Below are 144179 nucleotides of genomic sequence, written 5' to 3'. Positions count from 1 at the left end.
TCCCTCAGTTTGTGGACTGGATCTAGTGATCTGCTTCTAACCAACAGAAAACAAGCAAAAAAAGAAATCTCACTTCTGAGATTAAGTCATAAAACACTGTGATTTCTATTGTGTTTACACACTCCATATCACTTGCTCTCTTTTACTTACTCACTTTGAAGAAGGCAGTTTCCATATTGTGAGCTGGTCTATGGAGAAGCCCATGTGGCAAGGAGGAGAGAGCATCCTCTAGTCAACAGCTAGTGAGGAACTGAGGCCTTCAGTCCAATAGTCTTTAAATATGAATCCTGCCAACAACCTCTAGGTAAGCCTGGAAATACATCCTGTCCCAGTGGAACTTGGAGGTGACTTTGATCTTGGGGACAAGTCACCTTGTGTGCTGACTTGTAAGGAGTACGTCAAGGCTGTATATTGTCACCCTGCTTATTTAAGTTATATGCAGAGTACATCATGAGAAATGCTGGGCTGGAAGAAACACAAGCTGGAATCAAGATTGCCAGCAGAAATATCAATAACCTCAGATATGCAGATGACACCATCCTTATGGCAGAAAGTGAAGAACTAAAGAGTCCCTTGAAGAAAGTGAAAGAGGAGAGTGAAAAAGTTGGCTTACACAGTCATCAAGACAGTATGGTACTGGCACAAAGATAGAAATATAGATCAATGGAACAAAATAGAAAGCCCAGAGATAAACCCACGCACCTATGGACACCTTATCTTCGACAAAGGAGGCAAGAATATACAATGGAGAAAAGACAATCTCTTTAACAAGTGGTGCTGGGAAAACTGGTCAACCACTTGTAAAAGAATGAAACTAGAACACTTCCTAACACCATACACAAAAATAAACTCAAAATGGATTAAAGATCTAAACGTAAGACCAGAAACTATAAAACTCCTAGAGGAAAACATAGGCACAACACTCAGTGACATAAATCAAAGCAAGATCCTCTATGACCCACCTCCCAGAGTAATGGAAATAAAATCAAAAATAAACAAATGGGACCTAATCAAACTTAAAAGCTTTTGCACAACAAAGGAAACTGTAAGCAAGGTGAAAAGACAGCCTTCAGAATGGGAGAAAATAATAGCAAACGAAGCAACAGACAAACAATTAATCTGAAAAATATACAAGCAAATTCTGCAGCTGAATTCCAGAAAAATAAACGACCCAATCAAAAAATGGGGCAAAGAACTAAACAGACATTTCTCCAAAGAAGAAATACAGATGGCTAACAAACACATGAAAAGATGCTCAACACCACTCATTATTAGAGAAATGCAAATCAAAACCACAATGAGGTATCATTTCACACCAGTCAGAATGGCTGCTATCCAAAAGTCTACAAGCAATATATGCTGGAGAGGGTGTGGAGAAAAGGGAACCCTCTTACACTGTTGGTGGGGATGCAAACTAGTACAGCCACTATGGAGAACAGTGTGGAGATTCCTTAAAAAACTGGGAATAGAACTGCCATATGACCCAGCAATCCCACTGCTGGGCATACACACCGAGGAAACCAGAATTGAAAGAGACGCGTGTACCACAATGTTCATCACAGCACTGTTTACAATAGCCAGGACATGGAAGCAACCTAGATGTCCATCAGCAGACGAATGGATAAGGAAGCAGTGGTACATATACACAATGGAATATTACTCAGCCATTAAAAAAAATACATTTGAATCGGTTCTACTGAGATGGATGAAACTGGAGCCCATTATACAGCGTGAAGTAAGCCAGAAAGAAAAACACCAATACAGTATACTAATGCATATATATGGAATTTGAAAGATGGTAACGATAACCCTATATGCGAGATAGAATAAGAGACACAGATGCATAGAACAATTTTATGGACTCTGAGGGAGAAGGTGAGGGTGGGACGTTCTGGGAGAATAGCATTGAAACATGTATATTATCATATGTGAAACAGAACACCATTCCATGTTCGATGCATGAGACAAGGGCTCAGGGCCGGGGCAATGGGATGACCCAGAGGGATGGGATGGGGAGGGAGGTGGGTTCGGGGTCCAGGAAGGTGAACACATGTAAACCCATGGCTGATTCATGTCAATGTATGGCAAAAACTATTACAATATTGTAAAGTAATTAGCCCCCAACTAAAATAAATAAATTTATTAAAAAAAAAAAAGTTGGCTTAAAGCTCAACATTCAGAAAACTAAGATCATGGCATCCTGTCCCATCACTTCATGGAAAATATATGGGCAAACAGTGGAATCAGTGGTTGACTTTATTTTTCTGGGCTCCAAGATCACTGAAGATGATGATCGCAGCAATGAAATTAAAAGACACTTACTCCTTGGAAGGAAAGTTATGACCAACCTGGACAGCATATTCAAAAGCAGAGACATTACTTTGCCAACAAAGGTCCATCTAGTCAAGGCTATGGTTTTTCCAGTGGTCATGTATGGATGTGAGAGTTGGACTATAAAGAAAGCTGAGCACCGAAGAATTGATGCTTTTGAACTGTGGTGTTGGAGAATACTCTTGAGAGTCCCTTGGACTTCAAGGAGATCCAACCAGTTGATCTTAAAGGAGATCAGTCCTGGGTGTTCATTGGAAGGACTGATGTTGAAGCTGAAACTCCAATACTTTGGCCACCTGATGCGAAGAGCTGACTCATTTGAAAGGACCCTGATGCTGGGAAAGATTGAGGGCAGGAGGAGAAGGGGACAACAGAGGATGAGATGGTTGGATGGCATCATCGACTCAATGGACATGGGTTTTGGTAGACTCCGGGAGTTGGTGATGGACAGGGAGGCCTGGCGTGCTGCCGTTCATGGGGTCGCAAAGAGTCGGACACAACTGAGCGACTGAACTGAACTAAATGAAGATACTCTGAGCCAGAGAACCAAGCTAATTTATCCGTAGATTCCTGACCCACAGATAGCTTGGAGTAGTAAATGTGTGACATTGTAAGCTGCTAACATTTGGGGTCATTTGTTATGCAGCAATGAATAGCTAATACAACAGGAAAAGCAGCTTCTGAGCTCATGCATCAAAAGGCAAAAGATGAAGTGGGCTGTATAACATTCTGAGAAAATAAGTGACAGCAAACATTAGATAGATGGAGACAAAATGGAAACAGTGGCAGATTTTATTTCCTTGGGCTCCAGAATCAATGCAAATGGTGATTGCAGCCATGAAATTGAAAGACGTTTTGCTCCTTGGAAGAAAAGCTATGACCAACCTAGACAGCATATTAAAAAGCAGAGACATTATTACTTTGCTGACAAAGTTCCGTATAGTCAAAGCTATGTTTTTTCCGGTAGTCATGTATGGATGTGAGATTTGGACCATAAAGAAGGCTGAGCACCAAAGAATTGATGCTTTTGAACTGTGGTGCTGGAGAAGAGTCTTGAGAGCCCCTTGGACTTCAAGGAGATCAAACCAGTCAATCCTAAAGGAAATCAGTCCGGAATACTCATTGGAAGGACTGATACTGAACCTGAAACTCCAATACTTTGGCCACTTGATGAAAAAGCCAACTGATTGGAAAAGACCCTGATGCTGGGAAAGATTGAGGGCAGGAGGAGAAGGGGGCAACAGATGATAAGATGGATGGATGGCATCACTGACTCAACAGACATGAGTCTGAGCAAACTCTGGGAGATGGTGAAGGACAGGGAAGCCTGGCGTGCTGCAGTTCATGGAGTCACAGAGTTAGACACGACTGGGCGACTGATCAACAACAACAAACACTAGATCACTGTACTGATTATTACAAGGCAGCAGGAGAAGGAACTATTTGAGAAATAATACCCTAGAAAAGTCCCCTGTCCTACTGTTACCAGTGACACATAATGGAAGCAGAATCAAGGACTCAGAAAAGAAAGTTTCAAACTAAGAGCCAGAGTTCAGAAGCCCAAAAGAATTGACACCCTTGGTCACTCTCATGGTCTAGTCAGCCCAGGCATCTATCTTTATCAGAGTACCTAAATCAACTGCAAGGTGGAAGGGGGACTATTAACCTGAGCAGGATGGTGAGAGGAAGGAAGAGTCACCTACAAATAGCCACTGAAACTGCTTCATTGTTTTCTGGGACAGAGGTTGTGGAGTAGTTGTAGGGGATGGTGAGAAGGAAAAAACCTGGGGTTGAATGAATTCTAGGTTTCTAGCTTGGGTGATTGGATATTGTTATTAATATATAGAGAAATTATTATAAAGGAAAAACAGATCTAGGGCAAGAGATAGGAGAGAATGTTAACAGTTCAATTAGAGATTTTGATGTTTTCATAGGATAACTAGGTGTGCTGCCCACTAAGCATTTGTATATTTGTACTTTTAAACTAGCATTACTTTCAAGCAAAGGAAAGCAATGGGGCAATTGCTCTTAGGAATTATAATCTTTTCAAAATAGAGGAGAATAAGAGCAAGAGTAAAGTTGGCTGCATTGAAAAACACTAATATTATGTTTGTTTCCAATCTCAGATTAAGCAAGAGTCCTGGAAAATACACAGAAGCCCTTCAAAAGTCACCAAGACAGCATATGCATGTAATGGTCTCTTCAATATGACCAAATCCACTGTAAAATTCTAGGGTTTTAAGGCTATATTCCTTGGCCTAACACTGGTCTCTTATTTATGCTTATATCTTTCAAAACACACCAAATCCAGAGCTTTAGCTGTGTTCTAAAGCTTCCTGGGCTATTTGGCTGAATAATGGAGCATAATCTGTAGTTGTTTAGGGGCATCACACAGGGTTTAGAACTCATGCTGGGGTAGTTAGGTGCCAGCTTGATGGAGAGTGTAAGTGTTTGGCTCACTTTTCCAACTTCATTCCACTCCATTTCACCAGTAGTTAGGGAGAAGGTCTTTTCCTTGCTATTGGAAGGAAAACATACATTTCCCACACAGTTGCAATGGGCAATTCCTTCCACCAGTCCTTGCACACCACAGCCTTGACAAATTCTACATATGTTTGGTACAATCTTTTTTTTAGAACTACCTATGTGTAAATGACAACAAGGAGAAATATATATGCATCTAATTTCCAGGTTAAGGGGAAATCCAGTCTTTTCCACCAAACAAGGGTGAGAAAATACACCTAGCCAGAGACACAAAAGAGAGTTAAAGCTACAATGATATAGAAGACAATATAAGTCAGGACAACCTGAGAAACTATGAAATTCAATTTCCTAATTCCATATAGGCATCAATTAAGAGCCATGCTACCAGAGCTGAACTTCCCTGAGCAGAGAGCAACTGTAGCTTTTCTGAATGATTTCTGGAATTTTACCTGCACTGAATATTCTTTTTCTGAAGGACTCGCATGAAGGAATGTATGCCACCCTGGTTACTCAAGCTCATGGGAATTTTCTCAAGCCTGCTTTCTCAAACACCCCTATCCTCACTAGTTTATGTTCTGCCTTAAATGTTTCCCTTGGTATTTTTTAAACTACCACAGTATTTCTTATCTGATTGTATCACTGGCTACTTCTTAACACCAAAATGCCAATGATACTTTATCAAAGACTTTTATGATTAAAACCTTACCTTCATCCCAAGAGCAAAACACGATTCCCAAGAGACAGAGTATTGACTGGGGAGACTTTTGGAAGAGCCAAGACCATGGAGACCATGATAGAGAAGAAGACTGAAAAGTAGCTTCTTTCCAAGCAATAGCCAAGGTAAATAACTGAAAGTGTTCCTTGCTTGAGGATTTACAATAAGAAATAAACGCCCTTATTTCAAACCACACAGAGAAAAAAGTCCCAAATAACATTCACTCTGTTTTGCAATAAGCCTTTAAGAAACACATACATACAAAGCACTGAAAAGGGGGTTGTAAGTTACAGAAATAAATAAAACATCATCTTGTTCTCAAGATGTTGGCAGACAAGTGGACATCCCATGGCCCCTAAGGCTTTACATTACTTGGCTTGCCTCTCCCAACTAATTTTGGGCCAGTCTTGTCACTGTACACTGGCACTCCCATCTTCTTTCTATTCACTCAACACACCAAGCTTGTTCTTTCCTTAGTGCCTTTGCATTTTCCCTTCCCTTTGCCTGGAATGCTGTTAACTCCAGTCTTGAGCCTCCTACCTAATCTTCCCTTTATTCTTTTTCTCAGCATCCTGTTTTGTTTTCTTCAGAGAACTTATAACAACTGACAATTGTTTAATTTACTGTCTGCTTGTTTTCCCCACTGCAATGTAAATGCCGCAGGGTTAGGCAGTGAGTCTTTTTCACCATCAAATCCCTAACAATGCCATGCCTGGCATACAATGTTTGTGTGTGTTAGTTGCTCAGTCGTGTCTGACTCTTTGTGACCCTATGGACTGTAGCCCTGCCAGACTACCCTGTCCATGGGATTCTCCAGACAAGAATACTGGAGTGAGTTGCCATTTCATTTTCCAGGGGATCTTCCCAGCGCAGGGATCAAACCCAGCTCTCCTGCATTGCAGACAGATTCTTTACCAACTGAGACACCAGGGAGGCTCTGGCATACAATAGTTGCTCAAAAATATGTGCTGAATGAATGAGATGAGATGATAAGACACACACACAAGTAACCACTATAGAGTGCAGTGTGGAACAAATATAATGGGATAGAATTGTGGACATTTGCCTCTCCAGGATTCATTTGCCCTTCTTCTGGCAATGGTATTGATATTCCCCTGCTCAACTTCAGCTCACATGTAGCCTTAAAGGGTAGAACATGTGACCGGGGTTGAAGCCAAGAAGTTCCTCATACTCCCCTGACTGAAGTTATTGATTCAGTGGTTGATACAATCAGAGCAAATCTCAGGACTTACTGGGAATGCTGAGACAAAGATTACTCTTTTTTTCCTTTCACAGGGCAGGTGAGATAGAGGTAAACAGCCATCTCGTAATCATGAGGGCAAGGAAGCACTGTGGAAGTTCAGATCAGGGAGAGCCTATTATAAGTCATGAGCTTGAACTAGACCTTGAAAACAGGTATGATTATATTTGTTCCTCAATGATTTTTTTTAACTTTTCAAATTGGAAAGAAACCTGGAGACCTAGACAGGTGAGTCTCAGAGAAGTGAATTGGCTTACACATGGCAAGTTAATGGCAGAACTACAACCAATATCCAAACCTACTACCAGCTGGTCCAGTATTCTTTCCACTTTGCAGGGAGGCTTTTTGATGTGCACTTTGGGATTCTAGGTGGAGGCACAGATATACTATGCAAAATTTGGAAAAATAAAAAAAATGCTCATAAAATAATAATCTGTCTGTGTGTCTAGAGGAAAGGGTGTCAGTAGGGAGATAGTAAGAGAGCAGGCAGGAGGTATAGAGAATGGGCTTCTGGACACAGTGGGGGAAAGAGAGGGTGGGGTGAATTGAGAGAGTAGCACTGACACATGTACACTACCATGCATAAAACAGATAGCTAGTGGGAAGCTGCTGTATAACATAGGGAGCTCAGCTCAGTGCTCTGTGTTGACCTAGTGGGGTGGGAGAGGGTAGGAGGGAGGCTCAAGAGGGAGAGGAATATATGTATACTTATGGCTAATTCACGTTGTTGTACAGCAGAAACCAACACAACATTGAAAGCAATTATATTCAAATTAAATAAAAACAGAAATATATTCAAATTAAATAAAAACAGAAATTAGGCATGAAATATCAGATGGGGTCAGATTTTAGAAGACACAGGGAAGCCATTCACAGTCTTTGAGTAAAAGAGCATTATAATTTAAGTACCATGGAAGATAGGGACAATTAAGGCAAAGAGACCAGCTAAGTGGTTGTTTTACTAGTCTAGACTGCCATAATATGCCATAATATCTACCATAATATGCCACAATATCTTCCCTGGTGGCTCAGTCGGTAAAGAGTCTGCCAACAATGTGGGAGACCCAGGTTCAATCCCTGGGTTGGGAAGATCCCCTGGAGAAGGAAATGGCAACCCACTCCAGTATTCTTGCATGGAGAATTCCATGGACAGAAGAGCCTGGGAGGCTACAGTCCATGAAGTCACAAAGAATCAGACACGACTGAGTGACTAACACTTTCACTTTCACTTTCAAGTGGTTGTTATACTAATCTGCACCGCCATAATATGGGATCAAATTAAAAGAGTCTTGAGTTTAAAAAAAAAAAGCAGAATAACAGACAGATGTCTCTAGCTGACCTCAGAAATAGCTTAGAAACAGATATTACTGTCTAAAGCAATTCCAGTTATCTTCATTTCTGTGAATGAAGTCAGCAGCATAATAACCACTTGCCATTAAATAGGTATCAGATTAACTGTGCTGTAGATTCTAGTTCAATTTAACCAATGAATTGCCTTCTGGGTATGGTGCTCATTATGACGAAAAAGGGAGAGTGGAGAAACTTGGCCAGCCATTCGGCTTTTGACTTTATCATTTCTCACCATTTCTGTTTGAGCATAGCTTTTTCTAATCCCCAAAGGGGGGGTGAGCTTTTTTCTTTGTCCTGGATAGAAATTCTAAAGTAAACCCCATCAGGAAAGGACAAGGCCACCCCATAAGCCAAGAGCCTGAGCAAAGCTGTCCACCTGCTTATTCTGTATCAGGAACCAAAGTTCTTCTTAGCTTCTTCACTGAGTACCCAACCCAAGATGTGCTGCAGGCTACTGTTTCTGGTTGCTCAGCTGGGGAGGCTGTCCAGACCAGTCCAAGTGTTTCTGCTTTGTACTATACTTAGCAATGTGTCAGAGGCAAAGGAAAAAAAGTCTACAGTACTAGAGAGGAGGAAACAAAAAGAGCCCATGGAAAAACTGGAACCCATTTGAGTAATCAATCATCAGCTGAAGCTAAGCACTGAAGTTATTTATATGGGAATCTTTAGGTTGTAATAGCAACCTGTTTATTCATGGCTCAACTTTTTTCTAGGTCAGATATTTCAAAGAACGCACACACAATCATGCATATACAATTTCTTGCTCTCCTTGAACAGGATGTCTGTACTAGAAGATAAAACAGAGCATTTTAGAATGAAGGGATAGGAGAGGAGCCAAGTGAAGAGGTGGGAAGGATGGACAAAATGAAATAAAAATCAATGTAAGGGTGACCATATTCTGGAGACATGTCTAAGACAGTCCCATTTTATGCCTGTTGTAGACTAATAACAGTTAGTTATTTCACTTCCAAACTTATTTGATTTAGAGAGTAAATTACATGGTCATTCTATCAAGTTCATTACTTTAAAGAGAAATAACTTGCATTTTTATAGCTCACTATAATTTTCAGTAGACTTTGTCATTCATTATCTCTATTAATATTTAAGCAATTTTATAAGGTGGGTAAAATGGGTGTCTATGCCCTTTTAACAGAAGAGAAAACTGAGGCCAAAAGGGGTTATTTTTCCTGAGGCTAATAAATGGCTGAGCTTCTCTGCATTCCCCATTATACGTAAGACAAGTGTTCAATTCTAATGTGACAAATAATCAGCATAAAGTTAGCAGTTCAATGCTTAGCCCTTTGATTCCTGAGCTAGATTCATACAAACCCCAAACCTTGTATGAATAAGGTTCATACAAACCCCAAAGAGTGGGAAAATCTTCTGTAGGTTAAAATGATGAGAAAGTGTAGAGGTAGTAGAGTCATGCCTTATATCTTTGTAGCTTCAATCAGGGCAGTCAAAGCCTGGTGAGAAAATTGCCATGCTGGAGTACTGATTGAGTCCATGTAGACTCTTGGTAAAACGTGAAGTAAGAGAAGTTTGGATTCAGAACTGGTACCTTTTATACAAAGCCCTCCTTAGCACTGCCTCTGGACCCCCACTCTGCTCCTGTTGCCCATTGTCCCTTGTTTGCCCACCTACTTCTGCAGCAAGTGACAATTCAATCAAATCCTGGTCTCCAGTGAGAGCAAGGTAAAACCAGGTAGCAGGTGAAAGGTGCCTGATTATCTAAGTTACTCATTGTGAGTGGAGAAATGGTGATTTGAGACTTCACCTTTCCAGTGATATTTGTATCTGGAGACAAGGCATAGGGCCTTTTCAATGTCCCTTTCAGATGCCAGCTACAATTCCAGTTCATCTGACTGCTTGCTAAGTAGGAAACAGCAGCCTAGCAAATTCTTCTGCAGCCCTGACAATCAAACTTGCCAATGAGGCAAGACAGGCAAAGATAAAATCACAGTCTGAAGGTAGTTGCTGTAGCTCACCACTCTGGCCAGTCCCCAAATACTCAAAATGTCTTATTCTTCTTAGAGGGGGCCTTATGGTTTTGTACAGTATGTATGAGATCAAAAAACAGTAACTGTCAGTTCTGTTTCAAGATATACTATGTTTTGTTGTCATGGCCAAGATTTTACACCTGCTGTGTATTCATTCATTCAACAAACATTAAATGCCTACAATGCATCAGGTTATGTAGGAGGTGCCATTGATGCAGTGATGAATAAAACATGGTTTCTGCTGTTGATATGCTCACCATCAAATGGGGAAATCAAGCAGATAAATGGATAATTACAGTTCAGTATAATTAGTGTTATTCATTTAGTTGGTCACTCATTTGTCCAACAAACATTTAATGGGCCAAACTCTGTGCTAGGTACTGGGGATACAATGGTGAGCAAGAAAAATAAGAGGCATTGTCTGTATCTGTGGGCATAAATATCTCCAACTGTGTATCTCCAACACTGTGTATCTCCAACACAGTGCCTCACATAAAGAAAGTTCTTAGCAAATAAATGAAATAATTGACTTAGAAGTTTTTCTCAATTCTTTTCTAAATAGTGAAACTCTTTCTTCAGAAGAAATCTTTCATGAAAGCCTAATATATCAAATAAATGAAAGAGGGCTGGGGAAGAAAGTAAACACTAATGTATAAAAAGTAAAGTATGGGAAAGGAATTTTCTGATTGAACTTAAGAGTATGAATCTAGTAAGTCTGCTCTAGTATTCTATTGACCCTCCCACCACCCAAATCTCTCCTACTTCTAAGGAGTCCATGAGGCATCTCAGTAGTATGTGGACACCAAAGGATCAGTCTGTTTCTCACATCATCGTTCACAACCCAACAGTATCAATATTACCTGAATAGCTTATTAAATAGACTGATTCCTAGGACCCACCCCAGCATATTGTATCAGACTCTTTGGGGTGGAGCCCAAGAATATCACCTTCCAGGTAGATTCTGATGAATACTTGAGTTTAAGAAACACTAAAGAGGATTTGTCCATAAAAATGTGAATTCAGTTTCTATTGCTGCATAACAAATTACTACATACTTAGTAGTGGCTTAAAAAAATATCCATTAGCACACATTTCTGTAGGTCAGAAATCCAGGCACAATGTGATTGGGTTCTCTGCTCAAGGTCTACCAAGACTAAAATCAATGTGTTAGCCAGTCCGCTTTCTCATCTGGAGCTCAGATTCCTCTTCCAAGTTTGTGTGATTGTATCTGAATTTGGTTACTTATGGTTGCAGGACAGTGGTCTCCATTTCCTTGCTGTCACCTGGAGGCTGCTCTTAACTATTACAGGCCATCCGCATTCCTGACTACATAACCTGTTCCAGCAGCAGAAAATCTCTGTTGAGTTGAATTCCTCTTACACTTGAAATCACTTTTGTTAGGAAGAGCCTTTTACTGGGTCATCTGATTAGGTCAGGCTCACTGAAAATAACCTCTCTTAAATAAAATTGACTTGAGATTTTTTTTTAATTTTTAAAATTATTTTATTTATTTTAATTGGAGGCTAATTACTTTACAATATTGTAGTGATTTTTGCCATATATTGACATGAATCAGCCATGGGTGTACATGTGTTCTCCATCCTGAACCCCCCTCCCACCTCCCTCCCCATCACATCCCTCAGGGTCATTCCAGTGCACCAGCCCTGAGCACCCTGTCCCATGTATCTAACCTGGACTGGTGATCTACTTCACATATGATAATACACATGTTTCAATGCTATTCTTTCAAATCATCACACCCTCACCTTTTCCCACAGAGTCCAAAAGACTGTTATATACATCTGTGTCTCTTTTGCTGTCTTGCATATAGGGTCATTGTTACCATCTTTCTAAATGCTATATATATGCATTAAGATACTGTATTGGTCTTTTTCTTTCTTACTTACTTCACTCTGTATAATAGGATCCAGTATCATCCACCTCATTAGAACTGATTCAAATGCATTCTTTTTTAATACCTGAGTAATATTCCATTGTGTATATGTACCACAGCTTTCTTATCCATTCATCTGCCGATGGACATCTAGGTTGCTTCCATGTCCTGGCTATTGTAAACAGTGCTGCGATGAACATTGGGGTAAACGTGTCTCTTTCAGTTTCAAAAGTGGTTTCCTCACTGTGTATGCCCAGCAGTGGGATTGCTAGGTCATATGGCAGTTCTATTTCCAGTTTTTTAAGGAGTCTCCACACTGTTCTCCATAGTGGCTGTACTAGTTTGCATTTCCACCAACAGTGTAACAGGGTTCCCTTTTCTCCACACCCTCTCCAGCATTTATTGCTTGTAGACTTTTGGATAGCAGCCATTCTGACCAGCATGAGGTGGTACCTCATTGTGGTTTTGATTTGCATTTCTCTGATAATGAGTGATGTTGAGCATCTTTTCACATGCTTGTTAGCCATCTGTATTTCTTCTTTGGAGAAATGGCTGTTTAGTTCTTTCACCCATTTTTTGATTGGGTCGCTTATTTTTCTGGAAGTGAGCTGCAGGTGTTGCTTGTATATTTTTGAGATCCATTCTTTGTCAGTTGCTTCGTTTGCTATTATTTTCTCCCATTCTGAAGGCAGTCTTTTCACCTTGCTTATAGTTTCCTTCGTTGTGCAAAAGCTTTTAAGTTTAATTAGGTCCATTTGTTTATTTTTGCTTTTATTTCCATTACTCTGGGAGGTGGGTCAGAGAGGATCCTGCTATGATTTACATCGGAGAGTGTTTTGCCTATGTTTTCCTCTAGGACTTTTATGGTTTCTGGTCTTACATTTAGATCTTTAATCCATTTTGAGTTTATTTTTGTGTATGGTGTTAGGAAGTGTTCTAGTTTCATTCTTTTACAAGTGGTTGACCAGTTTTCCCAGCACCACTTGTTAAAGAGATTGTCTTTTCTCCATTGTATATTTTTGCCTCCTTTGTCAAAGATAATGTGTCCATAGGTGCGTGGATTTATCTCTGGGCTTTCTATTTTGTCCCATTGACCTACATTTCTGTCTTTGTGCCAGTACCATGCTCTCTTGATGACTGTGTCTTTGTAGTAGAGCCTGAAGACACGCAGGTTGATTCCTCCAGTTTTTCTTTCTCAAGATTGCTTTGGCTATTCAAGGTTTTTTGTATTTTCATACAAATTGTGAAATTATTTGTTCTATTTCTGTGAAAAATACCATTGGTAGCATGATAGGGATTGCACTGAATCTATAGATTGCTTTGGGTTGTATACTCATTTTCACTATATTCATTCTTCCAACCCATAAACCTGCTATATTTCTTCTTCTATTTGTGTCATCTTTGATTTATTTCATCAGTGTTTTAAAGTTTTCTATATATAGGTCTTTTGTTTCTTTAGGTAGATTTATTCCTAAGTATTTTATTCTTTTTGTTGCAATGGTGATGGAATTGTTTCCTTAGTTTCTCTTTCTGTTTTCTCACTGTTGGTGTATAGGAATGCAAGGGATATCTGTGTGTTAATTTTATATCCTGCAACTTTACTATATTCATTGATTAGCTCTAGTAATTTTCTGGTAGAATCTTTATGGTTTTCTATGTAGAGGATCATGTCATCTGCAAACAGTGAGAATTTTACTCCTTCTTTTCCAATCTGGATTCCTTTTATTTCTTTTTCTGCTCGATTGCTGTGGCCAAAACTATGTTGAATAGTCGTGGTGACAGTGGGCATCCTTGTCTTGTTCCTGACTTTAGGGGAAGTGCTTTCAATTTTTCACCATTGAGGATAATGTTTGCTGTGGGTTTGTCATATATAGCTTTTATTATGTTGAGGTATGTTCCTTCTATTCCTGCTTTCTGGAGGGTTTTTTTTTATCATAAATGGATGCTGAATTTTGTCAAAGGCTTTCTCTGCATCTATTGAGATAATCATATGGTTGTCATCTTTCAATTTGTTAATGTGGTGCATTACGTTGATTGATTTGCGGATATTGAAGAATCCTTGCATCCCTGGGATAAAGCCCACTTGGTTATGATGTATGATCTTTTTAATATGTCGTTGGATTCTGTTTGCTAGAATTTTGTTAAGGATTTTTGCATCTATGTTCATCAGTGATATTGGCCTGTAGTTTTCTTTTTTGTGGCATCTTTGTCTGGTTTTGGTATTAGGGTGATGGTGGCCTCATAGAATGAGTTTGGAAGTTCACCTTCCTCTGCAATTTTCTGGAAGAGTTTGAGTAGGATAGGTGTTAGCTCTTCTCTAAGTTTTTGGTAGAATTCAGCTGTGAAGCCGTCTGGTCCTGGGCTTTTGTTTGCTGGAAGATTTCTGATCACATTTTCAATTTCCGTGCTTGTGATGGGTCTGTTAATATTTTCTATTTCTTCCTGGTTCAGTTTTGGAAATTATACTTTTCTAAGAATATGTCCATTTCTTCCAAGTTGTCCATTTTACTGGCATATAGTTGCTGATTGTAGTCTCATATGATCCTTTGTATTTCTGTGTTGTCTGTTGTGATTTCTCCATTTTCGTTTCTAATTTTGTTGATTTGATTCTTCTCTCTTTGTTTCTTGATGAGTCTGGCTAATGGTTTGTCAATTTTATTTATCTTCTTAAATAACCAGCTTTTAGCTTTGTTGATTGTTGCTATGGTCTCTTTTGTTTCTTTTGCATTTATTTCTGCCCTAATTTTTAAGATTTCTTTCCTTCTACTAACCCTGGGATTCTTCATTTCTTAAATGGTAGTCTTTAAAACTTAAAATCTGTTATTGTTTCTCCATGGTATTTTATATCAGGTCACAAACTCAGCTACCTATATGGACAAGATGGGTAACATAAACAAGTAATATGGGTCTGACATCAGAAAACCTGCCACCAGCCTGTGTGTCAGAGCACAAAATGCGGCCAGGGGCACTGCGGTAAACTGGAGAACACCTTGACTGGGGAGTTGGCTGCTACACAGCTCTAGCTGATTTAGATAGATATGAATGATTTTTGTGTTAACTTCTTAAATTTTTAAATGTTGGTCTGAAGTAAAACCAGCACATTCTGAAAGCCAAACAAAATATATCAGCTCAGGGATCAACCAGTTTGGATTTCTTTTTCACCTGTACCATGCAGCTTTTACCAAAAAGGCTTAGTACATGCTCTCTTCCTGCTCTCCAAACCAGTGCAGGGATATCAGGTAAGTTATGTCATCTACATGTGAAAACCATCCCACTGTCAAAGGCCCAATAAGATTTGCATTTAGAAAACTGATACTGTCTTGTGTCCTATATGGATTCAAGAATTGTGACCCAATTTCAGCTCTTAATGACTGAGGCTTAGGTCAAAACAATTTTGTTATCTATTCTATTATCATTTATTATAGTGCTCATTGTAAGTACTTATTAAGTATTATTTATAATATTGTAATAATTCTCTGGGAGAGAGAGAGAAGGGAGAATTTGTTTACAGTCCTCTACTATCCTCCCAACAAAGTTACCAGTTTGGGGTTAAAAATAGAGCTGTATAGTTTTGTGTTTTATTTGGCATATCTCTGATTACTAGTGAATTTTTTCATAGGCATTTTGATGACATAAAACTCCTTTTGGGTGACTGGCCTATTTCTATCTTTTATCCACTTTTTCACTGGACACTTTTCTTTTCAGGAGCTCTTTAGGTGTTGCATGTAGCCCCTTTGTATCCTATATGCATCAAACATTTTTTTCTCAGTTGATATTTTTCACACACTATTATTTTCATTGAGGTATTAATTTATAAACCAAAAAAGTGAACAAATCCTGAGTTTTGTAAAAGGGTGTACCCTTGTGACCACCACCCTGATCAAGATAGAGGACATTTACAGCACACCAGAAGTTTCCCTTGTGCTCTTCCCCAAACAATACTGCCCCCAAGATGGTTCTCACTTATATCATCCTAAATGGAATTTAACATGTTCTTGAATTCCATAGAAATGAAAACATTCAGTGTATACTCTTTTGTGTTACTTTTCACTTAATATAATGTATTTGACATTCACCAATGTTTTGGGGTATATAGGCAGTTTGTTCTTTACAAAAAAGGACTGTCTTTTATTCCATCTTATGAAAAGACTACTATTTCATTATCTATTCCATTATTCTGGGATATTTGGGTTGTTTCCAGTTTGGGGCGCTTATGAACAAAATGGTTATGAACACTTGCTACAAGTCTGGGTAACTATATGTGCTCATTTCTCGTGAACAACTACTGAAGACTGGAACTTCTGGGCCACAGGATAGGCATACAGGAATAAAGGTTTCTTATTACAGTGTCACTTAATTGTTTGAAGGTTGTCTGTATTACATGTAAAAAGTTTCACAATGTTCAACTAGTGGTTACCAGAGGGGAATGGGGGTGGGGCAATACAGGGGTCTGGGAGTAGGAGGAACAACCTACCAGGTGTAAGGCTCAGTGATGTATTATACAAGTCCAAGGAATAGAGTCAATATTTAATAACAATGATAAATGGAAAGTAACCTTTAAAATTGTGCAAACATGTTTTAAAGTTCAAAAAAGGCTTAAATTTCACAGTGTTCTATCAACATTCCTTTTAATGATCAATCAGCTCATAAACTGACTAATCCTTCCATTTTGTTGGAAGTATATAATTTAAACCATCTGACTTACAAACAGATTTCTTTCCCAATTATTGGAAATCCCAATGGTCAAAGCTAGAACAATTTGAGGAAAATAAATAATGGTACAGGATTACAGCCCATTGAATACAATAAATATCTGTTAAGTTCATATTGATATAAGAAAGAAAGAAAGAATTCCATGTAACAAATATAGAAGGAATATGGAAGATACAAAAACATTATTAGTACACCAAACTGTAACAGACGACATCTACCAATGGATGCTAAAAATAGTGGGCAAAAGTTTAAGCAGGACCTAGATATTTGCAGTCTCAAAGTATCTCTCCCAAGATATGTATTAATTACAAAGAGAACACCTAAAATTATCTCAAACTAAAAAGTTAAAAATAAATTTAAAAATTGGAAGCTGTGCACTTTTAAGATTTGTCTCATGGGCTACAAACACATAAACACATACATATTTTGTATGCTCTACTTTAGTTCTAGGATAATCAAACTATCCTAGAAATGCCTTTAAAATTGGTAGACAGAGAGAAAGACACTTAAGAATTTTATATATAGATTAGTAATTTTATTGTTGAAATTATTGCTTATAATTATTCACTTGACAGAATCAGAAAAACATACATAAGCTGAGGAAAGAGTTTTTTTCCTAATTAAATGAAACTGGTTTCCTAAAGTCCTGGATATCACATTCTAGAAAGCATTTTAGAAATCTTTCGTCCTACACTTGTACAGAGGCAGACGCTCACTTTTATAAGGGCAATTGTAATCTACATGTAGAAATTAACAGCACATGAAAGAGACGCTATAGAACCATTAAGAAGTGAGAGGTCCACAATCTAATCAAGCTCACAAGTAAAGAAAACCATAAGAAAAATGAAAATACAACCCACAGATTAGGAGAGAATATTTACAAGTGATGCAACTGACAAGGGCTTAATTGCCAAACTATACAGATAGCTCATACAATTCAACAACAAAAACCCAAACAACTCAATCGAAAAATTGGCAGAGGACCTAAATAGACATTTCTCCAAAGAAGACCTACAGATAGCCAACAGGTACATGAATACGAGGTACCACCTCACACCAGTCAGAATGGCTATCATTAAAAAAATTCTACAAACAATAAATGCTGGAGAAGGTATGGAGAAAAGGGAATCCCCTCTACATTGTTGGTGGGAATGTAAATTGATACAGCCACTATGGAAAACAGTATGGAGTTTCCTCAGAAAACAAAAAATAGAGTTTCTATATGATCCAGCAATCCCGCTCTTGGGCATATATCTGGACAAAACTATAATTCAAAAAGATACATGCACCCCAGTGTTCATAGCAGCACTATTTCCAATAGCCAAGATATGGAAACAAACTAAATGGCCATTGACAGATGAATGGATAAAGATGAATTAATAGTACATATATACAATGTAATACTATTTAGCCATAAAAAAGAATAAAATAATGCCATTTGCATCAACATAGATAGACCTAGAGATTATTTTACTAAGTGAAGTAAATCAGAAAGAGGAAGACAAATACCATATGATATTACTTACACACAGAATCTAAAATATGACACAAATGAACTTATCTACAAAACAGATACAAACCCACAGACATAGAGAATAGGCTTGTGATTACCAAGGAGAAGAAGGTGAGGGAGGGATGGATTGGGGGTTTGGGATTAGCAGATGCAAACTATTACATATATGGATAAACAACAAGGTCCTATTATAGCACAGGGAATTATATTCAATATTCTATAATAAGGAAAATAAATGCTATAAAAAATATCCTACAATGAACCATAATTGAAAAGAATATGAAAAATAATACACATATGTATGCATGTATAACAATCACTTTGCTGTACAGTAGAAATTAACACAACATTTTAAGTCAACTAAACTTCAATAAAATAAATTTTTTAAAAAAAGAAATAAGAGGTTGACAAAAGTTATTTCTTACCTGTGCTCTCTTTGGTCTTATCTCGCAGGACTCTTTCTCAGGAATGTTGCTATTGTTTCTAAGCAGTAGTCAGAAGATGAATTATATCAGAAGTTTCAGGATGCATGTTCTGCCTTTCTTTTGTGTAGAAGGAGGACAACTCTGAAAGGACAGATGGGAAAAAAGTATCTTAGTAGGACACCTTAACTGCAGGCACATTCTCAGGCAGATCAATTTTAAGAATTATACAGATGGAAGTTGAAGTGATGCTGAAAATTGATTCTCAATACTTCTTTTGCCTGTGTATCCCTTGGGAGGTCATTGTGCCCCACCCCCTGCCCCGAGAAAGGAATACTGCTGATTTTTTTATGATGATTCCAGGGTTTCAGAAAAACCTAACAATTTTTGCTTCATTGCTTCAATAGCTTCAAATTGAAAATTAATTATAATGACTATAATTGGTACAAATATTACTACTATTATGTCATTGTAATAGTTTATATTACATAGCATTTTGGGGTTTTCAAGTTTCTCATATATGTTACATTTCATGTCATTCTCTTTGGCCCTAGTTAATCTGTAAACAGAGACTAAGGGAAAGGTTTGGGTGCAGGTAGTATATTAGAGAAACAACTCAAAGGAGAGAGATAGGGTAGTGAAATGGGAAAGGAGAGAAAAATGATATATTCATGAACTGATTATCTTCATGGATAATTGGGAAGCTGAGGAAACTCACAGAGGGTGTCTCAGAACTACTATCCCAGGGGAAAATGAGGAAAAGAAAGTGAAGATGTTAGTTGCTCAGTTGTATCCAACTCTTTAGGACACCATGGACTGTAGCTGCCAGGCTCCTGTGTCCATACGATTTCCAAGGCAAGAACACTGGAGTGGGTAGCTATTATCACCAAGAATACTGGAGCAGGTAGCCATTCCCTTCTCCAGGGCATCTTCCTGACTCAGGGATCAAACTCAGGTCTCCTACACTGCAGGCAGATTCTTTACTGTCTAAGCCACTAGGGAAGCATTTATCTATAAACTATGACACCCATTGGTCAAGGGTAGTTCCAAGAACATTCAATTCCAAGATGTCCTCAAAACCACAGAGTAGGGAACAATACACAGGACCAGTGGGTCCAATGTGAAGCAGTGTCAGATTGAAAGTCTGTGAGGAAATAAACAATGCAGGAGTGGCTAGGGTAGGAGGTAAGGTCGAGATGATTTGACACTACACAAGAAGTGTCTTGTACATGCCCTTATAGCAACACTGTAAGATAAGGTGGGCATTATTGTTATTCTCATTCTAAAAGTATCAACAATCTACTGTGCTATTACTAGTAAATGACTTGGACAATCTCTGACTCAGTTTCCATAGCTGGAAAAAAGCAGAGATTTAGCCTTCTTACTCTTTCCATTATGAAAATAACTAAGAGAACAGCTGCAAAATGCTATAAGCTCCAAGAACACAGTAATGTAAATAAATCATTGTTATTGTGATTTATAGTCAATTTGAAAACAAGATGAGTCTTTTGTCGTTTTAAAATATTGAATTCTACATCCAGCAAAATTGAAAGATACAGAGGGGCCAATTTTAGCTCTCATTCTTTATGCATATCTACCACTGAATTTAAAGGGAGTTTCACTCCCTCTGTCTATACATATTTATACAAAGTAATCACAAAATTCGATATTTTAGTTCCCATATAATAAGCCTCAAAAGTCAATAATGAACTACAAATATTCATAGAAAATATTCCTTTCTAATTTTAGGATTGATAATTCATTGCTGCTTCTATTTTGTGCACCAAAAACAACTAGAAGTATGATTACTTCTCAGAATTTATGCCCTCATTCAGGAGACAAGTGACTTCTTTTTTTTTTTTTTTAATAAATTTATATATGTTAGTTGAGGGCTAATTACCTTACACTATTGTAGTGGTTATTGCCATACACTGACATGAATCAGCCATGGGTTTACATGTGTTCCCCATCCTGAACCCCCCTCCCACCTCCCTCCCCATCCTATCCCTCTGGGTCATCCCATTGCCCCAGCCCTGAGCATTTGTCTCATGCGTTGAACCTGGAATGGTGTTCTGTTTCACATATGATAATATACATGTTTCAATGCTATTCTCCCAGAACGTCCCACCCTCACCTTCTCCCTCAGAGTCCATAAGACTGTTTCATGCATCTGTGTCTCTTATTCTGTCTCACATATAGGGTTATCGTTACCATCTTTCAAATTCCATATATATGCATTAGAATACTGTATTGGTGTTTTTCTTTCTGGCTTACTTCACTCTGTATAATGGGCTCCAGTTTCATCCATCTCAATAGAACTGATTCAAATGTATTCTTTTTAATGGCTGAGTTAAATATTCCATTGTGTATATGTACCACAGCTTCCTTATCCATTCATCTGCTGATGGACATCTAGGTTGCTTCCATGTCCTGGCTATTGTAAACAGTGCTGCGATGAACATTGTGGTACACGCGTCTCTTTCAATTCTGGTTTCCTCGGTGTGTATGCCCAGCAGTGGGATTGCTGGGTCATATGGCAGTTCTATTCCCAGTTTTTTAAGGAATCTCCACACTGTTCTCCATAGTGGCTGTACTAGTTTGCATTCCCACCAAAGGTGTAACAGGGATCCCTTTTCTCCACATCCTCTCCAGCATATATTGCTTGTAGACTTTTGGATAGCAGCCATTCTGACTGGTGTGAAATGATACCTCATTGTGGTTTTGATTTGCATTTCTCTAATAATGAGTGGTGTTGAGCATCTTTTCATGTGTTTGTTAGCCATCTGTATTTCTTCTTTGGAGAAATGTCTGTTTAGTTCTTTGCCCCATTTTTTGATTGGGACATTTATTTTTCTGGAATTCAGCTGCAGGAGTTGCTTGTATATTTTTGAGATTAATTGTTTGTTGCTTCATTTGCTATTATTTTCTCCCATTCTGAGGGCTGTCTTTTCACCTTGCTTATAGTTTCCTTTGTTGTGCAAAAGTTTTTAATTTTAATTAGGTCCCATTTGTTTATTTTTGCTTTTATTTCCAATATTCTGGGAGGTGGGTCATGGAGGATCCTGCTGTGATTTATGTCGGAGAGTGTTTTGCCTATGTTTTCCTCTAGGAGTTTTATAGTTTCTGGTCTTACGTTTAGATCTTTAATCCATTTTGAGTTTATTTTTGTGTATGGTGTTAGAAAGTGTTCTAGCTTCATTCTTTTACAAGTGGTTGACCAGATTTCCCAGCACCACTTGTTAAAGAGACTGTCTTTTCTCCATTGTATATTCTTGCCTCCTTTGTTGAAGATAAGGTGTCCATAGGTGCGTGGATTTATCTCTGGGCTTTCTGTTTTGTTCCATTGATCTATATTTCTATCTTTGTGCCAGTACCATACTGTCTTGATGACTGTGGCTTTGTAGTAGAGCCTGAAGTCAGGCAGGTTGATTCCTCCAGTTCCATTCTTCTTGCTCAAGATTGCTTTGGCTATTCGAGGTTTCTTATATTTCCATACAAATTGTGAAATAATTTGTTCTAGTTCTGTGAAAAATACCGTTGGTAGCTTGATAGGGATGGCATTGAATCTATAGATTGCTTTGGGTAGTATACTCATTTTCACTATATTAATTCTTCCAATCCATGAACACGGTATATTTCTCCATCTGTTTGTGTCCTCTTTGATTTCTTTCATCAGTGTTTTATAGTTTTCTATATATAAGTCTTTTGTTTCTTTAGGTAGATATATTCCTAAGTATTTTATTCTCTTTGTTGCAATGGTGAATGGTATTGTTTCCTTAATTTCTCTTTCTGTTTTCTCATTATTGGTGTATAGGAATGCAAGGGATTTCTGTGTGTTAATTTTATATCCTGCAACTTTACTATATTCATTGATTAGCTCTAGTAATTTTCTGGTAGAATCTTTATGGTTTTCTATGTAGAGGATCATGTCATCTGCAAACAGTGAGAGTTTTACTTCTGCTTTTCCTATCTGTATTCCTTTTATTTCTTTTTCAGCTCTGATTGCTGTGGCCAAAACTTCCAAAACTATGTTGAATAGCAGTGGTGAAAGTGGGCATCCTTGCCTTGTTCCTGACTTTAGGGGAAATGCTCTCAATTTTTCACCATTGAGGATAATGTTTGCTGTGGGTTTGTCATATATAGCTTTTATTATGTTGAGGTATGTTCCTTCTATTCCTGCTATCTGGAGGGTTTTTATCATAAATGCATGTTGAATTTTGCCAAAGGCTTTTTCTGCATCTATTGAGATAATCATATGGTTTTTATCTTTCAATTTGTGGTGTATTACATTGATTTGTGGATGTTAAAGAAACCTTGCATTCCGGGGATAAAGCCCACTTGGTCATGATGTATGATCTTTTAAATATGATGTTGGATTCTGTTTGCTAGAATTTTATTAAGGATTTTTGCATCTATGTTCATCAGTTATATTGGCCTGTAGTTTTCTTTTTTTGTGGCATCTTGTCTGGTTTTGGAATTAGAGTGATAGTGGCCTCATAGAATGAGTTTGGAAGTTCACCATCTTCTGCAATTTTCTGGAAGAGTTTGAGTAGGATAGGGGTAGGCTCTTTTCTAAATTTTTGGTAGAATTCCGCTGTGAAGCCTCTGGTCCTGGGCTTTTGTTTGCTGGAAGATTTCTGATTACAGCTTCGATTTCCGTGCTTGTGATGGGTCTGTTAAGATCTATTTCTTCCTGGTTCAGTTTTGGAAAGTTATACTTTTCTAAGAATTTGTCCATTTCTTCCAAGTTGTCCATTTTATTGGCATATAGCTGTTGGTAGTAGTCTCTTATGATCCTTTGTATTTCTGTGTGGTCTGTTGTGATCTCTCCATTTTCATTTCTAATTTTGTTGATCTGATTCTTCTCCCTTGGTTTCTTGATGAGTCTGGCTAATGGTTTGTCAATTTTGTTTATCTTCTCAAACAACCAGCTTTTAGTGTTGTTGTTTTTTGCTATGGTCTCTTTTGTTTCTTTTGTATTTATTTCTGCCCTAATTTTTAAGATTTCTTTCCTTCTACTAACTCTGGGCTTCTTCATTTCTTCCTTCTCTAGTTGCTTTAGGTGTAGAGTTGGGTTATTTATTTGATTTTTTTCTTGTTTCTTGAGGTACGCCTGTATTGCTATGAACCTTCCCCTTAGCATTGCTTTTACAATGTCCTATAGGTTTTGGGTTGTTGTGTTTTCATTTTCATTCGTTTCTATGCATATTTTGATTTCTTTTTTGATTTCTTCTGTGATTTGTTGGTTATTCAGAAGCGTGTTGTTTAGCCTCCATAAGTTGGAATTTTTAATAGTTTTTTTTTTCCTGTAATTGAGGTCTAATCTTACTGCATTGTGGTCAGAGAAGATGGCTGGGATGATTTCAATTTTTTTGAATTTTCCAAGGCTAGATTTTTGGCCCAGGATGTGATCTATCCTGGAGAAAGTTCCGCGTGCACTTGAGAAAAAGGTGAAATTGATTGTTTTGGGGTGGAAAGTCCTGTAAACATCAATTAAATCTAATTTGTCTATTGTATCATTTAAAGTTTGTGTTTCCTTGTTAATTTTCTGTTTAGTTGATCTATCCATATGTGTGAGTGGAGTATTAAAGTCTCCCACTATTATTGTGTTATTGTTAATTTCCCCTTTCATACTTGTTAATATTTGCCTTATATATTGTGGTGCTCCTATGTTGGGTGCATATATATTTATAATTGTTATATCTTCTTCTTGGATTGATCCTTTGATCATTATGTAGTGTCCTTCTTTGTCTCTTTTCACAGCCTTTATTTTAAAGTCTATTTTATCTGAAATGAGTATTGTGACTCCTGCTTTCTTTTGATCTCCGTTTGCATGAAATATGTTTTTCCATCCCTTCACTTTCAGTCTGTATGTGTCCCTAGTTTTGAGGTGGGTCTCTTGTAGACAGCATATATAGGGGTCTTGTTTTTGTATCCATTCAGCCAGTCTTTGTCTTTTGGTTGGGGCATTCAACCCATTTACATTTAAGGTAATTATTGAGAAGTATAGTCCCGTTGAAATTTACTTTGTTGTTTTGAGTTCGTGTTGAAACATCCTTTCTGTGTTTCCTGTTTAGAGAAGATCCTTTAGCATTTGTTGGAGAGCTGGTTTGGTGGTGCTGAATTCCCTCAGCTCTTGCTTGTCTGTAAAGCTTTTGAATTCTCCTTTATATCTGAATGAGATCCTTGCTGGTACAGTAATCTGGGTTGTAGATTATTCTCTTTCATTACTTTAAGTATGTCCTGCCATTCCCTTCTAGCCTGAAGAGTTTCTATTGAAAGATCAGCTGTTATCCTTATGGGGATCCCCTTGTGTGTTATTTGTTGTTTTTCCCTTGCTGCTTTTAATATTTGTTCTTTGTGTTTGATCTTTGTTAATTTGATTAATATGTGTCTTGGGGTGTTTCACCTTGGGCTTATCCTGTTTGGGACTCTCTGGGTTTCTTGGACTTCTGTGACTATTTCCTTCCCCATTTTAGGGAAATTTTCAACTATTGTCTCTTCGAGTATCTTTTCATGGCCTTTCCTTTTATCTTCTTCTTCTGGGACTCCTATGATTCGAATGTTGGGGCCTTTCATATTGTCCCAGAGGTCCCGGAGGTTTTCCTCATTTCTTTTCATTGTTTTTTCTTTTTTCCTCTTTGCTTCATTTATTTCCACCATTCTATCTTCTACCTCACTTATCCTATCTTCTGCCTCCGTTATTCTACTGTTGGTTCCCTCCAGAGTGTCTTTTATCTCCTTTATTTCATTATTCATTATATATTGACTCCTTTTTATTTCTTCTAGGTCCTTGATAAACATTTCTTGCATCTTCTCAATCCTTGTCTCCAGGCTATTTATCTGTAACTTCATTTTGTTTTCAAGATTTTGGATCATTTTTATTATCATCTTATTCTAAATTCTTTTTCAGATAGATTCCCTATCTCCTCCTCTTTTGTTTGGTTTGGTGGGCATTTCTCATTTTCCTTTACTTGCTGAGTATTTCTCTGCCTTTTCATCTTGTTTAGATTGCTGTGTTAGGCGTGGCCTTTCTGTATTCTGGTAGTTTGAAGTTCCTCTTTATTGTGGAGGTTCCTCACTGTGGGTGGGGTTGGACGGGTGGCTTGTCAAGGTTTCCTGGTTGGAGGAGCTTGTGTCGGTGTTCTGGTGGGTGGAGCTGGATTTCTTCTCTCTAGAGTGCAATGGAGTGTCCAGTATTGAGTTTTGAGATGTGTATGGATTTGATGTGCCTCTGGGCAGCCGGTATATTGACGCTCAGGGCTATGTTCCTGCGTTGCTGGAGAATTTGCGTGGTATGTCTTGCTCTGGAACTTATTGGCTCTTGGGTGGAGCTTGGTTTCAGTGTATATGTGGAGGCTTTTGGATGATCTCTTATTAATTAATGTTTCCTCTGGCTTTCAGTCTTATTCTTGCAGTAGCCTCGAGACTTCTCCATCCATACAGCATTGATAATAAAACTTTTAGGTTAATGGTGAAAAGATTCTCCACAGTGAGTGATACCCAGAGAGGTTCACTGAGTTACATGGAGAGGTGGGGGGGGTTGAGGTGACCAGGAGGAGAAGAGGGGGACTCAAACGTGGAGAGAGCAGTCTAGCCAGTAAGCACTTCCCTCTGTGCTCTCCACAGTCTGGAACCCTCAGAGAGGTTCACAGAGATACATAGAGAGAGGGGAGGAAGGTAATAGAGGTGAGCATGAGTAGAAAGGGAAGAATCAAGAGGGGAGAGAGAGATCTGGGCAGTATTCTGTTCCTGCAGTGTTCTCCGGTACCCAGAACACCCTCAGAGAGTCACAGAATTGGGTTGAGAAGAGAAGGAGGAGAGTGGGAGACAGAGGTTCCCTGGGGGAGAAGAAAGAGTGTCAATAGGGGGAGAGAGTAATCAAGCCAGTAATCCCACTCCTGAGTAAAAATGGGTACTAAAGATTGGGTTCTTAAATGTACAAAATTGATAGCAAATATGTAAAACAAAGATTAAAAATCTAGAGTAGAGTTTAGACTCTTAAAAAATACAATATAAAGAAAAGACAAAAAATCACAAAAAGTATAAGATATATGTATGCAGTTTGCTTTAAAAATAGGTGTTTTTTTTGCAAGGTAATAGTGGGTTATAAAAATGAAAATTAAAGGTGTAATAGAGGACTTAAAGAAAAAAGAAAAAAATTTTTTTAAATTAAAAAAAAAAGATAATAGTAAAAATATATCCAGGACTTTCTCTGGAGCTGTTGTGAGCAGTGTGGGGTCTCTTCAGTTTCAGATAGATCCTTGTTCCTGCTTATACTTTTCAAGATCTATAAGCCCCTTTCAATGCAGTCAGTGTTAACTACAGGGATTTTAATCTGTTGGGCTGTCACTTTCAAAGTGCTTCCCTCTGTTTATTTGGCTTCTATTTGCAGGCCTCTTCAGTGTCTAATTTCCGCCCTGCCACAAAGGGGCGGAGGTGGTTTCTTTAGGTTCGCTTGTTCAGTCGTGCTGTGGGGAGGGAGGAACACTGCAAACCAATATCACTGGCGTGTGTGTGGAGAGCTCACAGTGTCTCGGCCGCACTGGGTTCGCCCTTGCTCACAGCGTGTGTTCTTTACCAGTCTGCCCTGCTCAGGCTTCAGGTTACTCTGCCGGGGAGTGGGCCCTGAGATGCGTGCACTTCCCAGGTCTAAGCCGCTCAGGTTCAGGTTCCTGTGTACTCCACAAAGGCACAGACTCGGTTGGGCCCGAGGTTTGTGCTGATCCCCGGTCAGAGCAGCTCAGGCAGCCAGGAGTTTGGCGAGCGCACTCTCCCGTTAGGGCGGTGCGGCTTATCACCTCCCTGGTCCCTGCCTCGGTTTACGGTCGTGCCCGGCTCCGGTGTGCTTTGTGTTAGTTCTGGGGAGCTGGTCTCTGGCTGCGACCCTCCGGGCGGCTGTCGACCCTCTGGGATCTCAGGCAGTTTTTGCTTAGAAACTGGAAGCCTGTTTGCAGTTTGGTAGGAGGTGCCCTCTCTGGGACCGAGTTTGCCCCTTTCCGGCTCTGGCTGGCCCCGCCTGCCGCTGCGTCCGGCGGGTTATGGGGCGGTCCGCAGCCGGCTAGCTCTCCTCTGGTATCGCTCAGTCCTTTGTTCTGTGAGCGGGCCGGCAGTGCCTTAGATTTGGGCTTTTCGCAGGATAGTTCTCTCTCTCTCTGGCTGTCCCACAGTTTAGGTTGCTATCTCATGTTAGCTCCCTCAGATTGCCCTCAGGGCATTCGGGCCCGGTCCTTACCCTAAGCAGTGCCGCCCGCTCCTCTCCGTTCAGCTCCCACTTGCTGGTGGCGGATGCGAGCGTCTGGGGTTCTTTGCTGGGAGTTGCCTTTAGGCACATAATCTGTGGGTTTTATTTATTTTTTCTCCTGGTTATGTTGCCCTCCGAGTTTCGAAATCTGCCCCCAAACCCGCCGGTGAGAGGGTTTCCTGGTGTTTGGAAACTTCTCCTCTTTTACGACTCCCTCCCCGGGACGGGTCTCCGTCCCTAACTCTTTTGTCTCTCTTTTTATCTTTTATATTTTGTCCTACCTCCTTTTGAAGATAATGGGCTGTTTTTCTGGATGCCTGATGTCCTCTGCCAGGGTTCAGAAGTTGTTTTGTGAAGTTTGCTCAAGCGTTCAGATGTTCTTTCGATAAATTTGTGGGGGAGAGAGTGGTCTCCCCGTCCTATTCCTCCGCCTTCTTAGCCCCACCTCCCAGGTGACTTCTTTTATATTGTATTGCATTTGTGGCATTCTTTGAAGGAAGCCATACTGAAGCTTTTCCTGGCTCCCTGGCCATCTGTAACTCCATGCTACATCAGTACATCTCTACCTCAAAGTACAAGGAGGAGTCAGTCTATAGGGACCCATATGGATAAAGGTGGCATGGAACTGTTGGGCTAGTAAACCACTGATGGCCCATGGTCTGAGCCCTGGGACATACAATTATAATAGCTTGAATGATTTGATTTTTTTCTGATTTAATTGACTGGGTTTTGGTACAGTTATGGGGCTATGACCATAGCCCTCAGATTGTAACCCATGCAATCATGCCTAGGTCATCACAATCACTTTCCTGAGATCCCAGGCCAACCAATGATATAGACAGAGAGAATCCTAGTACTGTATAATCTTGTGAGAAGTCATTTCTTCTTGTTCTTCTTCTCCTTCTTCTTTCTCTCTTATTCATTGCTAATTTGTATTATGCTCTAGGTCCTATTCTACGTTTTAACTCATTAGTCCTTACAATAATCCTACGCAGTAACTGTGTTATCATATCCATTTTGAAAATGAGATAACTTATGCTTAGATGGGTTAAATAAATTGCCCAAAGTCCCCCAGCTTGTCAACCCAGGTCTGTCTGATGCCAAAGCATTTATTCCTTCTAAGTAATATTCTGCCTCTGATGAAAGAAAGTTCTGTGTCCCCGGAGCACAAGTTATCAGGGCAGATTCATACTACACAAGAATTTGTTATTTCAGTATTATTGACCTGGTATAGATACAATCACTGTTCTAACCTCCACATCATGCACCCTAGCCATGATAATCTCTGGCTTTGACCCTATCCTGAAAGTTTGTGCCTAATCCCAAGAGTCTTTGGTATGAAGATCTAGAGCCCAGAACATTCATAGTTTTAGTTTCTTCAGACCTTCATGATGCTTATATCCAAAAATCCTTCTCCACCCATGCATTTATTCAAAACATTTTTACTGAGCTGGGCACTAGATGGCCATAACCCTGACATTAATGAAGTTTGCAGCCTAATGGGAGAGACAGACAACACCTACATGTGCACATGCACTCATACAAGTGATAAGTATGATGAAGGAAACAAATAGGGAGCTATTGCCAGAGAAAAATAGAAGTGGGTTTATTTTAGATTGTCAGGGAATGTCACTCTGAGGTAGTAAGCTGGAAAGAGAAAGGAGCTAGTCATGTGAAGAGCCAGAGAAAGAGCACAGCAGACACTGGGAAGAGAAATGGCAAAGGGCAGGAGGAAAGGGTTTGGATAGTTCAGCAATAGAAAGGAGATCAGTGTGGAGTGAGGCAGGAGGGGGATTGAGATGGAGGAGTAGAAGAATACGGAGCTCACCTTCCCCTACAAACACATCAAAAATACATCTACATGTGGAACGTCACAGAAAACCAACTGGAAACTGGCACATGATCTCCTACACAACCAATCTGCAAGAAACATCTTCCTATAACCAGGTAGGACAGAGGAAAGAAAGTCATCAGGACAGGAAGTATCTGTAAAGAGCAGAAAGTCTATAGGGGCATACCCTCACCCTTGGGAGTTTCCTTGCCTCCTAAGAAATCCACTGGGCCAGATAGAGGGGCTGGAGTAGCCCAAAATCTACTTGTGAGTGTGCATATGCTGGGTTACTAACAATCAGGGCAGAGAGAGACCAGCACTGGCTACCACTTTCTCCCACTTCCCAATCTGAAGTGCACACTAGGTGGGGCCACAACTATGTGGAGCTGCTAAGCACTGAATCTCGGACTGACAGGCCTTAGAAAAAGACTCATCTAGCTACATGGGGACAGCATGGAGGACCTGAGGTTTGGTCCAGCCAGAACCATGGAGCCCTTTGTCAGTGGGTACACGGTGGGTGTGGGTCTGGCTGTGGAGTCCACTATTAACCAACTCATGGCAGGGACTGGTCCAGCTGAAGTGGACTTTGGTGTGCACACAAGTGGCATCACAGAAACACAACTTTCAGGTGGACAGCCCTTGGGGAAAGGTACATAGTGGTTCATTTCCTGGCAGGAGCACTCTGGCTATGCCCCCACTACATGGCAACTTAGATCTGGATCTGGGGTAGACAGATTCTGAGAGAGGTCTGCCCCAGAGGCAACCCAGGTCCCAGGCAACAGCACAAGTACCTAGGCTCCTGCAGCCAGAACCCAGGCCCCTAATACCAGCCCATTCCACACCATAGCCTAGTGCTAGGTCTGGGATGAACATAACAGAGAAAGGGACATGACTTTGGGCTGCTTATGGGCAGACCTGCAGATGTCTGCGCAGGCAGTGAATAGGTTGGCTGTGACCATATGGGTGGGATTCGCTTGCTTCAGCAATCACCTCTGTTGGGGCAGGGCATGCACGAGAGGGCAATGTAGACTGATCAAAACTGAACATCAGTGCTTCTACTCCAATAACTGGGGAGCAGACCCTACTCCTGACAAGGCTGTGACAGCCATGAAGCAATGAGGAAGCCCTGGTCAACATCCAGTGTAGGCTCTGGACACCACAACATCAATCACATCCCCTAACAAGGTTAAATGGCCAGCAGACTCTGAGGAAAGACATGGTTGGCATCCATACAAAAAGCAGCACCAATAATATTGCACTCACACAATCTACTCAGGGACATTCCCACATAAAAATACCCCTTCAAAACCACAGTAGATAACTGTTTCTCCTAAATTCATGGAGATAGATTTAAGTAATATTAAAAAGCAGAGGAACTACTCCTAATTAAAAGATCATGAGAAATCCCATGAAAGAACAAATAATGAAACAGACCCCAAGTTCAAAAAGGAGGTAATAAAAATGTGAAAGGAATTAAGAAAGATTCTCAATAGAAATGAAGATCACTGTAGAAAGGAACTAGAAACTATGAACAGGAACCAATAAAATTAGCCAACTCAATTCCTGAGATAAAAACCAATCTAGAAGCAATGAATAACAGTTTAAATAGCACGAAAGAATGAATAAGTGACCTGGGTGATAGAATAATGGAAACCACCCAATCAAAACAGCAGACAAAAAACAAATAGAAAAAAAATAATAAAGAAATCAATATATGAAATTTATGGGATAATATAAAGTATGCCAACCTACACATAATAGGGATCCTAGAAAGAAAAGAGAGAAAGAGTAATTGAAAATGTATCTGAAGAAGTTATGATTGAAAACTTCACAAAACTAAAGAAGGAAACAAATATCCGGGTACAGGAAGGACAGAGGGGCCCAAAAAAGATGAACACAAATAGACCCACATCAAGACATATCATAATTAAAATGGCAAAAATTAAAGATAAACAGAGAATTCTAAAGACAGCAAGAGAAAAACAAAAAGTCAGTTACAAGGGAAACCCCATAAACTGCTTCCTCTACAGAAACTTCGCAGGCTAAAAGGAAGTGGCAAAATATATTCTAAGTCCTGAAAGGGAAAAACATGCAACCTAGGATATTCAATCCAGCAAAATTATCATTTAGAATACAAGGAGAAGTAAAGAATTTCTCAGACAAGCAAAAACTAAAAGAATTCAGCAATTCTAAACCTACACTCAAAGAAATATTAAAGAGTATTCTATAAATAGAAAAGAAGCTACAACCTTTAGAAAAAAGAAAATCACAATAGGAAAGGCGAATGTATAAAAGAATGGAAGATCACTTAAATACAAAGCCAGTACATAGATTAAAAAAATAATAAAATATTGTAAAAATTATTTTAACTATTAATGTAATAAACAGTGAAAATAAAAGTGTGACGATGTAAAATAGGACATCAAAATCACAAAATATGGGAGAGGGGAATTTAAAAATATTTTTAATGTGTTTGAATTTGAATGACTATCAATTAAGGGAGTAGATATAATTATGGGTCAACATACTTAAACTCCACAGTAGCTGAAAATCAAAAACACACAATACATTCACAAAAACCAAAAAGAAAGGAACTCAGTTTACTACAAGGGACTAAGGGCTCTGATCAAAATACATAGGCAGATTGGATTTTAAAAAAGAAAAAGAACCTGTAGTATGCTGCCTACAAGAGATTCACTTCAGTGTCAAAGACACAGATAGACTGAAAGTGAGGATTTGGAAACAGATATTTTATGCAAATGGAAATGGCAAGAAAGCAGGGATAGAAATAGTCATATCAGACAAAATAGACTTTAAAACAAAGTCCATAAAGAAAGACAAAGAAGAACATTATATAATGATAAAAGGATCAATTCAAGAAGAGGATATTACACTTGTTAACATATATGTAACCAACATAGGAGCACCTAAACATATAATATAAATACTAACAGACATAAAGGATGAAACTGACAGAAATACAAAACTATTGAGAGTAAGAGGCTTTAATACACCACTGAGATCAATGGATGGATCTTATAAACAGAAAATCAATAAGGCAACAGAGGTCCTAAATGACACAATAGACCAGTTGGATTCAATTCACATCTACAGGGCACTACATCCCCTCCACTCCAAAAAATACATACTAAGTCACAAAACAAGCCTCAATATATTTAAGAAGATAGAAATTATTTCAAGCATATTTTCTGACCACAATGGTATGAAACTAGAATTTAAACACAGGAATAAAAATAGGAAAAGAACAAGCAAATGGAAACTGAAAAATATCCTATTTAAAAAGCCAATAGGAAAATGATGAAATCAAAGAAGAAATCAGAAAATACCTCATGAAAAATGACAATGAAAACACAACCTTACAAAATCTACTGGATGCATCAAAAGCAATTCTAAGGGAAGTCCACAGCAGTAAAGGCTTTACACACTCACTCACACACACACGCACACACACACACACACAAAATCCCTCAAATGAACAACCTAATCTACCAGCTAAAAAAGTTAGAAAAAAGCAAAACTCAAACTCAGAAAAAGGAAGAAAATAAATTGAGAAGAAATAAATAAAATGGAAATTTTAAAATAGAAAAAAAATCAATGAAGCCAAGATCTGTTTTTTTTGTTAAGATAAACAAAATTGGTAAAGCTCTAGCCAGGTTCACAAAGAAGAAAAGAGAGAGGAGCAAAATAAACAAGATAAGAAATGAAACAGGAGAAATAACTGATAAGACAGAAATTTAAAAAAATAAAACAATAGTGTGAACAGCTAAATTGGACAACCTAAAGAAATGAACAAGTTTCTAGAAACATACAGATGGCCAAAACTGAGCCAAAAAGACTCCCTGCAAACCAAAGTCCAAGACCAGAGAGATTTACTGGGGAATTCTACCCAACACACAAGGAACTTATATCTATCCTTCTCAAAATATTCCAAAAGACTGAAGATGAGTAAACACTGCCAAATTCATGCTATAAAGTCACCATCACCTTGATACCTAAACCAGACAATAAAACACAAAAAAGAAAATTATGGGGCAATATCTTTGATGAATATAGATATAAAAACCCTCAACAAAATATTAGCAAACCAAATCCAACAATATATGAAAAGGATCATACACCAAGAAACTTTGGAGCCATTCCAGGGCTGCAAGTATAGTTTAACATGCAGAAAATCAATGTCATACACCATGAGAACAAAAGGAAAGACAAAAACCATGGTCATCTCAAAAGATGCAGAAGAAGCATTTGACAAAATTCAATATCCATTCATGATAAAAACTCTCACCAAAGTGGGTATATAGGGAATATATCTCAACATAATAAAAGCCATGTACAATAAACCCATATGCAACATAATACTCAACAGGGAAAACCTGAAAGCCTTCCTGTTAAATTCAGGAACATGACAAGGATGCCCATTCTCATAATTTCTATTCAACGTAGTATTGGAAGTCCTAACCATAGCAATCAGACAAGAAAAAGAAAGGCATCCAAATTGGAAAGGAAGAGGTTAAACTGTCACTATTTTCAGAAGACTCTATATAGAGAACTCAAGTCTCTGCACAAAATTATTAGAATAAATTAATTTAGTAAGGTAGTAGGATACAAGATTAATATATAGAAATCTGTTGCATTTCTTTATACTAACAAGGAAATATCATAAAATTTTAAAAAGTCTCATTTAAAATTGAGTAAAAAAAAAAAAAAACCCTAGGAATAAACTAAGGAAGTGAAAGACCTATATGCTGAAATGTATAAAATACTGATAAAGAAAATTGGAGATGATTCAAAGAAATGGAAAGACATCTCATGCTCTTGATCTGGAAGAATTAATGTTAAAATGACCATGCTACCTGAAAGAATCTACAGAGTTAATGTCATCCCTATCAAAATACCCATGACATTTTAATCAGAACTAGAACAAATAATCCTAATGTATATGGAACCATAAAAAACCCAGAACTTTCAAGGCAATTCTGAGGAAAAAAGAACAAAACTGGAGGCGTAACTCTTGAAGACTTTAGACCATACTACAAAGCTATAGAAATCAGAATAGCATGATACTGGCACAAAAATAGATATATAGATCAATGGAGCAGAATAGAGAACCCAGAAATAAACCCCACACCTAAGGTCAATTAATCTACAACAAAGGAGGCAGAGTATATAATGGAGAAAAAACAGTCTTTTCAACAAGCAGTGTAGGGGAAGCTGGACAGCTACATGTAAATCAATGAAATCAGAATACTTCTTCACACCAAATACAAAAATAAATTCAAAATGGTTCAAGACCTAAATATAAGACATGACACTAAAAAACACCTAGAAAAGAACATAGGTAAAATATTCTTGTACGTAAATCATGGTGATACTTTCTTACACCAATCTTCCATGGCAAAAGAAATTAAAGCAAAAATAAACAAATGGGACCTAATAAAATGTATAAGCTTTTGAAGAGCAAAGGAAGATATCAACAAAACAAAAAGACAACCTACAGCATGGAAGAAAATATTTGGAAACAATGCAACTGACAAGGGTTTAATTTCAAAAATATACAAACAGCTCATACAACTCAATATCAAAAAAATCCCCAAATAACCCAATCAAAATATGCACAGAAAATTGAAATAGACATTTCTCCAAAGAAGACATACAGGCACATGAAAAGATGTTCAATATTTCTAATTATTAGAGAAATACAAATCAAAACCACAATGACGTATCACTTCACACTGATCAGAATGGCCATCATCAAAATGTCTTTAAATAATAAATTCTGAACAGGATATGTAAAAAGTGAACCCTCCTACACTGATGATAGGAAAGTAAATTGATGTGGACATTATGGAAAACAATCTGGTGATTGTTTAAAAAAACTAAAATTTGAGCTACCATATAATCCAGCAATCCCACTCCTGAGCATATATCCATAAAAGATGAAAAACCTAACTTGGTAAGATACATACAACCTAATTCTCATAGCAGCCCTATTTATGATAGCCAAGACATGGAAACAAACCCACTGCCCATCAATAGATGATTGGTTTATGAAGATGTGGTATATACATACAATGGAATATTACTCAGCCATAAAAACAGAAAGAATAAAATATTTTATTCAGTAACATGGATGGACCTAGAGAAGATCATACTGAGTAAGTCAGACAGAAAAAGACAATTATATCAGTTACATTTGGAATCTAAAAAATAATACAAATGAATCTATGTACAAAACACAAACAGACTTCAGATACAGAAAACAAACTTATGGTTATCAAAGGGGAAAGGGAGCAGGGGTAAGGGATAAATTATGGATATGAGGTTAACAGATACAAACTACTATACATAAAGTAGCCAAGCATCGAGGAATTACTGTATAGTACAGAGAATTATATCCAACATCTTATAATAACCTATAAAAGAAAATAATATGAAATACATATATGTAAATATGTGTATGTATAAACTGAATCATTTTGCTGTATACCTGAAACTAACATGATATAGTAAATCAACTATACTTCAATTAAAAAAGAAAAAAGAAGAAAGGCAACCAGAGTACTTTGAGATTACTAATCAGGAGAGTAAGAGAGACTATTAGGAGCTGAGGTTGTAGAAAGATGCTGGGGCCAGATCTTGACCAGATTCTGTTGGAGGCCTTGAAAAAGTATTTTTGTTTACTTCTTAAATTCATGGGAAGACTTTAGTTTCTAAGTGCCAGAGTGATGTGATGTAATTCTTAGTATGTAAGATCATTTTGACTATTGTGTGGAAAATAAATTATAAGAAGAAAAAAGTGGAGGAAGAGTGACCAAGTAGTAAGTTTTTTAGGCTTGCAGTTTTTCAAGTGAGAGATAACCACTTGATAGGATGATACTCATGGAGGTGGCGAGAAATGGAGAGATCCAACATGTATTTTGATGGTGGAACTTACAAGATTTGCTGATAGACTGGAGGGTGAAGAAAAGTTAACAATCAAGAACGACTCTCAGGTCTTGATCTGAGCAACTGAAGGACATCATTTATCAAGATGGAGTATGTGATGAGAGAAAGAGATCTGGTGGGGGAGGAATACAAGAATTCTGTTTTGGTCATATTCTATTTGATAGGCCTATAAGACCTAAGTGAAGACACTGAACTGGCAATCAAGTAAATAAATCTGGAGTCCCAGGGAGACATCAGGGCTAGATATGTACATTTAGGAGTCAGAATATAGATGGTAAATAAAACCATGAATCTGGATGAAATCATTTAGGGAGTCTGTTTATTTTGTCTCTTGCCTGCTCCAGTCCCACATTAGAATGTAAGCTCCATGCAGGCAGGTATTTCTATTTACTGGTGATTCTTTAGTGCCTAGATTTGTTCACTTATTAAAAATTCATTGAACATGCAAAATGAATGATTTTATGTTTCTCGTTAAATACCTCTCAATAGATGGTACTTGGGCCTATTCTAGCCTCCTATTCCTTGTTTCTTTCTTTTTTTTTTTTACTATATAAGTTTAAGGTAACAGCATTATAATTTGACATCTGTATACACTACAAAGTGATCACCACCACAAGTCTAGTTATCATCCATCACCCATTTCTCCAACCCCCTTCCCCTCTGGTAACTGCTAATCTGTTTTGAGTTTACTTGTTCGTTTGCTTTGTTTAGATTCCATATATGCATGAAATTATACAGTATTTGTGTTTCTTCATCTGACTTATTTCACTTAGCATAATATTTTCAAAGTCCACCCATGTTGTCACAAACGGTGAAATTCATTCTTTTTTTATGATCAAGCAGCATTTCATTGTGTATATATATTGTATCTTCTTTATCCATTCATCCATCAATGGATACTTAGGTTGTCTCTATATTTTGGCTATTGCAAATAATGCTGCAATCAATATAGGGGTACATATCTTTTCAAATTAGTGTTTTTGTATTCTTTGGGTAAATATCCAGAAGTAGAATAATTGAGTCATGTGGTAGTTTTATTCTTAATTTTTTGAGGAATATCCATACTGTTTCCATAGTGGCCACAGCAATTTACATTCCCACAAAAAGCACTTAGGCTTCCCTTTTCAGCACATCCAACATTTGTTATTTCTTGTGTATTTTTACAATAGCCATTCTGATAAGGGTGAGGTGATATCTCTTTGTGGTATTGATTTGCATTTCCCTGATAATTAGTGATGTTGAGCTTCTTTTCATGTACCGATTGTCTATCTGTATGTCTTCTTTGGGAAAATTACTATTCATGTCCTCTGCCCATTTTTTAATCAGGTCATTTGATTTTTTTCATTGTTGAGTTGTATGAGTTCTTCACATATTTTGGATATTAACCCCTTATCAAATATATGATTTGGAAATACCTTCTCCCATTATTTTTTTTTATTCTTTGTTCTCTTATGAGGAGTCATAGTTACTCATAACAACTGCCATCACATCTCCAAGTTCCAGGGAAAGTTATTATCTGGTCACATCTGCCTCTCCTGATGTTTCCTTCTCTATGGGTTTCTTTTGCGTAGGCCTTGTGACTTTTTTACTTATCACCATTCTCACTTCTTTGCCCTATTACCCAAACTTAGAGAGGACTTGTACAATTGAAATTCTCATGGGAGTATCTGACTTGAGGTTGAGTTGAGAATTGGCAAAATCTGCCTGGAGAGGCAAAAGGGAATAAATGCACTAATGCCTGATTTTATCACACTCCTCTAGGCAAATCCAGCTCACTGCTTGTGCATAGATTGGGCTGCTTAAATGTATTATCTAGAACTTGTAAAACTCCATAAATGCTCCCAGGATGCTTGTAATCCAATTGTACTGTGTAATTTTCTCCAGATACTTTAAAAACAAATCCTCATTGCATGTCCAATCTGAGTGCCACCCAACATGATGTGACATTAATTTAATGCTTCAAAGGAGACCTGTGTTGGTTCAAGACAGTACTCAGTGACAGTGTCGTTAGAAGCTACCTTCCCTGGGTTATATCTCTTGATCAGAAACTCACAGAACAATCTGAAACATTCAGATAGCCTGTTTGCTGCAGACTAAGGACATTATTTGCTTTAAAAATGGATACCACTTTAGCAGGCCATATAGCCTGCAGTGGAATGCAAATAGTCATTTTCTAGATCAGTTGGTCTGACCCAGCTCAACAGGGACTAAGTCATATTAAACAGAAAAAGAGACATGCCTCTGACCTGGGTTAATGCAATAACTTCTTACATGGACTTGTGGACTCTCATCTCTCCCACGCATGTTTTCTCTAGATTACTGTTAGAGAAATTTCTCACTGGGCTATTCACATGCTTAAATACCTCCCATAGCTTCCTCACAGCCTACCAGCTCCTAAATTCCTCTGGCAGCCTTTCAAGACCACCATCGGGCTTCCCTGGTGGCTCAGTGGTAAAGAATTCATGTGCCAATGCAGGAGACATGGGTTCCATCCCTGATCCAGGAAGATCCCAAATGTTGCGGAGCAACTGAGTCCATGCACCACAACTATTGAGCCTGTGATCTAGAGTCTGGGAGCCATAACTTCTGAAGCCCAGGCTCCACAACAAGAGAAGCCACCGCAGTGAGAAGCCCTTGTGCTGCAACTAGAGAGTAGCTCCTGTTCTTACTCGCCACAACTAGAGAAAAATCCACACAGCAATGAAGACCTAACACAGGCTATATATATATATATATATATATATATATATATATATATATATATATATATATATATATATGTATGTATGTATGTGTGTATATATGTCTGCATCTCCATTCATTCCCTGCAAATAGGTTCATCAATACCATTTTTCTAAATTCCATATATATGTATTAATATATGGTATTTATTTTTCTGACTTACTTCACTCTGTATAACAGGTTCTAGGTCCATCCACCTCATTAGAACTGACTCAAAAGCATTCTTTTCATGGCTGATTAATATTCCAGACACAGTGGGGAAAGGAGAGAATGGGATGACTGGAGAAAGCAGAATAGACATATATACACCACAATGTGTAAAATAGATAGCTGGTGAGAAGTTGCTATGTAACACAGGGAGCCCAGCCTGGCACTCTGTGATGATCTAGAGGGGTGGGTAAGAGGAGGGGAAGGAGGCTTGAGAGGGAGGGAATATATATATAATTATTAATGATTTGCTTTGTTGTAAGGCAGAAAACATCACAACATTGTAAAACAATTTTCCTCCAATTGAAAAATAAATTTAAAAAATGCAAGTTCGATGCCTAAAGCAGGACACCAAAAGCTGGTGCTCTGGGACAACCTGGAGGGATGGGGTGGAGAGGGAGGTGGGAGGGGGGTTCAGGATGGAGGGGACATATGTATATGTGTGGCAGATTCATGTTGATGTAGGCAAAAACCATCACGATATTGCAATTATCCTCCAATTAAAATAAATATTTAAAAAATAATAAAACAAAAATGTTTTTAAAAGACCACTATCATCTGACTCCACTTTGATGCCTAGTAAATCCTATCCCTCTGAACACAACATCACACCCACCACACACACACCTCTTCCACTTACATAGTTAGGCTGCTCCACTATCAGTCCCTTTCTTCCATCCTGGTGCCATTGTTATGCTCATTCCCACTGCTGTGCCTTTGCTTACCCCGTACCCTCAATCTGCAGCACTTTCCTCTGTTGGTATAAACTGAAATCTTTCATTTCTTTTAAGGCCTTGGTTAAAGCCAAGCTTTTCTGTGGAATCCAGCCCATGAATTTTCTTCCTCATGATTCTCTGGTTCCCCCATATATCTTTCATGTATACATTTTATTGTCATTTTTTCCATTTTACTAACACTTTTATTATTTCTTATAGGGGCCCTTTCTACGTCCCCTCAACACATCTACCCTAATGTCTCTGATTTCTTCTGCTACTTTCAGTGCCCAGTGCTGCTGTAAAATGAGGCTTGCTAGTAACAGCATCTAACATCTGCTTATCATTCATCTTAAACTGTGTCCTATCCATAATAAAGTTTTCTACTCATTTTAAATCTTCCAGAATGCATATGAGGCTGAGAAAGCCATAGATACTTAATGAATCCTCATTGAGGGAATCTTAGCATTCTTGACTCTGTCCCATAGAAAACAGTGAAGGGACGACAGAGGCATAGCTCTGCCCCTCCCCTTCTCCCAGTACCAGTATAATAGTGTGGTTCTCCTTTATCCATTGTGTGTATTCAGTTTCAGAGTAACATTATATTTGGAAAACAGGGTTCTGTCAACTTTTTAAGTATGAAAACCACCAATAGAGACCACTTATTGAATGTGTTGAATGAATGCAAATGTGGCCAGTGCTGTGCTAAGCACTCCTATGTGCAATTAAGAAAGAGTTGGGAGTTATTAATGGATTCTACACACCAAGGATTTGGAAATCTAAGGCCATGGGGAGGGACTTTCTGGGCACCAGAGTAACTCATCACCTAGTATTTTATGTATTGAGAAGGCACGGGTATTAATTGTCCATCCTGTTCCCAAAGAGGGAGGAACACAAAGAATAAGGCATCCCTTTCCTTGTGCATTTTACCAGCCCCTCTCCTATTGTCCAGTCGCTTGCCAGTCTTGCCACATCAGAATGATGGGGGCCTTAGTTTCTTGCATCTCGGAATCAGGCCAGACAGATTGTGGTGCCAAGTTGGTTGTTTTCTGTTTTAAGCACCAGGCTCCCCTGTGGGCATTGGCATTTCTGCGTCTGCTCACATAGCAGGCTGCCTGCCTGAAATCTTCCTCCTGACCCTCTAGGTCTACCGGGAGACTGAGTTGGCATCAGGAAACTGCTTTACCCATAATTCATCTCTGTAATCCTGCACGCCAGTCACCTGAAGCAAAGTGTCCTGCTGCCACTGCCACCAGGCAAAACTGAATTACGTGCAGACACCAACACCCCAGGCTGCTGGCTAAGAATAAGATAAGCTCAAAATAACCTGCACTATCCCCAGTGGACCTTGTTGCCTGCCAGCCTTTTCTTTACCACTGCCTGTGACTGGCTGAGGAGCCAGGTAGACAACTAGTTCCTGAGCCCTGAAATAACGTTGACAACAGAAATAAATCTCCTGCCTGGGTTAGAGGCTCATCAAAGCTGAAGGAAAAGATGTTCAATCATTCTGGCACTTCCTCAGTTGCACTCAGGATTTCTAGCATGGGCTTCAGGAGACTTTGGTCCTCCCCAGTTCAGAAGGGTGGTAGGTGTATATGAGAAGTGGAGGTTCAAACACGGTGGGAGAGGTCATTAGTTTTAGTGGCAAGGAAGAACCAGGTGGTCTGTGCCCATGAGTTCAAAGCTTCATTCTTGTACCCAGGCCCCTGGTCTCTGTGAACAGACCTATATTCAGATTGTTTGAATAAGAACTACAGCTAAGACATGCCTGGTGAGTGGGAAGCAAAGGTTGCTAAGGATGGGGGGCTCCTCTCTGCCCATGAGAAGTCATACTACTCCATGCCACCTCCCCCAGAGCTGGGGACATTTTTTCTAAGAGTAAACATAAAGCAGGAGGTGAAGGCTTTGGTGTTTCCTAACCTGAGTCACACTTATTTGACCATCTGGGAGCTCCCAAGCCCTGATTCACCACTCTCAGGTTCCCCTCAACCTTCATCTCAGAAGAGGCATTTTCCTCCTCTTAGCACCTAATGGTGATACCATAGGATGGATTAAGTTCTTGACTCTACCCAGTGAAAAGGCAGATGATACTGGTTCTCTTAGGATTCAAAGAACTTATCAACTACAAGAAGTAGGGATGTATGGGTAAGACTGCAGACCTTACTGACCTTAAATGACCTGTAATATCAAAACCAGTAGGATTCTCAGTAGGAACAGGGAGCCAAGCAGTAGAGCATGACTATTATGAAAAATATGCCAAGGTTATTATGATCCTTACCTTTAACTTTATATCCATGCATTAGCAACTTATTCTTATTAATTTCCTAATTCACTGAAGAGACAAAAATGGCCCAGATAAGTAACATGACCTACAAAAGGTCACCTAGCTGAGAACCATGCCAGAAGCTGCCTGTCTCTTCAAGTGCTTACATAGCCATCACTGTTGGCCCTCTTAAATGTTTGACCATGAGAATAAGTGACTTACAGCAACTGGCATCCAGCCCTGAGAACCAGGGCTTGCAAACAATCTTCCTTCACATATGTATGAGTCTGCTTGGGCTCCCAAAACAAAATACCACTGACTGGGTGGCTTAAACAATAGATATTTATTTTATCAATTATGGAGGCTAGAAGCCCAAGATGAAGGCATCAGTGGGATTGATCTCCTGAGGCCCCTCTCCTTAGCTTGCAGATGACCACGTTTTTGCTCTGTTCTTACATAGCCTATTTTATGCAGGTGCCTCCTCGTGTATGTTGTTTTTTGTTTTTGTTTTTGTTTTTGTTTTGTACACACACTAATACTATTGGATTCGGGTCCCACATCATGACCTTGTTTATTTAGTTACCTCTCTAGAGGGCTTCCCAGGTGGTGCTAGTGGTAAAGAACCCACCTGCCAATGCAGGAGATATGGGAGATGCAGGTTTGATCCCTGGGTTGGGAAGATCTCCTGGACAAGGAAATGCCAGCCCACTCCAGAATTCTTGCCTGGGAAATCCCACTGACAGAGGAGCCTGGCGGGCTAAAGTCCATAAGGTCACAAAGAGTCGGACACAACTGAAGTGACTTAGCACCCACTCACCTCTCTAAATGCCCTATGTCCAGAGAGTGTCACATTGGGGGTTAGGGCTTCAACATATAAATTTGAGAGAACAGAGATTAGTCCAAAGTATTGACGTTGAAGCTCCAATACTTTGGCCACCTGATGTGAAGAGCCAACTCATGGAAAAAACCCCGATCCTGGTAAAGATTGAAGGCAGGAGGAGAAGGGGATGACAGAAGATGAGATGGTTGGATGGCATCACCGACTCAATGGACATGAGTTTGAGCAAGCTCCAGGAGTTGGTGATAGACAGAGAAGCCTGGTGTGCTGCAGTCCAAGGAGTTGCAAAGAGTTGGACACGACTGAACAACAACAACGTCAGCCCAAAAGAACATGAAAACTGTGACAACTGTGTACAAAGAATGTTTATCCTCATTCACCCTGCATCTATGCAACTGCATTTCCATCTTCTTTCCCAACCCCATTCCACAAAGATCCTTCCCACACATCTCTATAACCATCACTGCTGCTTCCTCAAGTCATATGCCTTCTACTCCAGCCCCCAAACACCCTGTCCCCAGTTTTGTGGCCTGGTCCTGGGGTTGTCTTTATCTTCTGCACGTGTTTTTCATACATGGGTTCTATGCTCCCAAGAAACCCTATTAGCTCCTCAAGGGCATAGCCCAAATCATCTTTTTCTTTTGGAGCACCAGAACAGGTAGCAAATGTCTGGGCACACAGGGGACACGTGTACTAAAACCATGTTATGCCCTATTTAATGACATTACGTGAAATGACAGTAAATGTCACAGCACTCCAGAAATGTCGACTGACTGCCAAGGGACAGAAACAGAGTCACCTCATCCTCCTTTCTGCTCCCTTTTTCAGTCTTTTCCAAACACCATGGAAAAGGTCTTGCTCTCTGCTTCTGTTAGACAGTTCTATTTTCTATCCTTACACTCTAGGCAGTGAGAAACTCAAATAAGAATAAAGGGCATTTATCTCACTCTGAGAGGCTGAGATTTTTGTGGTTTTTGTTTGTTTGTTTGTTTGTTTTTGCCTGCTGCAGCTCTGGGGCTCTCATTCTCCCCACCAAACAGCTCAATAGCAAAAAGTGAAATTAGGAATAGGAGGCAGGGGAAATGAAGGAAGAAGGAAGCAAAGAAAGCAATGAAGGTGGAAGGGAAAGCCAAGCCATTTCCAGCACCATGCTGCCCTTCCTTCCAAGAACATGAAGAGAGCTGCATTTTGCATGCATGCATGCCTAATGAGTTGCTTCAGTAGTGTTTGTCTTGAAACCCTATGGATTGTAGCCCACCAGGCTCCTCTGTCCATGAGATTCTCCAGGCAAGAATACTGGAGTGGGTTGCTATGCCCTCCTCACATTTTGCAAAGCACCTCTACATAGACCCTAATGGGAAAGATGAGTGGTCCATTCTCATGATCATATTTAAAGTGTAACTTCATCATCAGGCTCATCAGCCCAAGAATGAGGACAGCAAGTGCCTCGTGGTTTATTTTTATAAACCACTCCCATCACCTCCCAGATCCCAGAGGGGCCCAGCCTGTCTTATTTAAGACCACACAACATTGTTATTAAACTCGTGTGTGCCTGAGGGACACTTCCTATCTGTTGTAGGGGAAGAGAGAACTGAAGCTGAGCAACTTGGCTCTCAGGCCCTTGTCTTCCAGCCGGTATTTTAATAGTGGCAGAGAATCAGAGAAGCAGCTCAATGATACTCTAAGTCCTGTGAGCAGATTGAGCAATGGCACCTGGACTAGTGAGCTGATCTATCATCAGTGAGCAGTTCTGGAGTACTTACTGGACACAAGACTTTGCATTAGGGACTGTGGGCCTTTTCCATGAAGATGACATGATCCACGCTTTCAGGAGCTTCATGATCCTGGGACAGAATTAATTCAGTAATATATTAGTTTTTCTGGGGGCCTAACAAATTACCATCAGCTTTGTGGCTTAAAATAATACCCATTTATTCGTGCATAGTTCTGTAGGTCACAAGTACATCATGGTGTAATAGGAACCTCCACTCAGGGTCTTTTAAGCTGTCAGCTGAGCTGCATTTTCATGTGGAAGCCCAGGACTCTCTTCCGTGCTTGTGTGGTTGTGGCCGAGTTCAGAGTTCTCAGTTACCCTGTAAAAGGAAGGGCTGTGCAACAAAGGGGGAAAAAACCCCTCTCTCCAAATTTGCTAATTGAAAACAACCTTAGCCTGGCAAGAGTTAGGAAAGAGGATTTCGTTGTTAACGAGTTAATATTCTACACTACTGCTGACTCAGACCTAAAAGGATGGTGTGGAGATGAGCTAGTTCTGGCTGAGAAAGCAAAACTGTGAAAGAGTTTAAAGCTCACATAATAATGAAATAGGTCCTTTTTCCTAGGTTATATTTCAGAGAGTTTAGAGTTTGGTTCAGGATCCTGGAATGCTACTACTGAGTCAGAATTTGGTATAAATAATGAGAGCAAGTCTGACCTAGAAAAGAGAGTGAAGCATATAAAGTTCAGCCAAAAAAGGGCTTTGCATTTGGGGGCAGGGGGCAAGGAAGCGGAGACAGAAATGTGGCATTAGATTGGGGGAAATAGAGACGTCACTTAAAGGGCACACACAGAATCTCGCAGGCTCTGGGACCCAGGGCAAAAGCCATAATTGAGTAGGAGCTTGGGTAAGACCCACCTGCTAGTCTTGGAGGGTCTCCCTGAGAGGCAGGAGGCAAGTGCAGCTCACTCTGAGAACACAGACACTGGCGGCAGCCATTTTGGGGAGCTCCTTCTACCACAGGGATACTGCTGCTCCTCCCTCTAGCTTATTAGTCCCAGGACCCAGTCCTGCCCTGCCCTAACAGCCTGCAGTTGCCGCTGCGGGGGCACCTCAGGCCAACCAACTAGCTGGGCAGGGACACAGCCCCACTAGGCAGCACACAGGTTGCCTAGACCTTCTGAGCCCACAACCGCCTCTGAACAAGGCCCTGCACACCAGAGGGCCCAGTTCCACCCACCAGCCCCAGAATGCCCTGGGCCCCAGCCCTGCCTTCCAAGAAGCTTGCTTTAGCCTCTGAACCAGCTGCACCCACCAGGGGGCAGATACCAGATGCCAAGAAAACCACAGTCCTGCAGCCTGCTTATCAGCAGGCCAGACCCTTCCCTTAGACCAAGTGGGTCCTGCCCCTGCTCACTAGCAAGGCAGTACAAGCTTTGGGACACTCCAGGCCCCAAACACAGCTGTGTCAAGAACTGCCCATCCCCCACCACCAGTGATCTGACACTTACTCTGGTTACCCTGGGTCCTGCAACCAGACTCTGGGACCCAGTTCTGCTTGCCAGTAGTCCAACACTAAACAGGACCTGGCTTCATCCACCAGTGGGTGAGGAACAGCCCCAAACTCTTCTGGACATGGACTCCACCCACTAGTGAGCCAGCACTAGCCTAGAGATACTACTCTGGGAGTCATCAATATTTAAATCAGTGGTTCTCCATCATAGCTGCAGAGTAAATTCACATGGTGACTTACAAAACTTGCATATGTCAAGGCGCTACCCTAGACCAATTAAATTAGAACCTCTGAAAGTGGGCCTAGGTATTTGCAGAGTTTAAACTCTTCAACTGATTCCAATTTGCAATCAAAGCTGAGACCAACTGGCATAGAACAGTGCTTCTCAAACTTTAATGAGTAAGAGTCACCTGGGGACTTTACTAAAATGCAGATTATGATTCAGTAGGCCTGGGGTGGGGCCCAACATTCTAAATCTCTAATGCCGTCCCAAGCTTTTGGATTAAAGCTTACACATTGAGTAGCAAGAGTATGAAACAAAGTGTTAGTCACTAAGCTGTGTCCAACTCTTTGCAACCTCATGGACTATAGCCCACCAGGCTCCTCTGTCCGTGGAATTCTCCAGGCAAAAATATTGGAGTGGGTAGCCATTCCCTTCTCCAGTGGATCTTCCCAACTTAGGGACTGTACCCAGGTCTCCTGCATTAGCAGGCAGACTCTTTACCATCTGAGCTACTAGAGAAGCCCAATTCTAATACGAACCAGGATTCAAAATTACTGTTAATCAGTGCAAACTGAAAAGTATGGGGCCACTGTATGGTAAGTGCCTCCTATAGCTTCTGGACACTGAGAGGCAGATAGGGGAGGCTGTCTCAGAAAGCTTTGTAAACTCAGAGAAATAACTTGCCCAAGAACATGCAACTCACAAATATTTGGGCTGGGATTCAAACCTTGATCTATCTGGGAAATTTCCTGGTGGTCCAGCGTGAAGACTCCATGCTTCCAATGCAAGGGATGCAGTTTCAATTTCTGGTCGGGTAACTAAGATTCCACATGTTGCACAGTGTGGCCAAAAAAGTTAAAAAGAAAGGGAAAAAACCCAACTATTATCTGACTCCAAAACCTGAACTGTCTTCACTTTACCATGCTGTGTAGGGGGTTAGTATTTTAACTGACAATATACAAAGAGATATCTCAGGGGAAAAAATGCAATGTTTCCCCAAATGAGATTCTAATAGGCCACATTGGCAAGAGGCACTGTGTCTCTGGAATGATCCCCATGTCTACCTCTCCATCTACCCCTCTTTCTTCCCTTTGATCTTTCCACTAGCATTGTTTCCTTTCTGTAGTTGCCACCACCTCTTTCGGAAGTGGAGGCACTACATGAAAAGGAGCCAACATTGCAGGCTGCCCTCATGGATGCCAGCCAGCTTTGATGTTCTCCTTCCCCAAGCACTGTGCCCTGGAGCCTCCTTTCTGGAGAGGGAGGAAGAAGCAGGATAAAGCGCTGCAGTCAAAACCAAGCATTCTGTCTCCCGCCTCCTGACATAGCAGCAGCTCTGCGTAATGAAAATCTAAATCATTTGTGTGCACACATAGCAACTGTTTATTTGCTGTTAGCTTTGAGGACACAGTAGGGGTTCGATACATTTAGAGAAGAGATCATCACTGGGAGAGTCTAATCTCATAAGTAGACAAAATGAAAAGCAAAGCCAAAAATGCATCCCTCCATATCTGAAAGAGAGGCCAGTAATAAATATCTTTCAACTTCAGCCCCCCTCCGGCTCAGAAAAATGCTTTTAAATCAGTGACACAGAGCGGAGATGACTCCTTGTAAGGAGATGACTCCTTCTGTTTGCTTGCTAAAAAAGCTTTGCTAGGTCTGGTTGGAGATTGAAAGTTCTAGAAACCGTACAACTTTCCCCTCAGGCCACCAAGTGTCCCACCTTCCATCTTTTACAAAATGCATGCACTATTAGTTTTCTGGAAACTTCTATTTTTTCTCACCAACAGACTTCCTGTGACTAAATACAATCCTGAAGCTTCTCCACATTAGTATTTCTACCAAGAGTGAATACCTGATTGAAGAAAGTGTCCTTATCACATTTTGAAGGGGCCAGACCTCTGTCTTAGTACAAACTGTTGGAGAGTTTATAAAATCTCTGCTTGCCAGAAGCTTCCTTATGCCTTCATCCTCCCAGGTTTTCTCCTCATCCAACCCAAACCTCATATTACCACCTGCTCTTGCAGAAGCTCAGAAACAAGAGCTGGTCCATCTTGGTTCAAGGCACATGCTCCTGTAAGGCGGGGACCCACTGCCTGGAAGTCACCAGCATCTGAAAATCAATGGAGGCATCTACTCTCCTGGGACTGGCATAATGAGAGGTGACATTAGGGAGAAGGATCATTCAAGACAGGCCTGAGTGACTTGACACCTGCAGTATACTGAGGGACACCCAAGGTGGAGAAATTATAACCCTACAGTAAGTGAAAGAGAGTGAAAAAGTTGACTTAAAAACTCAACATTCAGAAAACTAACATCATGGCATCCCATCACTTCATGGCAAATAGATGGGGAAACAATGGAAACAGTGACACACTTTATTTTCTTGGACTCCAAAATCACTGAAGATGGTGACTGCAGCCATGAAACTAAAAGACACTTACTTCTTGGAAGAAAAACTATGACCAACCTAGACAGCATATTAAAAAGCAGAGACATTACTTTGCTAACAAAGGTCTGTCTAGTCAAAGCTAAGGTTTTTCCAGTAGTCATATATGGATGTGAGAGTTGGACTATAAAGAAAGCTGAGCGCCAAAGAATTGATGCTTTTGAACTGTGGTGTTGGAGAAGCCTCTTGAGAGTCCCTTGGACTGCAAGGAGATCCAACCAGTCAATCCTAAAGGAAATCAACCCTGAATATTCATTGGAAGGACTGATGTTGAAGCTGAAACTCCAATACTTTGGCCACCTGATGCGAAGAACTGACTCACTGGGAAAGACCCTCCTGCTGGGAAATATTGAAGGCGGGAGAAGGGGACAGAGGATGAGATGGTTGGATGGCATCACCGACTCAATGGACATGAGTTGGAATAAGCTCCTAGAGTTGGTGATGGACAGGGAAGCCTGGCATGCTTCAGTCCATGGGGTCGCAAAGAGTTGGACACGACTGAGCGACTGAATTGAACTGAACAGACATGTCAGTTGGGTAAGTGCTGTCAAACTGACATTCCTTCTTGAAGGAATATCCTGCTAAGTAGACTCTTCAGACGGAGAAGGCAATGGCACCCCACTCCAGTACTCTTGCCTAGAAAATCCCATGGATGGAGGAGCCTGGTAGGCTACAGTCCATGGGGTCGCTACGAGTCGGACACGACTGAGCAACTTCACTTTCACTTTTCCCTTTCATGCACTGGAGAAGGAAATGGCAACCCACTCCAGTATTCTTGCCTGGAGAATCCTAGGGACGGCGGAGCCTGGTGAGCTGCCGTCCATGGGGTCGCACAGAGTCGGACACGACTGAAGCGACTTAGCAGCAGCAGCAGCAGCAGACTCTTCAGAAATGCTCAGTTGGTTTTGAGCTAGCCTGCCACCCATCACCCCTCTACACACAAGATCTAAGTGGTTCTGAGAGTCAGAGAGGATCCATGGTTAGGTACTCGATTTGTGTGCACAGGCAGGCAGCATATTGGCCAGTCAGGCGTGGGACAGAATCCTGCCTCTCAGATCCTCCCTTTGCTCGTTCAACCCTCCCCTAATCCATGGGCTCTCCTTCCTCTCTGCTTAACAGGGACAGACAAGGCTAGCTTACCGTCCAGAGTCTGCTCTAGGCCACAGGGGTAAAAAAACAAGCAAGCTAGTCAGATGTCTATTCTATGAAAAAACAAGGCTTGGCAGGAAATAAACCAGACACAGACACCGGCAGGGAGGAATTTAAATTCAAATTGAACAAGGGGCTGGATCCCTCTTTGAATATAAGCCCCCGTGGGCCTGATTTCTTCACAGGAAAAAAAAAAATCCCTTTTAAATCCTATCCCTTTTCCCTGGAAAAGGAGAGGAAACAGGCCAACGAACTAATACCTTATACAAGGTGACAGTCATTTTAAGTGGTTCTTTTGAATTAACCCCTTTCTGCTCAGTATCCTCTCTAGGGTATAGCTACTTCACAGTGTGTTCAGGTATCTGAGCCACGGAGGGCAGCGAGGCATTGGGGAAGCAATGTGGAAGGAAATCGGGAGCTGAGAACACTCACTGAGCTGTTATTTTCCTTTTGCCTCTCAAATCCCCAAGGTCCATGCTCTGCCCTTCTCTGCCATGCTCTGTGCCAAAGGAGGCTGACCTCAATGGACTGTAGCAATAGGCTTTTTTGTCAGCTGGCATCTGGCTGGGGCTGGCTAATGGTGGGCAACAGTAGGAGATCAGAGAGCAGGAAGAGACGGAAATAAAGATTTTGTGCCCCTGCCTCCCTTCCAGGTGTGTTACATTTAGGCAGTGGGCTTCCCTGATGGTTCAGACAGTAAAGAATCTGCCTGCCAATGCAGGAGTCCCAGATCCAATCCCTGAGTGGGGAAGATCCCCTGGAGAAGGGCATGGAAACCCAGTATTCTTGCCTGGAGAATTCCATGGACAGAGGAGGCTGGTGGGGTACAGTCCCTGGAGTCACAAACAGTCGGGCACAACTGAGCAACTAACACTTTTTTTCACTCAACTCTTCTACCTGAAGACATAGCTCCTATCAGGTAGCCCCTCTTGTACCACTAGAGTTCTGGCTGGGTTCTAATAACACAGTTTTTTCCCCTTACTCCTTCAGTCTTTGGGGTGATATCAGCTCTCCACCATTCATCATCTCTGCATTCCCCACCATCACGGTAGATTCCCTGAATTTTACCCGTACCACCATAAATAGCCCCTTCATTAAGCTCAGCTAGGAAAACTCCTTGAGTGTACCATCTGTTTCCTGCCAATACCCTAACTTAAACACTTATATCACTTTCACAAATTTTATCCTGCAGAATTCCAAAAGGTTCCCTAGACTTCTGAGAAGAAAGATTACCTGATCCAACTGCCTTTTCTAAAGAGATTGATCTGCATTTTCTCAAATGATTGACATACTCTGCATACACCAAGGTCTCCTAAATTAAGGTTGCATTATTGTGCTTACACAATAGAAATGAAGTTTGAGCCAGTTCCATTTTTGTTTCACCTGTTCTTAGTCATCTTTCTCGGGGAAAGGGGGTGCTACAAACCTAATTACATTGTTTTCCTCCCAGTGAGGTATGCTCAACTTTCTTTACTTCAAATACTTAATCCAGTTTCATGGGGAAAATACTTGCCATTAATTCAAATATCAGTTCCCTACTATCTGGTATTCCTATGTTATTCCCTATCTTGATGAAAGCCTATATCCCAGAGTGATCATATCAAAATTTTCACTTGTCCTCACCTTCACAAAACCACTAGAAATCAAGTGTTATGGGATCTACTTCCTAGATATCTTTATAAAATTTTAGTATGTTCTATTTAACCCAATATACCCCCAAAATTATCATTTCAACATTACTCGGCCTTTTGGCTAAAATCAAATGTAGTATCTGTTCTTATCAGTATAAAATTATTAATAAGGTGTTTTAATTCTGGTATGTAACAAAATAGTCTAAATATCTTCATTCAAATTAGTCCATCTGCTCCAGCTCCACAATCACTGCCTTAGTTCAGGACCTGATCATCTTACACCTAGATTATTGAAATATCTATAGTCTCTCCCTATTTTCTTCCATTCTCCCCACATTAGTCAAACTGATCTTTGAAAAACACAAATATGTTCACATCACTTCCCTTTCAATGGCCCTCCTTTAGGATAAAATCCAAGCTCCTTATCCTGGTTTGGAAGATCCCATTAGTATTTCCCTTTGCAGCCTCAGCTTTTGCCACCTCCCTTTTCACACCTTTATTCATCATTCTTGTGATGGAGCCATGTCTTGTCAAGTCTCCATGCCCTGCTTTCCATGTTCCCTTGTATAGTACACACTTCGCCTTTGCTAACTCTCCCTATTCATCTCTCAGACTCATCTTAGACATCATCGTTTCTAGAAATCTTTCCCATGAACTCCTTCACCCCCAAATTGGTTTAACAGCCCTTCTATGTGAACCTCTAACCCCCACCCCTTAACTTATTAGCACTTAACACACTGTTTGACAATTATTTATTTACATGTCTGTCAATACCCTATCACTTTTAGAGTAACTGTATCTTTATCTTTTTCCCCCCAGTACTTAGCATAGAAAGTGGTATATAGATGGATATTTAAAATGTGTGTCCTGAATGAGTGATTAAATGAATGAATGAGCTCATGAATGGAGTGTATGCTTGAATTCACTTATCTCCATAAGGGCGATATATGGACCCTGACTGGCCCTTCTTAGGATGGCCTATAACTAATGAGAACACTTTTTGCCATTTCTCTCCTTCCAAGTAGGGCTGTACTGGGCTGTATAGAAACCACACTGGAGTGATTAAGAATAGAAAGAGATGAACTAGCCTTTTTAGTCACAGGCCATCCCTAGTCCTTAAAGCTGTACTTATGGAACAATAGTGCTAGCCCGAAATAATTAAGGAAGAGTAGGGGAGATAAATTCTGTTCCTGAGAAACACCAAGTTCTTCACCATCTATCAACCTTGAGCACACATGGGATGGCGGCCAGGCCTAAAAATACATCAGCCCTAGGTGACATCAGGACTGTGTTCTTTTATGTCTAATTCACCCCAGATGGAAGGGAAAGCACTTGAAAGTCTTTGAAACAGGCAGAGAAACATGTATCATGCTGGGAATGACTATAGGGGCAAAAGGCCACTGTGAATTTCCTTGTCAGTGAAAATGAACTCTAGTAAGAATTTCAATAAGGAACCAGCAGAAACATCCTTGTCATCATCATTTTGAATTAGTATTTATTGAGCGCACAACAAATGCTAGTCTCTGCTCAGAACATCTGATGAAAACCATTCCTGTATCTATAAGGGAAGAGGAAATACTTGCCACTATTTTAATGCCAGTCACCCGGCCAGAACACAAAATGAACTCTTATGAATATTTTCTAAAGCATAATGAGAAAGGAGTCTTAGACTACATGCTAGCATCCTTGATTACTGTTTTTTCCACTGGCAGTCACTCTCCCCACAAGCTTCGTCACAACCAGAAAGGAAGAGAAGCAGGAAAAAAGAGGAAGAGTCAAGGCACAATCATGAGAGAGGCATAAAAAATTGGGCAGGGGCACTTTATAGATCTTTGTAGATGGCAACAAATATCAGGGGAGGACCAAAGGAATGGAGCAGTAGGAACCAACCCTGTTCATCCCATGGCTCCTCCCTGCACTAGTGTTTTTGTTGTTGCTGCTGATGCTGTTGTTTAGTCACTAAGTTGAGTCTGACTCTTTTGTGACCCTATGGACTGTAGCCTGCCAGTCTCCTCTGTCCATGGGATTTCCCAGGCAAGAATACTGGAGTTGGTTGCCATGCCCTTCTCCAGGGGAATCTTCCCAATTCAGAGATGATCGAACCCATGTCTACTGCATTGCAGGCGGATTCCAGGTGCTGAGCTACCTGGAAAGCCCATAAGTGTTTTTACCCAACCTTTAAGCTTTGGGGTAAGTGACAGGAGATGCAGAACTCTGAAGAACTGCTTGATTATACAGCTTTCAGCTGAGGATCTTTCTTATTATTTTGTATGAAAGGGCACTTTGGGACTTGGAGGCTAGTGGGTACTCACCAGCTAGATAAACATTTGAGAGAATTATTGTCCTTGGTGAATTTTGTAAATAGCCACTGACCCACTGGTTTAAGGCAAAGTGAAAATGAATGATGAATTTAAAAGCATACAAACACTGGGTTACATGACTGGTGAGTGGGTAGCAACTGGCCTAGTCTTAGTACTTCTTTTCAAGGCTCCCGTCCTTTCCTTCTCTTTCCCACCCTCTCCAATTCTGCCAAATCTCAAGGTTTGAGGCAGTGGTCAAGCTCCATGGTATAAGAATTGGTGTTCCTCATGATGCTCTCCACCAACATGACAGGCTTCGGGTTTCTTCCAGCAAAGCAAGAGAGCCAGGTGCAAATCAACATGGCTGCAGCTGCGCCACCTCCAGCACAGTAATAGGCCCAGCCAAGCCGACAGGTACCTGTCAAAATAGGGATAGAGACATAAGGGTTAGATTGTCTTCTCATACATTCTCTTGGAGATGTTAGGGTTAAAGTGAGAGTAGGAAACAGTGAATGAGACTAGGCTTACTCTTTTCTCTTTCTTCCTTTGCTGATGGCTGGTATTAGCTTTAGCAAGAGGTAATAAAATGTTATTCTGTTACACATCTGTAACAGAATGGGGGTGGTGTGGGAGGTAGCAGTGGTGGTGATGCTAATGACAGTGATGACAAGAACAACTTGATCAAGTGTCAAGAACCATGTTAAATTCTTTAGACATATATCTCATTGATCATTATAGTAACTATAGGAGTTAGGTACTCTTATTATCCCTACCTATTTTATACAAGATGAGGAAACCTAGGCACAGGTTTGTGAAAAATCACACAGATAGAAAGTGGTGGAATCAGGATATAAACACTTGCTCATCCTAACTCTGTAGCTCCGCATTTTTAACCACACTGATATACTACACTGCATGAACTATTTTCAAAGAACTATATCCTGTATCATGGGGAAATTTGCAAGCAAAATCAAATTACTTGCTCTATGCCATGTGTCTCTATTCTAAACTAATCTTTCAACAGCCAGGGAAGGAATATGCACTGGAATCAAGGCCAAGCTTCTAAGGGGTAGTTTCAGTCTGTAGGATAATGGGAAAAGTCACCTATTCGCAAACATCCACCCCACCCATCATTTATTCCAGGACAGGTAGATTCTTTCCTTTGAAGTATTTGAGTTTTTTCAGAGATCCATCAGAAAAAGTCAATGCCCAAAGAAAGAGAGCTATTATATCAAAAGGGATCACAGTAAAAAGTAACTGCTGAAATCAAGTGCTTAAGTGAATAGGACTCCAGAAATTGGAGTAGATGCCCAGTGATACAAAATGGCAGAGGAATCCTGAGGAAAAAAGGTGGACAGTGACTTTCACCTACATCACAGTCCTATAGAAAGCAATTCCTGACTATAGTCAGTCAGTGGTGATGTCAAAGAATATAATCAATCTGAATTCGGTGTTGACCATCTGGTGATGTCCACGTGTAGAGTCCTCTCTTGTGTTGTTGGAAGAGGGTGTTTGTTATTACCAGTGCATTCTCTTGGCAAAACTCTATTAGCCTTTGCCCTGCTTCATTCTGTACTCCAAGGCCAAATTTGCCTGTTATGCCAGGTGTTTCTTGACTTCCTACTTTTGCATTCCAGTCCCCTATAATGAAAAGGACATCTTTTTTGACTGTTAGTTCTAGAAGGTCTTGTAGGTCTTCATAGAACCGTTCAACTTCAGCTTCTTCGGCGTTACTGGTCGGGGCATAGACTTGGATTACTGTGATATTGAATGGTTTGCCCTGGAAACGAACAGAGATCATTCTATCGTTTTTGAGATTGCATCCAAGTACTGCCTTTTGGACTCTTTTGTTGACCATGATGGCTACTCCATTTCCTCTAAAGGATTCTTGCCCACAGTAGTAGATATAATGGTCATCTGAGTCAAATTCACCCATTCCAGTCCATCTTAGTTCGCTGATTCCTAGAATGTCGACGTTCACTCTTGCCATCTCCTGTTTGACCACTTGCAATTTGCCTTGATTCATGGACCTAACATTCCAGGTTCCTATGCAATATTGCTCTTTACAGCATTGGACTTTGCTTCTATCACAAGTCACATCCACAGCTAGGTATCGTTTTTGCTTTGGCTCCATCCCATCATTCTTTCTGGAGTTATTTCTCCACTGATCTCCAGTAGTATACTGGGGACTTACTGACCTGGGGAGTTCATCTTTCAGTGTCCTATCTTTTTGCCTTTTCATACTGTTCATGGGGTTCTCAAGGCAAGAATACTGAAGTGGTTTGCCATGCCCTTCTCCAGTGGACCACATTCTTTGCAGCCAAAGATGGAGAAGCTCTATACAGTCTGCAAAAACAAGACCGGGAGCAGACTGTGGCTCAGATCATGAACTGCTTATTGCCAAATTCAAACTTAAACTGAAGAAAGTAGGGAAAACCACTAGTCCATTCAGGTATGACCTAGATCAAATCCGTTATGGGTATACGTAGAAGTGACAAATAGATTTAAGGGACTAGATCTGATAGACAGAGTGCCTGATGAACTATGGACAGAGGTTCGTGACATTGTACAGGAGACAGGAATCAAGACCATCTGCAAGAAAAAGATATGCAAAAAGGCAAAATAGCTGTCTGAGGAGGCCTTACAGATAGCTGGGAAGAGAAGAGAAGCAAAAAGCAAAGGAGAAAATGAAAGATATTCCCATCTGAATGCAGAGTTCCAAAGAATCGCAAGGAGAGATAAGAAAGCCTTCCTCAGCGATCAATGCAAACAAATAGAGGAAAACAACAGATTGGGAAAGACTAGAGATCTCTTCAGGAAAATTAGAGATACCAAGGGAAAATTTCATGGAAAGATAGGCTCAATAAAGGACAGAAATGGTATGGACCTAACAGAAGCAGAAGATATTAAGAAGAGGTGGAAAGAATACACAGAAGAACTGTACAAAAAAGATCTTCACAACCCAGATAATCACAATGGTGTGATCACTCACCTAGAGCCAGACATCCTGGAATGTGAAGTCAAGTGGGCCTTAGAAAGCATCACTATGAACAAAGCTAGTGGAGGTGATGGAATTCCAGTTGAGCTATTTCAAATCCTCAAAGATGAGGCTGTGAAAGTGCTGCACTCAATATACCAGCAAATTTGGAAAACTCAGCAGTGGCCACAGGACTGGAAAAGGTCAGTTTTTGTTCCAATCCCAAAGAAAGGCAATGCCAAAGAATGCTCAAACTACCGCACAATTGCACTCATCTCACACGCTAGTAAAGTAATGCTCAAAATTCTCCAAGCCAGGCTTCAGCAATAAGTGAATCGTGAACTTCCAGATGTTCAAGCTGGTTTTAGAAAAGGCAGAGGAACCAGAGATCAAATTGCCAATATCTGCTGGATCATCAAAAAAGCAAGAGAGTTCCAGAAAAACATCTATTTCTGCTTTATTGACTATGCCAAAGCCTTTGACTGTGTGGATCACAATAAACTCTGGACAATTCTGAAAGAGATGGGAATACCAGACCATCTGACCTGTCTCTTGAGAAACCTGTATGCAGGTCAGGAAGCAACAGTTAGAACTGGACATGGAACAACAGACTGGTTCCAAATAGGAAAAGCAGTACATCAAGGCTGTATATTGTCACCCTGCTCATTTAACTTATATGCAGAGTACATCATGAGAAACGCTGGGCTGGAAGAAACATAAGCCAGAATCAAGATTGCCAGGAGAAATATCAATAACCTCAGATATGCAGATGACACCATCCTTATGGCAGAAAGTGAAGAAGAACTAAAGAGCCTCTTGATGAAAGTGAAAGAGGACAGTGAAAAAGTTGGCTTAAAGCTCAACATTCAGAAAACTGAGATCATGGCATCTGGTCCCATCACTTCATGGGAAATAGATGGGGAAACAGTGGAAACAGTGGCTGACTTTATTTTTGGGGCTCCAAAATCACTGCTGATGGTGATTGCAGCCATGAAATTAAAAGATGCTTACTCCTTGGAAGGAAGGTTATGGCCAACCTAGATAGCATATTTAAAAGGAGAGACATTACTTTGCCAACAAAAGTCTGTCTAGTCAAGGCTATGGTTTTTCCAGTGGTCATGCACGGATGTGAGAGTTGAACGGTGAAGAAAGCTGAGCGCTGAAGAATTGATGCTTTTGATCTGTGGTGTTGGAGAAGACTCTTGAGAGTCCCTTGGACTGCAAGGAGATCCAATCAATCCATCCTAAAGGAGATCAATCCTGGGTGTTCATTGGAAGGACTGATGTTGAGGCTGAAACTCCAATACTTTGGCCACCTCATGCGAAGAGTTGACTCATTGGAAAAGACCCTAATGTTGGGTAGGATTGGGGGCAGGAGAAGAAGGGGACGATGGGGGATGAGATGGTTGGATGGCATCACTGACTCGATGGACATGGGTTTGGGTAGACTCCGGGAGTTGGTGATGGACAGAGACGCCTGGCGTGCTGCAATTCATGGGGTGGCAAAGAGTCGGACACGACTGAGTGACTGAACTGAGCTGAACTGAACTGGTGATGTCAAGACTGATTTTCAGGGCAATTTACATTTTTTAATTGAGGTATAGTTGATTTACAAGATTATATTAGTTTTACATGTACAGCATTGTGATTCAGTACTTTTACAAATTACAGCATTAGTCACTCAGTCATGTCTGATTCTTTGCGACCCCATGGACTGTAGCCCATCAGGCTTCTCTGTCCATGGGATTCTTCAGGCAAGAATACTGGAGTGGAGTGCCATTCCCTTCTCCAGGGGATCTTCCCAACTCAGGGATCGAACCCAAACCCAGGGATTTAACCCAGGTCTCCCACATTGCAGGCAGATTCTTTACCACCTGAGCCAGGGAAGCTCTTACAGATTATACTTCCATTAAAAGTTATTATAAGGCAATGGCTATAATTCACTGTACTATACAATATATCCTTGTTACTTCTCTATTTTATACACAGTAATGTGTATCTCTTACTCCCATACCCCTATCTTGTCACTCCCCCCTTTCATAGTCCCACTGGTAATGAAGTTTCTACTCCATATATGTGAATCTGTTTCTATTTTGCCATATATTCATTTGTATTATATTTTTAAATTCCACATATAAGTGATATCATACCGTATTTGTCTTTCTCTGTTTGACAAATCACTAAGCATAATATTCTCTCGATCCATTCATATAGCTGCAAATGGCAGAATTACATTATCGATATTTTTATGACAGAGTAATAGTCCATTGCATTGGGTTGGCCAAAATGTTTGTTTGGGTTTTTCCATAACATCATATGGAAAAACCTGAACAAACTTTTTGGCAAACCACCCCCCTCCTCAAATATATATATATATTCACACCACACCTTCTTTATCCTTTCATCTGTTGATGGACATTTGGGTTGCTTTCATATGCTGTGTATTATAAATAGTGCTATTATGAACATTGGGGTGCATGTATCTTTTTGAATTAGTGTTTTCATGTTTTCCTGATATATACACAGGAATGGAATTGCTAGATCGTACAGTCAGTTTTTGAGGACTCTCCAAACAGTTTTCCATAGTGTCTACAGCAATTGATATTCCCACCCACAGTGAACAGTGTTCCCTTTTCTCCATGTCCTCACCAATATTTGTTATTTGTAGACTTTTTGATGATAACCATTCTGACAAGTGTGAGGTGATATCTCATTGGTTTGACTTGAATTTCTGATAATTAGTAATATTGAGTACCTTTTCATGTACCTGTTGGCCATCTATATATCTTCTTTGGGAAAAACTCTATTCAGATCTTATGTCCAATTTTAAATTGGTTGTTTGTTTTTTAAAATATTAAGTTGTATTAGCTATTGTTTTATATTTTGGGTATTAATCACGGTAGGTCATGTTATTTGCAAGTATTTTCCTCCATTTCACAGGTTCTCTTTTTATTTTGTTGATAGTTTCCTTTGCTGTGCAAAAGCTTTTAAGTTTAATTAGGTTCCATTTGCTTATTTTTGCTTTTATTTCTTTTGCCTTGGAAGACAGATACCCAAAAAAAGTATTGCTACAATTTATGTCAAAGAGTGTTCTGCCTATGTTCTTTCCTAGGAATTTTGTGGTTTCAGGTCTTACATTTGGATTCTTAATCAATTTTGAGTTTATTTTTGTATGTGGTATGAGGAAATCTTATGGTTTTATATGTAGCTGTCCAATTTTTCCAGCACCACTTATTAGAAAGACTGTGTTTTCTCCATTGTATATTCTTGCCTCCTTTGTCATGAATTAATTGACCATAGTGTGTAGGTTTATTTCTGGGCACTCTATTCTGTTCTATTAATCTATCTGTCTGTGTTTGTGCCAGTACTATGCTATTTTGATTATTGTAGCTTTGTAGTACAGTCTGAAATCTGGGAGGGTTATACCTCCAGTTTTTCTTTTTTTCTCAAGATTACTTTGACAATTTTGAGTATTTTGTGGTTCTACATGAATTTTAGGATTATGTATTCTAGCTTGGTGACAAATATTATGAGTATTTTATTAGGGTTAGGGTTTTAATATTTAGTATTTTAATAGGGATTACATTAAATCTGTAGATTTCTTTCTTTCTGTTGTATAGCCATTTTAGCAATATTAAGTCTCCTAATCCAAGAGCATGAGCTAGCTTTTCCATTTCTTTGTATCATCTTCAGTTTCCTTCATCAATGTTTTACAGGTCTCAGGATATAGGTTTTTCATCTCTTTGGTTAAGTCTGTTCCTAAGAATTTTATTCTTTTTGATGCAATTTTAAAATGGATTTTTTAACTTTATTTTTCTGATAGTTCATTAACAATGTATAGGAAAGCAACAGACTTCTGTATATTAATCTTATGTCCTGCAATGTTACAGAATTCATTTATTAGTTCTAATAGTTTTTTGGTGAATAATTTAGGTTTATTTATAAGTTGTATTGTGTCATCTGTAAAAAGTGACAGTTTTACGTCTTCATTCCAATTTGGATGCTTTTTCTTTTTCTTGTTTGATTACTATGGCTAGCACTTCCAATACTATGTTAAATAGAAATGGCAAGATTGGGCATCACTGTCATCTTCCTGAATTTAGAGGAAAGGATTTCTGCTTTCATTGTTGAGTGAACATAAGTTAGCTGCGGGTTTGCTATAACTGGTCTTTATTATACTCAGATACATTCACTCTATACCCACTGTGATGAGGGTTTTTATCATGAATGGATATTGAATTTTGTCAAAAAAATTTTCCTGCATCTGTTAATCATGTGATAATCATGTGATTTTTATCCTTTCTTTTATTAATCTGTGTATCATATTGATTGATTTGTAAATACTGAATCATTCTTGCTTCCCTGGAATAAATCCCACTTGATCATGGTATATGCTACTTTTTATATTTTGTTGAATTTGGTTTGCTGATATTTTGTTGATGATATTTTCATCTATGCTCATCAAACATATTGGCCTGCAATTTTCTGTTTTTGCAGTATCTTTGTTTGCTTTTGGTATAAGAGTAATGGTAAAGTGAAAGTGTTAGTTGTTCAGTTGTGTCTGACTCTTTGCAACTGCATGGACCATAGCCCACCAGGCTCCTCTATCCATGGAATGCTCCAAGCAAGAATACTGGAGTGGGTAGCCATTCCTTTCTCCAGGGGATCTTCTTGACCCAAGGATCAAACCCGGATCTCTTGCATTGCAGGTGGATTCTTTACCATCTGAGTCACCAGGGAAGAGTAATGGTGGCCTCATAGAATAAATCTAGGAGTGTTCCCTCCTCTTCAATTTTTTTTTGAATAGTTTCAGAAGGGTAAGTATCATCTTTTCTTCATATGTTTGGTGGAATTCCCATGTGAAGCCATCTAGTTCTGGACTTTTGTTTACAGGGAGTATTTTTGAAATTACAAATTCAATTTGACTACTAGTGATTAGTTGGTTCAAATTATCTATTTCTCCTTGATCCAGTCTTGGCAGAGTGTATGTTTCTAGAAATTTTCTTTCTTCTAGTCTGCCTAATTTGTTGGCATATAACTATTCCTAGTATTCTCATTATTTTTTGTATCTCTGCAGTAGCAGTTGTTATTTCTCCTCTTTAATTTTGTTTACTTGGGCCTTCTCTCTTTTCTTATTGGTGATGCTGGGTGAAAGTTTATTGGTTTTGTTTATCTTTTTAAAAAACAGATCTTGGTTTCACAGATCTTTTCTATTTTTTATCTTTATTTTTTCTCTGATCTTTATTATTTTCTTTCTTCTACTGACTGGTTTTTTCTTTTCTTGTTTTCTAATTCCTTTAGGTGGTGGGTTAGGTTGTTTATTCAAGATTTTTTTTTCTTGAGGAAGGCTTTTGTTGTTATAAACTTCCCTCTTAGAACTGCTTTTGCTGAATCTCATAGATTTCGATGTGTTGTGTTTCAATTTCATTTGTCTCAAGTATTTTCTGATTTCCTCTTTGGTTTCTTCATTGACTCAGTGATTTTTTAGTAGCATGTTGTTTCACTTCCATGTGTTTGGGCTGGAAATGGAAGAGCTAGAGCTGGAGCCAGCGTGAGGTGGGGCTTCTGCTCAGTGGCTGTTACCACCCTATCAAGGATTGGATCTGATCCCATGTTGCTGGAGGAAAAACTATGAAGTCTGAGCTCAAGCTGGCTCTGTTGCCTTTATGCATGTATTTTCCCCTCTCCCTAAACCAGGACCCTCGTCCCAGAGATGGGGAGTGCTAAAGTAAGGGGGCCTCATGCAGGCTGTCTGCTCAAGTCAGCTGCAGACAGTGATCCGAACTGTCTCCAGTAAGCTGCCTATACGGGTGCCTGCAACTGTTTCCTCTCTGCTTAGACAAAGCCTCAGATGCAAGTTCCCTTTGTTTCTCATAGCTGACTACTGCTCCAGCCTCTGCCACCCATGCTACCATGCCACATCACAAGGCAGGCAGGGTCCATGTGAACTCTCAGTGTAAATTGGGGATTGAGCTATAGTGGAATGGCTACCATCAGAGGTCTAGGCTGCTTCTATACACTGCTTGAATAAGCACCCATGATAGCCACTGCTATTCTACCGAGACTTTTCCCTAGGACCTGATCACCTCTATATTCCATGGTTGAGTCTTCTTGGTTGTGGCTGCCCCAGATCCAGTGCTGCATTGTGATGTGGAGTGAGTAGGGCTGGAGCATTTGCTTGGTTTGGGCTGGGGCACAGCAAGGAAGTAATGGGAAACTGGTCAGTCACCCAAGAAAACCTCTCTATGCCCTGCCTAGGGGGCAAGCAAGCATGTGTACACAAGCACATGATCAGAGTCCAGGCTTCCCACAGCCCCACTCCACCACCCCCCGATAATCCCTGTGGTTTCCCAACCAGCCAAAATGGCTTGTCTCCTATACATAGGACCCCCGGACTGGGGACCCAATCTGTAACTCTCACTGTCTCCATCCTTGCATTCTCCCTTTTCCTATGAGTCCCTTCCCAGGGACTCAGGTGCTTTTATCCCTTCCTATCAAATTATGTATGTATCTTTCATATAGACTTGCTTGTGCAGGAGTCCTTCTGCCAGTTTCCAGATGATTTTCAGTGAGACTTGTTCCACACATAGATACATTTTTGATGTTTGTGTGGAGGGATGTGGTCCCCAAGTCCTCTCACTCCACCATCTTGATCGATCTCTTCTCATGACAATTTATTTTTCAATAACCAATTATTTCTCTTCACATGGTTTCCACTGACCCTTAATTTTCCTTGTTTTTATTGTCTGGTTGGCATGTTATATAAAGAGTCTAAGATGCCCCCAAGTTAAGCTGCTTTGCTTTTCCACTAGGGCCAGGCTAATTTATCCCTAATTTCCCACCTTAGAAATAGTCTTTCTACCACCAATGCATCACTCATGCTGTCTCTCTAGCTATAAACAGCTTCTTTCCTTTAATTCACCAATTCACATCTTCCTAAGAATACTCTTCAGGATTCAGCACCTCCAGGAAATGTTCCCTGGCTAGCCCCAGTGAGCTCAAGTCACCTCAACCAAGTAGCCCTCCAGGAATTTATCTATATACCACTTACATAAGTATACCTGTTAGACAAAATGTTGGAATGAAGATTTTCATATCATGCATTTTTCATTTACTCTTTATCTCCTTCTAGATTGTTGGCTCAATAGAGTAAATGTATTTGTTTCTTTTTTGATAATGCCCCCCATGCTCTGTCAACAGTGGATGCTCAGTATGATTTAGCCTAGCAATACTTCAAAGATAGATATATTTCCATTTTCAACCCTCAAAACCCAAAACTATGACTTAAATTTTTAATTAAAATGACAAAACCAGCTATTCTATTTGTTTCCGGAATGTGCTATAAAGCATATGCGTATTCTGTTCCTTTTGCCTAAAATGCTTATTGCATGTGCATATGCACATATACACTTCCCACCACTCTGTGTAGTCAATGTGCAACCATTCTTCAGAGCTCAACTCTGAATATGAAAGAGAAGAAAGGAATCCAACTTCCTGAGTAACTGCAACATGAACAATAACAGTGGAACTCTGGGAAGAGTAACATGAAAAATACCATCTTGAGGCAAGCAGACAATAGATCTGGATCCCCCACTCCAACCTTGTCACACCTTCCTTTAGACACTCAGTTTTTCAGTCACTCAGTAAAAGTAGGAGGTTTTATATCCTTTGGGTTTCACAGAGTGAAAATTCTAGAGAAGGGCAAACCTTCCAGTTTTGCCATCCTTACAAGGAAGGCTACAGGCTATATTGTACCTACTTCATAGACAGGAATGTGAGGCTCAGTTTAAAGCCTTTAGAAACTCTCTCAGAAGCAGCAGGTACAGGCAGGGATCCAGATCAAGTACCTTTACTTTCAATCTGGTTCTCTGCCCTCTACTGTTTTTCTCATCCTCCCAAAAGCCATTTGCCTCTTACAGGACCCTTAATCTGTAAGCCCTACAGAGGGGGATCCTGTGTCAATTTGCAATAGACTCACTCACCAGAACTTCTTTCCTAACCCCTCAAATGAAAATCTCCTATGCTCACATGACAGAGTAGGCGGGAGCCAGCTTTGTGGAGGGGCCACTGTTGGAGAGTTTCCTCCTCTCTGCAATGCTCCCAATCTAGTCTAGACAGGCATCAGAAGTCTCAAGCTGCTGCTTCAGTTTCCTGTCTGGTCACCCCCACCCCCATTGGAGGGGCAGAGCTTTTTCTATTAGGTACATGCACCCCGGGGCCAGAGAAAGACTTGATTCTGTAAATGAAAGGAATAAATGCATAGCATACCATTTCTCCAAAGCCCTGAGCAGGATGAAAGCTGACACAGTGGGCAGCTCTAGAGTGAAGAGCTAGCTAGAAAGGTCTTAATAAACCTTATTGAAGCCAAGTCAGAACCAGGTATCCCTGGGCTAAGAGCCAACACCAAAGTGCCCCCATTGCCACCCCAAGTGCAGAATTTCCTCTCACAGAGATGCCAGTTAAGCCACTGAACAGCATCTAAGCCCAAGGCTGCTACCAAACAGGAAATCAAAGAGAAATAGAGGAAATATATCTCTTATCCAATCCTCTCCCCACAACCCTACCTGTTATCTACCTGAGGGAACAGAGAGGTTACAACATTAGCTTTGCAAACAGGGGGAAAGAGCAAACCTTTTAAGAACTACATTTCCAAGTTGAGAGCTGCTCTCATTATTCACCTACTCCACAGAAAGCTTGGACACTGGTCTCATGGCCTACAGAGGAACTCGTGTTTTCTGTGGAAGGGTGTAAAAGTAGGAAACAGTTGGAATAAGCTACCACACTTTACCTTCAATCACCTTTTAGTGAAGCCCCATGGAACATCACCAATCCCTAAATTCTATTTCTTGAAATACAGTTGATCCTTCTATTCATCTGACAAATATTTATTAAGTATCTACTATGTGCCATACATTCATCTCATTTGATTCTCACAACAGCCATGATTATTTCCATTTAGAGCTGAAGATTTAGTAATCTCAGAAACTTAATTACCTTACTAACTTACAAGTGTCAGAGCTGAAATTCAAATGCCAGGACTAAGTCCACGGTTATCCATTTCAACCACACCAGGAGAGTGGAATCAACAATACAAGTTATTATGGTCCAAGTTTTATGAGAAAGTATGATACCTTTGGGCTTTCTGGGTGGCACTAGTGGTAAAGAACCCACTTGCCAATGCAAGAGATGTAGGAGACTCGAGTTCAATCCCTGAGTCAGGAAGATCCCCTGGAGGAGGGCATGGCAACCCACTCCAGTATTCTTTCCTGTAGAATCCCATGGAGAGAGGAGCCTGGCAGGCTATTATCCATAGGGTTGCAAAGAGTCAGACATGACTGAAGCAACTTAGCACACACGCACGCATGATACCTTCACCGAATTAATTCACCGTTCTTGGTCTCAACTTCCTTTTTCTAAAGTGAAGGAATTTTACTGGAGACATTTCTAAAGGCAGCTTCCAATTCAAATTTTCCATTCTATTATGAATATGATAAATGCTTTGAGAGACATACAAGTAAAAAATGTACAGTAATATCCAGGGAAAGAATTACTTGTAGCTGAGAGGATTTAGGTTCAGGTAGGGTTTTATAGAGTAGCTATCATTTCAACCAGAATTTAGTCATGGGAAGTTGGCATTCTGGACAGGGGGAGAGCTTGGTGTGAGCAAAGTTATACAAGTGAGAATCCAGACCACATGGTTCAGAAACAGCACTCCATTCAGAGTCATTTCAGAAAAGAAGCTGTAGATGGCAAATAATGAGCTGAATCTAGACAAAGAAGGATCATGACTCTGTCATCTTTCCCACTAGGAGTGGAGAACAATGGTAATTTCTGATCAGATAATGATATGATAGAACAAGGTTTCTCATCCTTGGCACTATTGACATTTTAGGCCAAAGAATTATTTGTCATAATGGAGGTGGGTAGTGTTGTTCTGTGAATTGTAACACCCTGGCCTCTACCTACTAGATGTCTACAGCTTATCCCTGCTCCACTGAACTGTGAAAACCAAAAATATTGACAGACTTGGCCATGTCCCCAGGGTGGAGGTATTAAGAACCACAAGTTAGAAGTACAGTTTGGGAGATTAACCTTAAAGCTCTGTGTAAAAGGGATTGGAAGTTATCCTGTGCTATAGGCAGAGACCAGTTAACCAGAGGCCACGGATGCTGTGACACATCCAACAATACACAAAGCAGTCTCCCACCACAAAAAATGATCTGGACAAAAATGTTCATATTTTCAAGATTAAGCAACTGTCATCGAGGCAAACACCACATGTTTGTACTTTGCATTACCTCCAAAATGAATCTTGATGACTGAAAGATTACCCCAGCAGAATGGATTCTTCTTCCTTAACTACAGCTATGCATGGTTCCTCACTGACCTGGCAAGCTGGCTGAAACTGGGGCCTGGTCAGCCTTGAGCATTCTAGTGTGCTAGCCCAGGGAAGCTGGGGAAGGTCAAGGAGAGAGATCTCATGAGGTATTGAGAAGGAACTACTGATTCCCTGAGAGTCAAGAAACTGGAGTCTTTGAAGAAATCTCTTAACCCTATAGGATCTCAGCTCTCTCACCCTTAAAATGGGAGAAAGTAATTAAGTACCGTTGTAAAGATAGAGCAATAGGATGAGATGAATTTTTGAGATCCCCTTCAGAAATAGCCAGGCTCACAGGTGCCTAGCCTTTCAGACTGAATGTATGGACTGAGCCTGCATGTTGGAATTGTTCAAGGACCTGTGTCAGCAGTGAGCTGACATCACACCTGGGGATTGTGTCTACATACATGCACAGTTACCTGTGACAAGAAAGACTGGGTGGTGAGAAAAGATAGGGCGAGAGAAGAGGTCCTAACTGCAAATTAGCTTTATGCATAGCTTCTAGATAAGCCTTGAGATAAGCCTGTTCCTTTTTGTACTCTTCTGTATCATTTCTTACACCCTATCTGTGAGTCATTCTATTCCAGTGTTGAATTTGCTGTGACAAGATCCCTCATAAGAGTTATTAAATCATCACTCAGCAGTGGGCCTGACATTTAACTCAAGACACGTTGCCTTTTATTCCAAGCTGCAAATCAAATTGGTTTGGAGTTTGACTCTATTTCCTTTGATTCAGCATTAAGTTATGTTATTACATCTCCACTGTTTAGAGAACAAATTATCACTGTCTGCTACTTAAACTGACCCTCCTCCCTAGAGATCCAGTCCTACGCTCTTCAGGGACTTGGTGTCTGGCCAAATGTCAGTGGTTCATGATGAGCAAGTGGGAAGGGTTAGTCACAAACTAATGCTTTTCATGGAGCCCAGCAGTGGTGGGGGTGTCAGAATTGGGAGTCAGAGTAGGAATGAGTCTGATGGAGAATATTTCTCTGCAGGGGGCATGGTTGTAGTTCCAGCTTGGAAGCCAACAATGCCAGTGAAGTAATCCAAAGAAAAGAGTCCTCCTTGGAGGAAGAGAAGAAAGGCATAAAAAGAGACTGTGCCCACTTTGGAAGATAGTTAAGTTTCTTACAAAACTAAACATATTCATACCATATGATCCAGCAATCACACTACTTGGTATTTACCCAAAGGAGTTGAAAACTTACAGCCACAGAAGAACCTGCACACAGATGTTTACAGCAACTTTATCCATCATTGCCAAAACTTGGAAGCAACCAAGATGTCCTTCATTAGGTAAATGGATAAGTAAACTGTGGTACATCCTGACAATGGACTATTATTCAGTGCTGAAAAGAAATGAGCTTTCAAGCCACGAAAAGACGTGGGAAAACCTTAAATGCATATCACTAAGTGAAAGAAGCCATTCCCAAAAGACTACACAGTGTACAATTCCAACCATATGACCTTCAGGAAAAGGAAAAAAGATGGAGACAGTAAAAGGATCAGTGATTGCCATGAGTTGCAGGAGTGTACGAATGACTAGGCAGAGCACAGATTGTTTAGTTCAGTTCAGTTCAGTCGCTCAGTCGTGACTCTTTGCGATCCCATGGACTGCAGCATACCAGGTCTCCCTGTCCATCACCAACTCCCAGAGTTTACTCAAACTCATGTCCATTGAGTCTGTGATGCCATCCAACCAACTCATCCTCTGTCGTCCACCTCTCCTCCCACCTTCAATTTTTCCCAGCATCAGGGACTTTTCCAATGAGTCAGCTCTTCGCATCAGGTGGCCAAAGTATTGGAGTCTCAGCTTCAGCATCAGTCCTTCCAATGAATATTCAGAACTGATTTCCTTTAGGATGGACTGGTTGGATCTCCTGGCAGTCCAAGGGACTCTCAAGAATCTTCTCCAGCACCACAGTTCAAAAGCATCAATTCTTTGGCACTCAGCTTTCTTTATAATCCAACTCTCACATCCATACATGACTACTGGAAAAACCATAGCTTTGACTAGACAGGCCTTTGTTGGTAAAGTAATGTCTCTCCTTTTTTTTAATAACAGAAGATAGTTAGAGCAGTGAAAATACTCTGTAGGATACTATTGGGTTGGTCAAAAAGTTCATTCGGGTTTTTTTCTGGCCGATGTTTTCGCAAATGAACTTTTTGGCCAACCCAAAATAATGAAGGATGCACATCATTATACATTTGCTCAAATGTATAGAATGTACAACACTAGGAATGAACCATAATGTAAACTATGGACTCTGGGTGATTATGTTGTGTCAGTGTAATTTCATCCGTTGTAACAAATGTACCACTCTGGTAGGGGTGTTGATAATGGGGGAGACTATGTATATGTGGGAGCAGATAGTATATGGAAAATCTCTGTACCTTCCCCTCAGTGTTTCTGTGAACTAAAACTTCTTTATTAAAGTCTTAATAAAATGAGAGAGAAAGACTGAGGGAAGTCTGTCTTTTCAGTTTCTCAAGTCTTCCCCTTTAGAATCATTTGATGAGATGCTAGGCTCCTGAAAGGCTGGAGGTGGAGACAGAGAAGCAGAGATATAGAAAGAATATAGCAACCACTAACACCTTGAAAACTGATAAGGGCTAAATGAAATGTAATGGAATTTAGAGATACATTAAGTTTTGATTTCACATGTGCATACATGCTCAATCACTCAGTCGTGTCCAACTCTTTACAGCCCCATAGACTGTAGCTCACCAGGCTCTTCTGCCTATAGAATTTTCCAGGCAACAATACTGAAGTGGGGTGCAATTTCCTACTCCAGGGGATCTTCCCAACCCAGGGATTGAACCCGTGTCTCATGTCTCCTGCATTGGCAGGTTGGGTTCTTTATGACTAGCTCCACCTGGGAAGCCCTTGATTTGACACAAGAGTTGGCAAAAGTCAAGTTCTGAGAGCTAATACTTTGGAAAAAGACTTGCTTGTAACTTGAGATTAGTGGGAAGAAGACCTAGATATTAGTGTGGTAGAGGAGAAGCTGATGGAGACAAGCCTTGAGGTAGGGCAAGAAGGAATAAATTTGTTTTGAGAATATAAGCAGCTCAAGGGTGTAGAGAGAGGACTGAACTCCTATACAAAGAGAAAATACAAATTCCAGCAACTCATGGAGTCAGAATGCTGGGAGGTCGTTGATGTAGAATGCAAAGAGAACCATATTAACACCTGTTTTTTTGTGTGTGTCTAATTTAGTCCAATAACCAGGAAATTTGAAAAACGCTGCTCAAGCCTTAGGTAGGCAAAATAAGGGAAGGAGTGACTGCAGGATGTAGAAGGACCTGCAATGGGAACCAGCATAGTACTCTCAACATCAGTACCCAGAGCAGAGGGATGGCATAGATATGAGCTATGCAGGATGTCTGTCTGAGGCTTTCATAAGCTTCATCATATCCAATCAGGCTGCCTACACTGGCCCTGAGGGAAAGACCTTCAGCTACAGAGAGATACCTAAGGTTCCTTTGGAATTCCAAGGAGTAGATTGAGAGGGGAAGGACCAGAGAGAGATCAAAGGAGACAATGAGACTAAAGGGGAAGGTGGAAGAGTATGAGAAGAAAGGCAGGGGGAGTTTGTTGAGAGAACATTAGGAGAAGATCAGAACCCTTGAGAACATAATGCACACTGAGCTGAGATCTTCAACAGACCTCCTCCTCATGAGGGTCCTATGTTTTCCAAAGCAGACTCAGCTCAGGAAAAACAGGTACTCCCTCCATCACTGCAGCACCCTCTAAGCTTATGAGACCAAATCTCCAACCCACTGCCCCAGTTGCTGCTTGGTGTGTGTGGTTGGTGGACTAGGAAGGCAGTAAGGAAGAGGGCAGGTTGTTACTTGCTTACTCAACATATTTTTTTTTTCCCATGAGGACCTGAATTTAGTGCTAAACATACTGCTGACTTCAGGGTCTCCATGAAAGTGAAAGTGTTAGTCACTCAGTCATGCCTGACTCTTTATGATCCCATGGACTGTAGCCCGCCAGGCTCCTCTGTCCGTGGAATTCCCTAGGCAAGCCAATACTATATTGTAAAGTAATTAGCCTCCAATTAAAATAAATAAATTTATATTAAAGTTGAAAAAGAAAGAAAGAAAGAAAAATGAAAAAAAAAAAAAAAGAATACTGCAGTGGATACCCATTCCCTATGCAGGGGATTTCCTGACCCAGGGATTGAACCCAGGTCTCCTGCTTTGCAGGCAGATTCTTTACCGTCTGAGCCACCAGGGAAGGCCATAGGTAGCAGCATAAAAAAAAAATTTTAATGCAGCCAAGGCCAAGTTAAATGAGTAGAGAACCTTCTCTGCTAGATTCAGTACAGATGCATAATCGTCAAAGATAAAACAAAGCCAGTGAATTCAAAGGTACCCACACCCACCACAGCCCCCAATGAAAAGATACCCAAGCCATGAGAATAGCTCTCTTCTCACTTGCTACACTGAATATGAGTATTAGTAGGAGCTTAGATTGGAAGCCAAGAACCTATGGAAGATTCCAGGAGCTTCTCAGGCTCCCTTGTTAGAGAGGAAGGCAAAGCAAACAAATAAACAAGAAAACTTCTGAAAACTTCAGTAGTTCAGGTAACCATATTATTGCCAGTAGCCACTATTTGGCTGGCTCAGTCAGGCCTGCCAGGGAGGTAGGACATTCTGAGTTGCCAACTTCATCTTGGTCCAACCTGATGTTCTAAAAAGCAAGGGAAGACCAGGGCACTTTCTAGAAAGTCAGGGTAGCACTCTGTAGAATCAAGTCCTCACAGTGACAGAGATGTCCTGATTTGGTTGACTGTCTTCTTGCTTTTACACAAACTTCTGCTAAACAAATTGAGTCCTATTGAAATCTTCCCCACTACTACTGAGCATTTGATTCTCATCTATCCTCATACTTTGCCAGCCTGCTTTTTCTATTTATATCATTTCTTGCATCACTAGCCTGAGGTCCAGCTACTCTGCTCATGTTTTTTATTCCACTGGGGGTGAGGAGAAGGAATTATGTCTCAGACCAATATAAATTATGCTACTGGGTCTTTACCAAGATTGACCCCTACTTGCCCCCAAAAAGACCTCCATGTCACTCTGTGCTGTCCTTTGTATACTCCATCAACTACACTTAGGGTTCACCAGAGGCTCAGTGGTAGAAAAATTTCCCTGCCAATGCAGGAACTGCAGGAGACTCGGGTTTGATCCCTGGGTCGGGAAAATCCCCTGGAGGTGGACATCACAACCCATGCCAGTATTCTTGCCTGGGAAATGCCATGGACAGAGTAGCCTGGTGGGCTACAGTCCATGGGGCTGCAAAGAGTTGGACATGACTGAGCAACTGAGCACATACAGCACACTTGGAGCAGCTTCTCACAAGAACTTTGGGAATTACTATAGACTAAAAGTCTGTGTCCCCCAAATTCCTATGTTAAATGCTAATGCTCAGTGTGATGGCATTTGGAGGTGGAGCCTTTGGGAGGTGATCAGGTCATGAGGACAGAGACTTAATGAATGGAATTAGTCTTCTTATAAAGGAGGAGAGCTCCCTTGCACCCTTCTGCCATGTAAAATACAGTAAGAGGATGGTCATGTACCAAATCAGGAAGCATTTCCTTACCAGACACTGAGTCTGCTGACACATTGATCCTGGACTGGCCAACCTCCAGAACTGAGGGAAAGACATTCTGTTGTTTATAAGCTACCCAGTCTTTGGTATCTCTCATAGCAGCCCAAACAGACTAAGACACATACTCTCCCCAAGAGACAGGTTTAAAAAAAAAACACCTAAGGAAGTGTTGGACCTCTGACTCAGTATGAGCTCTCTAGGATATTTGACCTCTATGAATAAAAAATTAGCCCCTCTTCTCTAACATCTGCTCAATAGACCTATTCTTGCATCCACCTGAATTTTCTCAGCTAATTAGGTCTGTAACTGGAATAGAAATAGCTAATATTTGTCAAATGCCTCCATGTGCCAGGCAGTGTTAAGCTCTTTAAACATGTTGTTCTCACATATGCAAGATCAACAAATCAGATGAGTAAAAAGGTACCAGAGACAGATATAGAACAAGGAAATACAGTATTAGTGTGATGAATGTTATGACATAGAGTGACAAAAGGGTACAGATGTGGGGGGTCAAATCCAGTTTGAAGGGGGCAGGGTGTTTTCAAAAAAAATAAAAAGGTAGGTGAGGAAGACCAGGAGCTGACAGTGGCTCAGATCATGAACTCCTTATTGCAAAATCCAGATTCAAATTGAATAAAAGTAGGGAAAACCACTAGGCCATTCAGGTATGACCTATATCAAATCCCTTATGATTATAACTGGAAGTGACAAATAGATTCAAGAGATTAGATCTGACAGAGTGCCTGAAGAACTGTGGACAGAAGTTCATAACATTGTTCAGGAAGGAGTGATGAAAAATATCCCCAAAAAGAAATTCAAAAAGGCAAATGGTTGACTGAGGAGGCCTTACAAATAGCTGAGAAAAGAAGAGAAATGAAAGGCAAAGGAGAAAAGGAAAGATATACCCATTGAATGCAGAGTTCCAAAGAATAGCAATGAGAAATAAGAAAGCCTTCCTAAGTGAACTATGCAAAGAAATAGAGAATGGGAAAGACTAGAGATGTCTTCAAAAAATTAGAGATACCAAGGGAACATTCGTGCAAAGATGGGCACAATAAACAACAGAAATGCTGTGGACCTAACAGAAGCAGAAGAAATTAAGAAGAGGTGACAAGAATACACAGAAGAGCTATACAAAAAAGATCTTACTGACCTGGATAACCACAATGATATGATCATTCACCTAGAGCCAGACACCCTGGAACGTGAAGTCAAGTGGGCCTTAGGAAGCATCACTACAAACAAAGCTAGTGGAGGTGATGGAATCATAGCTGAACTATTTCAAATCCTAAAAGATGATACTGTGTGAAAGTGCTGCACTCAATATGCCAGCAAATTTGGAAAACTCAGTAGTAGTCACAGGACTGGAAAAGGTCAGTTTTCATTCCAACCCCAAAGAAGGGAAATGACAAAGAATGTTCAGCTACCACACAATTGCACTCATTTCACATGCTAGCAAGGTCATGCTAAAAATCCTCCAAGCTAGGCTTCAACAGTATATGAACTGGGAATTTCTGGATGTTCAAACTGGATTTACAAAAGGCAGAGGAACCAGAGATCAAATTGCCAACATCCACTGGATCATAAAATAAGCAAGAGATTTCCAGAAAAACATCTACTTCTGCTTCATTGACTACACTAAAGCCTTTGATTGTGTGGATCACAAAAAACTGTGGAAAATTCATAAAGAGATGGGAATACCAGACCACCTGACCTGCCTCCTGAGAAACCTGTATGCAGGTCAAGAAGCAATAGTTAGAACCAGACATGGAACAATGGACTGATTCCAAATAGGGAAAGGAGTACATCAAGGCTGTATATTGTCACCCTGCTTATTTAACTTATATGCAGACTATATCATACAAAATGCTGGGCTAGATGAAGCACAAGCTGGAATCAAGATTGCCAGGAGAAATATCAATAACCTCAGATATGCAGGTGACACCACCCTTATGGCAGAAAGCAAAGAAGAACTAAAGAGCCTTTTGATGAAGGTGAACAAGTCAAGAGTGAAAAGGCTGACTTAAAACTCAACATTCAAAAAATGAAGATCATGCCATCTGGTCCCATCACTTTATGGCAAATAGATGGGGAAACAATGGAGACAGTGAGAGACTTTATTTTGGGGGGCTCCAAAATCACTGCAGATTGTGACTGCAGCCATGAAATTAAAAGATGCTTGCTCCTTGGAAGAAAAGCTATGACCAACCTAGACAGCATATTAAAAAGCAGAGACATTACTTTGCCAACAAAGATCTGTAGAGTCAAAGCTATGGTTTTTCCAGTAGTCAGGTATGGATGTGAGAGCTGGACAATAAAGGAGGCTGAGTACTGAAGAACTGATGCTTTCAAACTGTGGTGTTGGAGAACACTATTGAGAGTCCCTTGGATTGCAAGAAAATCAAACTAGTCAATCCTAAAGGAAATCAACCCTGAATATTAATTGGAAGCACTAATGATGAACTGAAGCTCCAATACTTTAGCCACCTGATGCAAAGAGCCAACTCACTGGAAAAGACCCTGATGCTGGGAAAGATAGAAGGCAGAAGGAGAAGGGGACGACAGAGGATGAGATGGTTGGATGGCATCACCGACTCGATGGACATACATTCAAGCAAGTTCTGGAAGACTGTGAAGGACAGGGAAGCCTGGCGTGCTGCAGTCCATGGGGTCACAAAGACTGATACGACTGAGCGACTGAACAGCAACAACAAGATGAGGTTGGTGAGAAGGGTACTTTGAACAAAGGGCAGAACACATGCAAGGTTGTCAAAGTTTGAAAGAACATGGTATTTTCAGGGTGGCTGGGCAAGAGAAGCTTGGGCAGTGATGGAAATGATGGTCGAGGTCCCTATTGCCCATGTAAAGGAGTGTGGGGTCTATCCTTAAGGCAGGGGGGAAACCATTGCCAAATAGTGAGAATGACATCAGATTTGCAGTTTTGAAACATCATTTTGGACACAGAACGGGAGACAGATCAGGGCAGTCGTGTGCAGTATCTTGAGGAATAGAGAGAGAAAGTCAGGGGCTGTTTTCTGTAATCCAGGTAAGAACTGATACTAAGGGAAAGAAGATAGATTATGGGGTTCTCACTGTATGCCTTTGCTAGCAATATTTATTCCTTCTGATGACCGTCATCCTTATAGTTTGGGGTTGACATTACTATGGTTGCATTCAGTAGATAGCCATTGTTATATATATATATATATATAATATATGGGGGAAACCATTGCCAAATAGTGAGAATGACATCAGATATATATATATATATATATATTATATATATTTTATATATTACATATATTATATACATTATATATAATATAATTATATATTATATATTATATATATTATTTCCTATATATAATATAATATTATTATATTATATTATATATTGTATATAATATAATATTATATATTATATTATATATATTATATATATATCTGATGTCACTCTCACTATTTGGCAATGGTTTTCCCCCTGCCTTCTTATATATATTATATATTTTTTATATATTATATATTATATATATATTTTATATATATATATATATATATCATGTCTCCTCAAATAAACTACAAGCTCCTTGAAGACTGTAATCTTGAGTTCTGTGATTTATGTACAGTGCTCCATTCAGCATCTTGTATACAGTAAGTGTCCAGGATATGCTTATTGAGTGATTGTTATCTATTTTTGACATAATATTCAAACACTTATAAGTTCTAAAAAGCCAGACCTGGCAAGCTGACCTACCTCAGAACTCAGGAGTGAATGCACCCTCATTTCAGCTATTGACTTCATGCCATACCAGCAATGCAGCTCTGTGTATCAGCTATTTCCATCCAGGCTCCACTGGTCAATAGATACAGGCCATACACACTTTCCTGGGATCCAGGATCCCTGAGCAATAACCAATGCCTTGTCTCCCAGGTGGCTCATTGGTAAAGAATCTGCCTGCTAATGCAGGAGACACAGGTTCGATCCCTGGTTTGGGAAGATCCCCTGAAGGAGGAAATGGCAACTCAGTCCAGTATTCTTGCCTGGGAAATTCCGTGGACAGCAGAGCCTGGTAGACTACAGTCCATGGAGTGGCAAAAAAGCCGGGCATGACTTAGAGACTAAACAATAACCAATGCCACAAATAATACAATATGTGTATAGCACTTTACAAGCTAGTTTTTCCATCCATTATCTCATTTAATTCTCTTTCGTTTGTTTTATTCATTCATCAAGTCCAAGTCAGAGGCAGGAATCTTGTTATCAAGGAAGGAAATGAGCAGCCAGATGAAGTGTTTGACCAAGATTTTCACTTGGTCAGAGGGTAGAGACAGAACCAGGCCCACGTGTGCTTGGCAAATCTGTGGTACAAGGATAAGGGCCTGGGATGAGGATTATGAGGAACTGTGTTTGAAACCATGCCCTGTCATTTACTGGATCTCTAGGCAAGGCATTTAACCTTTCTGAGTTTCAGGTCCCCCATGGGGAAAATAGAAATGACACCACCTACCTCTCAGAGCAGCTGTGAAGATCAAATGAGATGACACATATAAAGCACTTAGCATGGCACCTAGAATGATCAATACTTCTCAGCTCTGTTTTCTCTCAGCTAAACACTTTTCAACTAATTCACTAGTTCCCAAAAGTGTCTAGGAAGAGCTCACAAAAAAGCTTTACAACACAGATTCCTAGGCTCTACTCCAGATGTACAGAATTGTTATCTTTGGGGAGAGGGCCCAAATGATTCTGATGTAGAGTGCACTGGGGAACCACCTGAACCGGATCATATTAAGAGCTTTTAGGTAAAAAGTAGGAGGGAATCAACATTTATTGAAAATCTATGGTATGCTCAGTGCAGTGGTAAGGGCTTTCATTTGAAAGATACATTTGTACACAATTCTTTCCAGTTCACCTGGATGGGGCTCAGAGAAGATGGTTTGGAAAAGTCATAAGACACAATACATGGACATATATTTTCACCCCTGTATCATTAACTTAGCCAGAGAATTGATTTTAGCATGTGCAGAAGTTGTCCCTGGTTTTCTTTCTGGTTCCTGCCTTTGAAACACATTTCATTTTACTTTAAAAAAAATTCCTTCTGGGTCAGCGTAACCCATAATAATAGCAGTTATCGTTAACAATTACTGAGTGGAGATACTGTACTAAATGTTTTAGGTATATAATTTCATTTTATCACAAGAACCCAGTGAAATGGTTGCTGCAGTATTAACACCCCTAATTAAAAAATTATACCACCTGACCACCTAACCTGCCTCTTGAGAAATCTGTATGCAGGTCAGGAAGCAAAGGTTAGAACTGGACATGGAACAACAGACTGGCTCCAAATCAGGAAAGGAGTACATCAAGGCTATATATTGTCACCCTGCTTATTTAAATTATATGCAGAGTATATCATGAGAAATCCTGGGCTGGCTGAAGCACAAGCTGGAATCAAGATTGCCAGGAGAAATATCAACAACCTCAGATATGCAGATGACACCACTCTTATGGCAGAAAGTGAAGAGGAACTAAAGAGCCTCTTGTTGAAAGTGAAAGAGGAGAGTGAAAAAGTTGGCTTAAAACTAAACATTCAGAAAACTAAGTTAGTGGCATGTGGTCCCATCACTTCATGGCAAATAGATGGGGAAACAATGGAGACAGTGAGAGACTTTATTTTTTAGGGCTCCAAAATCACTGCAGATGGTGACTGCAACCAGGAAATTAAAAGATGCTTGCTCCTTGGAAGAAAAGCTATGACCAACCTAGACAGCATATTAAAAAGCAGAGATATTACTTTGCGAACAAAGATCTGTCTAGTCAAAGCTATGGTTTTTCCAGTAGTCATGTATGGAGGTGAGAGTTGGACTATAAAGAAAGCTGACCGCCAAAGAATTGATGCTTCTGAACTGATGCTTCTGAACTGTGGTGTTGGAGAAGACTCCTGAGAGTCCCTTGGACTTCAAGGAGATCCAACCAGTCCATCCTAAAAGAAATCAGTCCTGAATATTCATTGGAAGGACTGATGCTGAAGCTGAAACTCCAATACTTTGGCCACGATGTGAAGAACTGACTCATTTGAAAAGACCCTGATGCTGGGAAAGATTGAAGGCAGGAGGAGAAGGGGGCGACAAAGGATGAGATGGTTGGATGGCATCACCGACTCAATGGACATGAATTTGAGTAAACTCCGAGAGTTGGCAATGGATAGTGAGGCCTGGCGTGCTGCAGTCCATGGGGTCACAAGGAGTTGTACATGACTGAGCAACTGAACTGAACTGAACTGAATTAAAAAACGGTTTCTGATTTTAAAACAGAGGTTTAGGATACAGTATAATCCTTGAGTAGTAGGGAAAGACAGACACCCATTAAAGGTGAGGGGAACAAAGAAAGCCAGTGTTGAGGTTTATAGAAGGAAATCGAGTGGAGGAAAATGGAAACAAAGAAGTGAAGCGTGAATAATGTTCTTTGACCCGAGGACCAGAGGCAGGACCGGGAGAGCGGCAGAGAACAGAAGAATTCTGCCTGCCTTTACTGCCACCTCATGGTGGTCTGATGTATAGACAACTGGTTCACAATTCAGCCTTGTTTCTGTGAGCCTAGTAGATCCTCGGGAGAAGGAAATGGCAACCCACTCCAGTATTCTTGCTTGGAGAATCCTGTGGACAGAGGAGCCTGGAGGGCTGCTGTCCATAGGGTCGCACAGAGTCGGACACGACTGAAGCGACTTAGCATGTGTGCATGCATTGGAGAAGGAAATGGCAACCCACTCCAGTATTCCTGCCTGGAGAATCCCAGGGACAGAGGAGCCTGGTGGGCTGCCGTCTATGGGATCGCACAGAGTAGGACAGGACTAAAGAGACTTAGCAGCAGCAGCAGCAGCAGTAGACCCTCTGCAGGACACTGGGTAAGGAAATAAAGCCAAGTGAAGCTGAGGACCTGCCCTTGGGGCCTTTTTAGAGCTTTTCTCTCTCCAGGTGGCGCTAGTGGTAAACAACCTACCTGCCAATGCATGAGACTTAAGAGACACCGGTTAGATCCCTGGGTTGGGAAGATCCCCTGGAGGAGGGCATGACAACCCACTCCAGTATTCTTGCCTGGAGAATCCCATGCACAGAGGAGCCTAGAGGGCTACGGTCCATGGGGTCGCAAAGAGTCGAACACGACTGAAGTGACTTAGCACACATGACACTCACTCTGGAGTCACCAGGCTAGACACCACCCTAGAGATGAACTACTCCAGGGGTAATCACCCTCCTCTCATATGGGGAAGTTCAGGAAAGACAGAAATGTCTGTAAGAACCACCATTTTTTCTATTACATTCAAAATGAAAATAGCTTAGCATTCCATGAGATGTGTAGAATCTCATTACTTTAAGTTTGTCTCTATTTTTAATAGAAGATGGTCAGTGAAAAAACTTGCCCTGAAATTTAGCTACTGAAATGAGAGGGAGGAGGAAGTTAACAAAGCAGCTTTCTCATGCTTTATCATTTACACATGTTGGGGCATTGTTTTCATAAATCAGGTTCAGGTCTAAGTCTAAGTCTCTTCAGTCGTGTCCGACTCTGTGTGACCCCACAGATGGCAGCCCACCAGGCTCTGCCGTCCCTGGGATTCTCCAGGCAAGAATACTGGAGTGGGTTGCCATTTCCTTCTCCAGCGCATGAAAGGGAAAAGTGAAAGTGAAGTCGTTCAGTCGTGTCCGACTCTTAGCGACCCCATGGACCGTAGCCTACCAGGCTCCTCCGTCCATGGGATTTTCCAGGCAAGAGTACTGGAGTGGGGTGCCATTGCCTTCTCCCAGACTTTGTCATTTCATGAACAAAACCATCTCTGAAAGTAGACAAAATTATCCTCACTTTAGCCATAGGGAAATAGGTGTAAAGAACTGAACTCTGTATGTGGAATCTATAAAAGCCAAAATCAAAAAAAAAAGAATAAAGTGGTTACCAGGGGCTGGGGGTGAGGGAATAGGACAGATGTTAAGGATACAAACTTGCAACAAATATTAAATAAGACCTCGAGATCCAATGCACAATACAGTGAATATAGAAAACAATACTGTATTATAGTCACCAAACTTGCTAAGAGACTAGAACATAATTATTCCAATCACTACAAGGAAATTATAATTACACAGTGTAATATAGGTGCTAGTGATCACTACAATGGCAATCATATTATAATATATAAATGTATTAAACTAACATGTTGTACAGCTTATATTTATACAATGTTATATACCAAATGTATTTCAATTAAAACATTCAAAAAATAAAGAACTAAATCACTTGGCTATGGTCACACAGTAAGATGGCAACAGAACCACTCTACAATTTGTTCATTCTACTCAATGCAACATTTAGAGAGTGCCAAGAGTGTGTGCCAGGTACCAGGGATCCACAGTTGAATTAAGTTTCTCGCTCATCCACTGATTCCCTCTTTCCTCCTCCAGGTTAGCCCAGCTTCCTCTCTGGGTGGAGACTCCTCTCTGGGTGAACTAGGAAGGCAACTGAAAAACCTTAAGCAACACCTGAACCACAAGTTTTCTGGAAGGACTGGCTGCCCAGGGCATTCTAGTTGATGCTGCCCATCAATGAGATGCTTTTGGCAATGCCTTTGGCCAATCCTTGGACTCCACCCCCATAGTGTTGCTTAGTTGCTAAGTCATGTTTGACTCTTTGTGACTGCATGGACTGCAGCACACCAGGCTTCTCTGTCCTCCACTATCTCCCAGAGTTTGCTCAAATTCATGTCCATTGAATTGGTGATGCCATGGGTGACTAATACTAAAAGGCTCCTCTCTTCTGGGAGGGTTGCCTTAAGTAGATTGCCTTATTTTGTCACTATCTTTCTGGTCTTTAAGAACAAAGTAAATATGAAATTGGATCAAGTGTCTTCCCACAAAGGTAGGTGGGAGAGCCAGCACCGCATGACTGAAACCATAAGACACCATTCCCGTGGCTGACACCATCGGAGGCCTAGGGAAACACTTCTCCAAATCGGTTGACTTACCTCCTCAGGAGAAAAGATAATTGCACCCATATGCCATGAAGGTTTGTGGATTGTGCTAATGTTCATGTGGAAGTGAGAAACTGTTTAGAAAAACAGGGAGTGTATCTGGCTGGCAGGAAGGTTTAGATAAAAAAATGAAACATATTATTTAACTCGTCAAATTCATCCCACATGAAGCATGTGTGAAGCAAGATAATTGGTTCTTTACATCAGCAGCTAAATGTAGAATTGTGGGGTTTTTTAATAAAAGCATGTAATAATATTGTGTAACATTTTTAGAAAATATATAAAATAGAAGATTAAAAAAAAAGGTAGGTGGGTCATGACAGGGAGCTCGGTAGGTATTTGGGGGCCTCTGGTTGTTCATCAGCTAGTCCAAGGCTTTCTATGTCAAAACAGGGAAACCAAGGCTCAGAATGGGAAAGTGACATGCTCAAGCAAGCTCAGGAAAATTAAAACCCAACTGTTCTGAAACCCAGGCAAGGGCTGTTTCTACCACACTCTGCTGCCCCTCTGTGGACATGAGCATGTATTAAGCTGCTCTATTGTGCTCTGGTGAGCACAAGAAAACTCCATCAGTAAAGAAGGAAACTGGTAGAGAGGAAAGGTAACAGGAAATCCCTGTAAACTGAAACCATAGAAGCTAAACCCCGAGTCACTGTAAAAGGCTTTGAACTGACAAGAATGAGAGGAAATGATGAGAAAATAGAGGAAATGGGCCTCTGAGAGAGGAAACAGGGAGCACACAGAAGGCCTTTAGGTAGCCTCTGTTGTGGGCCTTTATCAAGCTGACTGGGTCCCTCTCACCCTCCCTCCCAGAAGTCAAGCCTGGGACATCCTCTCCAAAGAGGCTCTTGAGAAATGGGCTGATGACCTACTAACAGCAGGTTATATTTAGTGCAACCTAGGCAAAGAACTAAAGAGCCTCTTGATGAAAGTGAAAGAGGAGAGTGAAAAAGTTGGCTTAAAACTAAACACTCAGAAAACTAAGATCATGGCATCTGGTCCCATCACTTCATGGCGAATAGATGGGGAAACAATGGAAACAGTGAGAGACTTTATTTTGGGGGGCTCCAAAATCACTGCAGATGGTGACTGCAACCATGAAATTAAAAGATGCATTCTCCTTGGAAGAAAAGCTATGACCAACCTAGACAGCATATTAAAAAGCAGAGACACTACTTTACCAAAAAAGGTCTGTCCAGTCAAAGCTATGGTTTTTCCAGTAGTCATGTATGGATGTGAAAGTTGGATTATAAAGAAAGCTGAGCACCAAAGAATTGATGCTTTTGAACTGTGATGTTGTTGAAGATTCTTGAGAGTCCCTTGGACTGCAAGGAGATCAAACCAGTCCATCCTAAAGGAAATCAGTCCTGAATATTCATTGGAAGTACTGATGCTGAAGCTGAAACTCCAATACTTTGGCCACCTGATGCGAACAACTGACTCGTTGAAAAAGACTCTGATGCTAGGAAAGATTGAAGGCAGGAGGAGAAGGGGACGACAGACGTTGGATGGCATCACCAACTCGATGGACATGAGTTTGAGCAAGCTCCGAGAGTTGGTGAAGGACAGGGAAGCCTGGTGTGCTGCAGTCCATGGGATCGCAAAGAGTCAGACACGACTGAGCGACTGAACTGACTGACTGAGTGTACTAAATGTTTTTATGCATGTTTTACTTCACTTAACCTTCTCAATAACCTTAGGGAAAAACATATTTTTATCCATCCCCATTAATGGAAGTGCAGAGAGCTTGAGTAGTGCACCCAGAGATGCACAACTATTTAAGTGGCAGGGCTCACGTTTGAACCCAGGTCTTTCTACTATTAGTCTGTGTTGTTATTCATCATGCTTTGTACAAGTGGCTCCTTTCTGTAATAGAGGCTTTTTCTGAAAACTAAAGTACCGGGAACTTTTCATTTCAACAACTGGTATCATTATAATGATGATGATGATGATACCAGACAACAACTATTGACAGGTTACTATATTCCAAACCCTGTACTAGGTGTTTTGCATGTGTGATGTCATTTGATCCTTACAACAACCCCAGGAAGTAACAATAAGTTCCCAAATGCTAAAAGATTTGCCTAAGATCACAGAACTAAGGGTGTAGTGATGATAAATCCCACTCTTACCACTAGGCAATCCTTTCATGGGTTCTTCTCCGGCTCCTACTCTTGGTGAAGCCAATTAAAGGCTTAGTGAAGATGGCATTAAATTCATCAAAGCTAAAGTTGAACCAAGATAGATTCATTTGTATGGATCAAGTCCATGAAATCTTTATTTGATATCTAGAGTTCAATTAACAACCATCAAAACACCTTTCTCAGCTTATATCTTTCATTTACTTAGTCAAATTTAAGTGTGAGAAAATTTGCACTTGGCTATTGCTGGCAGCCATTGTCTGACTTTTCCCTTCTTAATGAATAGATGATACATTTAACTAACAGATATTGGATTGCCATTGAGCAACATCTTAGTAGTATATATGAGGATCAGTGAGCTAGTCTCAAATCCCTAGTGGGAACTTGAGAAAGTCACTGTGCTTATTGGATCTTATTAGCTATAATAAATGAGACCACTGACTGATCTGCATGGTCCCTCTCCTTGTAGGTTTCAGTTCAAGCTCATGATTCTTTTTTTCTATTTAAAATATGATTCATTAATTTCTTATTTTTATTGAGATACAACTGACATATAAAATCATATTAGTTTCAGATGTACAACATAATGATTCACTATATGCATATATTATGAAATGATCACCAGAGTAAGTCTAGTTACCATCCATCACCACACATTTTTTCTTATGATGAGAAATTTTAAGATCTACTCTTTTAGGAACTTCCAAATATACAATATAGTATCATAAAACATGACTTCCCTGATGGCTCAAATGGTAAACAATCTGCCTGCAGTGCAGAAAACCCAGGTTTGGCCCCTGGGTCAGGAAGATCCCCTGGAGAAGGGGATGGCTACCCACTCCAGGATTCTTGCCTGGAAAATCCCATGGAGAGAGGAGCCTGGTGGGCTACAGTCCATGGGGTCATAGAGTCAGGCATGACTAAGCAGACATCATTAACTATAGTAACCATGCTATACATTAAATCACTAGTACTTATACATTTTATAAACAGAAGTTTGTACCTTTTGACTCCATTTACCCATTTCACCCAGTGCCCACTCCTGGCCTCTGGCAATGACCAACCTATTCTCGGTATCTAAGAATTTATTTTTATCTTTTCTCATTGGTTGTTTTTTTCAGATCATACAGTACTTGTATTTGTCTGTCTGACTTATTGATATTTCACTTAGCATAATGCCCTCAAGGTCAATCCATGTTGTTGCAAATGTCAAGATTTCCTTGCTTTCTAAGGCTGAATAATACTCCATTGTCTACATTTTCTTTATACATTCATTCATTGGTGGACATGGTAAGGTTGTTTCTATGTCATGTCTACTGTAAATAATTCTGCAATAAACATAGGGGTACACATATCTTTTCAAGTAAGTGCCTTTGTTTCCTTTGAATAAATACCGAGAAGTGGAATTGTTAGATCATATGGTAGTTCTATTTTTAATTTTTTGAGGTACCTCCATACTGTTCTCCATAGTAGCTATACCAATTTACATTCCCACCAACAGTGCACAAATGTTCCTTTTTCTCCGCATCCTTACCAACACTTGTTATTTCCTGTATTTTCTGATGATAGTCATTCTGACAGGTGTGAGGTGATATCTCACTGTGGATTTTATTTGCATTTCCTTGATGACTCGTGATGTTGAGCACCTCTCCATGTACCTGTTGGACATCTGTCATCTGCATGTCTTTTTTTGAAAAATGTCTATTCATATCCTCTGACCATATTTAAATTACATTTTTTAAATTATTGATTTATATGACTTCTCTCTCTCTACATATGTATATATATATATATGATACTAGCAGCTTATCAGATATATGATTTGCATATATTTTCTTCCATTTGGTAGGTTACCTTTTCATTTTGTTGATGGTTTCCTTTGCTGTACAGAAGTTGTTTAGTTTGATGTAGTTCCACTTATTTAGTTTTGCTTTTGTTGCCTTTGTTTTTGGTGTAAAATCAAAAAAAAAATCATTGCCAAGATCCATGTCAGGGAGTCTACTGCTTGTTTTTCTGCTAGGAGTTTTATGGTTTCAGGTCTCATGTTAAAGTCTTTAACCCAATTTGAGTTACTTTTTATGTATGGTGTAAGATGTGGTCCAGTTTCATTCTTTTGCATGTGGACATCAAGTTTTCCTGATAACATTTATTGAAGAGACTACCCTTTTCCCATTGTATATTCTTGTTTCCATTATCACAGATTAATTGACCCATGTGTGGGTTTATTTCTGAGCTCTGTATTCTCTTCCATTGATCTATGTGTCTGTTTTTACACCAACAATATACTGCTTTTCACTACTATAATTTTGTAATATAGTTTGAAATCAGGAAGTGTGGTGCCTCTATCTTTGTTCTTCTTTCTCAAGATTGCTTTGGTTATTCAGGGTGTTGTGTGGTTCCATACAAGTTAATTTCTTCTCTCTCTGCCTCAGATTGTTTATCTGACACACACACACACACACCCAAAAAAACCACACACACACACAATCTCTTTCTCTCAAGAAGATAAAACACACATAAGGAGTAGATATCCCAGAAGACCAGAGAGAGGCCTTAGGTAGACTGCATATGATCTTAGATTTTGGAACATAAAAACTTTTCTATATATCTTTATATCTTTCTTCTATGATCAAGTTTTACAGGACCATTTAGGTGCCTTTATGAATGCAAGTCATACCCAGAGGCACTTTAAAATTTCCCATGAATATTCATTCCACTGAAACTCTTTGAGAATTCCATCAGGTCCAGCCACTGCCTTATTTATTTGTTCTCTGATTACACTAAAAGATTGACAGGGAACTCAGGCTGAGTCCAGGTGGTGGGGGTGGGGGAGACAGGATGCAATACTGGGTATTTTCTATGGTGTTTCTGACATTTGTTTCTGAAAACAATAGAGCTAAAGTGTATTTTAAGGAGAAAAAAATCTCAAATGACTCAAGACACACACTCACCAATAGAGAGGGGGAGAGCCAATATAGTACACACAGGACAGTGAATCAGGAGACAGGCTCCACTCACAGTTTTGACTTTAACTTGCTGTGTGACCTTATGCAAATTGCCATACCTCTCTGTATCTCAGGATTTCCTCATTATAAAATAGGCATATTGTCATCTGCTGTGCATGCACTTTTGAGGATCAGATTAGCTCATATTCATGAGAACACATTGCAAATGTGGTCCATTCATACAGTACAAAGAGACCTTACCTTAGAGTCACATACTACTGATAACACAATGGTTTTATAAACTTGCTTGAAAACAGCGATCTGACATTAGAAGTATTTAGCTTCTCTAAATTCTCAATGGGGCTCATTTGTGTACCCAACGCTTATAGGCCATTGGGTGTGAAGGAATCCCATAATAATTCTGTAGCTCTAAGGGGATTTGAATATCACAGCAAAGCTGAAGTATGTGTATTAGGACATTAGTTGAAATCAACTGAAATCTCTGCTTCTATTGTCCTTCCTATCCTCTTCATCTCTCTTAAACCAGTCAGGGTAAGAAGCTTTGCTCCTTGGGTAGAGTCCATGTCTTTCTTGGCTCTGAGTCTCTCCCTTCCCAAAATACAGAGCACATAGTAGGGTACAGAGCCTAGAGCAGAATCAAAGTAATGCCATCATTTAACTCTCTACTCCCCAGCACATTCTACTTTGTTAGGAAGCCCATCACCTATTTTAAGTCAAATACTGTGCTAGGTCCTTCAATACACTTTTTCTTATTTCATTGCAACAACAACACTCCATGATTAGCCCACCAGGCTCCTCTGTCCATGGAATTTTCCAGGCAAGAATACTGGAGTGGGTTGCCATTTCATTCTCCAGGGGATCTTCCCGACCCAGGGCTCAAACACACATCTCGTGCATCTCCTGCACTGGCAGGCAGATTCTTTACCACTGAGCCACTTGGAAAACCCCATGGTATCATTAGTATCCCCCATTTTACAGAGAAGGAAACTGAGACACAGACATCAACTGACTTTACCCCATAGGTGGCAGAGCCTGGATACCAACCAAGTCCTTTGACTCCAAACTCTATGATCTTCCAGTATACCATGCTGCCTCTCGAGGGAAAGAGAACAAAAGCCTGGACACTGGACACTCAGGGTACTTTTCTCCTAGTTTATCATCCATCCTCACAATATCTAAGGTATGTGAGGATGCTTCCACCCTACCTGAGTCTCCAGAGTATTAAAGAAAGGTCTAAGAAGAAAGGCTGTACTTCTAGCACTGGCATTCCCAAATCTTGGTATTCATAAGCTGGGCATTCTCGTCACATCATAAAATATTTCTTTTAAATTCTATTACGTTTTACCATTGCTCCTGGTATCTATATATTACAAGGGAACAACTGCTAATAGAATTGTCATTGTCATGTATGCTTGGCGAGTTGACTAGAAATGGGTCAAGAATGACACAGGTTATCTCATGCTTTTAGTATTAAGCAGGAAGCTGTATATTGTCACCCTGCTTATTTAACTTATATGCAGAGTACATCATGAGAAACACTGGGCTGGATGAAGCACAAGCTGGAATCAAGATTGCTGGGATCAATAACCTCAGATATGCAGATGACATCAAATGGCAGAAAGTGAAGAACAACTAAAGAGCCTCTTGATGAAAGTGAAAGAAGAGAGTGAAAAAGTTGGCTTAAAGCTCAACATTCAGAAAACTAAGAAAACTAAGATCATGGCATCTGGTCACATCACTTCATGGCAAATAGATGGGGAAACAGTGAAAACAGTCGATGACTTTATTTTTTTGGGCTCCAAAATCACTGCAGATGGTGACTGTAACCATGAAATTAAAAGATGCATACTCCTTGGAAGGAAAGTTATGACCAACCTATACAGCATATTAAAAAGCACTACTTTGCCAACAAAGGTCCGTCCAGTCAAGGCTATAGTTTTTCAAGTAGTCGTGTATGGATGTGAGAGTTGGACTATAAAGAAAGCTGAGTGCTGAAGAATTGATGCTTTTGAACTGTGGTGTTGGAGAAGATTCCTGAGAGTCCCTTGGACCGCAAGGAGATGCAACCAGTCCATCCTAAAGGAGATCAGTCCTGAATGTTCATTGGAAGGACTGATGTTGAAGCTGAAACTCCAATACTTTGGCCACCTGATAGGAAGAACTGACTCATTTGAAAAGACCCTGATGCTGGGAAAGATTAAAGGCAGGAGGAGATGGGAACGACAGAGGATGAGATGGTTGGATGGCATCACCAACTCAATGGACATGAGTTTGGGTAAACTCCTGGAGTTGGTGATGGACAGGGAGGCCTGGCATGCTGCAGTCCATGGGGTCACAAAGAGTCAGACATGACTGAGTGACTGAACTGAACTGAACTGAAGGAAGGTCCTAATATAGGGGCATGTTATTGGAGAATATGGGCAGCAAATGCGAGCCTCAGAAGAATAAGAGACATGAGCAGTTGGAACAATGCAACAGTGAATCAAAAAAGGAACTAGGAGGACTTGACTCAAGCAAGATTCTGTAATTCATTCATCCCTATGGATTCACAGAGCATAGTGTTTAGTGCACTAAGGAGAGGGGCACTATTGTCCTTAGGCAAATATATGGTGTAGGAGAGAAGGGTAAATAAAGAAGATGAGAAAAGTAATGATCCTGTGGTAAACACAATTGAAGGCCGTCAACTTGGGACAGAGACAGCCATAAACAAAATTGCCTTTTTGGGAACTAAGTCCTTAGTAGTGGTGATTGATACAGAAAATTGCCAAATGATTACATGAACTCACATCCAGTTTTTCACTCTGGTATTTTATTGCTACATTAATCAAAGCAGCAACTGATTCTATTAGAATAATATTATGCCAATACCAAAATCTAGCCAACATCTCAAGAAAGAAATCTACGGGTTAACAAATATAGATGCAAAAATCCTTAGCAAAATATGAGCAAACCAAATCCAGCAACATATAAAATGGATTATACACCATGATCAATTAGGATTTGTCCCAGAAATTTAAGGCTGGTTTAATATATGAAAATCAATCAATAAATAAATACGATTATCTCAGTAGGTGTAGAAAAATCACTTGACAAAATTAAGCACCTTTTCATAATGAAAACACAACACTAGGAATATATAAAAGGGAACTTTTTCAACCCAATTAAAAGCCATCTATGAAAATAGCCTATACACGCATGCTCAGTCACTTCAGTCGTGGACGACTCTTTGCGACCCTATGAACAGTAGCCCATCAGGCTCTTCAGTCCATCGGATTCTCCAGGCAAGAATACTGGAGTGGTTTGCCCTGCCCTCCTCCAGGGGATCTCCCTGACACAGGGATCAAACCCATGTCTTCTGTGTCTCCTGCATTGCAGGCAGATTCTTTACTGCTCAGACACTGGGAAAGTCCAAAAATAGCCTAGCCAACATCAATACTTAGTGGTGAAAAACTGGATGATTTACCCCTAAGATCACAGATAAGACAAGGATGTTCACTCTCACAAGTTCTATTCAACATTGTCCTGGAGGTTCAAGCCAGGGCAATTACACAAGGAAAAGATTGGAAAGGAAGATGTAAAACTTCTCTCTTCTCAGATGACATGATCAGGTATATAACAAATCCTAAGCAATCCACTAAAAAATCATTAGAATTAGAAAAGGTGTTCTGCAAGGTTGCAGGATACAAGGTCAATCCAGAAAAGTCATTTGTATTTCTATACACTAACATGGGCTTCCCAGGTGGCACTAGTGGTGAAAAACCCGCCTGCCAATTCAGGAGATGCAAGAGACCCAGGCTCAATCCCTGGATTGGGAAAATCCCTTGGAGGAGGGCATGACAACCCACTCCAGTATTCTTGCCTGGAGAATCCCATGGACAGAGGAGCCTGGTCGGCTACAGTCCACAGGGTGGCACAGAGTCAGATACGACTGAAGCGACTTAGCACACACACATACACTAACAATGAGCAATCTAAAAATAAAATTAAGAAAACAATTCCATTTACAATATCATCGAAAACAACAAAATACCTAAGGATATATGTCACTGAACAAATTGTAAGACTTGTATACTGAAAACTAAAAAATATCATCAAAAGAGATTTAAAATAACCTGATTCACTGGAATATTATCTTGTGTTCATGGGTTTGGAAACTTAATATGACTAAAGAGATTATACACTCCAAACTGATATATAGATTCAATCCAATCTCTATCAAAAATCCCAGCTCATTTTTTTGCAGAAAATGACAAGCTGAACCTAAAATTCACAGGGAAACACAAGGAGGCCAGAGTAGCCAAAACAATCTTCATAACTTTAGATTTGGCACTACTAATTGTATTCTTAGATATGACACCAAAAATACAAGCCACAAGAGAAAAATTAGATAAAAGCAGATTTCATTAAAATTAAATAATTTTGTATTTCAAAGGATGTCATCAAGAAAGTGAAAATACAACCTACAGAATGAGAAAAAGTACTTGCAAATCATATATCTGAAAGGGGTCTAGTGTCCAGAATACATTAAGAATTCTTACAACTCAACAAAAAAGGGCAAATAACCCAGTTAAAAATCAGCAAAGGATTTGAATAGGCATTTCTCCAAAGATATAGAAATGGCCAATAAGTAAATGAAAAAATGCTTAACATCAGTCATGAGGGAAATGAAAATTAAAATCACAATGAGATATCATTTCACACACATTAGGATGTCTATAATTTTAAAAATGTAAAATAAGTATTGGTGAAGATACTGGAAAATTAGAACCCTTGTACATTGCTGGTGGAAATGTAAAATGACGCAGTCACTTTGGAAAACAACTTGCAAGGTCCTCAGAAGGCTTAAATACAGAATTATCATTTGACCCAGCAATTCTGTGCCTACCTAGATATACACCCAAGAGAAATAAAAATAGATTTCCATACAAAAATGTGTACACAAATTGTTATAGCAGTATTATTCATTATAGCCCCAAAGTAGAAAGGCCGAAGTATACATCAACTGCTGCCACTGCTGCTGCTGCTGCTAAGTCGCTTCAGTCGTGTCTGACTCTGTGCAACCCCATAGATGGCAGCCCACCAGGCTCCTCTGTCCCTGGGATTTTCCAGGCAAGAATACTGGAGTGGATTGCCATTTCCTTCTCCAATGCATGCGTGCATGCTAAGTCGCTTCAGTTGTGTCCGACTCTCCGCGACCCTATGGACAGCAGCCCACCAGGCTCCTCTGTCCACAGGATTCTCTAAGCAAGAATACTGGAGTGGGTTGCCATTTCCTTTTCCATACATCAACTGATAAGTGGATAAATAAAATATAGCCATACAATGGAATATTATTCATCCATGAAAGGCAGAAGTACTGATACAAGTTACAACATGGATGAACCTTGAAAACATTATGCTAAGTAAAAGGAGTCAGACCACAAAGCCACATGTTATATGATTCCATTTATCTGAAATGTCCAGAACAGGCAAATCTAAATTGACAGTGGTTGCCAGGGGCTGGGCACAGGGAGGAATGAGAAGTGGCTGCTAATGGGTAAGGGGTTTGTTTTGGGGATTGTGAAAATATTCTGAAATTAGATAGTAGTGATGATTGTAGAACCATGTGAATATAGTAAAACCCACTAACTGTACACTTTAAACGGGCAAATTTTATACTATGCAAATTTTATATCAATAAAACTGTTACTTTTTTCAGTTAAAAAAATAAACTTTACTTTTTAGAGCATTCTTAGGTTCACAGCAAAGTTGAGCAGACAGTTATAGAGATTTCTCCTCTGCACCCTGTCCCACACACCCACAACCACTCTCACTGTCAACATCCCACAATGGAGTGGAAAATTTTTTATAATTGATGAATCTACATTGACACATCATAACCACCCAAAGTCCATAGTGTATATTACAAATCACTTGTGGTATCATACATTCAATGTGCTTGGACAAAGGTTCTTAGTCACTCAGTTGTGTCCAACTCTTTGCAATCCCATGGACTTTAGCCCACCAGGCTCCTCTGTCCATGGGATTCTCCAGGAAAGAATCCTGGAGTGGGTTGCCATTTCCTTCTCCAGGGGATCTTCCCAACCGAGGGATCGAACCTGCATCTCCTGCATTGGCAGACGGATTCTTTACCACTGAGCCACCTGGGTATGTCCACCATTATAGTAGATACTCAGTCTGACAGAATAGTTTCACTGCCCTAAAAATGCTCTGTTAAAGGCATTATTTATTTTTTTTTTAAAAAAGTAGAATTATAGGAATAAGAACCCAGTAGGAGATGTGTGCTAAATCTTCAGCTTTCTCTACCCTGGTTAGCAGCACCAGTGCCTTACTTCTTTTTTGTTCAGTCCCTGCGCCCCAAGTTTCTTTTTGAATTTCTTTACTTACTCTTTCACCTATGGCAGAATCATTGTGTTTACCAGTCGGCCCCACCCTGAGCCAGAAACACTGGACATGCTGGGGTCTTCATTTTGTCACATCTTCTCTACAGCCTTTTCCTTATATTATGTTTGTACAGTAAACAACTCCCTCCAAAAATGAGTCAGGTAAGGCTCAAAAAACAGTCTGAGGCAACAGAGAGAAAAGGGAAGTATGGGAGCATAAGCTACAGCGAATGGGTGGCCTCATTGTTCCAAAATCCTCTACTACAATTGAAAATACTCAAGGAAACCTAGACATTCCATCCTGGTAGTTTGGGCAAGTATTTTGAAATTGTCCAGGTAGAGTCTAATCTATTCCCAGTTCACAATAATGAACTTAAGCCATTCTCAGAGAAGTTGGCAACCATAGAACAGTCCAAAGTTATTTCTGTCACCCATTTTAATATTTAACACCTCTTGTCATTAACACGCCAGTAACAATGTAAAAATGCCAGTAACAATTCCCAATGTTTAACTTAGGTTCCTAATGCATGTATAAAGCAAGTTACCTCTTGTTATATGCTCAGTGGAGAGTGAGAAGAGATACATTGATTTGTATTTGGAAAATAGTTGCCTAGAAAGAAATACTAATAGAGTCTAGGACTTATTCAAAGGATGACAGATCTACAGTCTCTAAGCATTTAGAATCCCTCTGTAGATAAAACTGAAACTGTTAGTCACTCAGTCGTGTCCAACTCCTTGCGAACCCATGGATTGTGGCCCACTAAGCTCCTCTGTCCATGGGATTCTCCAGACAAGAATACTAGAGTGGGCTGCAATTTCCTTCTCTAGGGGATGTTCTGGACCCAGGGATCGGACCCACGTCTCCTGCATTGAAGGCAGATCCTTTACCTTCTGAGCCACCAGGGAAGCTCTCTGTAGACAGGGTTGCCCTAAATCGGTCACAGAACTCTGGGTAAAAGTACATAAGGGTGTGGTAAGACATCGTTAAGGAAGCAGAATTTATGTTCGATCCTCGTAAACTAGCAAGGCCACATGAGACTGACCAAGATACCACTTCCCACAAGCTAACACAATGAGAGACTCAGGCAAGCACCACTAGCAAGCACAGGCCCCTCTAAGAGCACTTTGAGAAACTGATTCCCCGTCACTGCCACCTTGCACAGGCCATCTTACCTAACTGAAATTGATTGGAGACATTCCCACACGTTTGCATTATCTCCGGGCTATTCCATCCTAAGGGGTATAATGCACAGCCTGAGCTTATCAGCAGTCCTGGAAAAAAAAATACACACAGGCAGAAAAAATATAACAGGCCTTCTGTCATCCCAACATCCCCTCTGGATTAGCTCAGCTCAAATTCTGCCTCTTCCACTCAGAGGTTACCTTTCCTCTTTCACCCTAGATATCTATGACACTATCAACTCAACAGGATGTCTTCACTGTGTCATGGGTGGTGAGCTGCAACAGATAGTAAAGGGGCCAACTCATTAAAAAAGGACATTATTGGGGATTGAGACCAACCAATGTACTTTTTACAGCCAGAATGTTTTTGCCAATGATTCACAAATCTGAGTTGGCCTCTCCAACCAGATTCCCCTTCTATCTTGGTCTGATTTACAAAGAACAACAAGGTAGAGACGGCTACTTGTCCCTACAATTCAGCCTTTTCTAAGAGTCAGGTCAGTCCCTACTAGTTGAAGATAGGTCGTGATTTCTGTAACTTGAAGTCAGTTGCCAGATTGAGATCTACACAAAGTATACACATTATGTAGGCTTCTACTGGTGAGCAGGGGACCACACTCCCTCCTCCAGAAACACTTCTGAGAGACCATTCCAGCTTCATGCTAAGCATTCCTACTTTCTTTCGCTTTCAAAACCTTCCACTGTGCCCCCTTGCCTTCATCTCCATTTTGTTGAGGTCATTTAATTATTAGAGGGCAACTCTGTGTGATCTTAGTGATAACCTTACTCTTCTGACCAGAGATATAAATCTGGGTCTACTTGCTCGCACTGCCTTTTAAGGACATTTGTGTCAACTACAGCTCTTTTTTGCTGCCTAGGTTTACATTTTGTAACCTGTGACCCACTCCCCCTTGCCTTTGGCAATCGTGAATTGGACTAAGCATTGGCATATGACACAAGAGCAACCAAATTCATTGGCTGGCCAATAATGGGTGATATATCATGCTCTAAAGAGAATAGCTGGGCCAGATTCTTGTTTCTGGAAATCTTAATCAAGGAACACAGAAACGTTGTGCTAGTTAGCAGATGGAGCAGAAGATAGGGAAAAAACACCAGGAGGTAAAATCAAGTCTGTGTCAAGCTGAAACCAAGTTCAATCCAAAGTTATGAATAGACATTAGTTCTGGGTAAGCTGAGCAAACTGATTGGTAAAAGAAGAGAACACAGTGGCAGGAATCAGACACACCATGAAGGGAAACTCCGTACTGCTCCTGAAAGAGTTAGAGAATTCAGTCCTTGTCAATGGCTTTCCAGTTCCACTTTTCTTATGTTGTAATAAATCCCCTTTTCACTGGAGAACTCAAGTGAGTCTCTGCTACTTACAACCAAGAGAGTCTAACTACAAGAACACTATACTTGAGTGCTACACCACAGGTCATGGGACAGTCACCTACCACGAGTGTGGATGCAGAACCTAACATAGTATAGAGCCCCCACAAAGCAGGTATTTGATTAATGGTGATTGACTGGCATATTTAGAGGTTCCAGAAAGGTTCCAGACAGTGAAAGGCAGGCTGCTCCAGGGACTGCTGGCCTCACCTTTGTTTCTCTTTCCTCACTGAGGCAGATTCTATGTACACTCTGAGAAGCTAATAAGCCCACTTTGCCTTCAGCTGAAGCCTTTTTGAAGATCTTAACATACTCGCTAAGCTTGTCGGCAACATAGCAACATGAGCTGTTCTCAATATTCAGTGAGGCGAGAGAAAAAGATATGGACCTAAAGAAAAAACAAGAAGAGTTTAAATAGGAAAACAGAAGGAACTTTCTGATGGTGAGAGAGGGTTTAGAAACTAAAAAGAATGACCAATTAAGGTTAAAAATTCCCTTCAGTGGAATGCTTAAAATTAGAAGACATTCTTATCTGTCCGATAGTCTTAAAGGAAATGAAACTGGTCACTCAGAAGACTTTTCTAGACTCTGGAATTTATCCAGTGGCAATAGAACAGCACTCATTTTTTTCTTACCACAGATAAACTGAAATCATATGATATGAAGAGGTATGCGCCAAAGTATGTGATCCCAGAGTATGCACAATGGGTTAAGGACAGAATTGGAAGTGAAACCTCAGCCTTTTCCTGCTTTCAGTGTCTACCCTTTGAGAGAAGAGTTAGTAAAAAATGAGCTTTTCCACACAGAGTAGGAAGAAAAAAACACATGTTTATAAAAGAACAGCGGTTCTGTATTCCAGCCTCCACACTCGGATCTCTGGCACTGGCATGAGCTCTGACTTTTCAAGCAGGAGCGTGTGTTAGCCAAATGCCTTTCCTGACATGGCAGGAGGAAACTTCCACCTTCTTCAGCCCTCCTGCTCCTTAGGCTTTACCGTGCTGATAAGTTCAAGTCACAGATCACCTTTTCCAGGAAATCTTTCTTCACCATCCCCAGTGCCTACCCCAAGCAAAGTTAGACATTCCTTCCCTCTGCTACAGAAATACCCTGTGCTTACTTCTCTGATCAGAATATTCTGTGATATAAGCCCTTAAAACTGCCACCTGCTTTCATTACTGGACTGTGCATTCCTTGAAAGCAGGTACCATATTTATCTTCAACTATGTATCCTTGTCACCTACTTATTACCTGGTATGTAATAAGTGCTCAATAAATGTACCTGTGTCAGAGTATGCTCTGCCTATCTAACAGACAGCTTCCTTTGCTCCCACTTCCCAAGGTGGGGAGCCTTCTGAAAGGATCTCCATGGTAGAGATGAGAGATCATCCTAGACACCCAATACAGCCACAGAATCTTAGAGAAGAAAAGGCCTTTGGAGAGTACCTACTCCAATCCCTCTCCATTACAGATGTGGGTGCTGAGACCCAGAGAGGGAAAGCAATTTACTCAAGGTCACAGAGCCAGTTGCTGGCAATGCTTTTCTTACTAATAAGAGAGATCCTTAGAAGTGCTGTTCTTCTAGAGACAGGTGTCCAGAAATGATCACTTTTTGGCAACAGTATCTATAGTAGGCACTAGGAATCTTATACGCATTAAGATTCAGACAAACAGCACGATGGCTTAAGAGAACAATACAACATTATATACTTGAAAGTTGCTAAGAGACTAGATTGTAAATGATCTCACCACAAAATAATTATGTGAGGAGATTTATGTATTCTCAAACCTTATTGTGATAATCCTTTCACAGTGTATGCTAATGCTAAGTCGCTTCAGTCGTGTCCGACTCTGTGCGACCCCATAGACGGCAGCTCACCAGGCTCCGCCATCCCTAGGATTCTCCAGGCAAGAATACTGGAGTGGGTTGCCATTTCTTTCTCCAGTGCATGAAAGGGAAAAGTGAAAGTGAAGTCGCTCAGTCGTGTCCGACCTTAGCGACCCCATGGACTGTAGCCTACCAGGCTCCTCCGTCCATGGGATTTTCCAGGCAAGAGTACTGGAGTGGGGTGCCATTGCCTTCTCCTTCACAATGTATACATGCATCAAATCAGTGTATTGTACACTTTACACTTACACAATGTTATGTCAATTGTATTTCAATGAAGCTGGGGAAAAAGAGAGAAAGAGATTGGGTTCTGTAGTCCCTAGACCTAATTTCAAATTCCACTTCTGCCGCCTAGAGGCTGTGTGACCTTGGCAATTTACTTAATATCTCTGTGCCTCAGTTACCTCATCTTTAAAACGGGAATAATAGTACTGTAACTTACACGGCTGTTTCAAAAAGTAGTACTCATAAAGTTGCCAGGCACATAGAAAGTGCTCAATAAAGATTATTACTATGATTAAATAGCACCCTCTCCCTCTGGTTCTTCCCTCACTTTCTACTTATATTCTCCATGCTAATTTCTTCCTCATCTTTTTGTCCTCATAACAGCTGAAAAGTCAAAAGCTGAACAAGGCTTGATTTAAAAGTCACCTGCTTAGAGTTGTTTTGTAATTTTTCTCAGGCACCAAGCCAGAAAGTAGGAATCTGCCAGGTATGTGTTCTGCCCAGTGCAGGTGGCCACATGCTCTTCTCAACCTGCCCTACCACCCCTCCCATCCCCCGTTCTGCTTCCTGCCTTTCAGACAGGTGAGCACAATAGGTTGTAAACATACTTCATGGACTTGTAACATACAAGTGCATACTTCATTGCACTTGTAACAGAGGGTTATATCACATTTGATCATAGATGGATAAAGATGTCCAAGGAGACATATTATTTTAAAAACAAAGTCACAGGGTAACTTATCCTCATTGTTTAACGGTTCTATGAAGACCTACAAGGCTTTCTAGAACTAACACTCAAAAAGATGTCCTTTTCATTATAGGGGACTGGAATGCAAAAGTAGGAAGTCAAGAAACACCTGGAGTAACAGGCAAATTTGGCCTTGGAGTACAAAACAAAGAAGTCAAAGGCTAACAGAGTTTTGCCAAGAGAATGAACTGGTCATATCAAACACCTTCTTCCAACAACACAAGAGAAGACTCTACACATAGACATCACCAGACAGTCAATACCAAAATCAGATTGATTATATTCCTTGCAGCCAAAGATGGAGAAGCTCTATACAGTCAGCAAAAACAAGACTGAGAGCTGACTCTGGCTCTGATCATGAACTCCTTATTGCCAAATTCAGACTTAAATTGAAGAAAGTAGGGAAAACCAATAAGCCATTCAGGTATGACCTAAATCAAATCCCTTATGACTATACAGTGGAAGTGAGAAATAGATTCAAGGGATTAGATCTGATAGACAGAGTGCCTGAAGAACTATGGATGGAGGTTCATGACAATGTACAGGAGGCAGGGATCAAAACTATACCCAAGAAAAAGAAATGCAAAGAGGCAAAATGGTTGACTGAGGAGGCCTTACGAATAGCTGAGCAAAGAAGAGAAGTGAAAAGAAAAGGAAAGATATACCCATCTGAATGCAGAGTTCCAAAGAATAGCAAGGAGAGAGAAGAAAGCCTTCCTCGGTGATCAATGTAAAGAAATAGAGGAAAACAACAGAATGGGAAAGACTAGAGATCACTTCAAGAAAATTAGAGATACAAAGGGAATATTTCATGCAAAGATGGGCACAATAAAGGACAGAAATGGTATGGACCTAACAGAAGCAGAAGACATTAAGAAGAGGTGGCAAGAATACATAGAAGAACTGTACAAAAAAGATTTTCATGACTCAGATAACCATGCTGGTGTGATAACTCACCTAGAGCCACACATCCTGGAATTTGAACTCAAGTGGGCTGTAGGAAGCATCATTACAAACAAAGCTACTGAAGGTGATGGAATTCCAGTTGAGCTATTTCAAATCCTAAAAGATGATGCTGTGAAAGTGCTGCACTCAATATACCAGCAATCTGGAAAACCTAGCAGTAGCCACAGAACTGGAAAAGGTCAGTTCTCATTCCAATCTGAAAGAAAGGCAATGCCAAAGAATGTTCAAACTACCACACAATTGCACTCATCTCACACGCTAGCAAAGTAATGCTCAAAATTCTCCAAGCCAGGCTTCAACAATACATGAACTGTGAACTTCCAGATGTTCAAGCTGGATTTAGAGAAGGCAGAGGAACCAGAGATCAAATTGCTAGCATCTGTTGGATCATCAAAAAAGCAAGAGAGTTCCAGAAAAACATCTAATTCTGCTTTGTTGACTACACCAAAGTCTTTGATTGTGTGAATCACAACAAACTGGAAAATTCTGAAAGAGATGGGAATACCAGACCACCTGACCTGTCTCTTGAGAAATCTGTATGCAGATCAAGAAACAACAGTTAGAACTGGACATGGAACAACAGACTGGTTCCAAATAGGGAAAGAAGTATGTCAAGGCTGTATATTGTCACGCTGCTTATTTAACTTATATGCAGAGTACATCATGTAAAATGCTGGGCTAGATGAAGCACAAGCTGGAATCAAGATTGCCAGGAGAAATATCAATAACCTCAGATATGCAGATGACACCACACTTATGGCAGAAAATGAAGAACTAACGAGCCTCTTGATGAAAGTGAAAGAGGAGAATGAAAAAGCTGGTTTAAAATTCAACATTCAGAAAACTAAGATCATGGCATCCAGTCCCATCACTTCATGGCAAATAGATGGGGAAACAATGGAGACAGTGAGAGACTTTACTTTTGAGGGCTCCAAAATCACTGCAGATGGTGACTGCAGTCATGAAATTAAAAGACGCTTGCTCCTTGGAAGAATAGCTATGACCAACCTATATAGCATATTAAAAAGCAGAGACATTATTTTGCCAACAAAGGTCTATCTAGTCAAAGCTATGGTTTTTCCTGTAGTCATATATGGATGTGAGAGTCAGACTATAAAGAAAGCTGAGTGATGAAGAATTGATGCTTTTGAACTGTGGTGTTGGAGAATACTCTTGAGAATCACTTGGACTGCAAGCAGATCAAACCAGTCCATGCTAAAGGAAATCAGTCCTGAATATTCATTGGAAGGACTGATGTTGAAGCTGAAACTACAATACTTTGGCCACCTGATGGGAAGAACTGATTCATTTGAAAAGACCCTGATGCTGGGAAAGATTGAAGGTGGGAGTAGAAGGGGATGACAGAGGATGAGATGGTTGGATGGCATCACCGACCTCATGGACCTGAGTTTGAGTAAGCTCAGGGAGTTGGTGATGGACAGGGATGCCTGGTGTGTTGCAGTCCATGGGGTCACAAAGAGTCGGACACGACTGAGCGACTGAACTGAAGTGAATACCTGTCTCCTAGAGAAGGAAATGGCAACCCATTCCAATATTCTCACCTGGGAAATCCCATGGACAGAGGAGCCTGGCGGGCTAGACAGACATGACTTAGCGACTAAACACATACTTGTCCCCAACAGTTATAATCAATTTGGAATGTGAAGATGTGCTTCAAATAGTAACACAGAAGTCATTTTCCAGTGACAAGCCCTGCCACCTTCTGGAAGACTGGGGCTTATTAAAAATATAGATTCTTGAACTTCACCCACAGGTAGTTGATTCAGTAACTGTAGCCAGGAGTTTGCATTTCAAAATCACCCTAGTGATGCTGATGCCTCAGGTTCTGGTACCAACATTTGAGAAAAACACCACTAAAAATATGAAAAGCAGGAACTCTGGTGGTAGAGAAAATTAGTTTAAATCCTAGCCCTGCCATGTATCAGAGAAGGCACTGGCACCCCACTCCAGTACTCTTGCCTGGAGAATCCCATGGATGGAGGAGCCTGGTAGGCTGCAGTCCACAGGGTCGCTAAGAGTTGGACACAACTGAGTGACTTCACTTTACTTTTCACTTTCATGCATTGGAGAAGGACATGGCAACCCACTCCAGTGTTCTTGCCTGGAGAATCCCAGGGATGGGGGAGCCTGGTGGCTGCCGTCTATGGGGTCGCACAGAGTCGGACATGACTGAAGCGACTTAGCAGCAGCAGCAGCTGCCATGTATGGGCTGTAGCCCTGGCTCCTACTTCTCTATGTGTCATTCCTAACTAAGGATTTACTGCTCCTCCAGCCACATATGCCCCTTGGAGAAGTCTGTCCCAACTGCACATGCTCAGCTGGGTGCTTCCCTATTCTCACCTACTTCTAGAAGGGGAAAGCCCTTTAGAGTGTGTTACTGTCCTTACTTCCCCACAGCTCATGTGCAGATGACCAGTGGGTGGCCATCTTGTTTCCCTTCTTCAATGGCTCCTTTCACAAGAATCCCATCACAAAATGTACCAAGTGTCCTCCTCAAACATGGTTGCTTTGGTTTTCAATCATTTCTCTGACCTAGCCGAGGTCTGGAGTTAGACACTTTACTTGACTTCAGCCCTTGTGGAATCTCAACACCAATACAAACGTTTGGGCACATGATCTCGGACAGACCTGAGAACCCTCTCTTCTGCTGCAATCCTAGCTGTCCTCAACCTTCCCCTGCTGCCATAATTACAACTTCCCCATATTTCAACAGCTGTGTAATCCCCTCCCAACTGCACATTCTCAATTAGGTGGATGCCTAGTCTTTGTCTCTGGGCAGAGAAAGCCTCCTCAACTGGCTGTTATGAACCCCCTTTGCCCATCACCCCTCCCAGTCACAAGTACAACTGTGGGGTGAGCAGTCATTTTGTTACACTTCACACTCCACTCTCAAATATCTGTCCAAATATGGCTATTTGGTAGTTTGAATTTACTACACTGAGCAGAAGTCTAGTCTGGGTTAATTTGTTATTAATTTGTTCAATTTATGGCTCTTGTAGCAACTTCAGCTCAAACATAGTGGAAAATTTATGTCTGCCGTCCAACTATATCTCAGCTTTCCCTTCCCAGGGAACTCCCCCACTCAACTCTCCCATTCATTTCACTGCATATTCTCTCTCCAAGTTATAAGACAATAAAATAGATCAGGGAGGCTTCACAGAGAGGCTATACTTGACCTGGCGTTTTAGACATAGACAGATATTTGCAGGCAGAGATGGAAGAAAAGGGAATTCCAGAAAAAAGCAACACTATGAGTGAAACTGAGCAGAGGTTCTCAAATGTTAGTGGGTACTGGAATCATGATGGGAAAATAACAAATAGATAACAAATCCAAGACAGTAGTTTCCTTTGCTGTGGAGACAAGGGAATATGATCAGGGTATGAAGACTTCAACAACATCAGTAATATTTTATTCCTTAAGCCTTATGATGCATATATCTGAAATATTTCATACTTATTTTCAAAAATAAATCAGTCAGCCTAAGAAGCTATGTAGAATCCAGAGTGCCAGGCATCAGCTCTTATTCGGGAGGTTTAGGAAGGCACTAAGGAATCTGCATTTAATAAGCACACCAGGAAATTCTTACACAAGTGCTTCATGGACCACTCTGAGAAACACTGTGATAGAACTTCCTCTCCAAAGAGATAAAGAAAAATCAATGACACCAGTGCATAAAGCCCAGGGCTGAGAGTCAGAAGGCCTGGACCATATTCTCTGCTCTGCTTCAAATCTTCTACATGAGTCTTTGTTAATAGGTTAACTCCTTTAAATACCATTTCCCAAACAGAAAGCCACTTTTATAATCCTTGCTCAACATGGTAAAGATAAGTTAAATGATGACTGATGACACTTTGGAAGACTTTCCAGGAAATACTTGGTTTGCAGAGACAATAATGGTTTTTAGAAAACACCACCCTTTCCTTGAATCACATTCTCAGTGATCTGTCTCCAATGGCAATTTTCATTCAGTTTGAAGCATGTAGCATTAGGACCTTATATGGAGCAAAACATTAGTGACTGTCTGGGTGTGTTGAATTCTATCTGCTTAACAAAACCAAAACAAAAATAGTCCAGAGTGGTAGTTCTCACTTGAGCTGGGGAAAGGGAACACAGCACACACATCAGAGTCACTGGGGAGATTTTTTAAAACGTGTAGCCTTTCCACCTGTTGCTATGTATATCAGTATGGGAAAGAGTGAGGGAGACCATTTTTTAAAGCACTCCAGGTGATTCGGATACATTCCCTGCTCTAGAAAGATTCTTGGCCTTCCTCAAGTAACCTGATCCACGATCTTACGCTTTTTCCTGCCAAGAGTTCTTTATATTTACTTCTCACCTATTTCTTCTTCGGTTAGCTCTCACTGAAGGTAGAGGATAATTCACAAGCATCTTGCATGTGTATACACAAGGGAATGTAAATAATGACCTTGTTCTCAGGGATCAGGGGCCAGCTGGTTGGAAACCTCAGCATCCCCGGGGTTGAAATAATCTCCTGACCAGATGTTTCCTTCCCCGGTTAGAGGAGGGCATGAAGGTCCCAGTGGAAGGCTCTCTGGACCCTACACTTGTCCAGCTGGATCGGCTGCAGGTGGAGCAAATAGGACCCAAGGGCCCCATCAGGTCACCTTGCTGAATCTGACTCAGGCCAGCAGTTCTTTATTTCTTCCTGTCTCTCCCACTTCCCACCGCTCATCTCTGTGGACAGCCGCCAAACTGGGGAACAAAAGTCAGGCAGAGGGGAGGGAGTAGTTCTTAATGGATACTCCATCTCTTCAGTGGTTTGGGGTCTGGCAGAGATAAACCAAACCTGAAACAAATGGGCTCCTCCCCCTGATATATTTTGGTTAATGCACTAGCTGCTGAGAAGCAGTCAAGCCTGGAGCAATGAAATCAATTTCCCTCGGTTGAACAACAGGCTTCAACTTAACCCCCACAGCTCTTTCTCTTATGTCTTTTATCCGTGCAGCTCAAAACGCTCTTCAGGCTTGGCTTTCTGCCACTAACAGAGCCCATCTCTGAGGAGTGAGGCACAAGATTTCTGAAGAACCTTGGATAATGGTTGCATGCCAAGGGGTGCCTAGAAAATATGTTACATTCAAGCAGGCTTTACCATTCCTTCACATCTGATATAACCTTGACAGGCTCCAGTTTCTAAAAAGGAAATGAAAATGACTCTTAGTTGGCTGGTATTACAGATGGGGAACTTGTGGAAATTCAGCCATCTGTCCAATATCATTCCCTTGCCCAGGGAGAAACCTTGTAGCACACCTTGGGTCTTAACTCTTTCCGGACTACTGTCAAATGGCATTTTATTCTTGAGTTTTAAAGATCCTCATCTAAGCATAAACACTGTGACTATGTTCCTATGAGCAATAGCCAATGGGAGATATAAAATGGCAGAATCATATGAGATGAAAATGATACTGATATTTCTGTTGCCTCTGCATGACATCTGCCACTCAGTTAAAGTTCTTCCCCACTCATTTCATGGGTGTCTAAGTCTCCATTGCATGCATGTGCATGCTAAGTCCCTTCAGTCATGTCTGACTCTTTGTGACCCTATGGACCATGGCCTGCCAGGCTCCTCTATCCATGGGATTCTGCAGGCAAGAATACTGGAGTAGGTTGCCATTTCCTTCTCCAGGGTATCATCCCAACCCACAGACTGAACCTGCCTCTCTTGTGTCTCCTACATTGGCAGTCAGGTTCTTTACCACCAGCACCACCTAGAAAGCCCAAATCTCCATTACCTAGTCACATCTTCCTTCAACAATTTCCTTTCAGTTTCTGGACCTCAAAGGTGAGATCAACCAAAATGTATTATACGGAGACCCACAAAGGTTTTATGAAAGTCTCACTCAAGCCCAAGGTAGGAGGCAAGGTGGCTGTAGGAGCCAATGTTAATTCTTGGAGTCAGATGTAGACTGTTGCTACTGTCCTTCTTATTCCTACCAGTTAGCCCCTCCTCACTCTCTGCTGGAAACTCTTAAAAAAGCAAATGAAGCTAAGTTGTCACTCTCAAGTCAGAAGAGAAGAGAATTCAGGGTGCTAATACCCTTGAATGAAAGCCTGGAAAAAAGGAAAGGATGTGAATGAAGCCAGCTCTCATGCGACCAACTTATCCCAAAATATACCAGACATTGCCTTAGCCATATGTTCATTCTTTCTACCATTACTGAATACCTGCTATATGCCAGGTGCTGAGCTGGGCCCTGGGCTATAAATATGAGTTGTAAGAAGCACCTCTTTCTCTGCCAGCTAAGTATCACTTCTGAAATAATAAGCCCATAGAAGTACCGAGCTAGCCATAGTAAGCCCAAGAAAGCAGGTGAAAGGTGAGCCTATTTAAGGTTCATTTGTAATATCTGTGGAGCCCACAAAGGGGGCTAAAGTCGTTGGTTTAGAACAGCCTTAGTAACCTGTTAGCTCTGTACCATGGTTTTCAAGGGGAAGAGAGAAATTAATGTAATGACTTTCCAATGTGGCCAGAAAATCGTTAGTAACTAAAGAGTGGGAAAGTTCATACGTAAGGGAGATTAGAATGTTAATTCAAATTTAAAATTTTTACAATGAGTCTAAGGAAAGAGGGAAACAGAAAACATCACCTTAACTGGCACGAAAAGAGAATCTGGTACTTTTCGTAAGAAGGCAAGGAAATCATAATACCCTAGCTTAGGGTTTCTCAACATTGGCACTATTGACATTTGGGATCAGATATTTCTTTGTTTTGGGGAGTAGGCAACTGTTTTATTCTTATGCATTGTGATATATTTAACAGCATCCCTCACCTTTATCCACTGATTGTCAGTAGCACCCTCCCCAATATGTGATAACCAAAAATGTCTCAAAAACGTTACCAAATGTCCTCTGGTGGGGGTTGAGGGGTGTAAACAATTAGCCCCTGATGAGATGCACTGTCTTAGCTCATCACTACCATTGCACCCCAAGGCTACTTGAATGCAGTCATCGGAGAGAAGAATAAAATTAGGATCTGGGCTATCTCACCAATGAACCAATTCAAGGAAAGAAGGGAAGTGAACATGAGAGAGGTCAGTCATTTGCTTACCGCCACAAGGCAACTTAGTGAAAGAGCCAGAAGTGGGATCGAAGTTTCCTGGCTCCAGTCACCCACACTGTGCTGCTAATGGAGATGGCAGTGATAATGAATAGGGATTCTAAAACTTCAGGAACAACAACAAACTTCAGCCATGGATTCTATCAGCACTTTTTTCCATTTCCCCATCCAGGTGTAAAAAATAGCTCATACATTCACACACATATTTGCCTGTGTGTCTAAACTTGCCTTTTTCTTCTCAGTTCAAATGAAACCACTCGCATTGCTTTCCTACTGTCTGCCATTTTTGCATTTTGCTCTTTGCTAGCCCATGCACACACTGCCAGCATCCCAGGTCTCCTGCACTAAATTTAGAGGCAGACTGAATGAGGGAAAAGATAAGTAGAGTGAGTTGGGGCCATAGGAAACCTGGATAGACTGTTGATGGCTACCAGTCAGGGCTAGCCTTAGATGTTGCCAGATAAGCGGTCAACTGCAGTCTGCCTGGTAGCTAGCATTTCACTATTAGAGATGTATTCTTTTGGTGAGGACTGCATATTAAACTCATTTAGTAGTTAGCATCTGTGTGTATCACGGTCCTCAGATAACTACCAGCGATCAGGGATCTTAGAGGTCAAGTTTATTTGGGAACTGTAATACTAGAGTATAGAGTTGTATACCATACTAGTAGTATACTGGCTTTGCTTCCTCTGCAAAGCAGACCTGGATAATATTGTTAAATAGGCACTCTGCAGGCAAAAGAATGTGATGAAAATCAGGGCCAAAAAAACCAGATATCAACTCTGCCTACTAGCCAATCTTGCTGTGAATAAAACCCTGATGTAGGTTGCACTTTGGGGAGTCCCAGACAAGGTATTTCAAAGGAGTCCCCATTCAGAGCCTTGTTGTTGTTGTCCAGTTGCCAAGTCATGCCTGATTCTTTGTGACCCCACGGACTGTAGCCCCCCAGGCTCCTCTGTCCATGGGATTCCCCAGGCAAGAATACTGGAGTGGGCTGCCATTTCCTTCCCCAGGGGGTCTTCCCAACTCAGGGATCCAACCTGTGTCTCCTGCATTGGCAGGCAGATTCTTTACCACCTGGGTCACGAGGAAAGCCCATTCACAGCCTTAGTCCATTCACAGCCTTAGTGTTGGACTAAGAGGAAAAGGTAAGAGTGGATTTCCCTGTAAGGCAACACGCCCACTATGCCCACCCCTGCAAAGCTCCCCAACCTCCCCAATCTCAGCCACACAGTCTTACCTCCCACGAACTGTGCAGCTCCCATGCAACGTCCCATCATTCTGGAGATGAGTTCTTCCATGCAGCAGCCCAGGACAGCAGCCAGTGCCACCAGGAGCAGAAGAGCACAGCCAGCACCTGTCACCACCGTGCACATCTGCCAAGCCAGGCTGGGGATGGCACTGAAGCTGGCATAGCGCCCACACTCTTCAACCATGATCAGACTCTGCCCCTCTCCCCTCACAGGGTAATTGCACCTCCGGAATGTGCTGAATGACACTGGCTTCCCCAGTTGAGATCCAAAGAGCCAATAAGGCAGGAAGTAACTGGTAGAACTGGCCACGGCAGTAACAAGGGACAGGAAGGCCCAGAGGGTCCCCACCAGGGTCAGGCTGCTCCTCATAGTCCCAGGTTTCTCAGCGGGGATGGGGAGATGAGTCGGTTCACAGCACCAAATGCAGAAAGTTGTCATGTAGGCTCCACTAGCCTAGTTTTCATCTGCCTGGCCAGCCGCAGGGCTCAGTCATGTGCTTCTTGGCCCTTACTTCTGGATAAGGTTATTGTCTCGAGGACCATTTGGGTCCCTATGGGATTCTGCTCTCCAGCACTTTTCCCATCTTCCCTTCCTTCCACCTGGTTCAGACTTCTATGGTCTCTAGGCTGCAATGGAAGAACCACAGAAGTGAATTAGTGACTGTTCTGTCTACTCCAATGCAGCCTGCCTGAGTGTGTGCATGCTAAGTCACTTCAGTTGTGTCTAACTCATTGTGACACTATGGATTATAGCCCACCAAGCTCCTCTGTCCATGGGATTCTCCAGGCAAGAATACTGGAGTGGGTTGCCATGCCCTCCTCCAGGGGATCTTCCCAATCCAGGGATTGAACCCACATCTCTTACGTCTTCTGCATTGGCAAACAGGTTCTTTACCACTAGCACCACCTGGGAAGCCCAATGCAACCCGAACAGACAGCTTTTAGTTCTTGACATCTAGCATGGAACAAGGGGTAGGAGGGAGGCCTGAATCAAACCTAGGCTCTCCAGAGAGCCCCCAGTTTCCGATGGAATGACCTTGTTTACCTGAAGGCCTGGAAGGAAGTACTATCTCAAGAGGGCCAGGAACCAAGGTGCTTTCAGAGAGTGAAGAAAGAAGGAAGATCACTCACAGGGCCTGCCCATACTCCAAGGGAGAAGAGGGAAGGAGCACTTACCATGGAGTTACAGGATGTGCCCATTTGACCTTAGTAGGATATCCAAGAGAGCATTAACATGGGCTTTCCCAGTATTGCATCAGTTAAGTTTAAATGGGTAAATAAAATAAGGGGTACCTAGTCTCATTCTCTATGTTCATCACTGAGCAAGATCTGTTCAGTCACTTATCCCCAAGAACAAAATGGGAGGCACCTTCCCAAACAATGAGGGTTGTTTAACACTAAACTGTCTACTAAGAAAAGCTGTCCAGTGCTTTGCTGAATATAATCATGAAAACTTCTCCTCTCTCTGAAACAGATCTGGTGCCCCCTGTCTGGCCGCAGGAACATAGATCTCGAGCTGTAAGGGCCTTTCAAGGTGCCTTTTGGAACAAGTCATCTCAGATTCAAGATGCTGAGTGTCTTTTTAGATCTAATCTCCTCAGCTCAGCTCAAAAATGGCTTTCACAGACCCTGCTATCAAACATCAACTGCTTCCCTCCCAACTCCATTAATCTGCCATTGCATTCTGGCCTGTTTCTCAATGAAGGCAGCCAGAAACCACACTGCAGCCTGCTGACAGCACTGTGAACATCTCCAGCAAACAGATGGTGGAATCTGTTTCAGAAACTTCTCCGTGATTCATCACTACTACTTAAAGTTACAGGTGGTGGGAAAGGGGAGAGGGTGTAGGGGACCAAAGGCAGGGGAATTATAGGAACTGTCCATGAGTTGAGACATGGCCAGCAATAAGTAGCTGTTGTACTCAGGGTCTCAAGGACCTTGCCCAGCCATGAGCCCTGTCATAACTATCATCAAACAATGTCTGGCATGAAGCAGGCACTGCCATCCATGTATGTTTAATGAAACCCATTCTAGAGAAGCATCCAATTTCTAGGCTGGCTGAAATCTTGATGAATCACCTTAATTCAACCTTTTTTTAACATATGGGGAGGTGTGGCCCTGTAAGTGGGTAGTGATTTCCCCCAAATCACAGAGAAGTTAGCAAGCAGCCAGACTGGAATAAGAAACCCAATCTACAGATGCCTAGGCCAGTACTTTTGTACTCCACAGTGCAAACCACCTTCCTCCTCTATCACTTTACAGATGGGAATACAGAGAGGAAATGATTTCCTCAAGGGTAAAGAACTAGTGAAGTACCCTGGCTGGATCAGAGTCCAGTTATCCGATTCTTAGTATAATGCTCTTTTCTTGCTCCACCACAATTCCCCTCCCAATACAGAAATATTGTGTGCTGTGTGTTTTGTGCCGGAAGAGAGCAGAGACTATAAATTACAGGTGTTTACTTTGGAATTTTAGGGCTTGGGAAGAAAGTGCCCTGAGCTGGGCCCCAGGGAATGAAGCTTTGTGCCTGAGAGTGGGGGGAATGAAAGAAAGATGTGACGCAGGGTTGAAAGCCAACAGGAGAAGTGAAACTAGTCTTGAGTAATTGCTGTTAGAAAGCAGGTATGCTTGGCCGCAATGAGGTAATGCCTCTGCTTGCTATATTAGAGCATGTAAGATTATGGAAAATGCAAGCAGCTCTCTTTTATGAGCTCACTTCCTGGTGAAGAAGCCCAGGCCAGAGGATGAGAGGAAACAAGCTGATAAAACAGCTGCTGGGTGCACCATCATATTCCCTTCCAAGACCATTATTTCATGTGCTCTGCCAAACAATCTACTCAGGTTGGTAAGAAAGGTAGTACCCTTGGTTTACAAATGAGCAAATATGGAATCTAGAAAAATGGTACTGATGAACCTATTTTCAGGGAAGGAATGGAGATGCAGGTGTAGAGAGTGGACTTGTGGACACAGTGGGGGAAGGAGAGCGGGATGAATGGAGAAAGTAGCACTGACATATATACACTATCATGTGTAAAGTAGATAACTAGTGGGAAGCTACTGTAGCCCAGCCTGGTCCTCTGTGATGACCCAGAAGGGTGGGATGTGGGGAGGGGAGGGAGGCTCCAGAGGGAGGGGATATATGTATAACTACTGCTGATTTGCATTTTGTATGGCAGAAACCAACATTGTAAAGCAATTTTTCTCCAATTAAAAATAAATTTAAAAAAGAAAGCTAAGGAACTTGCCCAAGATTACACAGTGACTCAAATGGCAGCACCATCATTTCTCACCTCTCACTTCACCTTCCCCCATATTCTTCCTCATAACCCCAAAAGTGTTTCGATGAAAAGCCTCCATGGTTTCCCACCCCCAATGGCAAATCTGTTTAAGGATGATGAAAAAAATCAGATGGGAAGGACAGGCAAGGCAGGAGGAAGGCAACTATCTCTACCCAGCATGTCACCACCAACACCAGGGCATTAGCTGTTTCAAGTTTGTAGTCAGAACTAACCCCATATGTCCACCATGAATGTTTATGAGATCAAGTCCCAGTACAAAAGCCAGTAGAAGGGCCGAGAGTATAAGGCAGAGAAACGGACTAAATCGGTGAGTGATACCTCAGTTCAGTTCAGTCGCTCAGTCGTGTCTGACTCTTTGAGACCCCATGAATCGCAGCACGCCAGGCCTCCCTGTCCATTACCAACTCCCAGAGTTTACCCAAACCCATGTCCACCGAGTCGGTGATGCCATCCTCTGTTGTCCCCTTCTCCTCCTGACCCCAATCCTTCTCAGCATCAGGGTCTTTTCCAATGAGTCAACTCTTCACATGAGATGGCCAAAGTATTGAGTTTCAGCTTCAACATCAGTCCTTCCAATGAACACCCAGGACTGATCTCCTTTAGGATGGACTGGTTGCATCTCCTTGCAGTTTAAGGGACTCTCAAGAGTCTTCTCCAACACCACAGTTCAAAAGCACCAATTCTTTAGTGCTCAGCTTTCTTCACAGTCCAACTCTCACATCCATACATGACTAATGGAAAAATCATAGCCTTGACTACACAGACCTTTGTTGGCAAAGTAATGTCTCTGCTTTTTGATATGCTGTCTAGGTTGGTCATAATTTTCTTTCCAAGGAGTAAGCATCTTTTAATTTCATGGCTGCAATCACCATCTGCAGTGATTTTGGAGCTCAAAAAAATAAAGTCTGACACTGTTTGCACTGTTTCCCCATTTATTTCTCATGAAGTGATGGGACCAGATGCCATGATCTTAGTTTTCTGAATGTTGAGCTTTAAGCCAACTTTTCACTTTCCTCTTTCACTTTCATCAAGAGGCTCTTCAGTTCCTCCTCACTTTCTGCCATAAGGGTGGTGTCATCTGCATATCTGAGGTTATTGATATTTCTCCCGGCAATCTTGATTCCAGCTTGTGCTTCATCCAGCCCAGTGTTTCTCATGATGTACTCTGCATATAAGTTAAATAAGCAGGGTGACAATATACAGCCTTGACGTACTCCTTTTCCAATTTGGAACCAGTCTGCTGTTCCATGTCCAGTTCTAACTGTTGCTTCCTGACCTGCATTCAGGTTTCTCAAGAGTCAGGTCAGGTGGTCTGGTATTCCCATCTCTTTCAGAATTTTCCACAGTTTATTGTGATCCACACAGTGAAAGGCTTTGGCATAGTCAATAAAGCAGAAATAGATGTTTTTCTGGAAATCTCTTGCTTTTTTGATGATCCAGCGGATGTCAGCAATTTGATCTCTCGTTCCTCTGCCTTTTCTAGAACCAGCTTGAACATATGGAAGTTCCCGGTTCACGTATTGCTGAAGCCTGGCTTGGAGAATTTTGAGCATTACTTTGCTAGCGTGTGAGATGAGTGCAATTGTGCAGTAGTTCGAGCATTCTTTGGCATTGCCTTTCTTTGGGATTGGAATGAAAACTGGCCTTTTCGAGTCCTGTGGCCACTGCTGAGTTTCCCAAATTTGCTGGCATATTGAGTGCAGCACTTTCACAGCATCATCTTTTAGGATTTGAAATAGCTCAACTGGAATTCCATCACCTCCACTAGCTTTGTTCGTAGTGATGCTTTCTAAGCCCCACTTGACTTCACATTCCAGGATATCTGGCTCTAAGTAAGTGATCACACCATCATGATTATCTGGGTCATGAAGATCTTTTTTGTACAGTTCTTCTGTGTATTCTTGCCACCTCTTCTTAAGAGCTTCTGTTAGGTCCATACCATTTCTGTCCTTTATCGAGCCCATCTTTGCATGAAATGTTCCCTTGGTATCTCTAATTTTCTTGAAGAGATCTCTAGTCTTTCCCATTCTGTTGTTTTCCTATATTTCTTTGCATTGATTGCTGAGGAAGGCTTTCTTCTCTCTCCTTGCTATTCTTTGGAACTCTGCATTCAGATGGGAATATCTTCCCTTTTCTCCTTTGCTTTTTGCTTCTCTTCTTTTCACAGCTATTTGTAAGGCCTCCTCAGACAGCCATTTTGCTTTTTTGCATTTCTTTTTCTTGGGGATGGTCTTGATCCCTGTCTCCTGTACAATGTCATGAACCTCCATCCATAGTTCATCAGGCACTCTGTCTATCAGATCTAGTCCCTTAAATCTATTTTTCACTTCCACTGTATAATCATAAGAGATTTGATTTAGGTCATAGTTGAATGGTCTAGTGGTTTTCCCTACTTTCTTTAAGTCTGAATTTGGCAATAAGGAGTTCATGATCTGAGCCACAGTCTGCTCCCAGTCTTGTTTTTGTTGACTGTACAGAGCTTCTCCATCTTTGGCTGCAAAGAATATAATCCATCTGATTTCTGTGTTGACCATCTGATGATGTCCATGTGCAGAGTGTTCTCTTGTGTTGTTGGAAGAGGGTGTTCCTAGACTGTACTAAAATAGGAGGAAGGCTTCTGATGTAAGGTGATCACCATCTGTGCCAAGTTAGGCTGTTTGAAAAACTGTAAGACTACCAACCACTGTTACCATCATTTCATTTTAAAAGACGCCATTTTGAAGTCAAGAGATAGGAAGGTGGAATCACAAAATTCAGTTTAAATTAAATATGTTTAGCTTTAAAAAAACTCACTGGCTTTCAGAATTTAAATTAAATACTTTCAACTGCAGGAAAAACTCGTTCTCCTTATCTCATTTAGAACTAGGATGTCCAACTATGCTAGTTAACTTGGGACTAAGGGATGTGGGATTGTCAGGGATGAAACTATTAATAGCAAATTCCCAAAATGGATGAGTTAGTCACTCTATCTAAGACTAGAGGTGTGGTGAGCCAGCACAATCCATGGACAGCAGGTTGAGAATCACTGCCACAGATAATTTTCTCTTGCTCTCTCTCTAGGACTCAAACAATATAAAGTGAAAAGTGACCATGGAATTAAATAATGGAGAGATGAAATCTTTATATCCTGAAGGCAAAATCCTTCTGAATCATAGGCTTGACCTCATGCAGTCAAGAAAGGGAGGTCAGAGATCCCATTGTTCAATATTTTCTGAGCACAAAATAAGCCCCAGCCCAGCTTCTCCTATGGCAATAGGCCATGTGGGGTCTGCATGTACACTGTTATACGTTCACACAGAGAAATGCATTCAGCCAAATGCTTTGAGTTACTGCACCACCTGTCATGGAGTAACCTCCCTTCATGACAGCCCTCCAAAGCAATCAATTTCATTCCCAGGAGCTAGCCAAGTCTCTTTTACATTCACATAAATAAAAGTCATACACAATGCTATACTTCACTTTACTTCTCTTGTATATTTCATGTAGCAACCACTTTGTTTCCCTGTCCTGGAAGGCCTCACCAAATAGTCACACTGGATTTCAGAAACCAAGAACTCATCCTGGTGCTCCTGCTAAATGGTCCAGTAACCAGGTATTGCTAGGTTGGCTACCGTCCCTCTCTCTTTGTTTATCACATGGTCTCTCCCCCCTGGTTGCTGTATCTCCTCAATGGATCACATGCCTGTTTCTGAGAGTGGCTGTATGAGATGCAGTGAGTGTGGCTATAAAGTTATAATGACCAGGGTGGAAGCATGAAGTCTGTTCTAAATTTATTGTCCTTACTAGAGACTAGTAGTAAGGATACAGTGGTCATTCTAAACATAGAGTCATGGATAGAGGTCATTTCAACCTATAAGATGCAGGAAACCCTCCTAAGCCATAATTATCAAATGATTATCTATACTGCTTTTATTTTTTTTTTGTAATTTTATTTTATTTATTTATTTATTTTTTTAATAAATTTATTTATTTTAGTTGGGGGCTAATTACTTTACAATATTGTAATAGTTTTTGCCATACATTGACATGAATCAGCCATGGGTTTACATGTGTTCCCCTTCCTGGACCCCCCACCCACCTCCCTCCCCATCCCATCCCTCTGGGTCATCCCATTGCCCCGGCCCTGAGCCCTTGTCTCATGCATCGAACATGGAATGGTGTTCTGTTTCACATATGATAATATACATGTTTCAATGCTATTCTCCCAGAACGTCCCACCCTCACCTTCTCCCTCAGAGTCCATAAAATTGTTCTATGCATCTGTGTCTCTTATTCTGTCTCGCATATAGGGTTATCGTTACCATCTTTCAAATTCCATATATATGCATTAGTATACTGTATTGTTGTTTTTCTTTCTGGCTTACTTCACTCTGTATAATGGGCTCCAGTTTCATCCATCTCAGTAGAACCGATTCAAATGTATTTTTTTTAATGGCTGAGTAATATTCCATTGTGTATATGTACCACAGCTTCCTTATCCATTCGTCTGCTGGTGGACATCTAGGTTGCTTCCATGTCCTGGCTATTGTAAACAGTGCTGCGATGAACATTGTGGTACATGTGTCTAGAGAAAAGAGGACTCAACAGTTTTTCTCAGTAGCTTGATGACTCTCACTGTCAATAAATCATTTATGTCTCATTTTAAACCTTTTTCTGATACAATTCAGTTCCGTCCAGTGTGTCTGACTCTTTGCAACCCCATGAACTGCAGCACACTAGGCCTCCCTGTCCATCACCAACTCCCAACTTAAGGCCAGTTTCTTTGGTCAGGTCCGGAGGAAATGGAGAACAGACTGGCCACTGTCATCTAGACAAGAGCACTTCATCAACACAGAGTAACCCAGATTGCTAGTATCTTGTACTCAGTTGCTCAGTTGTGTCAAACTCTTGCGACCCCATGGACCATAGCCCACCAGGCTTTGCTGTGCATGGGATTCTCCAGGCAAGAATACCGGAGTGGGTTGCCATGCCCTCCTCTGGGGAATCTTCCCAACCCAGGGGTTGAACCTGTGTCTCTTGCATTTCCTTCATTGGCAGGAGGATTCTTTACCATCTGAGCCACGAGGGAAGCCCTGCTGGTACCTAACCTTTGGACTTTTCCTCCCCAAATTAGCACTCTACCTCTCCCTGTGGTGTCTCCTTCCAAGCCTGTAATCATTTGTTCTTACCTTTTCACTCCTGTGTATCCCTACTTATATGTGAGCACTTACTTAGTATCAATGAAACTGGAAACAATGCTCTTATATTTTTCTTGGTGGAGAAAAACAAAGCAAATTCTTCCAACACCTTATCTCCTCCCTAGTCTCCATGAAAAAAGATTCAAAATACTACTGGTTTTGGACTGGTTTGTGAGAAGCAGCTTCGTTGGCACTGTTATTGGCAAGGGAATATGAATGGGTCTTTCTCCTCACACCCCCAGACAGTGTGCATAGCCTACTAGCCAACCCTTTAACAAACAGTGGGTTGGCCAAAAAGTTTGTTCAGCTTTTTCCATAACAGCTTACAGAAAAAGCTGAAAGAACTTTTTGGCCAACCCTATTCATCATACTCAGTGTTGAGACTTTAGGAAATAATTAATTAGCATAAGCATATGGTTTCAGTGGGTAAATAGAGTCCTACTCCAGAAAAATTTCTTGCCCATGTATCGAATTGGGTATATAAGCAACCTGACCATTCTAAATCTTTCTGCTTCAGTATGTGCTAAATCACTTCAGTCGTGTCCAACTCTGTGCGATCCTATGGACTGTAGCCCGCCAGGCTCCTCTGTCCATGGGATTCTCCAAGCTAGAATACTGGAGTGGGTAGCCATTTCCTTTTCCAGGGGATCTTTCCAACCCGGGGATGGAACATTGTTCTCCTGCACTGCAGGTGGATTCTTAACCACAAGTGCCACCTGCTTCAGACACAGCCTCAAAAAGAATCTATAACCACTTTCCAAGTATTTCTTGCCTTATTTTCTGCCACCTGCATTCCCCCAGAATTTTCTCCTCTATACATCTCCACAATGGGCATCTCTCCAGATTCTCCTATGCCCGAAATAATCTCATGACTTATCTACTCCCAGAATTGTGTTTGTTTCCCATTCATATCGTGGTGACTTGAAGAAGACCTCACTTTTTGTAAGGTTTATTGAGGTACACTTGATATACGAAAATCTGCACATATTCAATGTATATATATCGATGAGTTTGGACACATGCCTACATCTGTAACACCATCACCACAGCCAAGGCACTGGATATATTCATAATCTTCAAAAACTTCCTTGTAATGAATTTGAGTCAGTTCTAGTGAGGTGGATGAACCTAGAGCCTGTTATACAGGGTGAAGTAAGTCAGAAAGAGAAAAATATCATGTATTAACCCATATATATGAAATATAGAAAAACTGTACTGATGAACCTATTTGAAGGGCAGGAATAGAGATGCAGATCTAGAGAATGGACTTGTGGACATAGATGGTAAGGACAGGGCGGAACAAATTGAGAGAGTAGCACTGAAACATATAAACTACCATGTGTAAAACAGATAGCTAATGGGAAGTTGCTGTATAACACAGGGAGCTCAACCCAGTGCTCTGTGACAACCTAAAGGGATGGTATGGGGTGGGGGTAGGAGGGAGTTTGGAGAGGGAGGAGACTTGTATACTTATAGCTGATTCATGTTGTTGTACAGCAGAAATCAACACAACATTGTAAAGCAATTATCCTCCAATTAAAAATAAATAAACAAATTGAAAAAACAAGTTCCTTGTACTGTTTTGTGGGTTTGTGTGTGTTAAGAAAACTTAACATAGGGTTTATCCTTGCAATGTATTTTTGAAGTGCACAACACCATCTTGTTAACCACAGTCACAAAGCTGTACAGAATATCTCTAGAAGTTATTCATCTAGTGTAACTAGAACTTTATGCCTACTGAGAAACAGCTCCACATTCCCCCTTCCTCCAGCCCCTGGCAACCACCACTCTACTCTATGCTTCTAAAGACCTCACTTTAGGTCTAAATCTTGTCTTTCAAATCCTCAGCTTTCTTGCTTGCAGATTGTCTTTCTAAGCCTTCTGCCTCCTCCCATCCTCTTTTAATCTGGGGTAGAAAGACTAGCAAAAGTAGCTGTGTTGGGTTTGTTTGTTCATTTATTTGCATTTCTCCATCCTGAGGTGAAGATGTTCACCAGGAGGTAAGATACTGGGAGGCAGGAAGCCAGGGAGTTAGTGCAGAGAGAGGACCAACTGAGTCATCAATAACCTAGAAGGTCAATTCTAAATAATCAAGTTGGCTATGGAGAGACAGGGAAAGCCCATAAAAAGAACCTCCATGTTACGTCCTGGGCTATTCCCTTTCTCCTGAGTCTGAGATTAGAAAGGTGGAAATTGGAATGATTTCCCTAAATTTTATATGAGCTTCTCCCTTCTTTGTAAAAATAAAATAAAATACTGCTCATTGACTTCCCTGTCTGTCTTTTGCTTTAGAAAGTGGGGTATCAATCAGAGATCTTCACCCCAGGTCTTATTCTGCCTGGACAAGTGCCACCACCTTTAGTGTTCAATTGGTGGCTAGGAGACCTATTTCACACCCTCCACCAGTTAGGAACTACTCCAACCAGCCTGCTCTGGCAAGACATGGTTAAGTTCTATCAACAATGGATTAACCAGTAAAGCATTTCCCTACAACCTTAAGTTAATAGTCCCATCCCTGCTATTATTGCCCAGTACTCCCTCTACCCATGACCTCCATTCAATGAATCTAGCCAGTGTAGGAAGAAGGTGCACTGAATGCTTCTCCTATTCAGCAGACATGAGAGGCTGCCTGGCATGTGAAGAGTGTTTTGCAAATGGGGTCCCCTAACACCTCTGCATCAGAATCACCATCAGTACTTGTCCAAAATGTAGATTACGACCTCCTTTTAGGATTCACTGAATTAGAATCTATGGAATTTGCATTTTTCAAAAATCCTCAGTTGATTCTGATGGAAACTATGATTGAGAAATAGCATCTTCATGGACAAGAGTTCAGATTTTGGAATCCAGATCTGGGATAGGGTCCTGAGGTCTGCCCCTTACAAGTTAAGTGAACTTGAAAGGCTCACTTAAAACCTCTAAGTTTGAGTTTCCTCTATAAAATGAAGATGATGGAACACAGAGTTCAAGTGAAGTATCATCTGTGCTGTTATCCTAACACCAGGATAGGTAATTCTCCTACCTACTAGAGAAGACAATATTGTCCCATTAAGTAATAGAGAAGACTCAGTGTCACTCAAGAAGGAGAACATTATTCCTCTTCCCTTTCTTCCCTAACCAGTCTCTCAGTGATTTCTCCTCACCATGAGACTTATTTCTGCTTTGTTTCCCACCATGAAGCAGAATCATTTGGCTCAGTGTTCCTTTCAAGAATGGATTTATAGCTAAACTATTTCAGGTTTTTCTGGAAATTATCATGCTTTGGCACACAGTAGGAACTCAAATATTTACTGAGCAAATGCAATCTTTTACTTCCAGTCCAACTCACTTCAACATCTGCATTTCAGTTTAACCCCAGCACCCCAATTCAGTACTGTAACCCCAGTTTTGGCAAGTCTAAGAAGTCAACCCAGCACATCAGCAAACCCGATCCACTTTTATTTTTATAGACAGGTCAGAACAAAATCCTTCCCTCCACTCCCAGAGACACGGACTTCCTCTCCTCAAGTTACCAACTCTCCTGGGGAAACCAACCAGCATTTAACTCTTAGGTCTTCACACCGTGTCAACATGAAACAGGAATCCAGCCCCGATTCCTCTTAGCCTCTGTGCAAACAACAGACTTGAGGAAGTAAAAATGAACCAGTTTGCCTTTGGGAAGAAAACAGCTTCTCTGAGCTGTCAGATGAAAGGGCAGGAAGCCTGAGAAAGGAAGGGGAGAAGGGGGGCTGAGCAAGGGGAGAGCAAACAGTTTCTTATCCAGCTGTTTCAATTGTATTTGGCCCAAGTTGCAAATTTACCTTCTGACCACGAAGGCTGATTGACTTGTTCCCTCTCTTCGGACTCACATCTGAGAAACAACTTCTCACAGCTTGTCTGAGGGGATGGAAATTCCAGCTGCTCTTTGCAGTGATGCCTGAAAAAAACTTGCTTTACCTTTGGGAGAGAGAGGCGGAGTCTAACCTAATGGGAATTAACTCCAAATACGCTGGAGGCTTCAAAGTCAGCCTCAGACATGCAGGCACTTGAAGTAGCTTAGCGGGCACAGCATCCCCCCACCTCCATCCTCACAGATGCCAAGTCAGCTGTGCGTGAGTAAGTGAGAGTGTGTGTGTGTGTGTGTGTATGGGCATGCACAGGCATGTCCACACTTGAACTGTATAGCTGTCTCACTTCCTCACCTGCTGCCCAAATGCCTGCCGAGGAATAGAGGTTCTCCCTGACTTCCCAAACCCTAAATAATCTCACCATGTATATTACATAGCAGATTTACGTGGCTGGAAATGACTCAGTAGACAAATGCCTGAAGGGAGTAGACAGAATAAACTCTTTTCCCCAAACTGATTTCCACTAAATGACAGGGAAGGTGCTCCAAAGGGCCATCCCTGACTCCAAGGTGTCGCAAGTTTACACTGAAAAACTCAAAGTCACATATTGGAAAGGCTAAATAATACTTTAAAAAAAAATAACAGTACTATCAAAAAATAATAGCACTACCAAAAGTCAATGTTTAATATCCCAAAGCACCAATAACTGTTCTTGTGTTTGAGAGAAGAGTTGAGCAGTCTAGAGATACATGAAGCTTTACCTGACGCTCTGCTCCAAGCTGATGTCATTTCTCCCACCTCTAATGTCCCTGGCACTCTATATTTATTTCAGGAAATTTATTACCTTCTACTTTGTATCAACTTTTTGTGTATATGTCTCCTTTCACCGCTGAGTTGCCTTGTGAACATGGAACTCGGCTGAACAAAATGAGTTAGAATAAGGAATGGTAACTAGCTAAACTTAATAGAGCATACTGTTGTGTTGTTGTGCGTTAGTTGCCCAGTCTTGTCTGACTGTTTGCGACCCCATAGACTGTAGCCCGCCAGGCTCCTCTGTCCAAGGAATTTTCCAGGCAAGAATATTGGAGTGAGTAGCCATTCACTTCTCCAGGGGATCTTCTTGAACCAGGGATCAAACTGGGGTTTCCTGCATTGCAGGCAGGTTCTTTACCATCTGAGCTACCAGGGAAGCCCTAATAGAGCATACTAAACTGATTCAAAGAAACTTTGCTTCCATAATGGCCCACTTACCTTCTCAGAATGCTATGGAGGTTATCAGACCTGTTATAATTCAGAATATGAGAGCAAATGAACTAGCAGTTTAGCACATTCATTGTAGCCTGAATATTTAATGAAGTTGTTGAAATTTTTCCCATGGGCATTTCTGTCTTTCATCAGTGATATAGCCTTATATTCATGAATGTATGCATTTGTCTATCTTGCTACTTTCCACCAGCACTTTCTAACCATTTTCTTTTCCTGCTCCAGCACACTGATAAACCACATTCCCATCTGTAATAATGGCTTAAAACTGTAAAACTGACTTAGTAGCAGTTTCTGGGGGAAGAGGTGACCCCGTAGGTTGAAAGTCAGACTTTCAGCAGTATAAACTCCCAAGATGAGTTGTATAATCTTCCTGTTCATGTCCTCTTAAGCACTACTGCTTCAGATATGGGACTATATAAAGAGAAATGCTGACCCTTTCTCATTAAAAATAAGTCAGTATTAACAGACACTGTGTGTGAGATATGGCTAAAAGTTTTGACATCAGAAAGATAGTGATTCCATGCTATGCATTGATAAAGATTGCCTTTTGCTTAGTGGCTACACCTGACATTTGGGTAACATCACTATTTGCAATTCTAAGAAGAGCTAATTTTTACTTACTTTTATTTATCCTCTTTTCCTGTGCCTCCAGTTCCCTTGAGTGGAATACCATGGAAACTTAAATGTATGCTAAATAACAATCAAATTTATTGGGTAAAGTTTTGTTTCCTGTTCTTAATTTAACAATTGATAGTGACCTTGGGAAAAAAATTTGCTGGCATCTTGCAGCTCTCGGTAAATTTACATCTGAAAAGGCTTTTCAGCCCTGCTTCCATAATATCATATGGGTAGGACTGAGAAGGGAACATGTCTTATTAGTCATTTAGGGGACAGGGTGATATATAATATTTTAATAATACTAAAATGGGTATTGATCAGGGACCTGGGGAATACCTACTTTCTGCCTTTGATCAGTATGAAACAAGAGACCCTGCAAAGATAAGATATGGTGACAGGTGATTCTGATACATAGCCCCACCCCACCCCCATTCTTAGTTTACAGAACACTGCTCTGTACAATAGAATTTCCCAAGCAGAATCAACACTCCCACAACATTTTGCAGTCTAGACAAGGGGTCAGCAAGCTGGAGCCTGTGCCATGTACCAAATTCAATAGGCTGCCTGTTTTTGAAGTTTTATTGGCACACAGACATAACTTATTCATTTATGTATCATCTATGGCTGTTTTCATGTTACAACTGAAGAGTTGCGGAGTTGTGACAAAGATTTCATGGTCCACAAAGCCTAAAATATTTACGCTCTGGCTATTTAAAAAAAATTCTGACTACTGGTTTAGATCCACACCAATAGATTATAGCAGAGACATTATGTTAATTGTTATAAGAAAGGTGTTGAAAAAAGAGGGAGGGAAAGTGAAATAAAGAGAAGAGCTGCTTGCTTTCAGCTTTGTGAAGGTGCCAGTCAACCCTCGCCAGTTCTTTAGAATCAATCTGTGAAGTTAAGAATGCACTCGTGATCCGTACAAGCTAAAATTCGTTAAGTCTACAAAAATGTATTTCTCTGTTAACTGGCTGTTCTTTGAACCTGCGTTTATGTGCTTCTCCAATATGCTTTAAGTCTTTACCTGACAATTTTATAGACATATGTCACATACCATGAGGTTCACCCTTTAAAAGTATAGAATATGGTTTTCTTAGTATATTCACAAAGCCGTACACTCCATCACTGCAATCTAATTCCAGAACATTTTAATCACCCCAAAAACAAACCATATAATTACTAGCATATAACTTATTTTTTCCTCTTTTGTCAGAGCTGCTTTTTCTTTAGATGCTACTTTTTAAACAAATTTAAATACACTTTCTTCTTACTCTGGTTCTATGCTCTGTTCTAGTCTTACAGGAAGGGACCATTTATTTCCAGAGTCCCACTGCCTTTGAACTTGGGAGAATTTGCATTATGTGCATACAAACTTAAAACCACATAGAATCTATGACCTGTCACTCATGCAGATTGGATATGGTTTGCTTACACTATATTTTCAGTTCTAGACTGAAAACCTAGAAATGAAATTTATATTTCTTTTTCTTACATTACCAAGAGATTAAAAATTTATTGAAGTATAGTTTATGTATAGTGTTATATTAGGTTCAGGTGTACAATATATTGATTTGACACTTAAATCTAATACAAAATGATCACAAGTCTTGCAAACATTTATCACCATACAAGTTATTATAGTATTATTTATATATTCTTTATGCTGTGTAGTACCTACTCCTGTACCACTTAATTCTCTTCACCTATTTCATCCAACACTTGCCCCTTCTCCCACCCCCCCTAGCAACCACCAGCTTGTTCTCTATGAGTATGTTCTGTTTTGTTTTGTATACTTATTTGATTTAGGTTTTAGATTCCACATATAAGTGAAATCATATAGTATTAGTCTTTCTCTATCTGACTTATTTCACTTAGCATAACACTGTTTAGATCTGTTCAAGATGTCCCAAATGGCAAGCTTTCATTTTTTAAATGGCCGAGTAATATTCCATTGTATATAGATACGTATATCTTCCTTATCAGTTCAGCTATTGATGGAGTTTTCACAGTGTGGATGAAACTTATATTTCTTTTTTGTATAAAAATTAAAACTAACAACTCTTTGTTGAGTTTTCTTATTACCCTCAGACAATGACCTTTTTAGTGTTAACCATTGATGTGTTGGGCAGGTAAATCCTTAATTTAATAACTGGATTTGGGTGTAAGGCGAGCAAGAGAGCCCTGATTGGTGGCATTTGCTGATCTCCATGGTGTAAATACTCCCACCATGGCCAATTTCAAGCTACCAACTTGAAGTCAATGAAACTGGAGTTGGAAAGATACATACACAGTCTACTCTCATGAGCTGGTACAATCTAATTCCCACTCATTACTGGAACTCAGATTCAGGGAATTACTTCAGTCTTGGTTTGTGTAGATTTATAAGCTGTATACAATATTAACCAAAATACAACAGCTACCATAGCTGCTTATGTGTTGCACATAGACGTCTCCCCACTCTCAACACACTATTCAGCCAGCACTGAAACATATCAAAAATTTTTACTGCACCAACTTAGAGCCTTTAGAGTGCAATGGGTGTACTATTAAGAAGCAAACCCAAGATAAATTGCTTATGGATCTTACTGACTGCTTTAACAACTTCTGAGAGAGAATCTTTATTATATTTATAATAAATTTTTTTAAACAGATTGCAATTCTTTTTAAAAAAAAAACTTAAATAATGTACAAGGTTTTTAGTCCATATTGTGCAGTATAAATTAAACTAAATTGTATTATATTAACTACTACAAGTATCTTTCTGTAAGCATGTTTATATGGAAATTAACTTTTAAAAAGAAAAATTATATGGAAAAAGTTTGTCAGCAAACAAAATTCTTAAAAAGTCCTATATATTAGGTGGGGAGATCCATCACTCATGCTGTTGTTTCCCTCTTGGAGAAAGGCTACCTGAAAATTACTTCCTAATCACTAATGTGTGCCAGACTCTGTGTTAGGTGCTGGAAACACAGAGTTAAAGATAGACAGGGTCCCTTATGATGTTTATATTTGACTCAAAGAGAGGCAAAAGATTAAACAAGCAAACAAACATGATAATAATGGACAGTGATGAATACTGAGTAATTTAAAAATAGTGATACTGATAGAGTAATGAGATTGCTGCTGCTGCTGCTAAGTCGCTTCAGTCGTGTCCGACTCTGTGTGACCCCATAGATGGCAGCCCACCAGGCTCCCCCATCCCTGGGATTCTGCAGGCAAGAACACTGGAGTGGGTTGCCATTTCCTTCTCCAATGCATGAAAGTGAAAAGTGAAAGGGAAGTCGCTCAGTCGTGCCCGACTCTTAGCGACCCCATGGACCGCAGCCCACCAGGCTCCTCCGTCCATGGGATTTTCCAGGCAAGAGTACTGGAGTGGGGTGCCATTGCCTAATGAGATTGAGGGAGACCTATTTATTTTTGTTTTGTTTAACTTTTTATTTTGTTTTGGAGTATAGCTGACTAACAATGTTGTGATAGTTTCAAGTGGAAAAAAACATGATAATAATAAACAGTGATGAATACTGAGTAATTTAAAAAATAGTTATACTGAAAGAGTAATGAGGTTGAGGGAGATCTACTTTTTTTTTAACTTTTGTATTGCAGAATAGCTGATTAACAATGTTGTGATAGTTTCAGATGGACAGCAAAGGGACTCAATCATTGGGAGAAAATATATGCAAATGATGTGCCTGACAAGGGATTAGTCTCCAAAGTCTACAAACAGCTCATGAGGCTTAACATCACCAAAGCAAACAAACCAATCAAAAAATGGGCAGAAGACCTAAATAGACATTTCTCCATAGAAGACATATAGATGGCCAAGAGGCACATGAAAAGATGCTCAACATCCCTAATTATGAGAGAGATGCAAATCAAAACTACAATGAGATATCACCTCACACAGGTCAGAATGGCCATCATCAAAAAATCTACAAAGAATAAATGAGGGAGACCTACTTTAAATAGAGGAATCATGGAAAGCTTCTCTCATATGGCTTGGAGCGTACAAGCTTAAGAATGAGAAGTAAGAGAAGAGGTGGAAGAAGTTGAGTGAAGATTGTAAATGGAAAGGCTCTGCAGAAGGATCTTGGCATGTTAAGAAACAGAAAGGCCAATGGCACTGAAACATAGTGAACCCAGCAGGAGTGGTACCAGGTAAGGGTGGAGAGCTGAGCAGAGGGCAGATGCTGCAAGGATTTATGTGAAAGTGTAGAAGTATTAGTCACTCAATTGTGTCTGACTCTTTGCGACCCCATGGACTGTAGCCCGCCAGGCTCCTCTGTCCATGGAATTCTCCAGGCAAGAATAATGGAGTGGGTTGTCATTTCCTACTCCAAGGAATCTTACTGATTCAGGGATCAAACTCACGTCCCCTACATTGCAGGCAGTTTATTTACCATCTGAGCCACCAGGGAAGCCTAAAGTGAAAGTGAAAGTTGCTCAGTCATGTCTGACTCTTTGTGACCCCATGGACTCTACAGTCCATGGAATTCTCCAGGCCAGAATAATGGAGTGGGTAGCCTTTCCCTTCTCCAGGGGATCTTTCCAACCCAGGGATCAAACCCAGGTCTCCCGCATCACAGGCGGATTCTTTACCAGCTGAGCCACCAGGGAAGCCCACTAGGTCTCTAAGACCACACAACTTCATATGTACTGCTGTGAAAACAGGAGCAGCTACAAGGAAACGGTAACCATCATTTTATTTTTATCTCAGGGCTTCTGAGGTACTACTATTCACAGATTATTAGCAGTAAACTGAGGTTTAGTACTTTATCCTTTAGTCTTCCTTGACCTAGTCTAAGTCATTATCTTCACCAGTCTTTGACCCTTGACCCGATTTTCTGGTCTGGCCAGATAACACCAATGAGAATATACTTTCTGGTTTAAGCAATTATATGATTTATATTTGAAAACTGTCTTCTCTTTAAAAAAATGCAATATTAGCATTTCCAGTTCAGTTCACTCAGTCATGTCCAACACTTTGCCACCCCATGGACTGCAACATGACAGGCTTCCCTGTCCATCACCAGCTCCCGGAGTTTACTGAAACTCATGTCCATTGAGTCAGTGATGCCATCCAACCATCTCATCCTCTGTCATCCCCTTCTCCTCTTGCCTTCAATCTTTCCCAGCATCAGGGTCTTTTCAAATGAGTCAGCTCTTTGCATCAGGTGGCCAAAGTATTGGAGTTTCAGCTTCAACATCAGTCCTCCCAATGAACATTCAGGACTGATTTCTTTTAGGATGGAGTGGTTGGATCTCCTTGCAGTCCAGATCTTCCTCAAAGCTTTCATCTGTTCTAGGTTATCATCTTACATTTACAATCACCAAACTTCACTTTTCCGTTCCCTTTGAGCCTCTGCATTCAAGGTACCCCAATGCTGACTAATTATGAAATTGTCTTGCCTAGGAACAGAAGGTCTACTCTCATGCATCAGCCAATCAAAAAGTGACTAGAATTCTATTCCTAAGGCAGTGTTCTAAATGATGGCCCACATAGTTCAAAAGAAAAAGCCTTCTCCCAAGTCTCTCAACAGTATTTCCTCTGTCCTTCTTCTCCATGTCACCTCTCACTGCAAAGCCATCAGTGTAAACCCCTTTCTTCACAGCCAGCCAAACCATGTGGGGAGTGTCTTCTGATAGCATAACTGATTTTCTAAACCACCCTGATTCATTTCCCAGAGGATAATCTGAGGTATAAGAGTTTTGATGAAACAAGAGAAGCAGCATTCCAGAACCAAGAAATCCTTATTATCTTTGTCTCTGATCCCTGAAGCAAGTCATGGAGCTTTGGCAATTTGGGGACCTCACTCTCAAAGATTGGTTTCTGGACATCCCATTGGTTATTGCAGCATTACTACACTTCCCTGGCTTTGCTGACCGGTATAGCCAGCCAGGCTGCCCAAAAACGCCTGGGCTATCATACTCCAGAAGGACATGAAAAGAACTGAAATGATGAGTGTGACTCCTGCCAGTTCAGTACAGCCTTAGAGGCTGCAGGGAAAGTGAGGGTTACAGTATAAGCCCCAAATGCTCAGGAAATGAGATGTAGAGCTCAGGAAATATATGACAGCATTTTCCATAGGGGTAATCTGATAGGGCTAGTGGCTGGCCAGCAGAGACAGTGCTACGAGCCAGTCTACTTGCCCACAAAATCCCATGCAGCAACAGCTGCGGGAAGGAAGGACCACACAATAAGAAAGGCCCTGCTCTATGAACCTCTGGATGAGTGTTTGGGTGCTGGGGTAAGACCACCCGAGGGCATATTTGGGCATTTACCTAGAGACCTGCAGTATATATCATGTTTTCCTCGCAGTTGTGGGTAAAACACAATTGGCAGCCAAGAAAACTGCTCATTCTCTTCCTGGGATGTAATTCTGCTTTCTGGGGATATCATAGGCTCATCTGTTTGGCATAAAACAACAAAATTCTGTAAAGCAATTATCCTTCAATTAAAAAAAATAAATAAAATCAGAAGAAAAGAACATTATTATTAGGGATAAAATAATATCTTTTAAATATGAAAATAAAATTTTATCCACATGTGGGTGCTCAGTCACTTCAGTCATGCCGACTCTTTGCGACCCCATGGACTATAGATAGCCAGGCTCCTCTGTCCATGGGATTCTCCAGGCAAGAATACTGGAGTGGGTTGCCATGCTCTTCTCCAGGGGATCTTCCCCACCCAGAGATCGAACCTGAGTCTCCTGCATCTTCTGCATCGCAGGCAGATTCTTTACCACTGAGCCACCAGGTAAAGAAGAACTACAAAAAAAAATTTAATTAAAAGTAAAATGCCTTCTATCTAGAAGACCTGCCTCCAAGGCTGTCATCATGGATATTTCCTGGGAATTAGGGGAAGACATTGCCTCATCTTCACAAGCAGAACTTGCCTTTTACTTAGTAACTGACCCTTAAATTTGAATAGTAAAGTTGATCCTCACAGCAGACTTATAAAGTAGATATTACCTCCATTTTCAGGGCAGAAAACTGGAGCTTAGAAAAGTTAAATGGGGAGATTTCCCTGGTGATCCAGTGGCTAAGGCTCCATGCTCCCAATGCAGGGGGCCTGGGTTTGATCCCTGGTCAGGCAACTAGATCCCATAGGCCACAATTAAGAGTTCATATTCCACAACTAAAAAGATTTCACATGCAGCAACTAAAGATCCCACGATGAAGATCAAAGATTCCATGTGCTGCAACTAAGACCCAGCCCAGCCAAATAAATAAATGAAATATTAAAAAAAATAAAAGCTAAATGACTTTCCCAAAGCCAGGGAGCTCTTCAGAAAAAGACTTGGAGACAGAAGACAGGTTGCATGGGAACAGAGGGGATGGGCCAAAAGGAGTATGAGAGAAAGGGAGAAACATGGCATGAACCCTACATTTCTGCTTTGTGAAACCAGGTGCATGGAGACATCCTTCATTAAAATAAGAATAAAGGCAGATTGCACTGTGACCTCCCTACATCCTTTCTCTTTGGTGATGGATAGTGAAGAACTGGAAATAACTGAGTTCATCTTGGCTGTTAGAAGCATCTCTGGAATATACTAGTACATAGTAAATAGATAGTTTATATGAGCCTGAAGCTCAGAGGGAAGTCTATACTGAAAGTTCAAGTGTGGAAGACAGAAGCCCCAAGGGTAGATTATAAGACCAGGGTGTTTGTCAAATAGGAGGGCCGAGGACATAAATAACCCTGATGAAGTTTATCTCCACATTAAAAGGATGGGTAAAGAGACAGTACAGTCCATGGGGCTGTAAACAGTTGGACACAACTGAGCGACTTTCACAAAGAGACAAGGTGGTGGGGAGCGCTTCCCAGGTAGCTCAGTGATAAAGAAGAATCTGCCTGCAATGCAGGAGACACAGGTTTGATCCCTCAGTCAGGAAGATCCCCTGGAGAAGCACGTGGCAATCCATTCCAGTATTCTTGCCTGGAGAAATCCATAGACAAAGAAGCCTGGCAGGCTAAAAGTCCATGGGGTCACAAGAGTCAAATGGGACTGAGCGACTGAGAACGCATGCAAAGAGACAAGGACCTATGAAGGAGACACAAATTGCTCAGGCCTCCCCTTATCATCCTGCTTCCCACACACCACAACCTCTCAAGAACAGAGCTGGCTCAGGAAGGATGTGGGGACATGGAGGCTGAGGCAGCAGAGTGGTTAAAAATCCTTCAGTGTTAAGTGCTTTATTGATCAACCACTGTCCTGAGGTAACCAGGGATGAGCTGTGAGAAACCAATCTCACTGCAATATTTCCAGGTTGTTTAACAAGTCCCTTTCATTTTTAATGAGTTTTAAGGGGCCACTCAGTAGCTGATGCTTGCTGTGCTTGGCAAAGAGCCATCAACTCCGGTACCACCCAGTTTTCTTCCTTGAGTTTAGAGAAATTTCGAAGAACAGCAGGGAGGCTGAAAGCAGGTTCAAGCACCTTGGATTTGGCCTTGAACAGTCTCTTCTGTGCCTTCCTCCTCTACTCTTGTGGGATACCACAAGCTAAATTAATGCTGTGGGAATCACTCCACAAATGAAAGACTCTCTGTTTGACCTTGAGGAGTCACTTATATCCTTCCCAGAACTTAATTTTTCTATCTAGGGAAAGATTTTAGAAAATTAAAAACCAGCCTCATACACAGCAGGAACAGATCATTTATTAAGTTCCAAAATGACTTAGAGGACATAGTTGTCAGTATTATACTACTGATGGGACCACTCTGTTCCTTCTACAATGAAGTGTTGGCCGTGTGTTGTGTATCAAGTATTGAATACAGTGATAAATTCTATCAGACAAAGCAAGATCCTTGCTCTCACCAAGCTCACATCTTAGTGAAGAAGAAATTAAAAAAAAAAAGCAAACAAGCAAACAACTAATAAAATAGAATGATAATGTCTAAAACAAAAATAAAATTTGGTCATAAGAAAAGGTATTGAGGTATGAATAAGGGCAACTTTAGATTAGATGAAGTAGTTCAGAGAGGCTCTGAGGTGATATTTGACATGAGACCTAAAAGATCAGAAGGAGCCAGGCATGCAAAGAGCCAAAGTAAGAAACTTCCCTAGAGGGAAAGCAGAGGCAGAAGACAGAAAATTAAGAGGCATAAAAATGTTCAGAATGTTTAAGGAGTTAAAAGTAGCTAAAGAACAACTGAATGTCCAAGTGTAGAAGAGAGAAGTTGAACCCCTACTTCACTCCACATCGTGTTCAAAAATGAACCCAAAATGCATTAAATATCTAAATATAAGAGCTAAAGAACATTAAGTTCATAGAAAAATACTTAAAGATACATCTTCATGACCTTGGATTATGCAATGTGTTTTAGACATGACAACAAAAGCACAAGCAACAAATGAAAAAATATACAAACTGGACTTCACCATAATTAAAAACTTTTGTGCATCAAAAGATACTATCAAGTTAGTGAGAAGACAACCCATAGAATGGAAGGAAATGTTTACAGATTGTGTATCTGGTAAGGGCCTAGTATCTGGAATATATAAAGAACATTTAAAACTCAAGGAAAAAAAAGACACATGACCCAGTTTTAAAATGGGCAAAGGATTTGAGTGAATATTTCTCCAAAGAAGATATGTAAATGATCAATAAGCTGGTGTGAATATAAAATAATGCAGCTGCTGTGGGAAACAGCTTGGCAATTCCCCCAAAAGTTAAACATATAGTTACCATATGATCCAGCAAGTCACTTCTACCTATATGCCCTCTCCCCCAAAATAAAAACAAGTATTAAAAAATTGTGCATGAAAATTCACAGAAGCAATTTTCATAATTGCCAAAAGGTTTAAACAACCCAAATATCCATCAATTGATGAACATATAAACAAATTATAGTATAGCCATATAAAAGGAATGAAATTCTGACACATGGATGAACCTTGAAAACATGGTAAATAAAATAAGCCAGACACAAAAGACCATACATCATATAATTTAATTTACATGAATTATCTAGAATAGGCAAATTTAGAGACAGAAAGATTATTGTTTGCTAGGGGCTGGGGGAAGGCATAGAGGATTGCTCAATAGGTACAGTGTTTTCTTTAGGAATGATGAAAACATTACAAAACTAGATAATGGTGAAGGTTTCACAACTTTGTGGTTATACTGAAAATCATTTTCAATGAGTGAATTGATAAATCTCAATGAAGCTGAGAGGGGAAGGATTCTACTGATTGAAAAAAAATAAATGGGTAAATTGAATGGTATGTGAATTATATGTCTATAAGGCTCAGTGGTAAAGAATCCACCTGCCAATGCAGGAGACCTGGGTTCAAAACCTAGTTCGGAAGGTCCCCTGGAGAAGGAAATGGCAACCCACTCCAGTATTCTTGCCTGGGAAATCCCATGGACAGAGAAGCCTGGCGGGCTACAGTCCATGGGGGTCGCAGAGTCAGACACAACTTAGCAGCCAACCAACCAACCAAAGTTGTAATCACAAAAAAGCAGACTAATGTTATAGGAAAATAGTGAGGCAAAGTGACAGAAGGGGCAAAGATGGAAATTACCAAAGGATACCATCTTCCTAAGGCTCCTTGTAGATCTAAGGCTTATAATGCTAAATATATGCTAAGCAGCTTTCTTGGCCTCTTTGTGCTAGGCCCAGGGCCTCTAAAATCAAAGATCAGGAAGCCCTCTAACTCAGGGAAAGAGAGTACTTTTCCTTGCATCTAGAGCAGAGGTAGTCCAACTACCCTCTCTAGTCCTGTTCAAGGTATGAGCTTCCATCCAATCCCCACTAAATGTTCCAGAGACATGAATACAACCTAGGACGCAATGGAGTGAGGATACGATATGCTTGTTCCGAGGACATGGAAGTTCAATGGTTCCAAGTGCATAACATCAAAAGCTCTACTATCCAGAACTGTGGCCCAAGGATCACCTTGCTAACATTAACAGCTACGTTTTATTAAATGCTTATCTGTGCCAGGCATTATGCTAGGTGTTGCATAGGTTATCTCATTTGAGCCATACAACAATCTAGTGAGGATTTTACACATTTGTAACACTAGTTCGACAAGTGAGGAAATTGAGACATAGCTGGGTTAAAATCTTGCCTAAGATATCATAGATAAGGGGCAGTACCCAGGTTCTGTCAATCTAAACTTGCTCTTAAGCTCCACACCATACTACTCTGTCTCCTCTGACCCTCAGGAGTGCTCCTCTTTGTGGAGTTAGAAGTGAAGTAAAAGCCGCTCAGTCATGTCTGACTCTATGCAACCCCATGGACTGTAGCCCACCAGGCTCCTTTGTCCATGGGATTCTCCAGGCAAGAATACTGGATTGAGTTGTCCTTTCCTTCTCCAGGGGATCTTCCCGACCCAGGGATAGAACCTGGGTCTCCCACACTGCAGGCAGAAGAGAGAGCATTGAGATCCTTCTAAAAGTTAGGGGTATGCTCCTAACACCTTTTATTCTTTCTCTGGTAAATTCAGAGGATTAAATAGGTAAAGTTTTGGCCAACCAGAGATGTAGCTGGCTGCCTTAAAGGAGATAGTCAGAGTATTAGAAATATCCTATCTGTACACCTTCATGAACCTGCTTCTCTGACTCACCTAAGGCCTATGAGAAAAGAGTATGTTGGTCATCAGAGTTCAGGCTTTGCTTCCGTCATCACATAAAAACCCTTACTCTAGAACTGTAGCCTAAAGGTGTCCTGAGTCATTGGTGTCCTAGCAATGGACATCAAAGCATTAGACATCAAAGGTGTCCTAGCAATCATTGCTAACAAATACTAAGCATTTACTATCTAGTAAGTACTGTGGTTTAGTGCTTTGACATAGTTTATCTCATTTGCTTCTGACAGCAACCTTCTGTAGGAGGTACTATGTTATTTTCTTTTTTAATAATTGAAAATACTGAAACACAATTATAACATACTTGTCATAGATCTCTCAGCTCATGAACATACTAAAACCAATGACCAGTTTTCAGTCAGTCAGATCTTAGAGCCCTTGATTTTTTAAAGTTTTTTTAAGAAATTTTGGTAAGAAACATGTAAATAAAATTTTCCATGTTAACCATTTCTAAGTGTACATCTTAACAGTGTTTGGAGAGGGAAATGGCAACCCACTCCAGTATTCTTGCCTGGAGAATCCAATGGACAGAGGAGCCTGGCAGGCTACAGTTCATGGGGTCACAAACAGTTGGACACAACTGAGCGACTTCATTTCTTAACAGTGTTAAAAGGGGCTTCCCTGGTGGCTCATATGGTAAAGAATCTGCCTGCAATACGGGAGACTGGGCTTGATCCCTGGGTTGGGAAGGTTCCCTGGAGAAGGAAATGGTAACTCACTCCAGTATTCTTGCCTGGAGAATTCCATGGACTGAGGAGTTTGGTGGGCTACAGTCCATGGCATCACAAAAAGACATGAATGTGTGACTAATACTAACAGTGTTAAATATTTTCACATTGCTCGACAAAAGATCTCCAGAACATTTTCATTTTGCAAAATTGAAATTCTATAACTCCATAATGTTTTTTCATAGTGGATTCAACATTTTACAGTCCCACCAACAGTGCACAGGGGTCCAGATTTCTCCACATCCCACTCCTCTAGGTCATCATAGAGTGCTACATGGGGCTTCCTGTGTTATACAGCAACTTCTCACCAGCTATCTATTTTACTCATGGTAGTGTATATATGTCAATGCTACTTTCTCTGTTTGTCCCACTCTTTCCTTCCCCCACTGTGTCCACAAGTCCATTCTCTGTATCTGAGTCTCTATTCCTTCCCTGCAAATAGGTTCATCAATACCATATTTCTAGATTCCATATTTTATATGTATTAATATATTTGTTTTTCTATGACTTACTTCACTCTGAATAACAGATTCATCTACCTCACTAGAACTGATTTAAATTCATTCTTTCTATGGCTGAGTAATATTCCATTGTATATATGTACCACATCTTCTTTATACATTCATCTGTTGATGGATGTCTAGGTTGCTTCCATGTCCTAGCTATTGTAAATAGTGCTGCCAGGAAAACTTAGGTACATGTGTCTTTTCAGTTATGGTTTTCTCAGGGTATATACCCAGTAGTGAGATTGTTGAGTCATATAGTAGTTTTATTCCTAGTTTTTTAAGGAATCTCCATACTGTTCTCCATAGTGGCTGTATCAGAAAACATCAAAATTCTGTAAAGCAATTATCCTTCAATAAAAAATAGATTAATTTAAAAAATTAATGATGCACAAATAAAAAAAATTCCCACCAACACTGCAAGAGGGGTCCCTTTTCTCCACATCATCTCCAGCATTTATTGTTTGTAGATTTTTGATGATGGCCATACTGACTGGTGTGAGGTGATACCTCAATGTAGTTTTGATTTGCATTTCTCTACTAATTAGTGATATGAAGCATCTTTTCATTTGTTTATTGGCTATCTGTATTTTTCTTTGGAAAAGTGTTTTTGTTTTCTTAATAGTGACCATCCTGATTGCAATGTCATTGTGGTTTAGATTTGTATTGCATTTCTCTGATAATTAGAAATGTTGACCATCTTTTTGTATGCTTGTTGGATATTTGTACATCATCACTGGAAGATTGTCTATTCAAGTACTTGGCCCATTTTTAAAATTAGGTTATTTGATATTTTTGAATTTCAGTAGTTAATTATATATTATGGATATTAACCCCATAGCAGACATATAATTTTCAAATGTTTTCTGCCATTCCAGAGGTTGATTTTTTGCTCTGTTTTGATTGTGTGCTTTGATGTATAAAAGTTAAGTTTGGTGTAGTCCCATTTGACTATTTTGCTTTTAGTATCCTATACAATAAATCATTGCCAAATCCAATGTCATGAAGATTTCCCCCTATGTTTTATTCTAGAAGTTTTATAGTTTTGGATTCTATGTTTACATCTTTAATCCATTTTTGAATTAATTTTTGTATATAGTGTAAGATAAGTGTACAACTTCCTTCTTTTTCATGTGGATACTCAGTTTTCCAAATACAGTTTGTTGACGAGACTATCCTTTTCTCATTGAATGGTCTTGGCACCCTCGTCAAAGGTTATTTCACCATATACATGAGGATTTATTTCTAGACTCTATATTTTATTCCATTTATTTATATGCCTGTCTTTATATCAGTAACACTTTTGATCATTGTGGCTTTGCAATATGTTTTAAAATCAGGAAGTGTGAGGTCTCCAACTTTGTTCTTTTCAGAATTGTTTTGCTATTTGGGATCCCTTGAAATTCCACATGAATTTTAGGATAACTTTTTTTTCTACAAAAATAGACAAATGGGACATCAAACTCAGCAACTTTTGTAAAATAACAGGGTGAAAAGGCAACCTCTAGAATGGGAGAAATATTTGCAAATCATATATGTGATAAAGAGTTAATAACTATAATATGTAATATGTAATAAACTCCTTTGACTCCTTTTCTGGAAATTTGCTGTGGGGATTTTGATAACAATTGCATTGAATCTGTAGATTGCTTTGGGTAGTATGGACATCTTAACAACATTAAGTCTTATAATCCATGAACATGGCTGTCTTTCCATTTATTTGTGCCTTTTGAAATTTCTTTCATCATGGTTTTGTAGTTTCCAGTATATAAGTCTTTCAACTCCATGGTTAGGTTTATTCTTAAGTTTATCATTATTTCTGAATGGAATTGTTTCCTTAATTGCCTTTTTGGATTGTTTGTTAATGTACAGAAATGAAACATATTTTTGAATGTTGAGTTTGTATCCAACGGCTTTGCTGAAATAGTTTATTAGCTCTAACAATTTGTGTGTGTGTGTGTGTGCCTGTGTGTGTCTGTGTGTGTAATCTTTAGGGTTTTCTACACCTAAAATAGATTATTTTACTTCTCTCTTCTAATTTGGATGAATTTTACTTATTTTTATTGCTTAATTGCTCTGGCTAGAACTTCCGTACTATGTTGGATAGAAGTGGTGAGAGTGCCTTGTTCCTGATCTTAGAGGGAAAACTTTCTGTTTTTCACAATTAAGTATAATGTTAGCTAAGAATTTTTCATATATGGTCTTTATTATGCTGAGGTAATTTACTTCTATTCCTGGTTTGTTGAGTGTTTTTTTATCATAAAAGGATTCTAGTTCTTGTCTAGTGTTTTTTCTGCCTTAATTCAGGTGATCATGTAGTTATCACTCATAATGCTAACATGTTTTATTACATTTATTGATTTTTGTATGTTGAGCCATCCTTGTATTCGAAGAACAAATTTCACCTTATTATGATGTATAATTCTTTTAATGTGCTGTGGAATTTGGTTTGCTAGTATTTTGTTGAGAATTCTTGCATCAATATTCATCAGAAATGTTGATCTGTTTTCTTTCTTGTATTGTCTTTGGCTTTGGTATTAAGGTAATGCTGACCTTATAGAATGAGCTTAGAAGTATTCCCTCTGCTTCTGTTTTTCAGAAGAGTTTTAGGAAGATTGGTATTAATTCTTCTTTAAATATTTGGTAAGAATTTGCAGTGAAGCCATCTGGTCTTGGACTTTTTTGGTTAGGAAGTTTTTGATTACTGATTCTATATTCTAACTTGTTATCAGTGAGTTCAGATTTGCTATTTTTTAATTTTTAATGATTCAGTCTTGGTAGGTTGAGTGCTTCTAGGAATTTATCCATTTTTTCTAAGTTATCCAACTTTTTGGTACGTAATTTTCAGAGTATTCTTTTATAATCTTTTCTTTATTTCTCTGCCATCATCTCTAATATCTCCTCTCTCGTTTCTGATTTTAGTTAGTTGAATCTTCTCTCTTTGTTTCTAAGTTAAATCAGGTAAGGGTTAGTCAATTTTGTTGATCTTTTCAAAAAACAAACTTCATTTCATTGTTTTTTCTATTATTTTTTGTTCTCTATTTTGTCTCTAATCTTTATTATTTCTTCCTTCTGCTAGCTTTGGGTTTAGTTTGCTCTTGTTTTTCTAATTTCTCAATATGTAAAGTTAGACTGTTATTTTGAGATCTTTCTTTTTCATGTACACATTTACAGCTATAAACGTCTCTCATTACTTTTGCTGTGTCATATAAATTTTGGTATGTTGTGTTTTCATTTCATTTGTCTCAAGGTATTTTCTAACTTCACTTGTGACTCCTTCTTTGACCTATTGGTTGTTTAAGAATGTGTTGCTTAATGTCCATATATTTGTGGATTTCCCAGTTCTCCTTATGCTCTTGGCTTCTATTTTCATTCCATCATGATCAGAAAAGATACTTTGTATGATTTCAATCTTTCTGATTGTTAAGACTTGTTTTGTGGCCTAAGTTATGATTTATCCCAGAGTATGTTCCACCCATACTTGAGAGGAATGTATACTCTGCTAAGTTGGATGAAATGTTTTGTTCATGTCTGTTAGATCAATTAGTTGGTCTTTGGTATTAGTCAAGTCCTCTATTTCCTTACTCATCTCCTGATTGTACTTTACGTTATTGAAAGTGGGGTATTCAAATATATTCTTGTGCTATTATCTATTTCTATCTTCAATTCTGTCAAAATTTACTTCATATATTTAGAAGCTCTGAGGTTGGTGCATAAATATTTATAATTTCTATATCTTCTTGGTGAATTGACCCATTTATCATTATACAATGTCCTTCTTTGTCTCTTATAACAGCTTTTGACTTAAAGTCTATTTTGTCTGATATTAGTAGAGCCATCCCTGCTCTCTTTAGCTTACCATTTGCATCATAGCCCTTTCTTTTGGCCACACTCCAATCCACCCCACCCTGCATTCCATTGTCTCCCTTCAGGTATCCTCTTGTGGAGTGAGAGAGGATGACCTGAGTTCCTTCTAGAAGTTAGGTGTGCACTACTAAGATATTTTGTTATTTTTTCCATAAATGAGTGGACTAAAGAGCAAGTTCTATAATCGCCCATGGGTCTGACTAGCCCCCCTCAGAGGAGGTTGGTAGAGTACTAGAGAGTCTTGCCTGTACATTCATAAGGCCATTTCTCTAAAATCTCCCACTGCTCCTATGTAATCACTCTGACCAATGAGACGGTACTTCAACAACTCAAGTCCTTTTGTAAGGGTCTGTGATATTGCTTACCATTGAAATAGAATGGAGCATAAAGGAACTTCAACCCTTTGAGCCTCCTTCATCTCATCTTTTGCCAAGAGTGTTTTGTGACCTTAAAATCCCGAGTTGGCTGTTTTCAAGGCTTATGGAGGTCTTTGAAGTCTTTTCTGTGAGGGAAAATGAAAAGTACAAAAATGAGAATTCTTGTTATGTCTGTAATTAACTTTTTTGAAATTCAGGTCCTCTGAACTAACATAACTCTCTGCTTTCAGAGTAAACCTTGTTGTCCACATCTGAGTACTTAGTTTCTAAGACTGCTCCTGAGCCCTTTTATTGAGTGGAACCCTTCAAAGTAATCTCTGATAGGACTACCTAAAGGGAAGACCACTTACAAGCCAGTGCAATGGCAAGAAAACTAGGTATTGCAGCAATCAGTCTACCAATGACATGCACGTCCACTTTTATCTCCTGTAACACAGCCAGCTTCAGTTCTCACTGACTTCCATCCTTTGCAGAACAACATCTTCCTGTAAATGCAAATATTCAGGTTGACTGTAGCTGGCTTTGTGCCTGTGGCTCTTTGATAAAAATAAGGCTAATAATAGAGTTTTGTGTGAAAATAGAGAGCTGAATGACATCAAATAATCATGAGGCATCCTGCTGATTAATGGGCCAATTGTCCTGAAGGTCATCTAGTCCAAGCTTGGCTAAAAATTATTAAAATGTGGGTTGTTACACAAAGCAACAGCTGCCTCTTCAGAGCTTCCATTTTAGCCCAGAATAAGAGATGACAATCAAATTTTTGAATCACACATAGATTGTACCTTTAACTGAAGCTTGCATAAGTTTTTCTTCACTATTCCTAAGAAGGCAACTGATATTTGATGCATTTAACACGATTTTCCCTTTGTGAAATTACCACATATGGAGGCTCCAGGTGTTCTTTTTCTTATTCTATATAATTTCTATAAAAATTGAACTTTCAATATATACATCAAAGTATAAATAGAGTACATACAAATTATAGTTTATTGAACTACTTGTGTATAAGCTCCTGGTTTTCCCCCTAGCTCTTCTTACTGTCTTTTACTTTTTATATTTATTTTTTATTTATTTATTTGGCTATGCTGGGTCTTAGCTGCAGCACACAGGATATTTTTAGTGGCAGCATGCAAACTCTTAGTTGCAGTATGTGGGATCTAGTTCCCTGATCAGGAATTGAACATGGGCCCCCTGCATTGGGAGCATGGAGCCTTAGCCACTGGACCACCAGGGAGGCAGGGGTAAGGAATGCTTCCCAGTGTTTCCCCTTGGGAATAAAGGGAGGCTTCAATAAAAACACTATCACTGAAAACTAAGTTTTGGTAGGCTTGCTACAGGAGACAAACAAACAAACCACATCTTAAGGAGTTAAAAACATCTTTGGTAGGTTTCAATGTGGAAGCCCCCATTTTAGTGAGTTTTTAGTAGTGTGCAGTGTTTATGCATGTGTTTTTTGTTTTATTGCTCAATTATGTTTTTATTTTTCTTTTTTAGTGAGAAGAAGATATTATTATGTTTTAATAAAAGATGACCACTTCAGCATTGCTAAAGCAAACATTCAGGACAGATCAGAAAGATAAAAAAAAACTTTCTCACCAGTGACTACTTATTCCAGGCCCTCTGCTCACCTTGTCCTTGGGTCTAGCCAACGGATCCTCTAATAGGGAGTTGGCCTTCCCAGAAGGCCTTCTATGTCTTGAGTTTTGCTAGCTTTTTAGCTAATTTTCATTTCATCAACCCCCTTCCCTCCCACATATACACAGGAATCAATACTCCTCAGACCTCACTTTGTAAAACATGCAAGCCATAAAGTCTTCCCTTATAGATCCTGGCATCACACAAAGGAATGGTGGCCTTCTTGTGTGTTCCCTGCAATCAATACTTTTGTTGCTATTTTTCAGTTTTGAAAATGTTTGTTTTCTTTTATTTCAAAAAATTCTTTGTTTCATCAGCCAAGGTGGGTCCTAAAAACTTAAAAGACTTTCTCACCAGTGTCCACTTATTCTTTAATGTTTAAGAAATGTAGAATCCCTGGGTCGGGAAGATCCCCTGGAGAAGGAAATGGCAACCCACTCCAGTAATCTTGCCTGGAGAATTTTATGGACAGAGGAGCCTGGCAGGCTACAGTCCATGGGGTTGCAAAGAGTCAGGCATGACTGAGCAACTATCACTCAATAACATACTGTACCCCCTAGGTCAGACCAAGTGATTCCCTTAGGAGCAGACTTGGCATTTGGGCTTTGCAATTTCGATTATGAACAACTGGGGATCTCAATGTGGTAGATTCCTCTGTCTTAATTCTTTCCCTTTTTGGCAAAGGGATGAATTTTCTTATCTTTAAGACAGAGAATAGTACCACGTAGTTAGCTAAAGGAAATGTGCACTACGTATTAGCGAGATTTTCTCATGAAGACCTAGAGATTTCCTCTTATGGTTATACACTCTGGAGTCCCAAAATGCTTTAATCTGAGCATTCTGCTTCCTTTTGAACCCTGACTTCAGGTCTAGCCAATGGTACCTCTAAACAAGGAGTTTGCCTTTCCAGGAGGCTCTCTGCATTCTGGCTTTTTTTTGACTGGAAGCCAGAATTTTGGTAAACCTCTTCCTTGTACCCCCACAAAAATCAGGATTATCACTCCATTACCCACTTAAGCCATAAAATCTTATTCTAAGTGTCCTGGCACCACACAGATGAATGGTGCCCTTCAGGTGTTATCCCATGAAGGGATACTAATAGTTACTGTATTTTTCAAGTGTTATACTTTTTAAATATCAGAACCTCAGTCATGTGGTTGGCCAAGGTGAAATCATTTGTCCTAAAAGATTCACTCTCATCAATGTCTACCTACCTATTCTATCACCTTTACTTTTGTTTGATTTGTTTTTATTTTTTAAAGTGAGGTATAGTTGATGTACAATATTATATAATTTGGGCTTCCCTCATAGCTCTGTCAGTAAAAATTCTGCCTGCAATGCAGGAGACTGGGTTTGATTCCTGGGTTGGGAAGATCCCCTGGAGAAGGAAATGGCAACCCACTCCAGTATTCTTGCCTGGAGAATCCCATGGACAGAAGAGCCTGGAAGGCTATAGTCCATGGTGTCGCAAGAGTTGGACCTGACTTAGCAACTAAACCACCACCACATTATATAATTTAAAGGTATACAATATAATTCACAATTTTTAAGGTTATACTCCATTTATAATTACGAAAGAGTGACTAATTTCAGAGCATTTTCATTTATGCAAAAAGAAACCTTTCACCCATTAGCATGCACATCTCTCTGTCCTGTCCAAGCCCCTGACTACCACTAATCTATTTTCTCTCTCTATGGATTTGCATTCTGGACATTTCAGGTAAATGATATAAATAATATGTGGACTTTTGTGTCTGGCTTCTGTCATTTAGCATAATGTTTTCAAGGTTTATCCATATTTTAGCTTGTCTCAGAAACTCCTTCTTTTTTGTGGATGAAAAATATTCCATTGTATGGATATATTACATTTTTTTGTATCCATATATTAGCTAATAGACATTTGAGTTGCTTCCATTCTTTGGCTATTGAACAATGCTGTCATGAACATTCGTGTACAAGTTCTTATATGGACATATATTCTCATTTGTTCTGGATATCTATGACAAACCTAGACAGCATATTAAAAAGCAGAGACATTACTTTGCCAACAAAGGTCTATCTAGTCAAAGCTATGTTTTTTCCAGGAGTCATGTATGGATGTGAGAGTTGGACTATAAAGAAAGCTGAGTGCCAAAGAATTGATGCTTTTGAACTGTGGTGTTGAAGAAGCCTCTTGAGAGTCCCTTGGACTGCAAGGAGATACAACTAGTCCATCCTAAAGGAGATCAGTCCTGAATATTCATTGGAAGGACTGATGCTGAAGCTGAAACTCCAATACTTTGGCCACCTGATGTGAAGAACTGACTCATTGGAAAAGACCGTGATGCCAGGAAAGATCGAAGGAGGAAAAGAGGATGACAGAGGATGAGATGGTTGGATGGCATCACCAATTTGATGGATATGAGTTTGAGCAAGCTCGGGGAGTTGGCGATGGACAAGGAAGCCTGGCGTGCTGCAGTCCATGGGGTTGCAAAGAGTCGGACACAACTGAGCAACTGAACTGAACTGATGGTATGCCCATCAATGCAGATTTATAACAACTGATTTATAAATGTCTCAAATTATATAGAAAAATTATAAACAAAAATAT

General features: G+C 40.5%; 1 protein-coding gene and 1 pseudogene across 1 annotated transcript; one reads left to right on the top strand and one right to left on the bottom strand.

The window, feature by feature from the left end:
* The first annotated feature begins 52270 nt into the window (after window positions 1–52270).
* On the top strand, window positions 52271–52410 carry LOC145537284 (U2 spliceosomal RNA; annotated as a pseudogene).
* A 1225-nt stretch (window positions 52411–53635) lies between these two features.
* Window positions 53636–121085, bottom strand: LHFPL1 (LHFPL tetraspan subfamily member 1). Its single transcript, XM_081563884.1, has 4 exons — window positions 120972–121085; window positions 108684–109322; window positions 95125–95223; window positions 53636–54884 (listed from the first exon to the last, which is right to left on the bottom strand). The coding sequence occupies exons 2-4, from the start codon at window positions 109132–109134 to the stop codon at window positions 54703–54705; spliced, it is 732 nt and encodes a 243-aa protein (XP_081420010.1). The 5' UTR covers window positions 109135–109322; window positions 120972–121085; the 3' UTR covers window positions 53636–54702.
* Window positions 121086–144179: the final 23094 nt, after the last annotated feature.

The sequence above is a fragment of the Giraffa tippelskirchi genome, chromosome X (genome assembly GCF_054371585.1).
Source record: "Giraffa tippelskirchi isolate mGirTip1 chromosome X, T2T-mGirTip1v1.2.pri, whole genome shotgun sequence".
Classification (NCBI taxonomy): domain Eukaryota; kingdom Metazoa; phylum Chordata; class Mammalia; order Artiodactyla; family Giraffidae; genus Giraffa; species Giraffa tippelskirchi.
Note: the sequence above shows the minus strand (reverse complement) of the source record. Positions and strands in the feature narration are given on the sequence as shown.

Bases quoted from the DNA above. Each gene is read 5' to 3' on its own strand.
- LHFPL1 (XM_081563884.1), bottom strand. From the start codon at position 109,134: ATGACAACTTTCTGCATTTGGTGCTGTGAACCGACTCATCTCCCCATC. The intron at 95,224-108,683 runs GTAAGACTGTGT...TTTTTTTTCCAG, and splicing joins AGCTGCACAGTTCGTGGGAG to GACTGCTGATAAGCTCAGGC. The intron at 54,885-95,124 runs GTAAGATGGCCT...CTATTTTGACAG, and splicing joins CTCCAATCAATTTCAGTTAG to GTACCTGTCGGCTTGGCTGG.